Source organism: Capsicum annuum, chromosome 2 (assembly GCF_002878395.1).
Source record: "Capsicum annuum cultivar UCD-10X-F1 chromosome 2, UCD10Xv1.1, whole genome shotgun sequence".
Taxonomy (NCBI): Eukaryota; Viridiplantae; Streptophyta; class Magnoliopsida; order Solanales; family Solanaceae; genus Capsicum; species Capsicum annuum.
This window is the reverse complement of record NC_061112.1, coordinates 31,790,496-31,934,674: the sequence shown is the minus strand read 5'-3', so window position 1 is coordinate 31,934,674 and position 144,179 is coordinate 31,790,496. Positions and strand designations below refer to the sequence as shown.

The window sequence follows — 144,179 nt, the reverse complement described above, 5'->3', positions numbered from 1 at the left end:
AGTACACAATCAATATCACAACTCATCATAACTGTCCTCATCAAGACTATCATCATTGCAATCAACCTCCGGCCTTTCCAGGTATCAACACATCATCAATAGTGTCCTCCGGCCTTGACGGGTATCAACATATCATCAATATATCCTCCGGCCTTGTCGGGTATCAACATATCATCAATATATCCTCCGGCCCTGCCGGATATCAACAATCATCAATATATCCTCCAGCCTTGCCGGGTATCAACATATCATTAATATATCCTCTGGCTCTGTCAGGTATAATCATCATCACAACAGTATCCTCTGGCCTTGCCGGGTATAAATATCATCATAATAGTCATTAACAAATAATATACACTGAAATACTCATATACATAATCATATCACTAAAGAATATCTATCTATTCAATACTTCTAAACTACTCGTTATTAGTTAACCAACACTTATTATAATACAATCAATAGTTCACTAGTCACCATATAACCTCTAGTTATTAGCCTAAATATTATCCTTACTCACGGGATAGCAACTAACCACTATTTATTAAATATCTAACATCTAACATCTAGTCAAGGTTCATCACTAGACCAAAACCACCATTTATCTACCATTCATTATTATCAACTAATCATACTATATCCGTTAATCATAATAGTCAATAATTTACCATTTATTATCTAACCATTCTTTATTAACTAACATACTTTACTAACTAACAATTGTTTACCAACCAATCCTCGTTTATCAACTATTCAACATCATTATTAGCCACATATCAATCATCGATAGTTAGCATATCTCAACTAAGCAAGGTTCATTAACTGGTACATTAGGATTCTAGCCATCAAGTACTATAGCCACCTAAAGGACATCTAGCCATAACTTAGCTTAACCCTTAATTAGGAAGAATAGTCATAAGATTGTATTTCAACTAGAATCACATCAATTACCGATATAATAATCATGAATGTACCAAATCTATGCATACCATCACCAGTATTCAATCAGTGGAATAATAAGCATCATACCGCATCTTCCTCCATTCCATACCAGAAAGATGTGTATACAAACATATACATATTCATATTCATAAAATGTAATCATATCATTTATAATGACAAAAACTTCTCGAATATTCAATCAATGTCATAATGCGACCCTTGGCCCATTAATTTATCTAAAATAATCTCAACATCATAATCACGGCCTTAGGCCCATATTCATATTCAGAACTCATATCAATAATCATATTTATAAGCCATAGCCTATCTCTGCTCATCTCACATATAGAAGACATCTCACATATAGGAGGAATAATATCATTAAGTATGTTATCATCTCTAGGATATCTTATATCGATAGGTAATGAATCATTACTATGAGGAATATCACTTCTTTAGGCTAATTTATATATCCAAGAGGAACATTTTCTCTATAGGTCCAACAATCATGACTAAAGGAAATATCAATTCTATAGGCCAATCATCAAGTCTTAAGAGTAAATAGTATCTCTATAGTCCAATCATCAAGTCTAAGAAAAAATAGCATCTCTATAGGGCACATAACGTATTTAGAGGGAACATCATCTCTAAATGCCCAATATCACTTCCACAAGGAGTACCATAACCATAACTCAAAAGCCACAATTCGGGAACGTCAATACAAGTCACCAAGTTACAAAGTAACCTCATTCTAAGGTTTACTAGACTCATTTATGTCTAACATCCACAACTAATTCCACAAGACTTAACACAAGCTTAGTCCTATGTGGGCCAGACGATCCCATTTCTAATCCACAACTTCCATAATTAGGCACACTATGCCCCAAACTAGGCTAAGGTATCTAGTTCATCTTCTAGATGTCAAGTAAGCCATATTCGAGCCTAAGTTAGCAACTTTGACTAGAAATAAGGGAACTCAAGTCAACGCTGCCCAACTTACAAATTTAAGACTACTACACTAGCCCCAAAAGGCTAAATATACCAATCATGGTTCAATACTAGGGAGAAGTCAATAGTATTCTAAAAGTGATCTAAGTAATTCAAAATATGGGTCAAAACTCCCCATCTAATCACCAAACTTATATACATATATATATTTGATACTAAAATATTCTATTAAAAATCAATCTTAACATATAAATTCACACGCAATATATATCATACATCATCCATGAAGAAGAGTAGACATAATCCTTCCTCAAAGCCAAACTACAAATTCCCAAATCAAGCATCATACGCTCAATTTGCTTCAAAATCACTAAAGTCCCATCGCATTAACAGAACAATAATCTACTCATCAATACGAGTCTAACAATACCCATATTGCACTATTGTGCTTTAAGTCCAAATATAACACCCTAACTTAGGAAGGAGTCCCACATCGACAAAACACAGGAGGGATGCTGGGTATATAAGTGAGAAAGCCTTACTCCCTAGTGATGTGTTTTAAATACGTGCGGGCCTGGGCCCAGAGCAGACAATATCACTAGTGGGTTGGGATGTGACAGGGGTATCTCAGGCTTGTGTGGTTCAGGATGCCCATCGCGGTAAGGATCTCGGGTCGGGTCGTGACAGAATTGTAATGCCCCAATTTTTTGAATCGGAACACTACACAGTACTCATGACCTCAAAGGACCACAAGCTAACCCATGACTGATATCTGTACTTGTATCTACATAAAAAACTAAAAAAATATGGAAACATGAACTGTAAGGCCATAAGGTTCAATACTAATACATAAAATATGGTATAACAATACCAAAATAAATCTGAAATAATTATCTGACATACTATAGTCTAAAAGCCTCTAAAATGTCTGAATAAGGAGTTGATAGGATATGTCCCTAACTAACTCCAACTACTAAAATAAACTGAAAACTAAAACAGTAATGAAATCATCATATCCTCAAAAGATGAGGACTCACTTCTAACTCTGACTGCTGAGACTGAAATCTACTGTTGATACTCTGGAGCTTATTCTTCTAAACCTATGGTATAAGACACCATAGCATAAATGCAGCAGTACTTTGAATGTACTGGTATGCAAGTGAGGTAGGTTAAATGCATGGGGTTCATATGTATGAGCAATAATAACTAACTGACTAACATGAATGTAAGAATATATACATGGCTACGTAACTATAAATGAGACCATAATAGGACTAAATACTGAGTTTTGGCTACTGAGGTTACTAATAACATGGATTTACTGATATCTGAGTACGTGAATACTAGGATACCGAATAAGTAAGTATACTAATCCTGATATCTGAGTCACTGATAAGTGAGGAACTGATACTGTATTGCCAAATAATGAAGGACTGAAACTATATTACTGATACATGAATAATTATTTCCAATAGTTCAAATTATGAAGAACTGATTTGGTTGACTATCTGACAGTCCTGAAGTTGAAGACTGATTACATGAGTTCTGATAGCTGATATATTTGATAACATGAGTTCTGAGAACTAATATATCTGATAACATGAGTGACTATATCTGACAGTCCTAAATCTAATGGAACTAGCTGAGTTCCATACTGAATCTGAGTTGACTGTATCTGACAGTCCTAAAATCTAAAGAACTATCTGAGTTCTTTTAATGAGACTAAAACTGAGACTGTGGGAAGCAGTTATATAACCAACATACCCCATATAAGCTATTATAGTTGAGCTGGGGTCCAATCTCTGCCCTGACTGGAAAGGTATCAATACCACGCCACTGGTAAGGACAAGCTGTAAGTGACCCTTATCTGGCAGGTACTCAAAAATGAGAATGGTGGGAACCCTAAACTGACAGGTTAAGCCACCTCATTAACCTGAATCTGACAGGTTAAGATGTCTCAACCTATGCTGGCTACATAGTTCTGGAACACGAGGATGACTGCTAAGAATCACACCCTAAACTGGCAGGTGAGTTCCTATCCTTGGGTACACTCGGGGCTGAATCCTACTCCCATCTGAATAGACATTGAACATGACTTAACTGAACTGAAAAAGGACTTAGTTTACTGAATTTCGTTGACTAATAGAGTGCTATTAAATTTGTTAAAGAACTAAGTTTATGAGATTTCTGAGAGTACTGAATTACTGAGATTACTGAAGTTACTGAGTACTGAGTAGGACTGAGCTGATAAAGAATTTACATAAGTTTTCCTGAGTCATGAGACTGACTAAAGTCTACTGAACATGGCTAGACTGAGAGTATTGTAAAAACATGACATGGCTCTAGGCACACAATTATATTTTTCGAGTACAAGTACCGCCAGGACTCGATGGAAGGAAACTAACAACAAGACTTTCTTGAATACATGATCAATATCAACAATCCATAATATCATAACTTGGGGGATTTCATAGAGTACATGGTTATCATACATCTTGTACATAAGTAGGATTTGCAAGTAAGCATATCATAATCTCATAAGACTAGTTCATGAGCAGTCCAACAATATTTACTAGACAGATTACCAATATGGAAGTCATTGGAACATAGGGGCATATCATGAATCCTTCACTTAGTCACAATTTAGCTATATTGCATGATTTCTAGTTTCTTAGGCATTTTATCAAATACCTTACATGCACCATTTTGGGCATAGGTATAATCATCAATTCAACACTCTTAAACCACCAAATTTATAGATTTCAACTTATATGCTAACATGTCTTCATAAAATCACATAAAGATTTCAACTTGAGAATCATACAACAACAACCACATTGCTACAATTAACCCACAACAAAATATTCACAATACATGATTTAAAACTTGATTCTTGAACTCCATGGATGAAAGAAATCCATGGATGAACACTATACATGCCTTAGATGGAAGATTCTTGAAGATTAACGGTGGAACTTTCTTGAAATTGAATCCCCAATCAACTAGTTTTCTTGGAGCTTGAGATAAATCATGGAGTAATAAAACCCAAATCTTGAAGCTTGATCTTGAAAGAAATATAACTTTTTTTTTATTGTTCTTAGATTGAGAAACACAAATCTTGATGTTTTCTTGATGATTCTTGGGGAAATTCTTAGACTTGTTTCTTGATTTTTTTGACTAGGGTTCTTGTCCCTTTGAGAGAAAATAAGTTGTTCCTAAGTTTGAAGAACTTGAATATCTTAGTTTCTTGAAGAAGGGTTTGAATCTTGTTCTTGGGTTTTGATCTTGAAAGAAACCCTAATTTTGATGTTATGGATGAATGAGGAGTTATATGCTTTCATTTGAGGTCATTGGGTGTTAAATATGGTGGAAAAATACCAAAAAATCTTTTTAAAATGATATTTCAGTGTTGTTTCGAGCAAAACTAACGATCTAAGTGATGGACCATCACTCTGGTGACAAACCATCGCTCCAACCGTCATTTTTGGTCGAAAAAATGGCCTCCCTAGTTCAGTTGTGATGGGCAAAGTGACGGTCCATCGCTGACTTGACGGTTTGTCATTTTGCCCGTCGCTCCTGGACAGCCTGGGCTACTCTTAGTAAAACGGTCATAACTTTTTACTCCGATGCCGAATTTTGGTAAAATTGGTATCGTTGAAAATATAATTAAATAATCTATCTGTTGGTGGGTCATGATATCAAAAATTCTTTGTATAATGGGAAATATACTCATTTAAAGTTGACTATGGAAATGTCCTTGTCAAGAATTCAATCGGTAAGGGATGTTTTGATTCGTCTAATAGCTAGGACAAATTTAAGGCATTTGTATATGTCAAACTTGATCATAAAACTACCAAATCACTAAGATTTATTTATTATGAGCTTGACGCATGGTTCTACTATCGTTGGGATTCTCGGGGTATTACAATATCTCCCCCTTTAGAAATTCATCCTCGAATGAGACTGGGAGGGAAGAAAAGACAACTAACGTGAATACTGAGCATGATTAACTGAGACATAATTTTGTGATTGACATAACTGAACAGATGAATATAACATACTGAACATGCATATTTAACTCATGACTGATAAGTTGAATTTGTGCATATCTGATATATGGATAATTGATTCACGAATACATGACTGAACGTCCTAATGAACTGAATTTCTCAGAGTGAGAATGCATGTCTGATGCATAATTTCATGACTGAACTAATATATGTATGCATGAATGAATATGCAAGGGTACTTAGTACCAAGTTTTTTAATAAGGATCTGAGCATAAACTGAATACCTAGCTTGTAATGGTAATTTGAATAGGGAACTGAGTAAGTTCAAGAAAACCATTACGTAAGCTGAAAAGTACTGATGACCCCATGATTATGCTAGAAGTATGCATGAACGGGAATTTGAGAACATGATTGAGGCTGAAATATGATACATAAACTAAATTTCTATGAACTGAACTGAGTCTTGAATACATGGCGTACAACTGAGGTTGGAGCTTGAGGGTCAACTTATAAGTATCCCTACTCCAAACTAGATTCATTACGTGAGAAGAGAATGGGACACTTATGTTATGAAAGTTCGGGGAATCATAGCATATCTCCCCCTTGGGACACTAGGTCTGTCTAGGAAATACTGTCTTGGCTAAGCTACTGAGAGAAACTGAGGTGATGCACAAGGCACCTAGGAACTAAATCATGACTGATTATCTAAGATCTGAAACTTGAGGCCTGATACATGATCTAAGATGAAGCAACTAAACTTCGTGCACTACAACTGAGACAACTGAAAGATTTATGAGGCACTGAGCTGACTGCATGAATATACTAACTTATCTATTTAACTGAATAACTGATAGCTGAATACTGGACATGTGTGACTTGTCTATACTAGTCCGAATAAATAGACTAAGGCTATAAAATATTATGCATAGGGGGTAATGATTGACTGGATAACATGAGGTAACTGAGCATGAATGAGCAAAACTGTATCACCTCAAGAATACAAGGATAGGCGTATAACATGATTAGGAAACATCCTGTAGACTGAGGTACTAAAATACCACTGACTGAGTAATTGATAGCTGTAGCATGGGTCAAGCAAGTCTGGAACTGAATTGAGTTTCTGATCTGATTACTGAAATAAAGTTGGACTAATACTAGATTCTGATAACTAAATGTTGATAACTGAGGTTCAGGCTGATATTAAAATACTAAATTTTAAAACTTAACACTTATTACTGGGTTCTGAATACTGAACTTGTAACTAAGATGGCAACTGAGTTTTTCATAGTACACGATGGGGACTGACATAAGTCAAGGATCGGAATAAATATTCACACTCTGTACTTTCCCAGCTTCTAAATACGACCCCATGATAACTACTTACTTGCACACTAACATGACATTCAAGCCTATCCTCATAACTACACCCTCGTATGTAACAAGCATGTAAAAATCTTCTCTTAGTCATGAAACATATACTCTCTCCCATCTAAGCAATTGCTCCACACTATACTATTTACAAGGAGAGCTTACTAAAGAATTAAATCAGAAGGACCTCAAAAATAAATGGATACTGACTGAACTTGACACTTGAACTGAAACTTGAAAAATAGAATATCAATAACATGGATTTACCAAAAAGGTCTGAACTGACAATATACATAACGTAGTCTGAATTTATCTTATCTGTAGGGGCATAGCATGAGTTATGGAAACTGAATATATTGTAAGGCGTGACATGTGAACATGAGTCATGAACTACATGACCTGAGTCTGAAATTTCTAAATTTATGGGACATAATTCGTAACACTTAGGGAGCTGATACTTCTTATAATAGAAATTGGAATCCCATAGGATTCTATGGAAAGCGTGAGAATATAAGTTATGTTATTGGAACTGAGATATGAAGCATGTATAGGTATCAGGCTGACTGAAGTACAAAACCTTGAACTGAGATATATGTGAGTTAGGAATTGTCTTTCCTTACTATTTTTCTATACATACTGACACTACTACTGGAATCTGAGAGCCTGACTTGGTTACTTGATCTATTAGCTCCCCCTTAGCTTTAAGCCATCATCTTAAATCTGTGAGCACTTACTAAACTCTGAGTTGAACTGCAATCTTAATCACGTACTTACACTCTGTCAGACACATGCTTGCCTTAGTAAGCCCATTAGCTGCTTTTGTTACTTCATATACTACTAATATCACTTCCACACCTTCATACTTAATTCAAATCAATAAACTTAATTTTTAGTTTACACTGTTCAAGCCTACTAATTTTCTTTGGTACAACTATCCCCATGAATATATAATCTGATCAAACTTGATAATACTATCCCAACTCAACCACTATTAACTTCTGAGTTCATGCTTAAAAATTCTAGGTCTATGCTGTCAGAGAATTATGAGAAGAGATCTGAAGGAATATCTAAAATTGGGTTCGAGAATGAGTTCTCATGGTCATGAATGAAATTTGTACGACTTGGAACATAACGGGATTAATGGGGTATTTCTGAGTCTGTGGGCAATCCCATAACTGACTACAAGGACTATCTGAGAAAGCCCTATCTCTAGGACTTGAGCTTCAGTATTTCAGTTACCTTGAAAGTAAGGTGGAGTTAACATGCGTGAAGCATGATGAGAATATATATAAGTTTTCTTAGAAAAATTTTCCATAGCATGATCTTAGACATGAAAAAAGGGAAACTATTTCTAAAACATCTCATAGCCTCCTGCACATAAGTGTGGTACACAACACACAAATGTACAAGACTCTACTAGATGCGGCTTTTAAGACTTCCTAGGACACTGTTGAACCTTACGCTCTGATACCAAGTTTGTAACACCCTGATTTTCTAAACCGGAACACTACACGGTGCTCATGACCCCGAAGAACCACAAGTTAACCCATGACTGATATTTGTACCTGTATACTGCATAAAAGACTAAAAAAATATGGAAACATGAACTGAAAGGTCATAAGGTTCAATACTAATACATAACTAAAAATATGGTATAACAATACCAAAATTAATCTAAATAACTGTTTGGACATACTATAGTCTGAAAGCCTTTAAACTGTCTAAATAAGGAGTTGATGGGATATACCCCCAACTAACTCCAACTACTGAAATAAACTAAAAACTGAAATAGTAATGAAATTATCATGTCCTCAAAAGATGAGGACTTATTTCTAACTCTGACTGCTGAGACTAGAATCTACTGCTGATGCTCTAGAGCTCGTATTTCTAAATCGATGGTATAAGACACCATAGTGCGAATGTATCAGTACTTTGAATATACTGATATGCAAGTGAGGAAGGCTAAATGCATGGGGTTCATATATATGAACAATAATAACTGATTGACTAACATGAATATGAGAATACATAAATGGCTACGTAACTGTAACTGAGACCATGATAGGACTGAATGCTGCATTTTGGCTACTGAGGTTACTAACAAAATGGATTTACTGATATCTGAGTACGTGAATACTGGGATACTGAATAATTGAGTTTACAAATCCTGATAACTGAATCACAGATAAATGAGGAACTGATACTGTGTTGCTGAATACAGAAGGACTAAAACTATATTACTGATATATGAATAATTATTTTTGACAGTTCAGATTATGTCTGACTGTCCAGAAGCTAAACACTAATTACATTAGTTCTGATAGCTGATATATTTGATAACATGAATTCTGAGAGCTGATATATTTGATAACATGAGTGACTATATCTGACAGTCCTGAATCTAGAACTAGTTGAGTTCCATACTGAATCTGAGTTGACTGTATCTAACAGTCCTAAAATCTGAAGAACTATTTGAGTTTTTTTACTGAGACTGAGACTGTGAGAAGTAGTTATCTAACCGACATACCCCATATATACTATCATAGCTGAGCTGGGGACCAATCTTTGCCCAGAGTGGAAGGGTGTCAATACTGCGCCACTGGTAAGGACAAGCTGTGAGTGACCCTAATCTGATAGGTACTCAAAAATAAGAACGGTGGGAACCCTAAACTGACAGGTTAAGCCACCTCATAAACCCAAATCTGACAGGTTAAGATGTCTCAACCTATGCTGGCTATATAGTTTTGAAACACAAAGATGACTGCTAAGAATCACAACCTAAACTGGTAGGTGAGTTCCCATCCCTGGGTTCACTCGGTGCTGAATCCTACTCCCATCTGAATAGACATTGAACATGAATTAACTGAACTGAACATGGACTGAGTTTACTGAATTTTGTTGACTGGCGAAATACTGTTGAATCTGTTAACGGACTGCGTTATAAGATTTTTGAGAGTATTGAATTACTGAGATTACTGAAGTTACTGAATACTGAGTAGGACTGAGCTGATACTGAATTTACATGAGTTTTCCTGATTCATGAGACTAACTGAAATCTACTGAACCTGGATTGACTGAGAGTATCGTGAAAACATGACATAGCTCTAGGCACACAACTATATTTTTTGGGTATAAGTACCCCCAGGACTCGATGGAAGGAAACTAACAACACGACTTTCTTGAATACATGACCAACATCAACAATCCATAATATCATAACGTGGGGAATTTCATAGAGTACATAGTTATCATACATCTTGTACAAAAGTAGGATTTCCAAGTAAGCATAGCATAATCTCATAAGACTAGTTCATGAGCAGTCCAACAACATTTACAAGACAAAATTCCAACATGGAAGTCATTGCAACATAGGGGCATATCATGAATCCTTCACTTAGTCACAATTTAGCTATATTGCATGATTTCTAGTTTCTTAGGTATTTTATTAAATACCTTACATGCACCATTTTGGGCATAAGTATAATCATCAATTCAACACTCTTAAACCACCAAATTTATGGATTTTAACTTATATGCTAACACGTCCTCATAAAATTACATAAAGATTCCAACTTAGATATCATACAACAACAACCACATGGTTAATACTAACACACAACAAAATATTCACAATACATGATTTAAAACTTGATTCTTGAACTCTATGGATGAAAAAAATCCATGGATAAACACTATGCATTCCTTAGATAGAAGATTCTTGAAGATTAATAGTGGAACCTTCTTGAAATTGAATCCCCAATCATCTAGTTTTCTTGGAGCTTGAGATAAATCATGGAGTAATAAAACCCAAATCTTAAGCTTGATCTTGAAAGAAATATAACTTTTTTTATGTAGTTCTTGGATTGGAAAACACAAATCTTGATGTTTTATTGATGATTATTGAAGAAATTCTTAGACTTGTTTCTTGATTTTTTTGACTAGGGTTCTTGTCCCTTTGAGAGAAAATAAGTTGTTCCTCAGTTTGAAGAACTTGAATATCTTAGATTCTTGAAGAAGGGTTTGAATCTTGTTCTTGGGTTTGATCTTAAAAGAAATCCTAATTTTGATGTTATGGATGAATGAGGAGTTATGTGCTTTGATTTGAGATGATTGGGTGTTAAATAGGGTGGAAAAAAACCTAAAAATCTCTTTAAAACGACGTTTCAGTGCTATTTCTGGTAAAACTAACAGTCTGAGTGACGGATCGTCACTCTGGTGACTAACCGTCACTCCAACCATTATTTTTGGTTCAGAAATGGTCTCACTAGTTCAGTTGTTATGGACAAAGTGACGGTCTATCGCTAACTTGACGGTTCGCCATTTTGCCCGTCGCTCCTGGACAGCCTGGGCTGCTCTTAGTAAAACGGTCATAATTTTTTACTTCGATGTCGGATTTTGGTAAAATTAGTATCGTTGGAAAGATAATTAAATCATCTATCTGTTGATGGGTGTTGATCTCGAAAATTCTTTGTATAATGGGAAATATACTTATTTGAAGTTGACTATGAAAATGTCCTTCTCAAGAATTCAATCGGTAAAGGATGTTTTTATTTATCTAATAGCTAGGACATATTTAAGGCATTAGTATACATCAAATTTGATCATAAAACTACCAAATTACTAAGATTTATTTCTTATGATCTTGACATATGGTTCTGCTATAGGTTGGGATTCCCAGGGTATTACAATATCTCCCTCTTCAGAACATTCATCCTCGAATTAGACTGGAAGGGGAGAAAAGACAACTGACGTGAATACTGAGCATGATCAACTGAGACATGATTTTATGATTGACATGACTGAAGAGCTGAATAAAACATACTGAACATGCATATTTAATGCATGACGGATAAGCTGAATTTGTGCATATCTAATACATGAATAATTGACTCATGAATACATGACTGAACGTCCTAATGAACTGAATTTCTCGTAGTAAGAATGCATGTCTGATGCATAATTTCATGACTGAACTGATATATATATGTATGACTGAATATGCAAGGGTACTTAGTACCAAGTTTGTAATGGGGATTTGAGTATAATCTGAATACCTTACTTTTAATGGTAATTTGAATAGGGAACTGAGTAAGTTCAAGAAAACTATTACATAAGTTGAAAAGTACTGATGACCCCATGATTATGCTAGAAGTATGTATGAATGGGAATTTGAGAACATAACTGAGGCTGAAATATGATACATAAACTAAATTTCTATGAACTGAACTAAGTCTTGAATACATAACGTACAACTGAGGTTGGAGCTTGAGGGTCAACTTATGAGTATCCCTACTCCAAACTAGATTCATTACGTGAGAAGAGAATGGGACACTTATGTTATGAAAGTTTGGGGAATCATAGCATATCTCCCCCTTAGGACACTAGGTCTGTCTAGGAAATACTGTCTTGGCTGAGCTACTGAGAGAAACTGAGGTGATGCACAAGGCACCTAGGAACTAAATCATGACTGATTATCTAAGATCTAAAACTTGAGGCCTGATACATAATCTAAGATGAAGCAACTAAACTTCATGCACTACAACTGAGACTACTGAAAGATTTATGAGGTGCTGAGCTGACCCCGAAGGACGACAAGCTAACCTATGACTGATATCTGTACCTATATACTACATAAAAGACCTAAAAAGGGCAAAAACATAAACTGAAAGGCCATAAGGTTCAATACTAATACATAACTGAAAATATGGTATAACAATACCAAAACAAATCTGAAATAACTGTCTGGACATACTATAGTCTGAAAGTCTCTAAACTGTCTGAATAAGGAGTTGAAAGGATATGTCCCCAACTAACTCCAACTTCTAAAATAAACTAAAAATTAAATTAGTAATGAAATCATCATGTCCTCAAAAGATGAGGACTCACTTCTAACTCTGACTGCTGAGACTGGAATTTACTGCTGATGCTCTGGAGCTCGTGCTTCTAAACCTATAGTATAAGACACCATAGCGCGAATACGTTAGTACTTTGAATATATAGTATGCAAGTGAGGTAGGCTAAATACATGGGGTTCATATACATGAACAATAATAACTGACTGATTAACATAAACGTGAGAATACATACATGGCTACGTAACTATAACAAAGACCAAGATAGGACTGAATACTGAGTTTTGGCTACTTAGGTAACTAATAACATAGATTTACTGATATCTGAGTACGTGAATACTAGGATACTGAATAACTGAGTTCACAGATCCTGATATCTGAGTCACTGATAAGTGAGGAACTCATACTGTATTGCTGATTACTGAAGGACTGAAACTATATTACTAATACATAAATAATTATTTTTGACAGTTCGGATTATAAAGAACTGATATGGTTGACTGTGTCTGACAGTTCTGAAGCTGAAAACTGATTACATGAGTTTTGATAGTTAATATATTCGATAACATGAGTTCTGAGAACTGATATATCTGATAACATAAGAGACTGTATTTGACTGTCCTGAATCTGATGGAACTAGCTGAGTTCTGTACTAAATTTGAGTTGACTGTACCTGACAGTCCTGAAATCTGAAGAACTATCTGAGTCCTTTTACTGAGACTGAGACTGAAATTGAGACTGTAGGAAATAGTTATCTAACCGACATACCCCGTATATGCTATTATAGCTGAGCAGGGGTCCAATCTCTACCCTGACTGGAAAGGTGTCAATACCGTGCCACTGGTAAGAACAAGCTGTGAGTGAACCTTATCTGGCAGGTACTCAAAAATGAGAACGATGGGAACCCTAAACTGATAGGTTAAGCCACCTCATCAACCCTAATCTAACAGGTTAAGATGTCTCAACCTACGTTGGCTATGTAGTGCTGAAACACAAGGATGACTGCTAAGAATCACACCCTAAATTGGCAGGTGAGTTCCCATCCTTGGGTTAACCCGGTGCTGAATCCTACTCCCATCTGAATAGACATTGAACATGACTTAACTGAACTGAAAAAGGACTTAGTTTACTGAATTTCGTTGACTAATAGAAAGCTATTGAATTTGTTAACGGACTAAGTTTATGAGATTTCTGAGAGTACTGAATTACTGAGATTACTGAAGTTACTGAGTACTGAGTAGAACTAAGATGATACCAAATTTACATGAGTTTTCCTGAGTCATAAGACTGACTGAAGTCTACTAAACCTGTATTGACTGAGAGTATCGTGAAAACATAACATGGTTCTAGGCATACAGCTATATTTTTCGGGTACAAGTACCCCCAGGACTCGATAGAAGGAAACTAACAACATGACTTTCTTGAATATAAGACCAACATCAACAATCCATAATGTCATAACTTGGGGGATTTCATAAAGTACATGGTTATCATACATCTTGTACATAAGTAGGATTTCCAAGTAAGCATATCATAATCTCATAAGACTAGTTCATAAGCAGTCCAACAATATTTACAAGACACATTACCAACATGGAAGCCATTGGAACATAGGGTCATATCATGAATCCTTCACTTAGTCACAATTTAGCTATATTATATGATTTCTAGTTTCTTAGGCATTTTATCAAATACCTTACATGCACCATTTTGGGCATAGGTATAATCATCAATTCAACACTCTTAAACCACCAAATTTATGGATTTCAACTTTTATTCTAACATGTCCTCATAAAATTACATAAAGATTCCAACTTGGGAATCATACAACAACAACCACATGGTTACAATTAACCCACAACAAGATATTCATAATACATGATTTAAAACTTGATTCATGAGCTCCATGGATGAAAGAAATCTATGGATGAACACTATCCATACTTTATATGGAAGATTCTTAAAAATTAATGGTGAAACTTTCTTGAAATTGAATCCCTAATCAACTAGTTTTCTTGGAGCTTGAGATAAATCATGCAATAATAAAACCCAAATCTTGAAGCTTGATCTTGAAAGAAATATAACTTTTTTTAATTGTTCTTGGATTGGAAACACAAATCTTGATATTTTCTTGATGATTCTTAAAGAAATTCTTAGACTTGTTTCTTGATTTTTTGACTAGGGTTCTTGTCCTTTTGAGAGAAAATAAGTTGTTCCTGAGTTTGAAGAATATGAATATCTTAGATTCTTGAAGAAGGGTTTGAATATTTTTCTTGGGTTTTGATCTTCAAAGAAACCCTAATTTTGATGTTATGGATGAATGAGGAGTTATGTGCTTTGATTTGAGGTGTTTGGATGTTAAATAGGGTGGAATAACACCCAAAAATCTCTTTAAAATGATGTTTCAGCGCTGTTTCAGGCAAAACTGACGGTCTAAGTGACGGACCGTCACTCTGTAAACTAACCGTCACTCCAACTGTTATTTTTCGTCTAGAAAATAGCCTCACTAGTTAGTTGTGATGGCCAAAGTGATGGTCCATTGCTGATGTGACGGTCCGTCATTTTGCCCGTCGCTCCAGGACAGCTCGGGCAGCTCTCAGTAAAACGGTCATAACTTTTTAATTCGATACCAGATTTTGATAAAATTGGTATCGTTGGAAAGATAATTCAATCATATATCTATTGGTGGGTCATGAGCTTAAAAATTATTTATATAATGGGAAATATACTTATTTGAAGTTGACTATAGAAATGTCCTTCTCAAGAATTTAATCGGTAAGAGATGTTTTGATTTGTCTAATAGCTAGGACATATTTAAGGCATTAGTATACATCAAATTTGATCATAAAACTACCAAATCATTAAGATTTATTTCTTATGAGATTGACGCATGGTTCTACTATCGATTGGGATTCTCTAGGTATTACAATATCTCCTCTTTGAGAATATTCGTCCTCGAATGAGACTGGAAGGGGAGAAAAGATAATTGACATGAATACTGAGCATGATCAACTGAGATATGATTTTGTGATTGATATAACTAAAAATCTGAATATAACATACTGAACATGCATATTTAATGCATGATTGATAAGCTGAATTTATGCATATCTGATGCATAGATAATTGACTTATGAATACATGACTGAACGTCCTGATGAACTGAATTTCTCGCAGTGAGAATGCATGTTTGATGCATGATTTCATGACTGAACTGATATATGTATGCATGACTGAACATGAAAGGGTACTTAGTACCAAGTTTGTAATGGGGATCTGAGCATAAATTGAATACCTAGCTTGTAATGGTAATTTGAATAGGGAACTGAGTATCTTCAAGAAAACTATTACGTAAGCTGAAAAGTACTGATGACCTCACGATTATGCTAGAAGTATGCATGAACGAGAATTTGAGAACATGACTGAGGCTGAAACATGATGCATAAACTGAATTTCTATGAACTGAACTGAGTCTTGAATACATGGCGTACAACTGAGGTTGGAGCTTGAGGGTCAACTTATGAGTATCCCTACTCCAAACCGAATTCATTACGTGAGAAGAGAATGGGACGCTTATGTTATGAAAGTTGGGGGAATCATACATATCTCCCCCTTGGGACACTAGGTCCCTCTAGAAAATACTGTCTTGGCTGAGCTACTGAGGGAAACTGAGGTGATGCGTAAGGCACTTAGGAACTAAATTATGACTGATTATCTGATATCTGAAACTTGAGGCCTGATACATGATCTAAGATGAAGCAACTAAACTTCATGCACTGCAACTGAGACAACTGAAAGATTTATGAGGTGCTGAGCACAACTACATGAATATACTAACTTATCTATTTAACTAAATAACTAATAGCTGAATACTGGGCATGTGAGACTTTTCTGTACTTAGTCTAAATAACTGGGCTAAGGCTATAAAATATTATGCATAGGGGGTAATAATTGACTGAATAACATGAGGTAACTGAGCATGAATAAGCAAAATTGTATCACCTCAAGAATGCAAGGCTAGGCGTATAAAATGATTAGGAAATATCTTGTAGACTGAGGTTCTAAAATACTACTGACTGAGTAACTGATAGTTGTAGCATGGGTCAAGCAAGTTTGGAACTGAACTGAGTTTCTAATCTGACTACTGAACTGCAGTTGGCACTAAAACTAAAACTGTAACTGAGATTCTTACTGTAACTAAATGTTGGGTTCAGATAATGAAATATTAATAATTGAGGTTCAGGCTGATATTGAAATACTGAATTCTAGAACTAAACACTGATTATTGGGTACTGAATACTAAAATTGTAACTAAGATGGCAACTAAGTTTTTCATAGTATGCGATGGGGACTGATATAAGTCAAGGATGGAAATAAACATTCACACTCTGTACTTTCCCAACTTTTAAATATGACCTCATGATAACCACTTACTTACAGACTATCATGACATTCAAGACTATGCTTATAACTACACCCTCGAATATAACAAGTATGCAAAAATCTTCTCTTAGTCATGAAACATTTACTCTCTCCCATCTAAGCAATTGCTCCACACTACACTATTTACAAGGAGAGCTTACTGAAGGATTAAATCAGAAGGACCTGAAACATGAATGGATACTGACTAAACTTGACACTTAAAATGAAACTTGAGGAATAGAATATCAACAACATGGATTTACCAAAAAGGTCTGAACTATAAATATACATAATATAGTTTGAATTTATCTTATCAGTAGGGGCATAGCATGAGTCATGGAAACTGAATATACTGTAAGGCGTGACATGTATACATGAGTCATGATCTGCATGACCTATGTCTAAAATTTCTGAATTCGTGGGACATGATTCGTAACACTTAGGGAGCTAATACTCCTTATAAAAGAAATTAGAATCGCATAGGATTCAATGAAAAGCGTGCGAATATAAGTTGTGTTCATAGAACTGAGATGTAAAGCATGCATAGGTATCAGGCTGACTAAAGTACAAAACCTTGCACTGAGATATGTGTGATTCAGGAATTATCTTCCTTTACTATTTTTATATACATATTGGCACTACTACTGGAATCTGAGAGCCTGCCTTGGTTGCTTGATCTATTATCGCCCCCTTAGCTTTAAGCTATCATCTTAAATTTGTGAGCACTTACTAAACTCTGAACTGAACTACAATCTTAATCACGTACATACACTCTGTCAAACACATGTTTGCCTTACTAAGCCTATTAGCTGTTTCTGTTGCTTTATATATTATTAATATCACTTTCACACCTTCAGACTTAATTCAAATCAATAAACTTAAATTCTAGCTTACACTGTTCAAGCCTACTGATTTACTCTGGTACAACTATCCCCATGAATATATAATCTGATCAAATTGGATAATACTATCCCAACTCTACCACTATTACCTCCAGGGTTCATGCTTAAAAATTCTAGGTTTATGCTGTCATAGGATTCTGAGAAGAGATCTGATGGCATATCTAAAATTGGGTTTGTGAATGAGTTCTTATAGTCATGAATGAAATCTATACAACTTGGAACATAACGGGATTGATGGGGTATTTCTGAGTCTGTGGGCAATCCCATAACTGACTACAAGGACTATCTGAGAAAGCCCTATCTCTAGGACTTGAGCTTCACTATTTCTGTTACCTTGAAAGTAAGGTAAAGTTAACATACATGGAGCATGATGAGAATCTATATGAGTTTTCTTAGAAAACTTTTCTATAGCATGATCTGAGACATGAAAAAAGGAAAACTATTTCTAAAATATCCCATAGTCTCCTGCACATAAGTGTGGTGCACAACACACACATGTACAAGACTCTACTAGATGCGGCTTTTCAGACTTCCAAGGACACTGTTGAACCTTAGGCTCTGATACCAAGTTTGTAATGCCCTGATTTTCTGAACTGAAACACTACACGGTGGTCATGACCCCAAAGGATGGCAAGCTAACCCATGACTGATATTTGAACCTGTATACTGCATAAAAGACTAAAAAAATACAGAAACATGAATTGAAAGGTCATAAGGTTCAATACTAATACATAACTGAAAATATGGTATGACAATACCAAAACAAATTTAAAATAACTGTCTGGACATACTATAGTCTGAAAACCTCTAAACTGTCAGAAGAAAGAGTTGATGGGATACGTCCCCAACTAACTCTAACTTCTGAAATAAACTGAAAACTAAAATAATAATGAAATCATCATGTTCTCAAAAGATGAGGACTCACTTCTAACTCTGACTGCTGAAACTGAAATCTACTGCTAATGCTTTGGAGCTCGTGCTTCTAAACCTATGGTATAAGACACCATAGCGCGAATATATTAGTACTTTAAATGTACTGATATGCAAGTGAGGTAGGCTAAATGTATTGGGTTCATATGTATGAACAATAATAACTGATTGATTAACATGAACATGAGAATATATACATGGCTATGTAACTATAACTGAGACCATGATAGGACGGAATACTAAGTTTTGGCTACTGAGGTTCTAATATCATGGATTTACTGATATCTGAGTATGTGAATACTGGGATACTGAATAACTGTGTTTACTGATCCTGATATCTAAGTCACGGATAAATAAGGAAATGATACTTTATTGTTGAATATTGAAAGACTAAAACTGTATTACTATTACATGAATAATTATTTCTGATAGTTTGAATTATGAAGAACTGATTTGGTTGATTGTGTCTGACTGTCCTGAAGCTAAAGACTGATTACATGAGTTTTGATAGCAGATATATTTGATAACATGAGTTCTGAGGACTGATATATATGATAACATGAGTGACTATATCTGACAGTCCTGAATCTGATGGAACTAGCTGAGTTCCATACTGAATCTGAGTTGACTGTATTTGACAGTTCTGAAATCTAAAGAACTATCTGAGTTCTTTTACTTAGACTAAGACTGAAACTGAGACTGTACGAAATAGTTATCTAACTGACATACCCTATATATGCTATTATAGTTGAGTTGGGGTTCAATCTCTGCCTTGAATAGAAGGGTGTCAATACCGCTCCACTGGTAAAAACAAGCTGTGAGTGACCCTTATCTGGAAGGTACTCAAAAATGAGAACCGTGGGAACCCTAAACTAACAGGTTAAGCCACATCATCAACCTTAATCTGATAGGTTAAGATGTCTCAACCTACGCTGGCTACGTAGTTCTGAAACACAAGGATGACTGCTAAGAATCATACCTTAAACTGGCAGGTGAGTTCCCATTCTTGGGTTCACTCGGTGCTGAATCCTACTCCCATCTGAATACACATTGAACATGACTTAACTGAACTAAACATGGACTGAGTTTACTAAATTTCGTTGACTGATGAAATACTATTGAATCTGTTAACGGACTGAGTTCATGAGATTTTTGACAGTACTGAAAACTGGGTATTGAATATTGAAATTGTAACTAAGATGGCAACTGAGTTTTTCATAGTACGCGATGGGGACTGACATAAGTCAAGGATCGGAATAAACATTCACACTATGTACTTTCCCAGCTTCTAAATACGACCTCATTAAAACCACTTACTTGTACACTAACATGACATTCAAGCCTATCCTTATAACTACACCCTCGTATGTAACAAGCATGCAAAAATCTTCTTTTAGTCATGAAATATTTACTCTCTCCCATCTAAGCAATTGCTCCACACTACACTATTTACAAGGAGAGCTTACTGAAGAATTAAATCAGAAGGACCTGAAACATGAATGGATACTGACTGAACTTTACACTTGAACTGAAAATTAAGGAATAGAATATCAACAACATGATTTACCAAAAAGGTCTGAACTGAGAATATACATAACGTAGTCTGAATTTATCTTATCTGTAGGGGCATAACATGAGTCATGGAAACTGAACATACTGTAAGGCGTGACATGTGTACATGAGTTATGAGCTGCATGACTTAAGTCTGAAATTTTTGAATTTGTGGGATATGATTCGTAACACTTAGGGAGATGATACTCCTTATAATAAAAATTGGAATTACATAGGATTTTATGGAAAGCGTGCGAATATTAGCTGTGTTCATGGAACTGAGATATGAAACATGCATAGGTATCAGGCTGACTGAAGTACAAAACCTTGCACTGAGATATGTGTGATTTAGGAATTGTCTTACCTTACTATTTTTCTATACGTACTGGCACTACTACTGGAATCTGAGAGCCTAACTTGGTTGCTTGATCTATTATCTCTCCCTTAGCTTTAAGCCATCATCTTAAATCTGTGAGCACTTACTAAACTCTGAGCTGAACTGCAATCTTAATTACATACTTACACTCTATCAAACACGTGTTTGCCTTACTAAGCCAATTAGCTGCTTCTATTGCTTCATATACTACTAATATAACTTCCACACCTTCATACTTAATTCAAATCAATAAACTTAAATTCTAGCTTACACTGTTCAAGCCTACTAATTTACTCTGGTACAACTATCCCTATGAATACATAATCTGATCAAACTGGATAATACTATCCCAACTCTACCATTGTTAACTCCTGATTTTATGCTTAAAAATTCTAGGTCTATGATGTCATAGGATTCTAAGAAGAGATCTGATGACATATCTAAAATTGGGTTCGTGAACGAGTTTTCTTGGTCATGAATGAAATATGTATGACTTGTAACATAACGAGATTGATGGGGTGTTTCTAAGTCTGTAGGCAATCCCATAACTGATTGTAAGGACTATCTGAGAAAGCCCTATCTCTAGGACTTAAGCTTTACTGTTTTTGTTACCTTGAAAGTAAGGTGGAGTTAATATATGTGGAGCATAATGAGAATTTATATGAGTTTTCTTAGAAAACTTTTCTATAGCATAATCTGAGACATGAAAGAAGAGAAATTATTTCTAAAACATCTCAGTCTCCTGCACATAAGTGTGGAGCACAACACACGCATGTACAAGACTCTACTAGATATGGCTTTTCAGACTTCCTAGGACACTGTTGAACCTTAGGCTCTGAAACCAAGTTTATAACGCCCTGATTTTCTAAATCGAAACACTACACGGTGCTCATAACCCCGAAGGACTACAAGTTAACCCATGACTGACATATGTACTTATATACTGCATAAAAGACTAAAAAAATATGGAAACATGAACTGAAAGGCCATAAGGTTCAATACTAATTCATAATTGAAAATATGGTATAACAATACCAAAACAAATCTAAAATAAATGTCTGGACATACTATAGTCTGAAAGCCTCTAAACTGTCTGAATAAGGAGTTGATGGGACATGTCCCCAACTAACTCCAACTACTGTAATAAATTGAAAACTGAAACAGTAATGAAATCATCATGTCCTCAAAAGATGAGGACTCACTTCTAACTCTGACTGCTGAAACTGGAATCTACTGCCGAAGCTCTGGAGCTCGTGCTTCTAAACCTATGGTATAAGACACCATAGCGCGAATGCATCAGTTCTTTGAATGTACTGGTATGCAAGTAAGGTAGGCTAAATGCATGGGGTTCATATGCATGAACAATAATAATTGACTGACTAACATAAACGTGAGAATACATACATGGCTACTTAACTGTAACTGATACCATGATAGGACTGAATACTGAGTTCTGGCTACTAAGGTTACTAATAACATGGATTTACTGATATCTGAGTATGTGAATACTGAGATACTGAATAACTGAGTTTACTGATCCAGATATCTGAGTCACAGATAAGTGAAGAACTGATACTGTATTGCTGAATACAGAAGGACTAAAACTATATTATTGTTATATGAATAATTATTTCTAATAGTTCAGATTATGAAGAACTGATCTGGTTGACTGTGTCTAACTGTCCTGAAGCTGAAGACTGATTACATTAGTTCTGATAGTTGATATATTTGATAACATAAATTCTGAGAACTGGTATATCTGATAACATGAGTGACTATATCTGACAGTCCTAAATCTGATGGAACTAGCTGAGTTCCGTACTGAATTTGAGTTGACTATATCTGACAGTCCTGAAATCTGAAGAACTATCTGAGTTCTTTTACTGAGACTGAGACTGAAATTGAGACTCTGGGAAGTAGTTATCTAACCGACATACCCCACATATGCTATTATAGCTGAGCTGGGGTTCAATCTCTGCCCTAACTGGAAGGGTGTCAATACCGCACCACTAGTAAGGACAAGCTATGAGTGACCCTTATCTGGCAGGTACTCAAAAATAAGAATAGTGGGAACCCTAAACTGACAAGTTAAGCCACCTCATCAACCCTAATCTGACAGGTTAAGATTTCTCAACCTACGCTGGCTACGTAGTTCTGGAACACAAGGATGACTGCTAAGAATCACACCCTAAACTGGCAGGTGAGTTTTCATCCTAGGGTTCACTCGGTGGTGAATCCTACTCTCATCTGAATAGATATTATGCATGACTTAACTGAACTGAACATAGACTGAGTTTACTGAATTTATTGACTAGCGGAATACTGTTGAATCTGTTAACGGACTGAGTTTATGAGATTTCTAAGAGTACTGAATTACTGAGATTACTGAAGTTACTGAGTACTGAGTAGCACTGAGCTGATACTGAATTTACATGAGTTTCCCTGAGTCATGAGAATGACTGAAGTCTACTGAACATGGCTTGACTGAGAGTATCGTGAAAACATGACATGTCGCTAGGCACACAACTATATTTTTTGGGTACAAGTACACCCAGGACTCAACGGAAGGAAACTAACAACATGATTTTCTTGAATACATGACCAACATCAACAATCCATAATATCATAACTTGGGGGATTTCATAGAGTACATGGTTATCATACATATTGTACATAAGTAGGATTTGCAAGTAAGTATAGCATAATCTCATAAGACTAGTTCATGAGCAGTTCAACAACATTTCCAAGACATATTACCAACATTGAAGTCATTGGAACATAGGGGCATATCATGAATCCTTCACTTAGTCACAATTTAGCTATATTGCATGATTTCTAGTTTCTTAGGCATTTTATCAAATACCTTACATGCACCATTTTAAGCATAGGTATAATCATCAATTTAACACTCTTAAACCACCAAATTTATGGATTTTAACTTATATGCTAACATGTCCTCATAAAATAAAATAAAGATTCCAACTTGGGAATTATACAACAACAACCACATGGTTACAATTAACCCACAACAAAATATTCACAATACATGATTTAAAACTTGATTCTTGAGCTCCATGGATGAAAAAAATCCATGGATGAACACTATACCTTAGATGGAAGATTCTTGAAGATTAACGGTGGAACATTCTTGAAATTGAATCTCCAGTCAACTAAATGAGGTCACATAAGAAAAAGTGAACCCTGGATCAAGTAAACAATACACATCACAGGAGAATAGTTTCAACATATCAGTAACGACATCAAAGGATGCCTCAGAATCCTGACGAGAAGCAAGAGCATATAACCAATTTCGGACAGTGCCGGTACCAGAAGCAGAAATAGATATAGAAGCAGCACCCTTTGGTGCAGGAGCAGATGAAGAGCCAACAGGAACCTTGTTATCCCTAGAAGCCATTCCAGAACGACAGTCACACTACATATTACCAATCCAACCACAATAAAAATATTTGTTCTTTCATTCCTCACAGAACCCATGATGCGATCGCCCATAAAATATATATAGAAGGTGGGATGGAGTCGACTCAGCCCACTAGCTTGAGATTGGGCACCCTGTGCATGGAACCCACCATCATGTTGAGATTGATGATCACCTGATGGCTTTAGGTAAGCAACATAGCCATGGATAAAGAACCAGAACTTTTCCATTTTTTCTTTGTCCATTTACCACCATCTCGACCACTTTGCTCAGAAGGCCTATGTTTCTTCCCCTGCCTCTCACTAAACTCAGACTGCTTTCTCTTTTCTTTCTGCACCTGGTACATATACACAACCAATCTAGAGATGTCTATGTCCTTGATCAACAAGGCATCTTTTTCTCAAGGATTAACTCACGAGACAATCTCGAAGTGAACTTACGCATTCTAACCCTCATGCTACAGACCATCTCAGGAGCATACTTGGACAACTGATGAAATTTCAAGACATACTCCTTGACAGACATCCTACCTTGCCTTAGATTCACAAACTCTTCTATTTTTGCTTCCCTTAACTCCTGAGGAAAGAAGCGGTCCAGAAATGCACTAAAGAAATCCTCCCATAAGGCAGAACTAACATACTCTCCTCTCAACAATTCCCACTCTTGCTATCACTGGTAAGCCACATCTTTTAATTGATAGGCAGCAAAATCAACACCTTTAACCTCCAAAGCATGCATAACCCGGCAGATCTTCTCAATTTTATTAATGAAACCTCGAGGATCCTCCTCAACCTTTGTACCAATAAAGGTCGGAGGATTCAACCTCTTAAACTGGCCAACTTTTGTGGCCTCAAAAGATAAAGTAACAGGAATATCACGCTCAGACTGAGAAGCTAATAACTGAGTCAACAGGGTAATGGAGCGACTGAGTATGAGTATTACTCGTAGGAGTAGGACCAGTGGGGATAAGTGGAACCCCATGAAGACAGTCAGATACAGCGGCCCTTGACTGGGTTTAGACTCCAGAAGTTGGATGAGCTCCATACACATTTTCCTCAATTGGGACAGAAAAATTTGCACGAACATCAGATCTTCTTGGAGGCATGATTTGAAAGATGAGCAAACAGAAATCAGGAGAATCCAAGACCTTAGACTCTATAGCTCAAAATAAGACAAGAAGAAAGTGAAACATTCCTAAATGTCTTATAGCCTCTCTCTTATAAGTGTGGTGCGTTATACACCCATAAAAGAGACTCTTCTTGACACGGTTTGTGGACACCCAACTGACCATGAGCCTAGGCTCTGATACCAACTTGACATGACCCGAATCAGGGGCTTGTCGTAATGGGCATCCCAAGTCCAACAAGGATTGGAAATCGCCCCCAATACCCAACCCAACCAGTCAACAAACCACAAAATAATAACCAAATCCATAATCATTCCATAACATACCCAAGTGCATAGTTTGTCCATACAAAGCCTCTAAAATAAAATAAGAATATCCAGTCAGGACATGCCCCCGATCATAGCCAAAACCAATATCCAAGTCTAAACAAAATAAGACATAAGAAAACTCAAAGCAAGAAATAGAGCCTTCCGAAGCATAAAAACTCACCACTTTAAGTCAACACAAGCTGTCCCAGAATCCAAGTCATTGAACATGAGGTATGATAGTATGACTAACACCTGCATCGCGTGGGGATACAACATCGAAGACGGTTAGCAGTTGGAGTGCTAGCATGCAACTCAAGGATAAGGATAAAATAGTGGCAACAGTTTAAAACCAATCAACCAATGCAATACATACATATACATATATTCAATGCCAGGATAGAGAACAAGATTAACATAAACTTTCAAATCATTAACCTGGGCTTTGTAGCATAACCGTCATATATTAAGGCACTCACAGGCTATATGGACCCAGCTCTCTCCTAGCTGAAAGGGCCCCAGTGTATGTAGCTGTATGAACCAGAGAATATCCATAACCGTATATGCCTACATGGGGGACTCGAACCTCCCAACATAATCAAGGTGACTTACGTACCAATACATGTATTATAGGGGACTCGAACCTCCCATTCATATATTTATTTGGGGGACTCAAACCACCAGGTCACAAAGACACCCGTACCGGCTAGCGCAGTTTTTAGTGTTAGTCTTTCGAACTCTACTTTCATGACCCGGCTACACATCCCGCTTTTAAGCTTAATTTAAAACCATCATTTCACATACACAACCATTAAGCCAATTACTTACCAAGGCACTTCGTTGGTATCATCATACTAACACTACTTGCAAGCGTACCACATTCCATTACCATTATCAATCAATCATTCATTTGACTTTGGGACTCGAACCCATTGTCTAACAAAGACACTAATTTAATTCAAAGTTTAGGGACTCAAACCCATTGTCCAATAAAGATATAAATCACTTTAATATTTAGGGACTCAAACCCTTTTAGCCAATTAAATCACCAAGGTTACCATTTAAATCATTACATGGCCAACAAGGCCTTCACAAAACCATTTACCAACCATTCATATTCATTAAGCCAATGCTTTAGTTAAAAACACTATTTAACATGTGATTGGTTTATTTTCTTAGACATTTTTACAAACATGTTGAGGGCATACCATTATCAAGGAAAAAACCAAGGTAAAACCCATCAAGTTTAGGGCTAACTATGACCTAATTGTTAAACCACAATTACCAAGCACCCACATGTGCAAACCATCATAAAAAATATGTATAAACACAATTTAAACCAAGAGTAAAAAATAATCAATAATATGCAATAAGACCCTCAACATTGATTTTTAAAACCACTATTAATGAATCATAATCCATTTTCAAAACATATGATATTTGAGAACTATCAATGAAGGAAGAGTCATATGCCTCATTCACGAAGATTCACGGAACGAACTTGACTCTTAAGCCTCTAGATGAACACCTTGTAGAAACCCTAACCCAATCTTCAAGAGATTGTTTAGAGAGAATTTTAGGAGTGTTTTGATCTTTCAAGGTGTGTTATGAGAGGCTACAATGTGTTTTAAGACGTGGGTCTTAAGGGTTTTAGGGTGGAAAATGTCTAAAATGTCCTCAACTTAAAAGCTAAAAAAATATACGTAGGAGGGTACGACTCCCCCTAACTCGTACACTAATCATACGAGTGGTACACACCACTCGTACCCTAGATAGAATGTTGGACTCCAATTCTATCCTACATACAAGTTCATGGCCAACTAGTATTACCCTAGGCAGAATCATCTAAGTTAGACATAGGACTTCATACGGTTTGGCACTATACTTCTCGTACCCTAACATACGACAACTATGATGCCTTCTCGTACCTTGGACAGTAAACAACCAACACCACAATGAGTAACATACGACCAAGGACTTAAAACTGTATCCACTCCATACGAGTGGTATGGTGCAAGTTGTATGATTCACAAAAAGTTCAAAATCAAGGAATTTTCTAAGAATCAAAACTAGGGTGTTTCAGGTTGTATCTCGAGTCATCCTTCTTGTATTTAGTATTCTTTTACCTGTTTAGACTAGGTTCTGTGATACAAGCATAAAGAGCACAAAAGAGTACAAGGTATTGTGGAAGGTTCAAGCTTCAGATTTTGCAGGTGATTGAAGATCTTTTGGAGTCTTTTCAAAGCCTTGTCCAAGTGAAGAAATGAGTAGGGTCCTTATACTCAAAAGGTGCCTCTCACTAAGGGCATGATGGACCTTTTACACTCCAAAATAACACTATATAGGCGCCCTTTCCTATGCCCTCATTAAGGGCATTCTAGTCTTTTGTTATGTAATAGTATAAATAGACATTTTAGCCTTTATTCTCATTAGCTTTGATGAATATTGAAAGATTACTCTTTAGCGTGTAGTTCTTAGTCTTAGTTTAGTGTAGAATCTGAAATTAGGGTTAATGCTAAGTGATGGATTTCACTTGTGTTGACAAATTGGCAATAAAGGTGTAATTGAGGGAGTGTGAATTCCCTTTGGTTCATCTAAGAGTGAGGTTTGATCTTACATTGGTAATGTGTGTTTGAAGGTTTGATACACCTTCTGGTGCTATTCATTGGTGAAAGTAAGAGTCTCTCTATTATCTTTATTTTATGCATCTCTTCTTCATCTCTTTTCTTCTAAGTGTGTTATTTTTTCTTTTATGTGTTTGCTGATTTTGTTCTTTGGGTGTCCATTTTCGATTTTTAGCCTTCCTTTAGTGTATCATTCTGGGAAGTAGTTTATTAAATTTTGTAATGTATTTATTGTATCAAAGTTTTGCCTTAAATAAAAGGTTATTATTTATTAAAGCTTAAGATTTTGGAAATGTATACACTGGTCAAAGGTTGATGGTAAGGACTTTCATATCTAGGATAGAGTTGGGGGAGTCGCACACACGATTCTATAATTTGGACTATACAAGAATTTACACAATCATTAATCTAATAACTCAATATCAATAATATTTTATCATTCAATTTTATCAATTAAATCGGGTTTTGCACACTTATAGCCACAAATAACTTATAATACCAAATTAAATATTAAACTTAAATAATTCTTATTTGTTCAAAATTGATTCCATGCAGTTCACAAATCGCATAATATATTACTCCTTTCATTTTAGAACAAATGAATTATTGAGTATTTATTGATGTTTCAAAATAAGTAAATTATTAATTTTTTTTTTTCAAAATTATCTTTATAATTTGATAAGCAAAAAAGACTGCAACATTTTCTTTTTTGATAAAAGAAATCAAGGATAAAAATAAAAATTTATATTAAATTTATATTTTTAATATTTTTTTTAATTTACGTGTCAAAATTCAATAACTCATTTATTTCGAAACGAGCATGTATATTACAATGTCTCTTTATTCGTCTCAACATTTCTCCATCTTTAAGCCCCAAATTTGTGGTAGAAACCCTAGAAAAACTATGGGATTATGAGATTGGGGCGATTCAAAGTGCTCCCTCGTTATCGGTAGCTGCAACAATTTGAACTAGGAAGACAGAAAAGATACGTATGTGGGTGCATTGCCTCCTACTTATCTTGGGAGATGCATGAGTCATTTATAGTTACATATAATAAGTGATTGATTGATTGGAATAGGAATGGCTGATGTGCAAGAGAGGTGGTGTGTGGTGACAGGAGGAAGAGGCTTCGCTGCTCGGCATTTGGTGGAAATGCTGATTCGATACGAAATGTTTCATGTTCGTATTGCAGATTTAAGTCCATCCATTAAGCTCGATCCTGACGAGGAGGAAGGCACTGTTGGAAAAGCTTTGCGATCAGGCCGTGCTCATTATGTATCCATGGATCTTCTTCACAAGTCCCAAGTACTCAAAGGTCTTAATATTCTTATTCCTATTTTCTTATTTTAATAACCGTGATGTCCTGTCCAGCTTGTGTGAACCTCCACTAATTCCACGTGTACCTGACCACCAATGTTTGGATAGATAACAAGAAATGATCTACTCTACTCCCTCCGTCGTAATTTAGACGATGTACTTTGGCCGGTTACGGTGTTAAAAATATGTGAAGACTTTTGAAATTTGTTGTCTAAAATAAGTTATAGGTGTTTGTGTGGCTATGAATCATTTTCATTAAGGGAGAAATGACATTTTAAAGTTGAATTGTTGCTGAATATAAAAATGTATAAAGTGTGTCATATAAATTGGGGCAGAAGGAGTTGTATTTTTGACTCCGCTGAAATTTGAACCTAATATCTCATATTGATTACTAGATAACACCCTCGAGTGCGCCCGGTTTTATTTACTTAACTTGCTCCTGACTCTTTAAGTTGCTCCTGACAGCCAATAAAATACATTTTTGGCTTCTCCAAATGAGATTAATCACCTTCTCTGTCCTCTAACCCAAGACATTCGTGATATTTACAACCTCTAGTTCTAAATATTTCTATTTGTGTAAAAGATAAATTATGGAGTATTGGAATGAGATAAGACAAAATAGAGCAGAACACACATAGAGGATACATATGACCTACCCATTTAGTTTGGGATTGAAGTGTAGTAGTAGTTATTATTGCTGCTTTTGTTTTTCCTTAAAACATTCTTTAATTCATTAATTTGTGTTGTTTTCTAAGTTTATCCATTGTATACATTATAAGAGCTATAGACGTCAAAACTTTGCCAAAGCAGATCATAGTGTTAGCAGGTCTATCTGCTTCCAGTAATGCATGACATTGGTGTAAGAGAAGACTGAACCAGTTCTTCTGTTCATCACCTTTGTCTTTATCATAGAACACAAGCTTTTGTCCGTATTGATTATAAACTGATGTAAGTTAAGTTAGTGAGAAAACTATTCATTGTATGAACCTGAGAAAATGATCAGCTTATTTATTATCGACCGGCATTTGGTCCTGTTTTCAGCATTTTGGCTCGAAGAGTAAAAAATGTGGAACTTCCATATGTACATCAAATATCATCTATTCCTTCATTCCCATATCGATTCAATTAGAGTAATATATGCCTCTTAATGTTTCCCCTGTAAATTTAATTTAGTAGCTATATTAGCAACATATTTTTGATTTTTTGATGGGTAAAGTGTAATTTTATTTATAGAACCAGCATAAATGTTACGATACAATTGCTTGTTTGATGGGTAATGTGTAGCTTTTATTTATTGAACCAACATAAGTATCAGTTATACATTTGTAGATTCCATGAAGTGCTAACATATATCTTTTAAATGTCTATGCTTAGAAATACATTACAAATCTATTAGAGAGCCATTGAATTTGCTGATTTAAATAACTTGGTGTCTAGCTGAAAATTGAAAAATTTAGTTTATCATGGGTATAGTCGTATAGAAGTTTTGAAGGAGGTTGGCAGTGCTTCCAGTTATGGTTTCTGATCCTTATACACCTTTAAAGTTTAAATGACATTCCATGCACTTTTAACCATAGTATGAACGCAAAAATGTGAATTTCAACATTTGAGACTGTTACGAATAAAATTAACCTGGTATCAAGCATGTTGCCATATTATGACACAGATTGTCCAAGACCATCTTCTTTTGATTGAAATATTCAAATAGCCTTTGTGAAGTTATGTAGTGTCATAAATCTTCAATTGGTAACTTGCAGCATGTGAAGGAGCCGAGGTTGTCTTCCACATGGCTGCTCCAGATTCATCCATCAACAACCACCAGCTTCATCATTCCGTTAATGTTCTAGGTATTGTTCATAATTAGGGAAAGCTTTCATTGTCAGAAATTTGACTTGTTAGTGAATTTTCTTGTTTGGCTTCCTGTTTCCTGTATGAGAGTTTTACATACCTCTTTTCTGTTGATCAAATATAAAGGGACCAAGAACATCATTGATGCTTGTGTTGAGCTAAAAGTGAAGAGACTTATTTATACCAGCTCTCCCAGTGTGGTGTTTGATGGAGTTCATGGTATTATCAACGGGGATGAATCACTGCCATATCCTTCTAAGGTATAGACTTAGTTTCCTGTTTATTATGCAAATATATAAATCAGGTTTGTCTATAAACATACTTTGTCACTGATAATGTTTTCAGCATAATGATTCCTATTCTGCTACTAAAGCTGAAGGAGAGGCTCTAGTTATCAAGTCTAATGATACTAAAGGGCTCCTGACCTGCTGCATTAGACCTAGCAGTATTTTTGGCCCTGGCGACAGGTTGTTGGTTCCATCACTAGTTGCAGCTGCAAGGGCTGGAAAATCTAAGGTGATTATCTAGTTGGTCATATTTATTGTTCAGTCTCTTGATTAGAAAATGTGTCTTGAGGATTTTACTACTGGTTCACTATTGATTTTTTTTGTTTGTCCAAATTATTTGTAATAGTGAAAGGGTGATGGATTTTAAATGTCTTCTATTCTCTATCCACTATTTGAATGATTTTTGATGACTTGTTTGATTCTACAGTTCATTATTGGTGATGGCAACAACATGTATGATTTCACTTACGTAGAAAATGTCGCGCATGCTCATGTATGTGCCGAACGAGCTCTTGCATCAGGGGGTGCAGTTGCAGAAAAAGCGTCTGGCCAGGTAACATTTCTAATATTTTTGTTTTCTACTTTTTGTATAAGCAGCTGCTATGATCTCATGTTTTGCCTTATGCTTTTGATCTAATGTATCCTATGTTGCTCGGACTCTTCAAAAATGTTGATGCATGTCAGATCCTCCAAAACTGGTGCATTTTTGGAGGATCCAATATGAATGCTGCAACATTTTTGGAGTCCATAGCAATTGTGTTTTGACTTGTGAAGTTGTTGCCACCATATGGAAGTATCCAGGATCATGCGATGCAATAGAAATTCTTGGGTTGGCCAATAGAATAAAAAATGAAAATCTTTGAATTGCCATTGGAGTCCCTTTCTTTTTGTATCTTCGAATTGCCATTGAAGTCCCATTCATTTTTGTACTTGGCCTCATTTTGACATGTGATTAATGTCACAATAATATTAAGATGAATATTATGTCTTGCAGCAACGGAAGTTGAATTATCAATCTTTGGTTTTAATTGAAAAATCTCAGATCAAGGTTTAGCAAATGTTTATACTGCATCATACGACTCCATAGGTTTGTGAAGCTCATTATTTTCGTTTAGGTCCATTTGGCTTCTGGGTTCCTTTTTTCGCTTAATATATCATATTAATTGGTGTTTTCCATGAAGGACTAGATGCCCTAGGTCATTTAACTATTTAAGGGTCATTGACTATTGTGTGATAATATGTAAGTTTTACTTCTTTGGTAGGCAGAGGTTTCCTCATCATCTCACTTGTCTTAATATTGTTCTTTTCTTCTCTGACAATGCATTTAAAGAGTACAGACTTGACACATTGCTAGTTGTATGGAACTATTATAAAAGTTTATGTTGTAACACAGATTATACCGGTCGTTGTAGTTGAAAGCACTTATTCATCCATTATTATCTAGCTTACAGTTTCAGCAATCAAATAATAGACTTTTCTTGTAGTCATTTTCGTTAGCTGTTTAGGGAGCTTCCTTACTTGGTTTAAGTCATAATATTTGCCTTCTTCCTCCTCTTCTATACAATTATACAGTAACGATCAAATAAGAGCACCTTTGTCATCTTCCTTTTCTCTATCAAGTTTGGGAACTTCCACCCTAGTTAGTCATAATTTTCTTCACTCCCTTCCCTGTGTTATTATAGTTAACACCTCTATGTGAGGAAAGGGTATATATGAAAATGGTCATATTGGCCATGCAGACGTATGAGTAAACAATGACTTCTTATGTTATCAAATTTCCTCAGAGAGGAACATATTAGGATTTTTTTTGCTATATTTTCGATGTTAGCTCTCTTGAATAATAAAGCCTTGATAAAAAATGCTGTCGGCAGGCGTATTTTGTCACAAATATGGAGCCCATAAAGTTTTGGGAGTTTGTTGCACTTATTCTTGAAGGTCTTGGCTACGAAAGGTATTCTTATTTTATGGCTCTGGTTTTGTCAGAAAATTTTCCCTACACAATTCTTTGCCTATCTGTTTTCTCTGGATCCCTTTGTGGTCTTAATATGAAAAACACTCTAAAACTTGTTCTAGTATAATTCCTACTTTACAGATGTCTGGAGTTTTATCCTGTGTTGCGTGAGTCCTTCATTTGTCTTGACATACCTGTGTCTAAACTCTTAATGGGTCTGATAAGGGTGTGGGTACTTCGTATGATGTCTTCAAGATATACTGAAAATTAGCAAAATAAGTCGACATACCTGTATCAGATACTTCCACAACATACCAAATACTTACCTGTAAATGAGTCTGAGAAACATAGAGTTTACCTACTGTATACGTTTTGTGATTTGGAGATCAGTTTTACCAAAAACGTTCAAGTACATAAACAGTGGAGAAGGCATCCTGTCACGTAGAACCAGGGAGAACCAGGGAGAGACATATTCCTGAAAAGCTTTTAAGTTCTTGCTGTTTATGACGTGTAGCTCCCACGAAATCAAGTAATTACAGAAATCACTTGCTGGAGCATTTTGGGGCCTAATTTTGATTTTTACAACTTATAGAGCAGAGCCTCTATTTTTTTTTTTTGATAAAACAGAACCTCTATTATGCAAAAATTCTGTCTTACTGGGCTATAGTAGAGGGGTTCCACAAATTATGGTGGTATATTTAATTTCGATGATGACCACCAACTATGAGGCATCTTAATTCTCTACATCAGAAGCAAATAGAATGTCTGTCTTAATATATGGTTTGCTATGCTTGGTTTTACTGCTGACTAAAAAAAGTAGATACTAAAATTGTTAAATGGCCTACTTCCAAGTGATTCTTTTTTCTTCTTCCAGGTACTTTAGCTTGACAACGAATATAACCTGTATAATCTGATACATAAGCCAATTGAAAAAAATTTACCTGTGGAACACAATAAAAAAAGAAGACTATTTTATGTGAAAGGTCCAAGTCCTAAAACAGTAAAAAGCATGCGCAATGTTATTGCTTACGTCATTATCATAAAATATGCCTATTCCTAATTTTTCTTTGCATAAAAGTATTTACCAAGTTTAGATTAATCACAAAACATTCGAGAAAACAAAATCATCTTACTAATAGGATAGATACTTCGCAGAATGCTTTTTGGAGGGTAGACAGATTCTAGATGCAGCATATGGTGAAAAAAGAAGTGGTGAATTCAAGGAGAAAGCAAAGTCTGGCAGGTGTACTGTGCAAACTTGATCTTGAAAAAGGCTTATGATCACGTGAATTGGAACTTCTTAGCTTCCATTATGCTTCAAACAGCTTTGAGGAGAAGTGGAGGAAATAGATCTATTTTTGCATCTCTTTGGTGAGATTTTCTGTGGTGGTGAATGATTGCCTGTGCGGTTTATTTGGGAGTTCGCGGGGTCTGTGACAGGGGATCCTCTATCACTGATGCTGTTTATTCTAGTTATGGAAGCTTTAAGTAGGATGATGGATAGAGGTGTCTTGGGGGCCTCGATTCTGCGGTTGGAGGTGTAGGGACAATATCAGTGTCTCACTTATTGTTCGCAGATGATGCACTGTTTTTTAGTTGATGCAGTTGTGACTCGATTGGATTATTTTGGCCAAGTGGCCAAGTTCTCACTTGGTTTCAGGTGGTATTAGGCCTTAAAATTAATTAATTTAAATGTGAGATTATTCTATTGGGGAGGTGAATGATGTTGGAGGTGGCTCAATCAAGCGAAGGTCAGGGAGGACTTGGAATATGAAGTCTAAAGATCCAAAACAGTTGCCTTTTAATGAAGTGGCCCTGGAGGTTCTGTGAAGAAGAATCATCTCTCTGAAAAGGAAGTGTCTTCATAAGTTTGGTCAAAGCAATCCTTTGGTGCTCCAATGAGGTGAATTGTACCTATGGGATGGGTGTTAGGAGGGTAATCAGAACACTATGGCCAGAGCTGCAGGAGAACTCTAGAATTAGGGTGGTATAATGGCATCAAAACCAGGTAGGTTCTAGAAGGATTATTGGTTAGTGAGACAACATTACAGGATAGATTTCCTGACCTCATGATGTTGTCTAGTAATCCTGATGCAATTGTTTCTGAATGTTGGTTCAACAATGGCTGGACTAAGTGGCACTGTGTGATTTGACTCTAAAGGCCCATTTGGACATGCGATGTGGAATCATGATCTGAAATTATTATATGAAGAAGTTTTTTTAGACATGCAATTTAGATCTTTTAAGTTGTATTTTTTCTCATAAACATGAAAACCCCACAAGTTGTGAAAACTGTCAAGTTTTCCCCAATTCTTATATAATGTTATCAAATAAGCAAACCATAGTTCATAAATAGGATATCATAATATTGGCATTACGTTGATAAAACACATATCTCCATGTTCCTTTTATAAATAAATGTTTGTGATTACAAACTTTCAAGTACACATAATTCATAAATATCCACTAGTCAACAATAATAAGTAACTAGTTATCTTTAATATTATTCTTTCACATGGAACAGGCAATCTCTTCACGCCGAGAATAAGTGTTTGTTACCTGTAAAACTAACTCAGTGTAATTCCTAGCCAACTGAAGCTGTGTATGATGCCTATTGGCATTTGTAGATGCAATTGAATAATAAACATGATTTTATCTCGTGCAGTCATGAAAAGGAACTATGGCTTCTCTGTTATTTCTAAGCAATTTCTGTTTGCTTAACACTTTAGCAGATACCATTGGTGTTTCTGCTTTTCGTTTACCTCATTTCTTACAATGTATATTATCTTTATTTCTGACTGTTCATAGTATGCAGGCCAAGAATTAAAATTCCTGCTTCTGTTATGATGCCAATTGCACATTTGGTGGAGTTGGCTTATAAGCTGTTGGTGGCATATGGAATGAAGGTTCCACAGTTGACCCCGTCAAGAATCAGACTCCTATCTTGTAGCAGAACATTTAGTTGTTCGAAAGCAAATGATCGCCTTGGCTACACACCAATTGTCCTACTTCAGGTTCCCCTACTTTCCTTGACATTGCTCTATTGGATCTGGTAATCCTACATTTGAACCATAAGTGCAATGCTGTATCTGCCTCTCACTCTCTGAAGTGTTAACGTATTCTACTCATAATCTTCCGCATTGAATAGTCCTTATTAACTTCTTAATGGATGCTTTCATTTCATATGTGGTCAGTGTTTCCGGCCAAAACATATTCTTGGACTTTTGGTGCTCGGAGTTGAACTTTCTACAGATATTTATTGCTTCACAGATGCATCAGTCTGAACTTCGATTTATGAAAGGAATTATGGAATTAGATTATATTTATACCTGTATTTTAAGTGTAAGAATTTTGTTGTAGGCCCTCGTTGGATAACATTACTATAAATGATTGTTCATTTTGCCAGAGTTTCTCTGGCTTTTGTTCTCATTATGTAACCAGTGATGATGCAATTCTAATTCTTTAGGAGGGCCTAAGGAGGACTATTGAATCATATCCGCATTTGAGAACTGAACAGCGGCCAGAAAAGGAAGGCCCTTCTAAATCTTCTCTATTTCTCGGAAGTGGGAGAGGTATGCATTTGACCTCTTTCTCATAACTTGAGCCTCTTATCTCCCCCATCTGAAATTTTAAAGTTATTTTATTTGTCTGATAGTTTATTTTAATTCTATAGCATATGTATTGCATCTATCTATGGATCCCACTGGGGATACACTTTCTGAAATTTGTTACATAGTATTCTTCTTATAGAACATCTCATTCAGGTCAAGATATTATATGCGACTTGTCTGAGTAAATGCCCCAATTAAATTTGTCAGAGTAATTCTGTTGCCAGAGCAAGCACATAGCTTCGAAGTGGTCCCTTATTATACATCGTTATACAACAACAACAACAACAACAAACCCAGTGTATTCCCACAAAGTGGGATCTGGGGAGGGTAAAATGTACGCAGTCCATACGCCACCTCTGAAGAAGCAGAGAGGTTCTTTCCGAAAGACCCCCGGCTCAAGATAAAGAATAGAAAATAAGGTCGTAATGACACATAACAGAAATAAGAAATAAGGAATAAGAAATAGTGAAAATAGAAATCAGAGAAATATGAAATACGAGAAATAAGAGCAATACAAAATAAGAAAATAGGAAATAATAAGTAAGAAATAGGACATCCACCTAGAAGTAACATACACTCACAGACCCAAGACACCCATCTCACCCAAACTCTCCTGACTAGAGGCTCCTACCTATAGACACAATCCTAGGATTACTAACCCGGCTACACAAGAGCTCTCCTGCTACTACCTGCTAGGATTATACATCGTTATATGTCAAATAAAATTTATGAGTAGTAAAAGATTGTATATGCTTCTTGCCTTATTACATTATCACACTTAATTACCGTGTTTGAAGAATGAACTGAAAGACATCCAGAACCAGTAGTTGGTGCATGGTGAATAGAGAAATCTTTATATTATCCCATCTCTATGTTTTCCTTCTTGTAAAATGATTTTAAAAAGCTTTTTAGCTCTGATGCTGACCATAGCAGTGCAGACAATTTTGTAAAATTTTAAGTTGATGAAGTGGTTTTTCCTCCATGTTTCTGTGGTGAATGATAAGTTGGGAGTTGAATATGAATTAGTTATCAATCTGAAACTGAAGGATGCAATTGCTTGGTTTTCTGCAAGGGAAAGAACAAACTTTACTTGTGGGAAGTCTTACTGTGCAATCTCAAACTGTCTTTCCCCTTGTTTTGGCTCATTTTCCAATATTATCTGGGAGACATGAATCGATTCTTCACTTATTTATCTGTAACCGAGCACAATTTCAACATTTTGACACTCCTTAGTTATGCTGCATGTTTGTAGAAGGTTCTGTCTAATGTGATAAACTGTGAATGGACAAATACTTGTATTCTTTTCTTCTTTTTTCTTTTTTGAATCTGGTAACCCAGATACTTGTATTCTATTTAAGAGAAAAACGGAAGATTCTGACTCAAACCTGTGTGACTGTATTTTGCAGTTGCTGACACACTTCTTTGGAGGGATAAGAAGCAGACATTAACAGCAGCATTAGTTGTGGCTGCAATATATTTCAATTTCGTAGCTTCTGGTGTCACCATAGTGACTTCTATATCACTGAGTCTGTTGTTGGCATCAATTTTCTTGTTCATCCATGGGAGACTGCCTCAAAGAATGTAATCATCTGTACTTTCTCTCCGTCTGTCTGTTAATTGGTATCGTACTATTGTTAAAATTTGTTTCAGTTACTGCAGTAATTTTTTAGCATGATTAGTAGTTGCTTAGGTTTAGGATGAATCTTTTTTTTTTTTTTGGAATTTTTAGATTTTGTTTATTTTGTAAAGATATTTTATTTTTTTAATTTTTGTTGTGCATAATTTCTGCAGATTATGTTTTCAAGTTGGCTATTTTTAAGCCCTCAATGCTTAATAAAATTATTGATAGACATTTTTAATCGTTCTTCAACCATTTTTGCTGCACCGTCTTTTAAAAAATCAGTACTGCTATCACAGCCTCATTAGTCTTACAGTTCTGTGAGTTCATCTAAAGAACTACTTTTAGAAGAGCCACTTTTTAAACATCACAAGCAACAGTCTCTTTCACTAGTGAAAACAATCAACAATTTTTTGCAAACCCTACAATTGGCCAAATTAAAGCACTTTCAAAAGTGCTTTTAAACAATCCAAGGTTGTTGAGGGTTCTTTTTTACTTTCATTTTCTTTTTTTGTTTTTGCACAAATCCAAAAGAAAAGAAAAGAAAAGTAGAAAGAGCAACAACAACAACAAACCCAGTGTATTCCCACCTAGTGGGGTCTGGGGGGGTAAGATGTACGCAGTCCATACCTCTACCTCTGATGAAGTAGAAAGGCTGTTTCTGATAGACCCCCGGCTCAAGGCACGAGATACCACACAAACACATAGTAAAGCACAGAAGCAGCTTACATAACATAAATACGGCACCCATGAGTAATATAAAATAGAGGAAAGCAGAGGAAAGCACACAGATTCGTAGTAAAACATGGAACACGGAACACGGAATCATAGCAAGAATAAAACCCCCACCAAGTAATTTCCTACACTAGCGACCCAAACTGGCCCTAATCCTCTGCCGTAATTCGCGTCCTCCAGACCTTCCTATCTAGGGTCATGTCCTCGGTGAGCTGAGACTGTTCCTATCTAGAAAGAGCAATGTTAAGAAAATGTGCAGGCTCAAAGATGCTCAAGACAATCCTCAAGCACAAGCAGAATTTGAGGAGGATCGACTTTTTTTAAATTGCAGCAACTAAAGCAAAGTAGTGTTGAGATTCATTTGTTACTGCAATTTCTAGCATAAGTTGCTTAGGTTTAGAATGAATCTACTTTTGAATTTTAAATTTCTAGAAGATTTTGTGTACTTTATTGAGATATTTTAGTTTTCTTGTATTCTTGTTATGCATAATTTTTGCAAATTACGTTTTCAAGTTGGCTATTTAAAACCCTCTATGTTTAATTATTGAGACACTTTTAATACTTCTTCAAACCATTTTTGCTGCACCATCTCTTAAAAACCAACCACTATCATGGTACTAATGGAATTGCTGACTATCAGCTAAGACTGCAAGTTTGTGACAGATTCTTTGTACTTTTTCTTGGTAAACCCAACTTTTTTCCCTTTTCTTCCTGTCTGTACTCTTGACTAATGACAATTGTTACCTCGATGGCTTTTTCCTATAGCCACAATACTTTTGATAATTATACATTTTCTTAGTGCAGTTATTCATCATCTAGGAAGGGGAGGGGAGCCTTGAAGTAAATGGTAAAGTTGCTGCCATGTGACCAGGAGGTCACAGGTTCAAGCCTTGGAAACAGCCTCTGGCAGAAATGCAAGGTAAGGCTGCGTACAATACACTCTTGTGGTGGGACCCTTCCCCGGACCTTGTACGTAGCGGGAGATTTAGTGCACCGGGCTGCCCCCCTTTTTTTTAGTTGTTGATCATCTAGATCTTGATTTAGGAAAGTCCATCTGTTCAGTTGATTTCTAGCTGGCTTTTAGAAATTATTCGCATTATATTAATGGTCATTCTGATATATACATGTTGATAAAGGTGCAGTCTACTGCATATGTATTGTACGTGGAGTAGCCAGGGAACTGGCATTGAGTCAGTTTCAGAGAGTGACAATTAGTTCCTTTTGTTTTCCTGGTACAGAATGGGTTATAAAATTGACAAGGTCCCCAAATCATACTTCCATGTATCGGGAGAGACATCGCGCCAAGTTGCTCTGTCAGTGGCCTCAGGGTGGAACTTTGTAGTGAAGGGTTTAAAAAATCTTTGTAAAGGGGCTGATTGCATGTTCTTCCTTAAGGTAATTGCTCACACATGTTATCTATTTCTTTTTCTTTTTTTAATTAGCACCAATTCAGTGCTATATGGTAGCATTCTTGAAAAAGAAAGAAGTTAGTGCTATATTGGCTTTATACAAAGAGTTAAGACTTTTCGTGAGGACAGTAATACATCCTTGTGCCCCATTAACATCTTCCTATTTACACAAAAGCATGAAATGTATAGGCACTTCAGTCTGTTTCTCTTGAGTTATAAACTTCGATCAAAACAGTATTATTTAGTACCAAAAGTGATGCAATGTTTCACTCATATTTGGCTGCCTATAAATTGATTATGCAATCTTTGTTTTCTTTTTGATGAATATGAATATTATGCATTCTTTTTCTGGAAAAATACAACGAGAACAACATACCCAATCTAATCCCACAAGTGGGGTCTTAGAAGGGTAATGCATACGTAGAACTTACTACCTTGGGATGTAAAGAGGTTGTTTCCGACAAACCCTCGCTCAAAGCAAGACAATTGAAAGCAGTTAGGAAAAAGAAAAAATAGAAGTAAAAAGGCCATGGTAAATACTAAAGAAAGCATGACAAACATTCGAAAAGAAACATTAACTACAACAACAACAACAACAAACCCAGTGTATTCCCACAAAGTGGGGTCTGGGGAGGGTAAAATGTACGCAGTCCATATCACTACCCCCGAAGAAGTAGAGAGGCTGTTTCCGATAGACTTCGGCTCAAGATAAAGTATAGTAAACATAAAGTATAGTTAACAAGATCGTAATGAAATGTGAAGCAGGGTGGATGACATAACATAAGTAAGGAATAAGAAATAATAAAATAGGAATCAGAGCAATACGGTAATAAGAGAAATAAGCGCAATATAAAATAAGACATGCAATAGGACACCCACCTAGTAACATACACTCACAGATCAAAGAAACCCACCACACCTAAACACTCCTGACTAGAGGCTCCTACCTATGAACACAGTCCTAGGATTACTAGCCTGGCTATACAAGAGCTCTTCTAACTACCTTCTAACTACTTGCTACAACCCACGCACTCATCCTAGCCTTTTACCCTTATCCGCGACCTCCACACCTTCCTATCTAGGGTCATGTCCTCAGTAAGCTGAAGCTGCTCCATGTTATGTCTAATCACTTCCCTCCCGTATTTCTTCGGCCTACCTCTACTCCTCCTGAAGCCATTCAAGGTTAGCCTCTCACACCTACGAACTGGGGCATCCGTGCCCCTCCTCATCACATGCCCAAACCATCTCAGCCTTTCTTCCTGCATCTTGTCCTCTACTGAAGCTACTCCCACCTTCTCCCGGATAATCTCATTCAACGCAACATTCTCATTTCTGTCACCTTCACTTTTTGAATGTGGGAGTTTTTGACTGGCCAACACTCCGCTCCATATAACATGGCTGGACAGACTGCCACTCTGTAGAGTTTGCCTTTAAGCTTAAGGCGCACCCTCTTATCACACAATACTCCCAAGGCGAGTCTCCACTTCATCCAACCTGCTCCAATACGATTAGAGACATCCTCATCAATCTCGCCATTCCCCTGAATCATAGACCCAAGATACTTAAAAGTATCCCTGTTACAAACATCCTGGGAATCCAACCTCACCACCACATCATCCTCCTGCCTCAAGTCACTAAACTTGCATTCCATATACTCCGTCTTGGACCTACTCAACCTGAACCCCTTAGAATCAAGGGTTTGCCTCTAAATCTCCAATTTTTCATTCCCCCGGCGTCTCATCAATCAGCACTACAACATCCGCAAACAACATACACCAAGGTACCTCATCTTGAATACTCCGCATCAACACGTCCATCACCAACGCAAACAAGAATGGACTAAGCGTCGAACCTTGATATAATATTAACTACAACAAAAATATAATAATATTGAAGTACAAGAAACAGTAAATAATAACAAAAATTGGAGAACAATAAACTACAAAAGTAGTACTATGGCTACTAAGAAAGGATAAGCGAGACAACGCTCAACTACATATTAACCGTCTACCCTAATCCATTCCCTTCATAACCTTATATCTAAGGTCATGTCCTCGGTAAGCTGAGACTACGTCATGTCTTGTCTAATCACCTCTTCCCAATACTTCTTCCACCTACCTTTTCCTTTCCTGAAATCATTAATAGCCAACCTCTTACAACTCCACACTGCGGCATCCATGCATCTGCTCTTCACATGCCTGAACCATCTTAGCTCGCTTCCCGAATCTTGTCCAACACCGAGGCTAGTCCCACCTTGTCCCAGATATTTTCATATCTAATTCTTTTTTCTTTTATCAAGTCTTCATTTCTAGTTTATCTCTCCTAGTATGACCACACATCCATCTGACCATCCTTATTTCCGCAACTTTCATCTTCTGAACGTAAGTTTATTTGGAAAAATGGATAAAATTATATCCTATCAGTTTGTTCATTCTTCCCGCCCAATTCATGTGTCACATTTCTATTCTTTTGATCTCTAAAATGTTTGACACTTGTAATAATGTAATAGGATCTTTAGCTTTAACGTGTGTTTGGCATGGGGTTGTAAAATATTTTCCAATTTTTCCATGTTTGGTTGGTCAAAATGTTCTGGAAAACATTTTCCCTATTCCTAAAAATCAGGAAACTGACTTTCCTTGTTGGTGTTGGGAAAGCTAGTTTCATAAGTGACATTTCATGTTGATTCACTCCTCCCCACCCCTTCTGCCCTCCCTCATTGCCCCCACCTTGTCACCCACACCCACCTCTTCCCACATAGTATTTGCATAAGTTATATATAAATGTTTATAATACATTTTATGTACTTACCAAACACCGGAATAAATAAGAAAATCACTATCTTTAGGAAAATACTCTCCATGCCAAACACATCCTAAATGGTGCAAGTTCATTTAATACTACTAAATCAAACACTATATGATATTTTCTCCTCTGAAATAGCCATAAAAGGTTTTCTCAACCAAAAGATTTTCAGCTTCTCCCTTTGTCCCTAAGAAACCGTCTTATTTTTTTTTTATTCATTCAAGAATGCTGTCAGTTGAATAAAAAATCCGTCATCTCCACTTTTTACTACTTCATTCATGCTATAAGTATCAAAATTCATTTTGGATCCAGTTCTGTCCATCAAAATTTGGGTTAATAAATCAAAACCAACTATCAACGTTTACGGTTTAGCAAGTTCTTTCATTAAACTATGGGGTGTTTACATTCACCCCTGAACCACATTATTCTGATGCAAATTGTGGTGGGAGAGAATGGTACATAACCATTAAAACAGTTAATCGTTCAACTGTTTATAAGTACAGTTTAGTCACCTTACCTTTATAGCCTTAGTTGTCTTATTTACACATTAGACCCGACAATTGTAAGAGGGGTTCCTATCTAGTCCTTTTCTCTTTTCTGCAAATAGTATTGTACCTGCCTTATTTCTCAAGGGGAGCAGGGTGAGTCATCTAGGGTTTAGGGATACTATATATTGTAATGTTCTCAATTGTAGTTGCTTTTTATCTAGAAATACACTTTAGCCGTAATATAGGTAGTTTTAGCTTAGCTTGCTCTTCTTTATTTTTTGCAATTTGAGTCACTATTTCATCCATTCTGCATCATATTCCATATCTAGAAAAAAACCCTCTAGAGTGTATCTGAGCTTCTGCGAGAACATGCTCCAAATGTATTTAAAATGTGATGACACAAGCAATTCAGTACAGAAAATCAAATCGAATTGCATTAAACTTTTTTGTTTTGGAGTAGACAAATCTACATTGAAGATACTGAGTCAATTATAGATATCCTAGGATTCTGCTAAGTTCTTTTGATCAGTTGTTCTTCCTTACAATGGCAAAAAAGAAAAAGGCCATTAGAATCATCCTTTAACTCTTAATTTCACCTGCCATAAGATCAGCCAAAGAAATATAAGGTTGGGTAGGGGGATTTCATCATGGTTGTCTATTTGACGTCAGTTTCACCAAAGTTTTGTGTTGATAGAGATCGACAATGGGGTTGGCGGTTTCTTTTCTGATTTTGGGGGTAGTTTCTAGGTTTTGATTGAGTGAAAGTGTTGAGAAATTGAAGAACATATCTACTTTATTGTCCCAGGTTCTTTTAGGGGTCGTTGTGGGAATAAACTGGGTATGCATAGTAGTAGTAGTAGTTGGTTGGGAAACAAGTTATGCTGGGATTAATTATGCCATATTAGTTATACTGGTATTTGTTGTCATGGGATTAGTTATCTTGATATTATTTTTAGTGGTTGTTTGGTTTGTGGTACTAAAAATAATATGCATTGCATTTCTTCTAAGAATATATGTTTGTTTACAAAAATACCCTTCACACGTTTAAATATTTTAAAATAACTTTTACCTCACATAAATAAAACTTCACAGCTTCATTAAAATAATAATATATTTAAAATTTGAAACAAAACAAATATTGTAAACTCAAACAAAAATATGTCTTCAACACTATTTTTAAAAATTTGTATCAAAAATATATACGCTTATCATTTATTAAAAAAAATAACTGATTTTTGAAGTGGCTTATTCAAGCACATTTTTTTAAATCTTTAGGTATTGAAATGAAAAAAAATAATTTTATATGTTTTTAAACTCTTTTTTTTAAATTTGAATAATTAAATTAATATTAATAAATCTACAATAAACATTGTAACATAATGAATTGTTTTGAAAGGGTGAAAAATTAAATTTAAATTAAAAAAAAATTAAACTAACCTAACTTAATTCACATGCATGACCCCATTTCCTATTTTTTCTCCACATCCTCACCAATCACTCACCCACTAATTATTAGTTAATTGTGCTGTTACAACCATTCAAATAAATAATTTGTAAAGCGGCTCAACTTTCTCATTTTATGTCTTCAATTGAAAAAGAATTCCTATAGCCTTTACAATCAATTTCTACATTCACATATGAAGAGCTCCAAATTTCTTATTCTAGTATCATTAATTGAGCAACCTTGTGCCTACGAAGGAACTTACAATTCCAAGATATATGTGTGTGTGTGAAAAGTGATATTCAAATGGTTTGGAGGGTAATTTTGTCATTTTATGGCTTTATCCCAAGGTAAATTATGTTGGGATTATTTATACTACCCAAAGGGTGGGATAACTTATCCCGGTACTATTTGTTAGTCCCGGGATAACTTATCCTGAACTTGACAACCAAACAAGGCAACAAAATTTTTATCCCGGGATTATTATTTACCCGGGACTATTTGATTTAGTACCTTACACCAAACGACCCTTACTATATTAAAACTATAAGGGGAAAATGGAAAAAAAAAAGAAGTAAGAATGAAGGGATTGAGAATTTTTTGGTTAAGATGAAACTCAAATGTGAAGAATGTTGAAGAAGACTTAAAAAATGTGAGGAAGGGATGAAGAAATTTTCATTCAGATGAAACTCAAATGTGCAAACTCAATTGAGTTTGTTTGAAGAACAATGTTGAAAGATGAACAAGAATAGGAAATAAAAAAGTGAAAGAAAACTTAATAAGTAAAAAAAATAGGAAGGAAAATTTAATTTTTGGCTTAATTTGCTGTTAGAAAATTCATGCGGCGGTATTTTCATCTTCCACACCATGCTAAGGGGAACATAAATTCTCTGCCACTTGGCACTCTGTGGCTTTGTGTGTGGGATGGGGTGGTGGGGTGGTGGTGATGGTGTAAATATGACATAATGTAGTTCAAAGGTAATATAAACACCTCATGGTTTAAGTATGGACTTGCAAATCATTGATAAACCTTGTATAAAAATTGAGTTAACACTTTCTCTATACAGGGAATATCACTGTAGCCTCGTTAAAACTTTTTTTCCAGATATTGGACAAGACAACTGGAAGTAAGAAGAAAAGCATGATTAGAAATAAATGAGAACGGGAAAAAGATCTTAGTTTGGAATAACATTCACAGACAACGGAGTTTCAGTTTTCTATTGTTCAGCTCTATTGATACAAAACCTTTGCATAAGTAATTAGAGACTCAAAGTCCTAAGAATTAAAGGAAACAATTTCAAATGATCACAAACTTAAGCTCTTACATAACTCATGTACTTCCATGACAAGTACTACCTTTGTCCTATTTTATGTGAAGGTGTTTGACTGGACACGTAAGTTTTAAGAAAGAAAAAAGACTATTGAAACTTATAGTTTTAACAATGCCATGAGATTCCAGAGGCAATAAATTATGTCCTAGGAAGTTTAAAATTACACTTTTCTAAATATGGAAAATGGTCATTCTTTTTGGAACGTACTAAAAGGAAAGCGTGTCATATAAATTGTGATAAAGAGTGTTCTAAACATCAGTTTTATCAAAGGTTCGCTTGAAATGCTATTAAGCCCTGAAGTGAGCGTCAAAACGTATTGAGTGCTTCACTTTGCTTAATGTGTCGTCGTCAAGGTTCTAAGGCATATTTTTCCTTGCCAATGAGCTTCTATGACACTAAACAGTTATTTCACTTTATCATAATTTTGTTAAAAATTTCTTTGTCCTATATTTGTCGTTCATGCTTATAATTGTTAGTCTTGGACTTAACATATATATTTGTATTTTTTTCTCCCTTTGTGCCTTTCTTCATTAAAGGCCACACGCCACGCTTTATTTTCTCTTTCCACTTATAGCCCCAATGAAACTTGGTTGTCAAGGATAAGAGGGATGTAAATTTTAAAGAAAGCAAAAGAAAAGAGCAAGTTCTAAAAAATATTTGACTCTCAACTACAATCTATGCAAGATTATGGAACTTTGACATTCACAGAAAATGAAAAGGTAAAGATGTCACTAAGGCGCTACAAAAAGGAAATTGTGTGCTTGGGGAAGTAAGAAATCTGACAGTAATTGGTGAGAGAATTGTGGAGAGTAGATGAGTAGTTTGGTTTGATGCAGCATATGTGAGATGGGGGAGGAATCCTGTTAAGTTGTAAGAGAGTACTGTTCTCCGATGTATGAGTGATGTTTGGGTGTGTATATTCAGATAAGTAATGTTCTTTAGATTGATTGATGTGTTGCAGTAGGAAGAAATAGCTGCAATCCAGTTCCTTTTCGGGAGGGGGTTGTGTTTCTGTTCAATAGATGAGTTTCTTCTTCACATTGCATATTTAGGATAAGGGGAATCTTCTTTCTTTTTATTTTTTATTTGTTGGGGGTTGGGGTTTTCTTTTTTTTGGGGGGGGAGGGATCAGTTAGGTTTCTTTTTCCAAGGAACACAGATTTGTTATGTTTCCGGTTTGCTGTATTTTAGTTGGAACTTTCTTAATTCCCCTTGAGTGCCACGGCAATAATTTACATTTACCTATTTAGAACCCCAACTACGTGATAAGATATAGAATAAGAATTTTTTTGTTACACCTGAATATAAAAATCCTGATAACACGTTGGACACAAAAGGGATGTGATTTTCTAGGTCTCTTGCTTCTATATGCAACATGAGTAATTACATATACACTGTTCTGTTACTGGAACTTCCTCCATCTGTTAGTTTGTGAAATCTTTCATTTGGATGATGAAACAGGTGGCTCTCTCTCTATTGATTCTAAGTATCCTTGGAACCATTTCTCTACGGAGTTTATTTGTCATAGGTAAGTGGTCTCTCTTTACTCTCTCTATCCATATATGCTCCTACTGATTCTGAAATAGTACATTTATCCTCGAGAGTACATGGTAACAATTCATTTGCATCAAGAATTTGTTAAACTTTCTCCTAAATTATGCAAATAGCAGCTGCTATGCAAGTTCAATCTCATGTTTGGGTGCTCTGACCATCTTATGTCAAACTGCAGGAGTCCCAGGTGTCTTTACTTTGTTTTTCATATATGAGAAAAAAGAGGAAGAAATAGATCATCTACTTAATGAGATTGTCTCATTTATATGGAAATTGAAGTCTGATATTTCTGGGAAAATTTTCAGCTCTGCAAAAGTCCGATAATAGACAGAAATGACCTGATCGAGCTTCTTCCTCATGTTGAGAAGCTTAAGCAGGTTCTTGAAGTTCAACGACTTCAAGCTTTTCCGTACCTGTAACATATTCATGGTTGGGAACCTTGCCGATAGCCAGTTTTCTGTCTGATCTGATATCAGTCTGTCGTGTGTGAAGGCATTATCTTTTGTTTGCTCCTCATTTCTTTTCTCTTTCCCTCTTCTGTTAATATTGCTAGAGTATGTTTGGCTCTCACTGGTTTCGTTCTGGTACTATATCTGTTGGGTCTATCCTTGATTAGAGATTTATCTATGAAAAATATGAAGCGGAGTTCGAAGAAGGGAGGGAGGACCTTTTTTTTTTATCTTCAAAAACTGAATCGTGGCAGAGGTGGGGATAAAGACAAATTGTAGTATCTATTGTGATAATGTGTAATTTTGCTGCTCGTGAAGAATTGTTTTTGTGTGAGGGCAGCATTGCTCTAGTTTTGACTTCAAAGTTAAAAGAAAGCATCTTAAATGTTACTCTTATTCTTTCATTGCCTGCGCGTTAGTAGCATGCAGAGGTATCATATGTTACTGGTAGTCTCTCTCTCTCTCTCTATATGTGTGTTTAAAGGATGAGTTCGTAGATTAACTATCAAAACGTCGGACATTGTTACAGTAGTGATGGCATGTTAACAGATGATTGTTTAACTTGTCTAGTAAAAGTAGTTCCTCGTGTGTCTGCCTCTAGTGCGGCATGTACAAACACAAGAGGTAACAAAACAATAGTGCTTCCAAAAAGGTTGTTCTTCGTCCATTCCTTTGCTAGCGCATCGGCCATATTGTTTTGTTCCCTATATACGTGCACCGACATTGTTGCTCCCAACCCCAACATCAATGACATGTATTCACACAAAAGATTGCAATAGAGAGGATGGTTAGATATAAGCATGTCAATTATGGCTTTGCAGTCTATCGATTTGAAAGGGTTTAAACCCATGAGCTTTGGGTAGAAAGAGACCTCTTCATAGGGCTAGGATCTTGGCCATGAGGGGGTTGGTGTGAGGGGTGTGTTCCTGGCATCCTAGCTTGTAGCTGCCTAGATGATCTCTAAAGGCACTCTTTAGCCCCTTAAGGCTTGGTTTAGCATTAGCTGAACTGTCAATGTTAAGCTTGTAAGTTCCCCTTGGAGGGGGGGTTCCCATTAGACTTGGATTTGGATGGGGATTAAAAGGTCCAGGTTTGAAGTGTGATCTTTTACAAGGAGATGGTACTCCATGGCTAGTTGAACACTCCATCTTTGGGTTGAACAAGTTATTGTTCCTGGTAAGTTGAAGGTTCCAAAGGTAGCGAGGAATAAGTTCTTTCCAAGTAAGGATGTGATTGTAAGCTTTCTTTGAAGAGGCTCTTCAGTAATCCATCTAGTTGGTGCTATTTATGTTATTAAGGTCAATGCAACTGAGGGATAGGTTACAGAGGCTTAGGTTGTTTCAGAATTGGGTGGTAGTGGGGAAATGGAAGATGTGGGATATGTTTTCCTGGGCAACACCGCAGAAACAACAGGTGTCCTGAATGTTCAAGCTAATATTGTGAAGGTAGTTATTGGTGGGAAGTTTTCCATGGTAAATAAGCCAAAGAAAGGTTTTTACTTATTTGGGATAGTCAGCTGGCCAGATATGGCCGAAGTTAGGATTTGGACTACCATTGTCCAGATTGTGCTCTGGTCTGAGGCAGTCATAAGCACTGCTTGTAGTAAAGAGGCCATTGCTAGTGAGGGTCCAGATGTGATGTCTTCTTTTGTGCTATTGAGAGTTCGAGGGTAATTATGAAGAATATAGATCACATTGTAGGATAGTTTAAAGGAGATCTTGGAAGGTCCCAAGTGCATTGGTGTAGATTTCCTTGGTGGTAAGAGGTTTCTTATCTCTATTATAGGGACCCTGAATGATATTCCTCAAGGCTCCTAGATGGGGATCCAGTTATCAGCAAAAATTTCACTGTCACCTTTTTGAACATTCGAAGCCCAGCCAGAGTAGCAGCAATCTTCCTAACCATTTTTTTATCTTCTTTTAGGTTCTGGATATAATACTTTTACCTCCCTTATTTTTGGGGTTCTTTGTGGTATTTATTGAGTAGGATTTGGGCTCAAAGATTGTTGGGGTTCTTCAAAATCCTCCAGGCAAGGCTGATGTGGAGGGCTCTATTCTTTAGCTCAGTCTTATGTAAGCCAAGACCTCTCTGAGCTCTCTTGTTGGTAATGGTATCCCAGTTAAGGAGGTGGTTCTTTTTTCTTAGCAGCTTTCCACCATATGAAGTCCTTTTGAATTTTATTAATGCTATCAATGATCCTAGTAGGGAGCTTGATAAACTACATAATGTGCTAAGGATACTGCCCAAGGTGGCTTTAGTCAGGACAGTCCTGCCAGCCATATGAAATACTTGGTTTTCGAGCCTGTTAGCCTATTTTGCATTTTATCTAGGATGAATTGAAAATCACTATTGATAGGTTTCTTGTTGAAGTCGAGGTACCCCAAGTATTTGCCAAAATTAGGGATGGCTTTTATATTTAGGAGTGAAGAGCAATAAGAAAAAGTATCAGTGGAGCAATTCTTGGAGAAAATGACTTGATTTGGAGTGGTTGATTTTCTGGCCAGATTAGTGGCAAAAAGAGGGAAGGATGTTAGTGATGGAGAGGTAGTTTTCCTGATTGGCCTTGGAGAAAAGGGCGAGGTAATCAACAAAGAACAAGTGAGGAATTTTTGAGCCACCAGTTGTGATACTGATGGGGGCTAGAGCCTTGGAGTTGACAGCTCTGTCAATGCTTCTAGAGAGTCTTTCCACCATGCAGAGGATGAAGAGGTAAGGGGACATGGGGTCCCCTTGCCTAATGCCTCTGGTAGGTTAAAAGAGGAGAGTTTTCTTTCTATTCATAAGGATGAAGATTGTGCTAGTGGAGACAGGCCATGATAAGTTGGGTCAGCTCGGGTGGAAAATTGAAATAGATTAAGGTACTCCTAATGAAAGACCACTCTAGTTTATTAAAGGCTTTTCTAGATCAATCTTGAGGATCATGTAAGGGTTCTTGCCTTTCATTTCCTGAATTGAGAGATGTATTCTTGGACAATAATAGCATGGTCATTGGCACTTTTAGTGGTAAGGAAGCTTGCTTGACTAGGTCCAATGATATTGGGCAAAAGGGCTTGATTTTGTTCACTACAATTTTAGTGATCAGCTTGTAGTTAGAATTACAAAGGTTAATAGGTTTGAAGTTTTTCATAGAGGTGGCATTGTCACAAGGTAGGGGAGGGTTGTATTGGTTTCAGAGGGCATGGTGACATTGGTGAAAACCTCTTTACAAAATTCCTCAGTTTTGGGCTCTACCAGATTCTAGTATTTTTGGTAGAACATAGGATGTAATTCACCAGGGCTAGGAACTTTGAAGGGCTTGAAGGATTTAACGGCAATTTGGATCTTAATGTCTCTGAGGGGCCTATCTAATTTGGTCATGTGGCTAATTAGTTGGAGTGGAGTGCCACTGCTGGGTTCATGACTTCTTAAGAAAGAGAGGGAGTGGTCAGCACTGTAGAGCTCAGTGAAGAATTGGAGGATGCGCTTGGTGATTTCCTCTTCATAGTGGAGATTATTGCCAGCCTCATCCACTATGGAGCTAATTTTATTTCTTGTCCTTCTAGTGAGAGTAGAGGCATGGAAAAAGGAGGTGTTGGCATCTCTACCAGAAAGCCAGTTAATTTTGGGTTTAATTTTCCAAAATCTTCCTCATTTTGCAGAAGACCCTTATATTCACACAGAAGGTCATTTTTAAGCTTTTGGAGAAAGTGACTATGATGGTAGTAGTAAGATTTTTGAATGTCATCCAGCCTTGGAAGGATTTTATTCATTCTTTAGAAAATGTTAGCCAAACACATTGGCATTCCAGAAAATAGCCTCTTTCTGGAAAGTGCTGATGGCTTGGGTGAGGCTATTGGGAGGGGTGAAGTATTTATGGATTAGGTCCTTAAAGAAGGGGTGACTATACTACAAGGGTTCTAACCTAAAAGGTTTGTTATTGGGGAGGGCTCCTGATTGGAGAGGGAGAGGAGGAGGGGACAATGTAGATGTGTTATTGTTGACTCCGGATATCGTTTTATCCAAGAGTCTTTGGCTACACACCTATCAAGTATCAAGTCTTTTCAAGATTAGGCATTATCTATTATGATGCCTTTTATTGCTTCAAGTGTATTTACAGCCCTTAAAGCCTAAATTTATCATGCTATAATTATTGAGACATTGTCTAAAGTCATGCATTCTTTCTTTTAGAGGAGGGGCTATTCCCCCCAAGCTTCTCACTAGTATTTAGCACTTCGTTGAAGTCTCTGCTAATTAGCCAGTCCTCTTTGTTGGATTGAGCTAATTGACAGAGTTTATCCCAAAGGGTAAGTCTAGTGTTGAGCTCAGGGCTAGCATAAAGAGTAGAAAAAACCCAAGGTTTAGAGTTGGGGATTACCTTAACCATAACATGGATGCCCTGGTTGGTGATGGATATGCTGTCCAACTTGAGAGCATCCTCCTTCTACATAACAACTATACGACCCTTCTGGCCTGAAGCACTAGGTTGAACTTATGCATCGAACTTGAGGGTTTCAGAGAGCATTGTGCTCCGCCATCTTGGTTTCCAAAAGCACAAGCATTGTAGACCTATGGTTTTTCACCATAGCCTCACATTGCCTACAGAAGCTTGCACTATTGGCTTCCCTCATGTTCCAGATGATGAGTTTCATCAAGTCCAAATCTTGAGGTGGTTATGTTAGCGGACTCTTTCCCTTTCCCTCCTGGGTGTCTGTACTTGTCCTTTGTATAGGATTACTGTAGCTGTGGGGGGGACATTGTCGCCTTTGTTCCTCAGGATCAGAGAGTAGATCTTCATTTCTCTTGGACAGTGAGCTATAGTAACTGTACTGAAGTGCCCGCTGAACTCTTTGAGAATGGGCTTTTATAGAAGAAAGTGATTATGCTTGGTCTCCAAAGGCTTCCAAGATTTGCTCGATTTCTTGGTTGTTCTCTTTTAGAGCCTCTAGCACTAAGTGTGTACTTTGGTGTTCTCCATTTGGAACTAAGGGCCATGGGACACAGTTCAGGGTTTGGGAGCTGGGTAGGTAGGTGGTAGTGGGATAGATGAGTAAGCTGCTGAAGGTGTGTTCCATGAGGGAGTTGAGCTCCCCCGTGTTTATTATATTTAGCATTCAAATCCAGTTCATCAAAATTCAAGATCAAGACCACAAGATTCAAGAACAAGCCCAAAAACCCTTAAATTCAAGTACAAGTCAAGATCAAATCCATCAAATTCACAAATAAAGTTCAAATTCAAGATCAAGCTCGAAGCCTTTGAATTTATATTTGAAAAAGCGAATTAGAGAATTCATAGAGATTGTAACACTCACATATTGAAATCAATAAAACGATTGTTACAATATTTTTTTTGTCCCGATTATTTATTTTCTTGATCTCAAAATTTTACTGTGTAACAAATTTTGGCACGCTCAGTGGGATGATCTCTACCTCTTATCTCAACTTTTTCCAACTTTGAAGATTAAAAACATCAAAATAACTTCCAAGAAGGTCAATGCTCAATCAACTGCTTCCAAGGTTGTTACTTTCGAAAGCTTTGGAAATGTCACAAGGAGCAAGGCCAATATGCTAGGATAACAAACACATCTAGTGTCTTCCGCGACAACTCCAGTTTTTGGATCTTAAACCCCAAAAGGAGTGAGGTCTCATACAAGTGGTTCAGAGAAATGAAGCAATGTGGGGGAATCACTTAAGAAGACTCTAGCTCTATTCGAGCATTCTGGTTCCAAATACTCTGGCATAAAGAACGATGGCCGTTCAACTAACACATCATCTCCACTTACACCGCATAAACTGAGTACTTCAAAGTGATCATGCAAGCAATGGTGACTAATGCCTCATCTGTGGAGGAGCAGCTTGCAAACCTGAGGAAGGCAATTGAAGGTCTTACTAAGTATGTGCAAAATCAAGACGCTCGAATTGATAAGTTGGCGGATAGGATGAATGACTTAATAGACGAAGAGTCTAGCCATGCGCCTGGGAAAGCTTTAGAAGTTTACGAGATAGAATATCCTAGAAACAAATGCCACTTATGAGGAAATAATCCTGGTTGATTAGTTGAAAGAGTTCATTGAAGGGACCCTCAAAGATAAGTGTGATGTTGTCACTAAGTCTTCCTTGATATATGCGAAAACCTACACTGCAAGAATTGATAACCTCAAAATGCCTTCCGGCTATCAACCCCCCTAATTTTAATAATTTAAGGGAAAAGAGAATCCAAAGCAACATGTCACACACTTTGTTGAGACATGTCATAATATTGGAACTTACGATGACTATCTTGTCAAACAATTTGTTCGTTCCCTAAAGAGAAATACCTTTGATTGGTATACGGACCTTGAGCCTAACTTCATCAGTAGTTGGGAGAAATTAGAACATGAGTTCCTAAATTACTTTTATAACATAAGGCATATAGTGAGCATGGTAGAGCTCACAAATACTCGACAAAGAAAGGACGAGCCAGTTATTGACTTCATCAATCGATGGAGAAATGTGAGTCTAAACTGTAAAGACAGGCTCAACAAAACTTCTGCAATAGAGATGTGCATTAAAGGAATGCACTGGGAGCTTCTCTATATCTTGCAAGGCATTAAGTCAAAATCCTTTAAAGAGAGTTATTCGTGCTTATGACATGGAGTTGAGCATATCATTTGCTGGAAAGGGAATAAGGCCTATCCATGACCCTCGAAGGGGAAAAGATAAGTAGGAACCCAAAAGATGGTGCAATTCTGTCCCTAAAAGTGACAATAAGGAATCCATGAATGTTGACGTGTCTCCTGTGAAGGTCACCACGAAGGTGAAAAAGAAACAAAGCGTGAAGATGACTTTTCGAGCACGTAAAAATCAGAAGTTAACTTTAAAGGAGCTGCAAGAAAAGGAATACATTTTCCTTGATTTCGATGTTGCTGAGATTTTCAATTAAGTTCTTGAGCATAGGCTCATTGAACTTTCAGAGATAAAACGCCCCGATGAAGTTGGAATAACCAGTGAACCAAATTATTGCAAGTATCATAGGCTTGTTGGTCACTCTCTGAAAAAATATTGTCTTCAAGGACAAAGTCATGCAATTGGAAAATGAGAAGAAGATCTTCTTGGATGATGAGATGGCCAGTTCTCATAAAATCTCTATCACTTTTGGCTCGCTCGATCCTGTGCAAACATGTGTCGAAGAGCATAATAAGGAACTATTAGAGCATGATAGATCTTCAGTTGATGAAAGTGATGATGAAGGTTGGACTTTGGTAACTAGGCACATACGCAAGAAGATCAGTCTATGAAAGAAGTCGTTCGAGCAGCCAACTAGAGGGAGAATGGTGAATTAACCAAGGAAATAGAGGCTGGTTAATACAAGTACGACCACAAAGATGGGCGCATGTGAAAGTATAATGACCCTGAGGCTTGGAGTGTGCGAGTGAAGGACTTAAAACACACCAAACCGATCCTAATATCACACTTGGATTGTAACGAGGATCCTTGGAACACAACAAGGCAGCCCCTAAATACATTTGAAGGGCACCTAGCTCCTAAAGGGCATTTTAGACATTTTGTATTTTATTTGTAACCTAGTATAAATAGAACATTGTAGGGCTTTTAGACGTAGATTATTCATGATGTTGTAAGTCTTGAAATACAAAGAAACACAAGTCGTCTCCCTTTGGAGGCACAAAATCGAAACTAGGCATAGAGAGTGTGGATTCACTCTTATTGATCTCATGGCTTGGAAACGTGATGCTTGGGAGGCAGATTTCGACCTTGTGTCTTCGTAAGAGATATGTGAACGTTTTACTGTTAAGGGTCCAAGAGCGGAATATTCTCTTGGGTTCTTAAGATTATACCTTCATTAAATTTATCTAACTATCCTTTTGTCTTGTTGTAATTGTGTAGTTTGTGTTCTTGTTAATGCAAACCGTAACTTCTTGTTAATGTTCATCATCTTCTTCATCTTGTAGTTCTTAAGCTAGTTTGTTGTTCGCTGCCAAATAAGGTGTTAAACACCTTGTATCCTTGTCTTGTATTGTTGAATCCGAGTGTGGTCACTAAATAGGTCCACAGATTCTTCAAACTAGTGGACTGTTTTGGTGTTTGTTTCGTGTTTCCATTGTTTTCTCGTATCATTTGGTATCAAAGCATGGCTTGATCTTGTTCAAACAAGATCAATCTTGGGCTTGTTAGTTGAAAAATAAAAAAAATTGATGAAAAACTAAAAAATAAAAAAGAAGCAAATCTGTCCGTGTTGTGTTCTTAGCCAAAATGGTGTTATTGTTGTGTCTTGATCGAGATTTTTACTTGTTTTGTTGTTTCTAGTGTTAGTTTTCTTCATCTCTAACACTCTTGAGTCTAAATCTAAATTTGAGCTTGAAATGTTGGTGTTGTTGTTGTGAACATAAGACTTGGCCGAATTGTTGTTGAAACATTATTGTGGTGGACTGTTTTGGCCTTGTGGTCTTCATCTTGTTGTTGTTCTAAGCTTGGCCACGTGATATTATTGTTCATTGGTGGCCTAACTACCATTTTGTTGAAGTTGTAGTTGTCTTGGCCAAGTGTTGAAGATATTGTATTGTGAAAATTGGAAGTTGTATTGTGAAAATTGTTGGTGTTCTTGGAGATTGTTGTTGGTTGTTCTTGAAGTTCTTCACAACCTTCGTAGCTTGTTAAAATAAAGTGAACTTTAGATCTATAAAGGTGAAAGGAAAATTGTGAAGCTTTGTTAGTCTTGAAAGACTTACCATCGCTCATCAACTAGTCAATCATGTCTCAACCACTTTCAACACTTTTCCATGATTTAAGGACTTATGTTTTAAGGAGAAGTATAAGAAAAAGTTGAAAGTCTTGAAAAGACTTATTTTCCCTCCTAAAATAAAATTCCACCAATCCAAATTAATTATTGACCAAGACTTGAAATCGGACAACAAAAAATTGTTAGAAACCACAACTAATTACGTGCTGCTGCATCATCATTGTTACTGTCCACGCAACAATTTTGGCTTAAATTTTGATTTCTTAGTTTTATTTTGTTGTCTCTTAGTTTCGTTTAATTGATCCTAGTACTAATTAACAAGCTAGTAAACTTCTACTAGGTTGTCACTTAGTTCTTGAATCCGTTGTTCGTGTCTACGTTTCTTTTGTACTTTTCTCTTTTGTGAATTCGTTGTATCTTGTTGGTTCAAGTCCTTAATCAAATTTTTTATGCGTCAACTCAAACGAAAATCTATTTCGGACCAAGGTGGACTCCTCCCTCAATTACTCACGAAGTACAAGTCGGCTTTTAACACTTGTGAAGCCAAGTGTGAGGTAAAATCGAGAGTGATAGTGGTGAGGCTTTTTGAACTAACTAGTTTGTTTTCTTTCGTTTGTTGTGTCTTTTCTTTAGGTACCAAGACTGCTAATAATCTCGATGCCACATTTGATCGCATCAGCGACAATTTTGTGGACATGAAATGGCATGTTGAAAGGCTACACCAATTGGCATCCACACTTAAACCAACAAATCCAAAACCTAAGGTCCAAACATCTCGCGATAAGAGCTTCCCGAAGGAAGTTGCTTCCCAAGCTTGTGAAGGACTTTCACACTGAGGTAAAGACGAACATACTCATGAATGTGAAGGTAAAATAGCTAACTCCTACACTTTGGTGCATGTGAATGATGATCGTGTGGCTAATAAGCCGTTGAGTGTAAGTAGTAGCTTACCTACATATGAGTATATCGATTCCTTGTAGGGGTGTGCATCGGTTGGTTCGGTTCGATTTTACATGTTGTTGGTTCGGTTTATCGATTTTCGATTTTTAAATATGTAAAACCAATAACCAACCAATAAGATATTTTCTTATCGGTTTTGGTTTATCGGTTTTTGGTCCTTAACGGTTTGGTTTTCGGTTTAACCAATAAGAAAATGCTTATAAAATAGAAATAGTAACAACTAAAATAAAAAATAAAATCTTAATTACCCCAAAACCTATGCAATGCATTTTAGTTTACAAGAATCTTCAAACTTGAAATGAATGTTAGTTAGGAAACAAATTGAATCTTAATTGTTGGAAGCTATAAATGCTTCAACCTTTTTATTACGATAATAGCCGAACTTTATTTTGTGCCTTTATTGCCCTGAATAGGTTAATACTTTGTGAATCACTGAATTATGAATTAGTAGTGCATATAATCTATATACATCTCTCTCTCTCTCTCTCATCGGTTGGTTCGGTTTTACATGTTATTGGTTCGGTTTATCGGTTTTTGGTTTTTAAATATGTAAAACCAATAACCAACCAATAAGATATTTTCTTATCAATTTCGGTTTATCGATTTTTGGTCCTTAACGGTTTGATTTTCGGTTTAACCAATAAGAAAATACTTATAAAATAAAAATAGTAACAACTAAAATAGAAAAATAAAATCTTAATTACCCCTAAAACCTACGCAATACATTTTAGTTTACAAGAATCTTCAAACTTGAATTGAATGTTTGTTAGGAAAAAAATTAAATCTTAATTGTTGGAAGCTATAAATGCTTCAACCTTTTTATTACGATAATAGCCGAACTTTATATTGTGCCTTTGTTGTCCTGAATAGGTTAATACTTTGTGAATCATTGAATTATGAATTAGTAGTGCATATAATCTATATACATACATCTCTCTCTTTCTCTCTCTCTCTCTCTCTATATATATATATATAGAGAGAGGGAAATTTAAATATATAACATAAATAAGGATAAAATAATAACTTAGTGTATCCTTATTGGGTTATTGGTTTAACCGATAACCCAATAAGCTAAAATTGATACCGAAATATTTACCCAATAATTTTTTTTTATAAAACCCATAAAAAATCGTTAACCCGATAACCCAATACCAATAACCCAACAACACTTTTATCGGTTTGGTTTATCGATCGGTTTGGTTTTTGCACAGCCTTAATTCTTTGCCACTTATGAATAATGTACATGTTGTGCGAGAGGATACACTAGTTGATCCTATAGATAGCAGAATCGACTGTTCTAATAAGATCGATTTGTGTTTATCTAGTGTTAAAGCTATTGTGTTGAATGAAAGTACACCATCGTGTGAAAATTGCGTTGGCCAACTTGTGTGTAAAACTTGCCCACCACTTGAGGATATGTGTTGTGTGATTAATTAATCTCAAGTGAGTGAAGAATTTGAAAATGTTGGTCAACAAAATGGGAGTGAAACCGAGAGCTATTCTTGGGATAGTCTTGTACTTGAAATCTCTTTGAAACTTGATATTGATCTCTTAGAGGTTGAAGAATGTGTTTTTTCCGAATCTGCCCGTGAAATAGATCATGCTCTATTTAGGTATAATGTCTTGTTTGAAGATGATAGAAACACTCCTAATAGACCTAGTGGTGAAAATAATGGTATAGCTTGTCTTGGAAGCTATAGCCTATATGTTAACCCACTATGGTGTGACCACATTCCTCCTAAAGATGGAAATCTCTTCTTGAAATATGAGAGTACTCTTACAGGTAAGCAATGTGAGGTCTTGGAAACTACTTCTTCTTTTGCTTTGTATGGCTTTTCCGAGAACATCATAGTAGAAGTAGAATTGAGTTCCACCTTTCTGTACTCTCTCTTTACTTGTGATGATATATATGCCAATATAGAGGGTAAGCCGTGTGGTTGTGGTAAAGACTACGGGAAATGGGTGTATTGTCTAGACCCGTGTCTATGACCACTCTTCCCATTTGATCCCGGTGCCCTCAGGGTGGGGATGAGTTACTTTCGGCTTAGGTGTATCCTTTCTAGATTTTCTTCATAACCAAGTCCTTGGTGCGGTTGTCAATGGTTTCCTAATGTGTAACTTCAAGGACTCTTGGTTGTATGTCAAGTATGAACTGCCTTGGCATGTTTAGACTTGTTGTTGGCCGAGACTTGAACTCAAAGGGTCCTCAGTTTCTTTTTTTTGGTGTGGCCTATTTTTTTTTTGGCTTGTTTTGATACATTTGGTATCCCTTATTTTTGATACATCCTCATTTTTTTTTTGGTGTGGACTGATTTGAGTGCATACCATTATTGTTTATTTTTGCTAATCCTAACCCTCATGCCATGAGGAAGTGTGCTTGTTTGTCTCTCTTTGATTTTACAAGGCATGGATTCGAGGTCGAATTCTTTTTGAGGAGGGGAGGATGATACAAGTATGACCAGAAAGATGGATGCATGTGAGAGTGTAATGAACCCGAGACTTGGAGTGTATGAGGGAAGGACTTAAAACACACCAAATCGACTCTAATCTCACACTTGGAGTGTAATGAGGAGCCTTGGAACACAACAAGGCAACCCTTAAATACACTTGAAGGGCACCTAGCTCTTAAAAGGCATTCTGGTCATTTTGTATTTTATTTGTAACCTAGTATAAATAGAACATTGTAGGACTTTTAGACTTAGATTATTCATGATGTTGTAAGTCTTGAAACACAAAGAAACACAAGTTCTCTCCCTTTGGAGGCACAAAATCGAAACTAGGCATAGAGTGTGGATTCACTCTTGTTGATCTCATGGCTTGAAAACGTGATGCTTGGGAGATGGATTCCGACCTTGTCTTCGTAAGAGATAGGTGAATGTTGTGTGTAGTGTTAAGGGTCCAAGAGTGGAATATGCTCTTGGATTCTTAAGATTATACCTTCATTAAGTCTATCTAACTATCCCTTTATCTTGTTGTAATTGTGTAGTTTATGTTCTTGTTAGTGTAAATCGTGGCTTGTTGTTAATGTTCATCGTGTTCTTCATCTTGTAGTTATTAAGCGAGTTTTTCGTTCGCTGCTAAATAAGGTGTTAAACACCTCGTATCCTTGTTACTCTTGTTATTCTTGTCTTGTATTGTTGAATCCGAGTGTGGTCATCAAATAGGTCTACGGGTTCTTTAAACTAGTGGACTGTTTTGGTGTTCGTTTCGTGTTTCCATTGTTTTCTCATATCACTGGTTGAGCTTCCAAAGAATACGAGGGTAATAAAGCTTCACCAATAAAAGCCACGACGCCCAGTGACTTTGGAAGAATTCTTACCAAGTTGGTTTCGTGTAAAATTGCTCAAGTCAACCTTGAGGCATCTTGTTTTAATACTGCCAAAGAGGGGGAAAAGGGTAAAAATCTACCTAAGAAAATTCCTTCATCTTCTAAAAATCTTGCTGAAACTCTTGGCCAAGAGGCACATGTATGTGATACAAAAATCACATTTACAAAAAACGATCTTCTGCTTGGTGAAACCCTACATAATCGTCCTTTGTACATGGTAGGTCAAGTTCTAGGGAAAAAGATAAATAGAATACTAATAGATAAGGGATTCGGAGTCAACATCGTATCTATTCATACAATGAAGGAACTTGGCATCGCTACTGACGAACTTTTCAAAAGCCATTTGATAATTCAAGGCTTCAACCAAGGGGGTTAGAGGGCCATGTGATCTGTCAAATTAGGGATTCATATGGATGATTTTCGATCAAATGAGTTGATGCATGTAATCGATGTCAATACTTAATACAAGATATTGCTTGGTAGGCCTTGGGTACACAAGCACAAAATTATCTCGTCCTCTTATTGTCTATGTTTGAAGTACCTCTAAGGCGGAGTGGAAAGAAAGATAGTTGTCGATGATAAGCCATTCATTGAAGTTGAGGCACACTTTGCCGATGCAAAATTCTACTTGAAGAATTATGTTGTGGATGAGAAAAGGGTTGATGATGTCACCAAGACCAAGTGTGATGATATTATAGCTAAGAGGGTCGCGGTGATCGTCAAAAAAGTCGCCACCAAGAAACGTCTCTCTACTTCAAATAAAGAAAGCATCACATGTTTGAAAAAAAGGCAAATCCTATTCTCTGCTACGTACCAAAGGTAAAGAAAGTAAAAAAATCATTAATTCGATGTGCAAGATAATGTGCTAGAAGGGATAACTCTACCTATCAAACAGATTGATGCAATAAATTCATCCTCAAGGATACTGGAAGAATTTATGGCTCAAAATCCGCCACAAAAGATAACACTTCCTACGAAGCATACAAAAGAAGGCTTCGACCTAAATGCATATAATTTATTTATGAAGGTTGGATATAATCCTAATTAGCCATCAAGGTTGGGAAAACTTTTGTTGGAAGGTACAACTAAGCAGAAATGTGAAGGCCTAGGGTACACGCAACCACCTCTAATTCATATCTCCATAAGAAGTGCTGTTAGTGACTACATCACTGTAGAAGAGGAGTCTACTGCATCCAATAAAAGGCATTCTGCTTTTGATCGATTGGGAAAACCAACTACAAGAACTTCTATTTTTTAGAGGTGGGGTCCACTAAATACCAAGAAAAGTAGCAAGCGTCGTAGAAATTGTCTAAACACAGCAAGACACTCTTCACCTACGATCCAGAAAGATTTCCAAAGTTTGATTCCTTCTAGAATGAGGCGACATATGGAATTGGTGGTTTCATGTGAGGAGGTGTTAAAAGCAAAGTCAAATACTGTGATTTATACCAAGAAACATGAGGAAGATGAAGAAAGTGTTGGCTTCTCATATCATGTTGCAACCCAGAATGAGAATGATGTCTCATCTCAAATGAAGGTTGATGAAGAGCTAGAAGATAACTTTCTGGTGTTACCACATATCCATCAACGATATGATTCTCAAAAGGAGGAAGATGCTGGAGATGCTCCGTCGCAACTCGAAGAAGGAGTGAACGCCACACTAGATCCCTTGAAGGAAGTTAATCTTAGAATTGATGAAGACCTAAGACCAACTTTCCTAAGTGCATTTCTAGAAATAGAGAAGGAAATTGCTTATATGGACATACTCAAAGAATATATTGATGTCTTCGTTTGGAATTATAAGGAAATGCCTGGCTTCGATACAAAGGTAGCAGTTCATTAGTTGGCGGTCAAGAACGGGGCTCGTCCTATTAAGCAAGACCAAAGGCGCTTTAGGCCAGAGTTGATTCCATTAATTAAAAATGATTTTAATAAACTTATTGAAGCTGGCTTTGTTCGTGAAGTCAAAAACCCCATGTGGATTTCAAGTATTGTTCCAGTACGAAAGAAGAATGACTAAATTCAAGTTTGTATCGACTTTTGGAATCGCAACAATGCATGCCCTAAGGATGATTTTCCAATCCCCATACCAGAATTGATGATTTATGCCACTACTAGTTGAGGCAATGTCCTTCATGGATGATTTATCCGGCTACAACCAAATTCGTATGGCGCCAAAGAATGAAGAGCTCACTGGATTTTGTATGTTTAAAGGTATTTATTGCTACAAGGTGATACCTTTTGGTTTGAAGAACACTGGTGCCACTTATCAAAGCGCTATGCAAAACATCTTTGATGGCCTACTCTATAAAAATATTGAATTCTATGTGGATTACCTAGTTGTGAAGTCAAGAAAGAGAGACGACTACTTAAAAGACCTAAGAATGGTATTCGAGTTGTTTCAAAGATATCAACTTAGGATGAATCCGTTGAAATATGCCTTTGGAGTTATTTCTGGAAAACTTCTTGGCTTCATTGTACGAAGAATTGAAATTGATTAGGCCAGGGTCGATGTGATTTTGAAAATGCCCAAGCCTTGAAACATTCATGAGTTAAAAAGTCTTCAAGGAAGGCTAGATTATTTAAGGAGGTTCATCTCAAACTTGGCCAGGAAATGTCAACATTTAGCTGTCTCATGAAGAAGGATGCTCTTTTTGAATGGGACCAAACTTGTAGTAAGGCCTTTGAGAGTATCAAATCATTGATGATGAAGCCTCTAGTTCTTGAGGCACCTATACCTAGAAAACCGTTGATACTCTACATCGTATCACAAGAAAGGTCAGTTGGTGCACTACTGGCATAAGAAAATAGCGAAGACAAAGAAAACTCTCTTTACTATCTGAGCGGCATGATGACACCAAATGAGCTGAATTATTCTCTACTTAAAAATTTGTGTTTGGTGTTGACCTTCTCAATCCAAAAGATGAAACACTACTTTCAACCTCATATTGTCCCTCTTATGTCTAGGGCAAATCCCATCAATTTTGTAATGTTGAAACTAGTCCTTAGTGACCGACTTGCAAGATGGTACCTTGAATTTCAATAGTTCGAGATTGTGTTCATTTTTCAAAAGGCTGTAAAGGGACATGAATTGTCAAACTTCTTTATAGACCACTCGATACCTGATGATTGGGAACTAACTAATGAACTTCCTAATGAAGATGCAATGGTTGTTAAAGCCAGAACCCCATGGAAGATGTACTTTGATGGTGCCATACATCGAGGTGGAGTTGGTGTTGGTGTGGCATTTGTCACTCTACAAGGATAGGTCATCCCATACTCTTTTACCTTGATAAATCGTTGCTCTAATAATGTTGTTGAATATCAAGTGCTAATACTAGGACTTGAGATGGCTGTCCACATGAAACAACTACAATTACAAGTCTTTGGTGACTCCTGATTGGTGATCAAGTAGCATTTTGAAAGTTGTAAAGTCAGAAAGCCGGTGCTATAACCAAATCATAATTATGCATAGAAGTTGATGGGATGGCTTGGAAAAGTAACCCTTCAGCATGTGCCTAGAAAAGAAAGTAGGCAAGTTGATGCCCTAGCTGCATTAGCATCAAACCTAACTCTTCCAGATCAGACACGAGTTACTATCCAACAAGAATGAGTAATACCACCACCAAATGATGATGAAGATGTAGAAAATAAGGTTGAGCACCTCGTCGCTGTGTCTGAAGCCATGAAGAAAGATTGGCGACAACCAGCCATTGACTACTTGTGTTATGGCATACTTCCAGAAGATCCAATAAGAAGGACTGTCATCCGTCGTCGTGCGCCTCTCTTCCTTTACTACAAAGACACGCTATACAGAAGATTATTTGAGAGAGTACTCTTATGATGTTTGGGAGAGAAAGAAGCAGTTCAAGCTTTGCAAGAAGTGCACTCGGGAGTTTGTGGATCTCATTAGTCTTGACCAAAGCTTTATTTTCACATTAAAAAAATGAGGTATTATTGGCCAACGATGGTGAAAGATTTCTTGGACTATGCTAGAAGATGCAAAGCTTGCCAACTCCATGCGAATTTCATACATCAATATCTTGAACTATTACACCCAACTATAGCATCTTGGACATTCAATGCTTGGGGATTGGATATTGGTAGATCACTATCGAAATCTTTTGGTGGACACTTCTATATCTTGGCCGCGACAAATTACTTCTCAAAATGGGTCGAAGATGTTGCTCTCAAGGAAGTATAGAAAGAAAATGCTCCAAGAGAATATCATCTACCGCTTCGGAGTTCCTCAATACATAATAACCGATAATGGCAAACCAGTTGATAACAAGTTGATGAACAGGGTTGTTATCTCTTTGGTTTCAAGCAGTGTAAGTCTTCTATGTACAATGTTGCCACCAATGGCCTAGCTGAAACATTCAATAAGACTTTATGCAATCTATTGAAGAAAGTAGTCTCCAAGTCTAAACGATATTGGAATGAGCGAATGAAAGAAGCTTTATAGGCATATAGGACAACTTATCGCACACCGACATAAACAACTCCACACACACTTGCTTTTGTAGTTGAAGCAGTCCTTCCACTTGAGCATCAAATACCTTCTTTAAGACTGGTTATTCAAGAAGGGCTCACTAACGAAGAGAATGCTAAGTTGCATCTTGCAGAGTTAGAAGCTCTTGATGAGAAGAGGATGGAATCTCAACAAAATCTTGAATGTTATCAAGTCTGTCTATCTCGTTCTTTCAACAAAAGAGTTTGGTTGAGGTGCTTCCAAGTTGGAGATCAAGTCCATGCAGTAAGAAGACCTATTATTACTTTTCTTAAGTCTGGGGGCAAATTCATCCAAAAGTGAGATGGACCATATATCGTACAAGAAGTATACAAAAATGGTGCTTACAAGCTTCTTGTTGTAGATGGTGCGGAAACTGGTCCTATCAATGCCAAGTTCTTGAAGAAGTATTATCTTTTAACAAAGATGACACTCCTTAAGGCACGGGTATAAACTGTATGTTCACTCCTGGCCGCAAGAGTATAAAATGCTTACTGTTCAAAACAAGAAGCCTGCTAGATTGAAAACCTCGAAAGAGGTGGCCTAGGAAAACGTTAGGATGCAAAAAAACACTCATCCAGAACTACGTTGTGACTTGATCCTCTTTTGCTGAGGTACATAGGCACTTGAAATTTCATTCAGCTACATGAGTGTCAAAAAATACATCTTCCTGCTTGTCTGCCATATGAAAGTGAAATTTCATTCTGAGTTCAGCTACATGAGTTTCAAAAAATACATCTTCCTGCTTGTCTGCCATATGAAAGTTAACTTTGCAAATCTTTCATTTAAATTTTGTACTTACGCCAAATATTAGTGGATCAATAGGGGCAAACTTCAATGGAATATGAGTTTTGTTCACATAAGTTGAAGTCTTCAAATTCATTAAGTTTCATGTTGAAACTTTTAAATTCACCATATTGAAGCCTATACGTTCACGGGTTTATCCTTAAACGGATTCAAAATTTCCATGCCTTAAGGTAGACAAGACTTGTCCCTTTACACCTTAAGCTGATCCCTTGACGGATTTTTCCTTAAAAGAATCTCAAAATTTTAATGTCTTAAGGTGGACAAGATTTGTCCCTTCGCATCTTAAGCTGCTGTCTTATAGGTTTATTCTTAAAAGGATCTCAAAGATTTCATGCCTTAAGGTGGACAAGATTTGTCTCTTTGCACCTTAGCTGGACTCCCATGGGTTTATCCTTAAAAGGATCTTGAAATTTCCATGCCTTAGTGTGGAAAAGATTTGTCCCTTTGCACCTTAAGTTGGTCTCTTCATGGATTTATCCCTAAGAGGATCTCGAAACTTCTATGAACTAAGGTGGACAAGATTTTTCCCTTTGCACCTTTAGCCGAAATTTTGATGGATTTATTATATAAAATAGCTAAACTTTTCAGGTCTCAAGGCGATGGGGGCAAAGTTAAACTCCTGCACCTTACGTTGACCATTGAAAAAGGACCATACTTGAAGTTGAACTTGTTAGGTCTCAAGGTAAAGAAAGCGAATAAACTCTCGCACCTTAAGTTGACCATTGAAAATAGACCATAATTGAAGCCGAACTTGTTAGGTCTCAAGGTGACGGGGGCGAAGTTAAACTCTCGCACCTTAAGCTGGCCATTGAAAAGGGATCATATTTGAAGCTGAACTTGTTAGGTCTCAAGGTGACAGAGGTGAAGTTAAACTCTCGCACCTTAAGTTGACCATTGAAAAAGGATCATACTTGAAGCTGAACTTGTCCGGTCTCAAGGTGACGGAGGTGAAGTTAAATTCTCGCACCTTAAGCTGACCTTTGAAAAACGACCATACTTGAAGTAGAATTTGTCAGGTCTTAAGGAAACGGAGGCGAAGTTAAACTCTCACACCTTAAGATAACTATTTAAAAGAGACCGTACTTGAACCTGAACTTGTCAAGTCTCAAAATGATGTATGCAAAGTTAAACTCTAGCACCTTAAACTAACCATTGAAAAGGGCCCATACTTAAAAGAAGACCACTGCATAAGTGCATTGGTAAAAAAGCCCATACTTAAAGAAAGCCATTGCATAAGTGTATTGGTGAAAAGGTCCATACTAAAGAAGACCATTGCATAAGATCATCAATGAAAGAGACCATACTTAAAGAAGACCATTGCGTAAGTGCATCGGTGAAAGAGCCTATACTTAACCATTGCATAAGTGCATCGATGAAAGGGCCTATACTTAAAGAAGATCATTGCAAAAGTATATCAGTGAAAATTCACATACTTAAAGATGACCATTGCATAAGTGCATCGGTGAAAGGGAGCAAACTTGAAGAAAAGTCACCGATCTTGAATTCAAATTGGTCGATCTTAAGGTGTACAAAGGAGAAGTTAACCTCTACCAAATTTAGTCAATTGTTGCACATTGTTATCTGCTTCGATTCTACAAGACGAAAAAGGGACAACACAGAGAAAACACAAGCAGGAGAGAGATTGGTACCTGGCAAGACGTTTCAAAATTGAAAATCATGTATCACCAACTTGGATTGAGATAAAATATTATGGTGAGAATGAAACCCTTAGAACTTTATTTGCAACAATCAAAATATCCTTTGATGATGACATATCTGCATCAAGATATAAATTATTTGGTGAGACAACGCAAATCTAAAATTATCTGCTGGACAGAATTCAGGATCAACTTAAAAAAATGACTAGAATAATTTTGAAGATCATAAATTCTAAATCTTGGATATGTTTTATATATATGTTTCTGGTATCTACAAAATCATTTGGATCATGATTTCGATATTCTCATATTGAGATATAAATTTTCTGATGTCACCGCGCAAATCTGAAATTGCTGGTGCATCAAAATCCATTGCTGATTGTGAGATAATACCTGAAAATATATCGAAGGTATTAAATTATGAATTTCGGATATGTTATAGATCGTTGTGTCTAGTTTTACAAGAATGAAGCGGCTTATTATTTCGTCCTTCCTACTTCAAGATATGCAGGTTTTGGCAAAGATGCGCGCGCAGATCTGAAATTTTTAGCATGAGATAATTATCAAGAATTATATTTGAAGGATTTTAAATCTGAATTTTGGATATATTATAGATCTCAAAGTCTAGTTTCTGAAATATCAAATGGTTCATGATTTTGATATTTCTACAATGAGATATGAATTTTCTATCACTAACATGCTGGCCTGAAAAAAGATGACAGAAATAAAAGAAAAGTAGAAGGAAATGAAATTAGCTCAACATTATTCATGGCTTGAAAACCCCAAAATTGATATTAAAAAAGTAGGGAACCTACATCATTTTAAGAGTTGTAGGGTAGTTGTTTCCTTCTCCAATATAAATTCAAATTGAAAGAGTTTTTATCTCCAATATAAATTCAAATTGGAGGTTGTTTCTTTCTTCAATATAATTTCAAATTGAAGGTTGTTTCATTCTCCAATATAAATTCAAATTGTGTTGGAACCCTTGGGGGTTGCACCACATAATGAGGGACCAGGTCCCTCAAAGTCAATCACACGCAATAGAATAGTAAAGTAACTGTAAGGTGCTGGAAAATGCAAGAAAGTAAAAATATAGGATCTTTACATGGAAATCTAGGAAGGGAAAAACCACGGTTTTCCCCCACAAGCACCTTAAGAAATCCATTATAATCAACCTCCTGATTACAGTCTAGATTTTATTCTAACTCTAGGCTCCTTTTGCTAGTAGCAACTCTACTATCAACTCATCTTGGTAACTCTACCAAAGACTCTCTCTATTGATTAACTCTAATAAGTCACAAGCTTAGGCAACTCTACCTAAGCACCTCTCTCAATAAATGAAAAACTCTACTCTTATAGCAGGAGTACTTCAGTTACAAATCAATACTCACTCAAGAACAACTTTAATTTAAGCTTTCATAAATAGCTAAGAACTTGAGCATTGTTGGAACTGGGTTTTTTGTTGCCTCTTTTCAGTCTTTTCAATTGTAAAAGATGATTTGATTATGAGGCATCTCTTTTCTTTTATAGCTGAGTGATGATTAGGATTGAAAGATCATTGGACCAACTATCCTAATAAGTACAAAATAGTACCTATAAGTTTGTTACACAAGAGGATAAAATTGTGCAGAAAATGTGTGCCAGCTGTACTGTATCTTGCATATCAAGGTAATGCGTGCCAGCTGTACTGTATCTTGCATATCAAGGTACCTTGTCCCTTGCAGGTAGATGCTCATCATTAAAACTAGATATAGGAATTTTATCCCCTTTTTATGATGAAAAATCAACCATAAAGCTTTGAGCATCAGTGCATATTCATCATATTTAATTAGTGTGATTACCACTTGAAGATGAATGTTCCCCCTATCATCATGCTTCCTCTATCAGGCAACATAGGGACCTGGTCCTTTGTTGACATTTGGAGCAAAAACTTGAGCACATTTGCTCCCCCCTGCCATTATGCACCATAATTTATCATTTGTATACTTCCCTCTGTCACCATGCCACACATGACCACACACTTTCTTATTTCATCTATTCAGCAAATCAATTACTTCACCTAGTACCTGGTCCCTACTACATGAACTAAATATTCCCCTTTTTGGCATCACTGAAAAGTGAGTATTGTAAACCAAGAGTAATAGTAAGCATAAGTTAGTTAACTCATGGCCACCGGGGCAACACTACCATGAGGAACACTTTTAGGGCAAAAATAGATAAAGAGCATAAAAGCAAGAACCCATTCATGTTAAACAGATCATGTATCATTTTAGTGCAAGAAGTACATTTCAAGTTCCATAGAAAAAGCCATAGAAATTAGAGAAAAAGGTGGAGGATTTTTAGAAATAAGGTCATCTTAGGATAGTGTAGCAATTCAAGCTCAGAAGCCTCATTGGTTAGAATTGTATCCTTCACATTGAGTTCATCATTTTCTCGCTCACTGGTTCTGTATTTTTTAATTTTACACTAACACTCACCAAACTTTTGTATTTTCTAACTTTTGCCTTTTTTTTTCTTTTACAACCCCTACTAGGTCATTATCAGATATTTTTTTTAGGACTAGGTCCCTCAGAAATCTGGTGCCTTTTAATAGGGTTTTCAGAATTCACTTAGGAGGCTTTTGTTTTCAGGCAGTTATTATGTTTCAAGGACTATCAAAACTTTCTTTTACACTGTCAAAAGGATAAAGTATTTTCAGAGATAAAACTTCATTGGAAGGGTAAGTAAAGAAAGGATTTGTCTTTGGATAATTAGGATAATTGGTTTGGGTAGGGTCTATTGAGTAACTCCAAAGATGAATTTGATTTCAATTTTTCCTAGGATAGGGTGTCTAGTATGGAGATAGAGAGTGTGATCTTTTTCAATAGAACAAAAAGAAAAATATGCATATTCGTGATACTAACCTGAGAGATGGGACCAGGTGCCTCTCTTTGTTTGAGTAATTTCTCAAATTTGTGCATACTTCATCTGTTTTCTTCAAAAATTGTTCCCATGGATGTATATATGCAAAGATATGATACTGAGTTAGACTAACCAGTACATAATGCTAACCAGTACATACTTTACCAAGGATACCTGTCTCCTAATCATAGCCAATTTTGTGGAGAACTACTGATTCACATGGTAGGTTAGGTTATTTTGATCAGGCCTAACTTTAGCCTGTTCTTCTTAAGTTGTTCCTTGTGAAGTACCTTAGTAAAAACATTTGCTATCTGATCCTCAGTCTTGCAGAACTTCAGGCAGGTTGACCATTTCTCAACATTGTCTCTTAGGAAGTGATAAGTCACATCAATGTGCTTGGTCACTCTTGTGCTGCACTGGATTATTGGCCATATTTAGTGCACTTGTGTTTTCATATATTAGTGGTATGGTGTCTGAGAAAATACCAAAATCTTTTAATTGTTGCTTGATCCATAGAAGTTGTGCACAATAAGAAGCAGCAATAATATATTCAGCCTCAGCAGTAGATAGAGCAACTGAGTTTTGCTTCTTAGATCCCCAGAAGAATAAGGATGAGCCAAGAAAATGTGCCATTACTAAAGCACTTTTTCTATCTACCAAATATCCTGCATAGTCAGCATCAACATAGCCTACCAAGTCAAAACTGTCTCCTGATGGATAGTATAGGACCAGGTCCCTTATCTCCTTGAGATACCTAAGAATTCTTTTTCAGCTTTCAGGTGGGATTTCTTTAGGCATGCTTGAAATTTAGCACACATTCCTACACTAAAAACAATGTTAGGCCTACTTGCAGATAGATATATCAAGGATCCAATAATCTCTCTCTACATTGTCTCATTCACTGAAGGAACTAACTCATTATTGTCCATTTTTTAGCGGGTTCTAATTGGGGTATCAATTGGATTGGAATCTCCCATGTTATACTTTTTCAGTAGCTTCTTGATGTACTTCTCCTGATAAATCATTGTCCCTTGAGAAGTTTGCTTAATCTGTAGACCTAGAAAAAAGTTCAATTTACCCATCATACTCTATTTCAAATTCATTTTCCATCAGTTTAGAAAATTCTTCACATAGGGATTTAGAAGTAGCTCCAAAGATTATCTCATCAATATATATCTGAACAATGAATAGACTGCTACATCTGGTCTTTAAGAATAGAGTGTTATCTATTTTCCCTCCTTTGAAGCTATTTTCATGAGAAACTTTGAGAGTCTCTCATACCAGGACCTTAGTGCTTGCTTCAAACCATAAAGAGCTTTGTCCAATTTAACTACATGATGAGGAAAATCTGCATCTTCAAAACCTGGTGGTTGTTTGACAGATACTTCTTTCAAGTTTCCATTCAGGAAGGCACTCTTTAAATCCATTTGAAGTAGTTTGAATACCATGTATGTAGCAAATGCAATAAGTATTTTGATTGCCTCTATTCTTGCTACAGGGTCAAAGGTCTCATCATAGTCAATCCCTTCTTCTTAGTTATAGCCTTGAACAACCAGTCTTGCCTTGTTTCTGTTGATAGTTTCATTTTCATCTTGCTTATTCCTATATACCTATTTGGTCCCAATAATTGTTCTATCAACAATCCTAGGTACCAAATTCCAAACTTTGGTTTTTTCAAATTGATGAAGCTCTTCTTCCATTGCATTAATCCAATCAGCATCTTTCAGGGCCTTCTTTACATTCTTGGGCTCAATTTGGGATAAAAAGTCTGAAAATGCCATAGCATTCCTGGCTTGAGCTCTTGTTTGAACTCCAGTTTCCAGGGATGTGGTCAGGTTATCAAGGGGAAGAGAGGATTTGTGCCTCCAATTTTGCCTTTTGAGATTGATACTACTGGGACCTGGTCCTTGTGAATTCTAACTGGTTTCCTCTTGTTGTTCTTTTAGTGGAGATGGAAATTGTGGCTGAGATCCTAGATCATCATTGCTGTCATCACTCTCATCTGCATCATTAACCCCTTGATGATCATCTTCCGTAATAACATCTATTTGAATAGGAATGAGTTCTTCATTTTCTGAACTTTCACCATCTCCAGTGTTCATTTGACTTCTTGACTCATTAAAGATCACATGAATACTTTCTTCAACACACAGAGTCCTTTTATTGAACACTCTGTAAGCCTTTCTAGTTGAGGAGTAGCCTACAAACACAACTTCATCACTCTTGGAATCATATTTTCCCAATTCTCTGTTCCCATTATTTAGTATAAAACATTTGTATCCAAAAGGTCTGAAGTAGTCTATCCTAGGCTTCCTATTGAATACCAACCCATATGGAGTTTTATTTAGAAGTAATCTAATCAAACAACTATTAGTCACATAACAAGCAATATTCACTTCTTCAGCCTAGAAACTGTTTGGAAGACCACTATCAATTAGCATAGTCCTAGCAATCTCTATGAGAGTTTTGTTTTTACTTTCAACAACTCTATTTTTTGTGGAATTTTGGGAGAAGAAAAGTTGTAACTTATTCTATGCCGAGCACAAAAGTCATCAACTTGAGAATTCTCAAATTCAGTCCCATGATCAGACCTAAATTAAGTAATTTTGCAATTTAGACTCACTTGGATTTTCTTGGCAAAAGCCACAAGAACCCTATATGTTTAATCTTTGGTTCTTATAAACATTGTCCAGGTGAACCTGGAATAGTCATACACAATGACCAGCATGTATTTCTTCTCTTCTATACTTTGGACTTTGATAGGTCCGCATAAATCCATGTGTAGTATTTTAAGAGGTTTGGAAGTACTTACTTGTTCTTCAATTTGAAGGAGGATCTGGTCTGTTTAACTTTAACACAAGTATCACATAGGTTGTTGTCTGAAAATTTCAGCTTTGGCAGGCCACGGACCAGGTCCCTTGAAATCAACCTGTTTAACAAGAAGGAACTCACATGCCCTAATCTTCTGTGCCACAAATTAGCATCTTCACCTTGTGCACTTAAACAAGTTAATTCGCCATCAGCCACAGACTCCAAATCAGCTAAATACATGTTCTTGATCCTTTTGGCTTTGAGAATAGTCTTTCCAGATTTCATGCTTGGTACAGTGCATTCATCAGATGAGAATTTTACCTTATTTCCTTTGTCACAGATTTGAGATACACTAAGAAGACTGTACTTTAGCCCACTCACATAATACACATCTTCTATTACATGATGAGGTGATTTCCCAATCTTTCCAATACCTTGGATGTAACCTTTTTTGACATTTCCAAAAGACATACCTCCCCCTTGAAGTGCCTTAAGAAAGAGAAAACAATCAACCCTTCCAGTCATGTGTCTAGAACAACTACTATCCATAAGCCAGTTTTGGTTGTCATCTCCCCTTTCTACCATATTTTCTTCTCTATCTACAATAGTGGCTATCAGAGAGCTACAGGATCCTGAGATTATTTTCTTCTCACCATGTTTCAACACGAAACCATCTCCATCCTCCTTGTCTTTCTCAGATTTATTTGAGAAGTCTTCCTATGCAGCCAACACCTTCTTTATTATACAGCTAGCTGCATCTTTTATTTTTGATTTTTCATGATTTTGATAATTTTTTTTGCTAAGCTAACCACCCTTTTTTTATATCTCTAACAATCCTCATTGCCAGAAGTGCAACATCAGTGTTTTCTTTTCTTGGGCCAGACTCTAAAGCCTTCAAGGATAGGAGTCTCTCCCTTCTTGCTTCTTTTCTTTCCACCTCTAGTTCAGTTATAGTAGCCATGATGATAAGAACACTCTAGGTATGAACCTTTTAGAGTGAACTTGCTCTAATACCAATTGTTGGAACCCTTGGGGCTGCACCACACAGTGAGGGAACAAGTCTCTCAAAGTCAATCACAGGCAATAGAACAGTAAAACAACTATAAGGTGCTGGAAAAACAAAGGCAGTGCAGGAAAGTAAAAACACACGATTTTTACGTGGAAACCCAGAAAGGTAAAAACCATGGTTTGCCCTCACGAACACCTCAAGAAATCCACTATAATCAACCTTCTAATTACAGTCTAGATTTCAGCCTAACTCTAGGCTCCTTTCGCTAGTAGCAACTCTACTACCAACACATCTTGGTAACTCTACCAAGGACTCTCTCTACTGATTAACTCTAATCAGTCACAAGCTTAGGCAACTCTACCTAAGCACCTATATCAATAAACAAAAACACTACTCTAATAATATGAGTAATTTAGTTACAAAGCAGTTCTAACTTAAGAATATTTTCAATTTAAGCTCTCATAAATAGCTAAGAACTCGAGCATTATTGGAACTGGGGTTTTTGCTGCCTTTCTTCACTCTTTTCAATTGCAAAAAAACATTTGATGAAGAGGCATTTCTTTTCTTTTATAGCTGAGTGATGATAAGTGCTGAAAGATCATTGGACCAACTGTCCTAATCAGTACAAAATAGCACCTGTAAGTTTGTTACACAAGAGGATAAAACTGTGTAGACAACGCATGCCAGCTATACTGTATCTTGCACATCCTGGGACCTAGTCCCTTGCAGTTAGCTACTCATCATAAAAAAAATACATATAGCAAATTGAAAGAGTTTTCATCTCCACTATCAATTCAAATTGGAGGTTGTTTCCTTTTTCAATATAAATTTAAATTGAAGGTTGTTTCCATCTCCAATATAAATTTAAATTGGAAGGGTTTTATTCCTGATTAAGGCGGTGAAAAGTGTTTCAAAATCTATTTGGAATTGGACAAAGTTAAGATATCTTAGAAGTGGACATCATTAAGAAATTCATTATTGGAGTTAGATATCATGTCTCACCAATGGATCTTACGTGTAGAAATTCATGAAATAAATTGAGACTAAAAAAAAGAAAATTTTTGAGAGGCAATATAAATATGCAAATTGCATGGTTCAACTTCAAATTTTCTCAACTTATGAAATGGGGTGTTCATATGTATGAAAATCTTTGAAGCATGAAGGAAGCATATTTAAATAATCATACTTTAAGTCTAGTCTCTAAAGTATACACTCGTCCAACCTTAAAGTAGGAGGTATTTTATGGGCAACAAAATTTTATAAATTAAAATCCATACAATATTCAAATTATAGTAAATTTAAAATATATTTATCTCAAATAAATATTGTATATTGCAGATCAGTATAATTGATTTAGTTATTTAAGTCCAAACATGTATGAATTTAAGGAAGGTTCAATTTTTATTGGACTAGCCCATTGATTTGGGCTACAAATGATGAGCCCACTTTGTAAAGCCTAAGGTATTGTCATATTATAGAGTCCAAATAAGTGTCACGTATTGAACGATGTGGCATGGCAAATCAAGTGAAGGAGCCAATAGGACTATGCCACTTGTCAAAATGATGCAGCAGGCCTAATGAAATCAAAAGTCCGTAAAAGGCGTTATGTCACTTGAATCTGATTGGTCAAAAGAAGTTCATATTCACCATGACTCTTTACTTTCTACAATGATAAATAGAGGTCTCATAACTCAGAAAAAGGACCAGAAAATCTAACAAGAAGTAGGAGAAAGCTCATGGATCAAACGCCACAATTTCTCTACAAGCTCAAGCATTCAAATTCAGTTCATCAAGATTCTAGATCAAGACCACAAGATTCAAGAACAAGCCCCAAGGCCCTTGAATTCAAGTACAAGTCAAGATCAAATCCATCAAATTCACAAATCAAGTTCAAATTTAGGATCAAGCTCGAATACCTTGAATTTATATTTTAAAAGGCAAATCAGAGGATTCATAGAGATTGTAACACTCACATATTGATATCAATAAAACTATTGTTGCAATATTTTTCTTGTCCCAATTATTTATTTTCTCGATCTCAAAATTTTATAGTCCAATAGTAAGTTTGGACTCAATTTGATTATACATCTCTATAAATTATTCTTTAATTTTATATTAGTTAGTATTGGATACCGAGTTGTATATTCATTTGCTTCATCTAATTTGTTGGAAGGTCACATAATTTTATTTTTTAGACATGGATACATGCAAGTTGTAAAAGTCATAATTATTCTCTCCTTGTGGTTTTATGAAATTGACACGACTAAATATATAGTTTCAAAATGTCAAATTTTCTGACTTAGTTATTGTAATTGTGTTGCATGACTATTTTTTTTTATATTATTTTTTGAAATTTAACAAAATTTTAATTTAGCATTATTAAAATGCTAATTAGAATCAATATGCTTATTTAGCTACTCTATTTGAAAGAAGCATTATGTTTCTTACCCGATTTAATTTGTGATTTATTTTTTCTGTTGTTGCTACTAATTTTTAAATAATCAAAGATCCAATTATAATTTGGTCTATTTTGACATTGGTTGAGGGTAATACATAGGTTTGAACTCCGGTTCACTATGATAATAAGACAGTGGGTTCAAGTTCCTACGAAATATGGCCGATACTGTTTCATATGGGTAAGACGTTGAGTTCAAGTCCCATCATGATATATTGATGATTAAGGCAAAATAATATGTTTTTGAGAAAAAGTAATGAAACCAATCACATTATTGATTTGATCCATTCCTTGATGTGAATGTGGTAGTTATGCATATAAGTCTGAAAGATGACAAAAATTAATTATGGTTATATAAATGATAAGACTGAAAGATGGCAAAAATTTATGGTTGTATAAATAAATGTGGGTGTTGCACATGACAAAGTAATAGTCATCATTGTGGTAATTATAAAAGAAAGAACATGATGAGTTCTTAAAATGGTATTCCACAAGTGAAGGCAATTCTTTGCCATCAATTTGGTATAAAAGGTCAATGTGCATGCGGTTATCGTGTAACCTTATTTGACAAATGTTATAAATCCTCCATAAAAAGAATATAATATGGTTGTACATTTAATCTTTCAAAATGATGTTGAGGTATATATCATATCAATATGATAAATGTTAAGACATTAAACACATACAATATATTAGTCCATTTCTTGAAGAGAATGTGACTTGTGATAAACATTGTCGATGCTCGACTATTCATGAAAGTGAATGTGTCAAGATGTGATGAAATTCATGGAAAAAAATGTTCTTATATATGGTTGGATAAACACCAAAACTCACCTCTACTGGAGGTTTTGAGAGAAATAAAGAATATTTTAATTTGGTATAAAAAGGTCATGATGATATAGTATATTTTATCATGATCTACCAAAGAATAAAATCAAGAAGTGATTCTTGCCTACAAAAGTTTTGACCATGATCAAAATGAATATTATGGTGTGATCGAATGGATTTGTCATTGATTGCGTAAATATGATACGCATCAAAAAGGGCTTTGCCAAATGTTATAAAAATAAATTATTAAAGGCAAAAGTAAAGCAAGAAAGAGGTTTTGCATAAAATGATTTTGACTATAATGACAATAATTTTCTCTTTGATAGGAGATGACCACCATACAAATGATGTTTTGAAATATGAGGTAGTACACAAGTATTTGATAGCCTTAAAAAGCTAATGTGTTAATACTCGGAGGAATAAAATTATTTAGGTCATTGAAATTGTAGTAAATCTCCAAAAGAAATTTTTTAAGTTTCAAGGAAATTGAATAAAAATATTATTATATTAAGACTATAAATTATGAAAAGATTTTATATTATGGAAAAGGCTACCCGTTTTCCTCCTGTTTATTAATACAAATATATGAGCATGGTGATGGAATCACAAGCTGTAGTAAACTAAAAGCTTACAGAAAATATAAGTGGCATGATCGGTTGATCATCCCAATTCAAATGTGATGCATAAATAATTGAGAATTAAGGGGTTTTACATTGAAGAAATAAAATATTCTTCAAGAATTCTCTTATGTTGCTTGTTCTCACGATAAAATATTATACCAATTAAGGTTGTAATTGTATCTCTTAAATTTTTGAAACATACATCAAGGTGAATATGGGCCCGTTCACCTATCGTGTTACCGTTTACTATGAAATGAGATGCATCTATGGTTGGTCACATGCGCTGCTATCAACTTGCAATTTGATTTTTGCAACGTTGTTTGCTCAAATTATTAAATTTAGAGCATGGTTACAAACTATAGAAATTAATAATGCTGATTGGTTTAGCAGAAAATTGTGTGCCTCTAATTATAGCTGAATCATTGGTTATGAGAATACATCTCCCTCAAAATAAATTTAGAATAAGATGAGTTTATTTAAATATAAAAATATTTGTATGCATCAATCTAACAAAGCTCTCCTATATTGTTGGTTCAGGATCAGGAACCAATTAAATCCATCTAAAAATTTAAATGTGCAATATCAATGATGCACAAAGATGGATCCCCAAATAAGGTTGGGGTGAATGTTAGATTTCTTAACATTATGGGGAGATATGATTATAGCTGAAATGTATGGAATGAATTCTTTAGATCCTCATAAAAAAATAGTAAACTTGAAGTTCAATTGATAATTCATGATTTGCAAAATATTGAAAGTTCAGTGCCAGACTGATCTTATGTTATAATTCAATTGTAAATGTTCAATGAAAAGTCCTTGAAGAGTAGAGTCAATGGTACGCCTGAAACGGGATAGACCAATTAGTTTTAAATACAAAAATCTTTAAAGAAAGAGAGGAGAAAATGATCAAGATGGTTTTGATAATGAGGCAAGTTCTTTAAAAGAGGATCATGACATAACACTTTATAAAACCTTGTCAAAGATTTAGGTACCTGAAAATGATGAAATAAAGAATCTCGATAAGTTATGTCTTATTGAAACCGATATCAAATAACCGTCGACGATATCTTTGATATAATGTAGCGTTCACCATTATAAATGGTAATGAGGATTTTGAATTTAAATCTGTCAAATAGTATGGATAGATAAAATACGCAATTCAAGTATATTATGTTTCACTTGAAAAGTGATATTTTGGAATTAGTCCATAGACTAAGACATAATATCAGTGGGATACAAATTGGTAATTATGTGAGAAGTAAAATCGTAAGATATAAAATACGACTTGTGCCTAGAGGCATAAAGGTTATTCGCATAGTCCTGACATTATTGTTTGGAGATGTGTTCTCCTATGATGGATGCAATAAAGTTTTTTTAAATCGGATAATATATGAAAATCTTGATGCGTATAACGAATGATTGTCGTGTCTAGCTAGATGCTAATGTTATAGGAAAATTCTTAAAGGATTTAAAAGACATTCAATCCATTGAATATTCCAATAATTGCAAAATCACTTATCATAAAAAAATATCAATTTTGATCTCATAAAATGGTTAGAAAACACCTTGTATTAGTGTAACTGGTGCACTTTTATATCTTGCTATTCTATACATGAGAATACTTTTTATTAATGTGTAGAAAGACATAATTTCACTTTTATATGAATGTGAGTGAAATCAAAGACTATTGATATGAATTTATTATTTCTAACAAATATTGTCAAAAGATTGTTGGTTATGCAAATTCAGGAAGAATATTTTGATCTATGGTCAATTTTAAACGAAAGAGTCCACAACTAATTGGTTGTTGCTACGAACAAGTTCAATGTGCAAATGGCTTGCGACGATGAGGTTACAAATAAAGTGATTGTCAAGAATTTATTTGGGTGAGTTTAAAGGCTTAGCATACCCAAGAAATAAGAAATCAACATATCAGGATGATTTCAAGAAGGAAACATCTTCATGAATGTGTTTTAATTACAAAGGCACAATGAATATCAATATTTGAAAGCTGACATATAAGATTGGAAGCGTCGTCTTTGAGATGTTTGCATCAAGGGAAGTTTACGCACTGAAGTATTTTTTTTTTTGGTTTAGATTTTGTCCAAATAGTTTTTCCTGGCAAAGTTTTTAATGAAGCAACAAAGAAATGTAGATTATAAGATATGTGTACTCTTTTTCCTTTACAAGAGAGTTTTTTCCACAAGAGAGTTTTTTCTAGTAAGATTTTAACGAGGCACATCATTTATAGACATCAATGGGGGAGTGTTATAAAATAATAACTTATGGTCGATGTCCATAACTCTTAGGAATTAAGCTACTCCCACTCATCTTCTCCATGATGTGTAGTTAATCTCACACCATTATGGGTGTAACTCTCTTACCCTTTAACCCACCCGCCCCGACCCCCCCCCCCCCCCCCATAATGTTCTTGTTTAATGTCACATTTATGACACCTTTTGCATGCCTCTATCTGATACTATAAATAAAGGCATAATGGTTCATATTGTATGCACTTAGAGAATTAAAAGAGTTGAAATACTTGTACATTTGATATTTGGAAGAATGAAAAGCTCCCATCTCTTGTCTTCTTTCCATATTTTTTGTCTACTTTACTGTCCATATCATTTATCTTTTTGCTTAGTTTAAAACAATTTTATCTTTAGTTTCTTCTTTTTCTTTCTAACCATACCTCTGTTTATTTATTTTCATAATTTTTTCTGCATGTATTAGCAGCGGTTTCTGGTAAACGTTCAAATAGTGAAAGTTATTAATTAGTAAAGATATCAATGTCTTTCTATCTTTTTGGTCATTTGTAGTTACTCTTGACTCCTCAAGTGTTGCATATTTATAACTCCGCTTACTATTTTCATTAAGAAATTTGAGATTTTAACTTTACATTTTGAAATTGAAAATCGTAAAATTTTCAAATCTATCGATCAATTAATCGAAATATATGCAGTTTTATTATTTTGGTTATAGAGTTATTTTCTCCTCCTCTCATTTTTATAATTTTTTATTTCTATATATTGATATCAATTTGTCAAGTATATGTGCTGTATTTGTTTAGTTTTAGTACATTTTTTTCAATTCTTTCTTCATCATTTACACCCCCAGTTGTTGGTAATGACAGGTGGTATCAATACGATTATTAGAATTTGATAACTTCTTCTTAGTATATAAGATTATACATGCATGTTTGAAAATGAGTAACTAGGTTCATGATATTGGATATTTAATGAATATGAAGTTGGTATTCTTTTTTTTGGATGACCAAACGTAGTACCTCTTTTCCTCTTCAATAAGTAAAACTACAATCGATTATACCTTGTATTTTCGTAATTGTTTTGCTCTTCGTTGCAGCTCCTTATACCACCAATCACTTTTAAATCATCAAAAAAAAAAAAAAAAGAATGAACCATGCGAAAAAGGGACAACGACATATTGGTAATTCAAAAGGCAAATACTTGTTTTGTGTGTTTTCTTTATAAATTAGAGGTTAAAAGGTAATTCAACGACATTTTCTACTTTTGCAGCATTGCATTGATGTATTTGGTTGTTGTTGACACCCAATTTTGACCTTTCGATGCTCCTTTTGGGCTGCTGTTTTTATCAAAATTTACTAATTTTAAATACTAATATTTTAACGCATTATTTTGGCATCAAATAAAGTTTTGACGTATCACATTCACAATTCGAAATTATACAATTCATTTTACTATTTTTACATATAAATTATTAATTTAAATCTAACATTTCATGTAAGTTGTAAATATTTATTAAATTAGTCACACCCGAAATCTACAATTATTATTATTATTATTATTATTATTATTATTATTATTATTATTATTATTATTATTATTATTATTATTGCTACTACTCCTATTATTATTAATCATTATTATTTTTAAAATAACAACTTACTTTATTCAATTTTTTATTTCTATATGATTAATTTTTAGCCATTGTTATTTCTAATTGATGAAAATTTTAACCAAAATTGACATCAATTTGGATCTTAAATTAAACTTACCTATATTAACTTAATTCAATTCAGCCGTTGATCAAAGTTGATCTAAGGCTGAGATCAATCCAACCATTTCTTTTCTTTTTAACAACAATCCCAAACCCTAGTCCCCCATTTCCCATATACCAGCCGCACCCTTTCTCTCTCTTCTCTTTTCTTTCTCTCTCTAAAAAACCCATCTCCAAATCCATGTCGCCGTCGTGCTCCATCAACGAAACTCATCGTTGCCCATCGCCGGGATCACTCATTTTCTTTTTCATCCCAAGATACGACTATCAGCAAAAGTCGCCGCTCTAACCGGCATGCCTGCTAGTAGTCGTCGCCATCCTCCACTAGTGAAATCCACCACTGCTCATTGTCGAGATCTCTTATTCTCTTCTCCATCCCAAGATACGGCCAGCAGTAAAAGTGACATAACCTAAACCGGTGCCTTGTCGTAATGAGCATCTCAAGTCCAACCAGGATCGGGGACCACCCCCGGATGAATTTCGAACATATAACAAGATAAAATTTACTACAATTTCATACTCTGGGATAGGTCCATGACCGTGAACAACCCATGAAAGTCCAACCAACCAATATTCGACCAATAACCAAAACCAAACCAAAACAATAACCAAGTATGAGTCCATAACATAATAGGATGGAACAATCATAAATACAGTCAAACAATATCAACCTCAATACCAATGCCAATACTAAGGCTGATAACAATACCGCCACCGCTCATACCAACTCATAGTAGTTCCAACATCCGGTTGGGACATGCCCCCAACCATAGCCAAAATCAATGTCCAGGAAATAACCAAAGTATGTAATGACATCCATGATATGAAATGGAGCTTGCTGGAGTATGGAAGCTCACAACTTCAATCCAACAACTGATCTCGAATTTGATTACTAAGCATGAGGAGTAGAATGACTGGTTACTGCATTGCGTGGGGATACAATTGTCCGAAGATAGGTTAGCGGGTGAACGCTAGCATGCACTTAGGATAAGGACAAAATAAGTCCAACTTTAAAAACCAAGTAAACCAACCATATGCATTCACAACTATACATACATATATATACCCATGCTGGGAAAGGGAACCAGGTTTAGTATGTATTTAAAACCATTAACCTGGGTATGTGTAGCTTAACCATCCTAGAAACCCCCACGGCTATATGGGTCTAGTGTAACCCCCTGAACAGGACCAATGCGTATAGTCTCATGAACCGGAGATACCATAGGAGTAGGAGATTCCCAAGTACTCTTCGCTCTCCTTGATACATATATACAAGTAAACTTAGGGGATTCCCGTGTACCCCGTAAGTATCATATATGGTTGCCATGACCAATCCTCATGTCGGCAAACATGAGTTTCCAGTGTCCGTCTATTGGACTCACACCTTCAAGGTTAGGTATCACACCCCACCATTATTTCCCAATTAAAATCATTACCATGCAACCAAACCACCATTCCATCTATTATTAACCAAGTCTATAAGTAGTGGTATCTTTATACCGACTATATCTTACAAGTAATGTCATTAGCTGTCCTTTTTAAGAAGAATGAATTCTCATGTACCCATAGATTACATTATTAAGTTGACTGGGGAATACCATGTCCCCTTTAAGTGATCATTATTATGTTTGCTTGGGGGATTCTCTTGTACCGCACAAGGATTTCAATTAGACCAACCATAACCACCAAGACCTTACTATTTAATCATTCCAAACCATTTATACCATTTAAGGTTCCATGACCAAGTTATTCCATGCAATAGTTTCATTAAAAGTCCAACAATGTAGTAAAAGCATTCGCATAGGCATTTTATCAGACACATTGGAGGCATAGTGTTTCCAAAACCAAAACCAAGTACCCTTTTAACCATTCCCATGCAACAAAATGTCCAAACTATCATTAAAACATGCAAATCCATAATTAAAACATGGGAAAAACATAACCAAGTATTTATAACCCAAACCCCCAACATATATTTGAAAACCCAAAATCATACAATAATTATGCCTTGAAAATAATTCATAAAACATGTCTTTAGTTGGAACTAACAATAAGGGAGGAGTAATATGCCTTAGATTGAGAAGAAGACGAGAATAAATCACCCTTATGAGCCTCAATTGACCACCTTGAAGGAAACCCTAGCTTTTGCTTAACCCAAAAGCCTTGAGCGAATTTGAGAGATTTGAGAGTTTTTGATTGATTACAAATAGGTTAATGATGTCCCAAGAAGGTATTTCAAGTCATGGGGTCTCAAGGAGTTATAAGAGGTGTTTTAAGTCATGGGGTCCCAAGGAGTTATAAGGGGAAATGTCCAGAATACCCCCAAATTAAACCGTATTAATTTCCCGCAGGAAGGTACGACTCCACCATACTACTCGTACCCTATCATACGAGTAGTAGCCACCACTCATACCCTAGGCATACCTTGGACCCCAACACTGTCCAACATACGACCACCAAGAACCGATCATACCAAATCATATGACACGTACCCTTAACCCATACCTTAGGAAGAATCCAGAGGGGTTGAAACTGTCCAACATACGAGTTGGATTATATGATCGTACCCTATCTCATAACTCATGGTGAGCCACTCGTAATCATATCCAAGTTAAGTTACTAAGTTTTTTATTAAGTAAAGAAAAATCCAAACAAACGACTCATCACCTACCATACGACGGTACCCACCTAAGTCATACCCATTCCAGGAGCTCAACCATCCAACACCACCAAACACTGGACAACATACGATTGGGTCACCTGACTCATACCCATTTATACGAATAGTACCCCCTAGTCATATGATGTCCATGAGCCAAAAATTGAGAAATTTTTCTAAGGGTCAAATCCCAGGGCGTTTCAGTAAAACACCTTAGTTTCTGGACCTTTACAAATTTCCTTGATTTCTTGTTTATAGGCAAAATATGACTTTGGGGAATGAGTTGTACAATTATGTATGGGTGGTATGGTTCATTCGTATGCTGACCAGTGTTGGTTGGTGGGATGAATGTAGTTATTGAAATGTGTATGATTTAAGTTGTACGAGTCGTATAGTTGGGTACGGGTTGTTTGGTTACTTCACCTAACCTTAGACTTGGTAACTTAAGTTGGATCTGAGTACAAGTGGCTCACCTGGCTCACCATGGGACGTAAGCCAGGGTATGATTGATGCACAAGACTCGTATGGTGGTCAGTGTTCAAACCTCTTAGATTCTATTCTGCTAGGGGTACGGTTTATGGGTACTAGTAGTACACTTGAATATGACTTGGGTTTAGGTGTGTTGTACCTTGTACAACGTTGGCTCCAATTGGGAAAGCCTGGGGTACAAGAGGTGTGTATGACTTGTAATGGTCAGTCGTACCCTATGATGGGAATTTAATACAGTTTAAGTGAGGGCAATTTAGACATTTCCCCACTTATCCTAATAAGGTCCTAGGATTTATATTGCACTTGGAAGGTTATTTTCCCTATTATTCTATTCTTAAACACTTGAAAAACACTATTAAATCCTCTCTAAAGTTCCCGGGCAAAGAAAGCTAAGGTTTCATCTTAGAGAGTAAATTGGGGCTTGTCTTGGTGATTTCTCTCCATCATCATCTTGGTTTAAGGGATGTTCTCTTCCCTTATTGTTAGTTCCAACTAAAGACTTGATTTTTATACAATGTTTTCATGATTTGAATGCTTTATGATTTTGGGTTTTCAAATATGATTTGGGGGTTTTGGTTATGAATGCTTGGTTATGGTTTTCCCATATTTTTTAATTATACTTTTATATGCATTAATGATGGTTTTGGATAATTGGTTACACGGGAATGGTTCTTTGATAATGGACTTTGGTTTAGGAAATACTATGTCTCCAAAGTGTTTGATAAAATGCCTATAACAATGCTTTCACTATAATATTGGGGTTTTAATGGCACTTATGCATGATTTAAACCTGGTAATAGAACCCTAAATGATATGAATGGTTTAAATGGTTTTGAATGAATTAAAAAGGCCTTGGTGGACATGGTTTTGGTTTAATTGGAAATCATGTGGGGTATATGGGAATACCCTAAGGATTGGCTAAGAACAATACTTGCAAGTTATATTGCAAGTTATAGTCGGTATGACGATATCACTACTAATAGCCTTGGTTAACAATAATGGAATAGTGGTTTGGTTGGAAAATAATTTTAATTGGTTTTAAAGGAGGGGAGGGTGTAGTAAAGCTGTGGAAGGTAGAGGTCCCGAGGAGAATTGAAACTGGAAACTCATATTTGCTGATGTTAGGTTTGGTCCTAGTGACTGTATGCATGATGTCACACTTTATATTTTGGGGGATGTACTAGTCATCCCAGTTTTTCTTCCTTGGTCGTGCGGCTTCATGCACTTGTGCCCTTTTAGCAGGGGGAGCTAAACCCATATAGTCCATGTGTGGTTTAGGATGGTAGAGCCATACAACCCAGGTAAAGGTATTAATGGCATTCTAATCCCGATTCCCTTTCTTGGCATGGTTGTATATATATGTATGGTTGTGTGCATATGGATGGTTTTTACTTGGTTTTATAAATGGCATTATTTTATCTTTATCCTGAGTTCATGTTAGTATTCACCCGCTAATCCGTATTTGGGCGCTGTATCCCCATGCGATGCAAGAACTGACTATTTTACTCCTCCTGCTTAGCATTCAGATATTTGGGGATAGCTGTTGGATTGAAGTGGTGATATTTTGTCTTTTCGAAAGGCTCCATTTTATGGATGTTATTTCATACTTTTACTTATTTATGGATATTGATTTTGCCTATGGTTGGGGGCATGTCCCAATCGGATTTTGGTATTCTTTTGGTTAGAGGCTTTGTGGTACTGCTATGGGTTGGTATGGGCGGCATCGGTATGGGTGTCGGCCTTAATATTGGCATTAGTATTGGGCCTGACATCATTGAACATAATTTCTTACTATTCCATCATATTTCATTTTGGGATTAATCATATTATGTTTTGGAACTTATTTGGTTATGGCTGGATCTATGGTTTGTTTTGGCTTGGTATGGTTGTACGGTTGGTAGGGAACGGTCGAACTCGGTTGGGTCTGTCTCGATAATAGACCTATCCCAGAGTTTGTAATTGGGATAGTTACACTATCTTGTTATATGTTTGAAATTCAGCCAACTTAGGGCAGGCGGCTAAAGGTTGGGTTGGGTAACGGGGGTGGTCTCTGATCCCAGTCGGACTTGGGATGCCCATTACGATAAGGCCCCAGGTTGGATCGTGTCATTCAGTCTCCCCCACTAGGATCATTCATCCCCGAATGAAGGACAATGTAGTACAAGGATGAATTACACCCCAACATATACCATTCCAACCTTTAACTAAGTTAGAAAACAAAGATGAAAGGAAATCAACCTTCTTTTAACCAAGTTAGAAAACAAAGATGTGATCAAGAACACATACCTTCCGTACGATTATCCAAAGCAGAAAACAAATATGGATACTTGGACTTCATGTCCTCTTTTGTTTCCCAAGTAGCTTGTTCTACCTTATGGTTTTGGCATAGAACCTTAATAGAAGATACATCCTTGGTCTGCAACTAACGAACTTGATGATCCAAGATCTTAATAAGGATCTCTTCATAAGATAGAAAATCCGAAATACCCAATCCTTTCAAAGGAACAACCGATGAAGGATCACCTATAATTCCAGATGAATCGAGCTCAAACTAAAAGGCAACTCCAATTCGTATGCAACATTACCAACCCTTTTTATAACCATATAAGGACCAACATACTAGGGACTGAGCTTCTCCTTCTTCCCAAACTGCATTACTCCCTTCATGGTAGACACCTTTAGGAGCACCCTATCCCCAACCTCTAACTCCAAGTCCCTATGCCTTAATTTGCATATGACTTTTGGCGACTTTGGGTAGCCTTAAGTTTATCCCAAATCACCTTCACTTTCTCCATAGCCTAATAAACCAGATCTAGGCCAAACATATTTGCTTCACCAAGCTTGAACCACCCAATAGGAGATCTACACCTCCACCATTCAAGTTGCCAAAAGAAGTCATCGCAATGTTAGAATGATAGCTATTGTTGTAAGCAAAATCTACAAGAGGTAGATGCTCAACCCAATTACCACCATAATCAATCACACATGTACAAAGCATATCTTTCAATGTCTGAATAGTCATTTTTGCTTGCCTATCCATCTGCGGCTGAAAAGCAGTACTCAGACTAACCTTAGTACCCAACTCCTTCTGAAATGACCGCTAAAAGTGAGATGAAAACTGTGTACCACGATTAGAGATAATCTAAATGGGTACCCCATGCAGCTTCACAATCTCATGAAGATACAACCTCACATAATCCTCACCAAAAAGTTAGTCCTCACTGGCAAGAAGTGAGATGACTTTGGCATCCTATCTACGATGACCCAAACCAAATAAAATTGGTCTGAGACTAAGGAAGACTGGTAACGAAATCCATGTTGATCACTTCCCATTTCTATTCTGTAAATTTAATTTCTCGATACAAGACTTCAGGTCTCATGTGCTCAACTTTCACTCGTTGACACACCAAACATTTGGCCACAAAATCATCCACATTCTTCTTCATACTATTCCACCAGTATATCTCCTTGAGATCATGATACATTTTTGTCAAACCAAAATGTACAACATAGCGTGATTCATGTGCCTTAGCCAATACCCTTTCTCGCAAACCATCAATGTCAGGAACAAATAACCTACCATCACCACTGGTCACAAATACCATTACCTTTTTCCTACTTACATCACCCTTGATTTTCACCAAGACAGGATCTAGAATTTGCCTTTCCTTTATCTCTGCACCAATAGATGATCAAACCACTTCCTGTACCAACACACCATCATTCTCAGAGTCCAAAAGGCGAACTCAAAGATTAGCCAAGAGGTGAATATCCTTCACTAACTCCCACTTCTCCTTTTCTACAGGAGCTAAACTCCCTATGGACAACCTGCTAAGAGCATCAACAACAACATTAGCCTTACCTGGATGTAGTGAAGACTCATGTCATAGCTCTTGAGAAGGTCAATCCATCTCCTCAGCCTAAGGTTAAGCTCCTCTTGAGTGAACATATGTTGTAGAATCTTATGATCTGAGAAGATGTCCATATTCACTCCATACAAATAGTGCCGCCAAATTTTCAAACCAAACTCCATCGCTAAAAGCTCTAAATTATGAGTAGGATAGTTTCTCTCCTGCACCTTCAACTGCCTAGAGGCATAGGCAATCACCTTACCACAGAATGCAACCAAGTCTCACCCGAGAAGCATCACAATAAACCACAAACCCTTCATTTCCTTTAGGCAAAGTCAAAACCAGAGCTGAAGTTAGCTTATCCTTCAGCTCTTCGAAACTACCCTCAGAAGCATCCGATCACGAGAACTTTACCTTCTTCTGAGTTAACTTAATCAATGGAGAAGCTATCATTGAAAAACTCTCCACAAACCTCCTACAGTACCCGACCAAACGCAAGAAGCTCTGAATGTCGATTGTAGTCGAGGGCCTAGGCCACTTCTTAACCACCGCCACCTTTTGTGGATCCACCATGATCCCCTCACTATAAATAATGTGACCCATAAAAGTGATAACGTTCAACCAGAATTCACACTTTGAGAATTTGTCATACAACTATTGCTCTTACAAGGTATGCAAACCACACGAAGGTGATTGACATGATCTACCTCACTCTTAGAGTACACCAGAATATTATCAGTGAACACAATGACAAAAAGATCCAGAAATTAATGGAAGACCCTGTTCATTAAATCCATGAATGTCATCGGGGCATTGATCAAACCAAATGACATAACCAAGAAATCAAAGTTCCCATAAAGGGTACGGAATGTCATCTTAGGTATATCAACCTCCCTAATCTTAAGCTGATGATACCCAGACTGAAGATCTATCTTTGAGAAGAATTTGACACCTTGCAACTAATCAAACAAGTCATCTATCCTTGGAAGAGGATACTTGTTCTTAATCGTCACCTTATTCAACTGCCTATAGTCAATTCACATCCTAAGGGAACCATTCTTCTTACACATGAATAATACCATTGCACCCCACGGGGATATACTAGGACGGATGAAACCCTTATAAAAAAGATCCTTATGTTGCTCCCTAAGGAGGAATAGATATTGGATGAATGTCTGGAACCAAATCAATCCCAAACTCAATCTTCCTATCCGGAGGAACACCAAAAAGATCATCCAAAAAAACCTCAGGAAACTTATTCACCACCAAAACCGAATGCAAAGAAAGACCTTTTTGAGTTAGAGTCCTTTAAATTAGACCAAATAATAGAGACGCCCTTTAAAGATTAACCTCCTACCTCTAAGATATGATATAAAATTCCCCTTAGGAGCTAGGGAACCACCCTCCCATTTAATAATTGGTTCACCCGAGAACTTAAAGACAACTTTATGGGTCTAACAATCTAAGGATGTGTAGAATGAGTGTAACCATTCCATCCCCAAAATGAAATCAAAATCCACTATATCTAATTCGAACAAATCCACCAAAGTCTCCTTACTACCAATAGATACCACACAACCCTTATAGACTCTTTTAGCAACTGCAGAGTCACTTACTGAGGTGGAAACAGAAAAAGGATCCTTAATAACCTTGGGGTCCAAATCAAATATACAACCATAAATAAGGTCACATAAAAAAGAGTAGACCCCAGATTAAGTAAACAATACATGTCACGAGAAAAGAGTTGTAACATACCAATCACGACATCAGGTGATACCTCAGACTCCTGTCAGATGGCAAGAGAATATAACCTATTTTGGCCTGTGCCGGTACCAGAAGTAGAAACAGATGTAGAATCAGCACCCTTTGGTGTGGGAGCAGATGAAGAGGCATTCAGAGCCTTATTCGCTCTCGAAGCAACCTTACCAACTGAATAGTTTCTAAAAATATAGCATGGCTGACCATATTTGAATCACATGCCCCCCCATCATAAAACCCCAATGTAACCGACCACTGAACCTTCAAGGAGGACACAATGAAGCCAATTATGTCCTACTAGCCTAAGATTGAGCACCTTATGCCCTGAAGTTATCACCATCCTGCTGACACCTATCACCCGACTACTTTGGTTAAGGAGCACTAGCTGTAGAGAAAGAACCAAAACTCCCCCACATTTTCTTTGCCACTTACCACCATCCCAACTACCTTGTTGTTGACTATCCTGCTCAGTGAATCTATACTTCTTACCTTGCCTTTCCCCCACCTCAGCCTGATTTCTCTTTTTCTCCTCCACCTGTTGTATATGAACCACCAATCTAGCGATATCTATGTCCTTGATCAGCAATGCAGTCTTGGTTTCAATGATCAAATCCCAAGACAGTCCTGAAGCAAACTTTCTCATCCTAGCCATCATATCAAACACTAATTTTGGAGCATACCTAGACGGCTGGTGAAATTTCAAGGCATACTCCTTGACTGGTATCTTTTCCTATTTCAGATTAATAAATTTGTCTGCTTTTGCTTACCTTAACTCCTGAGGAAAGAAGTGGTCCAAAAATTCACTTGAGAAAATCTCCCATAATAACGACTTCTCAATATCACCCCTCTATTCTGATCACATTCTATACTATTGGTATGCGACATCCTTGAACTGATAATCTGTAAACTCCACCCCTTCTATATCTGTGGCATTCATAATCTGAATATCTTTTTCATCTCATCTAGAAAACCCTGAGGATCCTCCCCCACCTTAACACCAGTAAAGGTTGGAGGACTCAACTTTATGAACTGGCCAACCCTTGTGGCCTCAGAAGATGGAATAATAGATGCACCACGCTCAGCCTGAGAAGCCACCAACATTGCAATAGTATGAATCAATTGAAGAAACTCAACATCTGTCATATTAACCTAAGGAGGACTAGAAAGAATCGATGGAACTCCAGAGATATCAGGGACTAGTCCCCTAGATTGAGTATGGATTCTCTGAGTAGAGCGTGTCCCATAAACATTATCCCTAATTAGGATAGAGGAGTTTCTGGGCATATAAGATCATCGAGGCATGATCTAAAAGGTGAAAAAAAGGAATTAGAGAAGATTCCAGGACTTAGACTCCCAGATTGAAATTAGATCACAAAGAAAGAGAAACAGTTTCTAAATGTCATGTAGCCTCTCTCTTATGAGTGTGGTGCACTATTATAATGCTCCGAAAAATGGGTCTCGAAGCATCACACGGTCCTTGAGGCTACGAGTTGCCCCAAGCTAACCCTTTGAGCCATTTTTATTTAGTTCAACACAAATCAATAGAGTTTCCATAAATAACCCTCAAATATCAACAGAGTAATCATCATCCAAGAATAAAAGAATTTCAGAAAGATAAAATAATACGACTTATTAGTCCACTCCCAACATCTATACTAGTCTGACAAGCCTCTAAGAAAATCAATAAAACCAGCGAGCCATTAAGACATGCCCCAACTGACTCATACTCAGTTATCAAGTGTAAACAATCTCGTGAAACCAACATCAGACATCACGTCCTCAAAACACGAGGACTCACCACAATAGAGGATGTAGAACAGCGTGCCTGAAGAATCACTGTCGAACCTGGAACTGAGCACCTGAACCTACATTCTGAGAAAATGCAGCCCACATCCGAAGATGTGGGTCAGTACCATGGAAATGAATCGAGTATATGAGGGTGTATGCAGTTGTATAAACATCATCATCATAAATATTTATAAGAAATATGTAGGATGTATGAAAGCCTCACATAGCCCAAAGAAAATCATCATAATCATGAGAGGATGAAATAAGTACAATAACACATGTGAGTCATCATATAATTTGTCAATCACTTTTAGTTCATCAAGAATATCAATTCTCATAATGTAAATATCATTTAAATCTTTCGAAAGAATAACTTTCATAATTCTACTTTCAAATCACTTCACCATTCACCATAGACACAAGGAAAAACACACACACTGGGAGATCCTATAACTGACATAAACCATGTGAGCTACATGGAGTCCAACGTACAACCCACGTTGGGGAGAGCCATCCTATCCTTTCCATCAAAGTTAGACTATTAATATCAAATCCACACAAACTAGTGATCACTATATAAATCAGCCTCAGGCTCACTCCTACGGGGGAACGTAGTTCTAGGGAAGTAAGGTCGCTTTATACCTCCTACTCAGTGCTAAAGATTTTTCCCGGACTTAGCTCAGATTATTTCAAAGACAATCCACAACAAAATAATTTTAGTAATATATAAATATAAATCGGGAGCCATCATGCTTCCCATCTATCGCAATTAACCACGTTGTGATTTTCTTTCACACTTGAGTTCAAAACAACTCCATTAAGACCAAAAGGTCAAATCATTCAAAATATCTCAAATATTCAACATCAACGTACTTATAACACACACTTTCTCAAAAAAATACAATTTCTAATGGGGATTCACGACCTAAATATCAAAATCATGATAAATATCGTTAAAGATTCATGCTTTATATCTCCACACATGTAAATTTATCTTTCAAAATCATACACATCAAGATTTCATAATAATTATCATAAGACATGGGTTAATGCTTCAAATTCGTAAAAATCAAATAAAAATCATGCATTTGTAAAGAAAATTACTTTTGGGCACAAGAACGAAAGAGAGTTCTTATTGAAAAACCCCACATACCTTGAATGATGAACTTTAGATCGATACTTGTTTTTGAGATGTTAATCGGTCCTTTGAATGATGGTTCTTGGAGTTTTTGAACTAGGAACTTGGAATCTTGAATAAATTTGCAGAATTAATGGTGAACTTTTGAGGTTCTTGAAGTTGGATGTAGGAGCTTAGGGTTTTGTTTTTGAGGGAATTTGATGAAATATAACATATAATGCTTCTAATAGGCTTTAATATAGGGTTTGGATGGATTTTGGGTGAGAGGAAATGACCAAAACGCCCCTAAAAATCAAATAATTCTCGAATCTGTCCTTTGGTGGACTGTTTTGATAGTCTGAAGTTGATCAACCATAACATTTTACTCAGATATCCAAATTGAATGAAACCAATTTCATTAGAAAGAGGACTCTCATATGTTTCCGTTGATATATAGTATCTTACCCAGATCATTGTGTATGAGGAGTTATGATTGTTTGAAGTTGACCCAAAAATTCGCTTTTGATAGGCTGAAGTAGATCGACCAAAACTTTTTGCTCCGATAGACAAATTGGATGAAACCAATTTCATTGGAAAGAGGACTCGCAGAGCTTTCCATTGATATGTACTATATCATCCATATCATTATGTTCAAGGAGTTATGATCGTTTAAAGTTGGAGCAAAAATACCCCAGGCCTCAGTACTTTTTCCTGCACGTTTTACTGTTCACTACTATTCATGGTTCGATCGGAATGTTCATAACTCGTCGCTTGGGTGTCCGTTTTGGATGATCCACATATCGTTGAAAATCTTATTCGATACTCTACGCAATGGATGGTCATATCTAAGACATTCAACACGAAAAATTTATAATTCATTCTAGAAAATAGAACCCAACACATTTACGCATAAAATTTCAATGAAAAATTTTCTAGGGTATTACATCATCTCCCCCTTGGAAACATTCATCCTCGAATGACGCTAGACATTCCAAGATGATATAAGGGATAGAGCATACAGCTAAAACCATTTGTTAGTGTAACGCCCCAAAAAATGGGTCCCGGAGCGTCACAGGGTGCTTAAGGCTACGAGTAGGCCCAAGCTAACCCTTTGTGCCATTTTCATTCAGTTCAACACAAATCAATGGGGTTTCCATAAATAACCCTCAAATATCAACAGAGTAATTATCATCCAAGAATAAAACAATTTCAGAAAGATAACAAAATACGACTTATTAGTCAACTCCCAACATCTATACTAGTCTGACAAGCCTCTAAGAAAATTAATAAAACCAGCGAGCCATTGTGACATGCCTCAACTGACTCATACTCAGTTATCAAATGTAATAAATTCCGTGAAACCAACATCAGACATCACGTCCTCAGAACATGAGGACTCACCACAACAGAGGATGTAGTATAACGTGCCCAAAGAATCACTGTTGAATTAGAACTGAGCACCTGAACCTACATTCTGAGAAAATGCAGCCCACATCCGAAGATGTGGGTCAGTACCATGGAAAGGAACTGAGTATATGGGGGTGTATGCAGTTGTATAAACATCATCATCATAAATATTTATAAGAAATATGCAGGATGTATGAAAGACTCACATAACCCGAAGAAAATCATCATAATCATGAGAGGATGAAATAAGTACAATAACACATGTGAGTCACCATATAATTTATCAATCACTTTCAGTTCATCAATAATATCAATTCTCATAATGTAAATATCATTTAAATCTTTCGAAAGAATAACTTTCACAATTCCACTTTCAAATCACTTCACCATTCACCATAGACACAAGGAAACACATACACACTAGGAGATCCTATAACTGACATAAACCATGTGAGCTACATGGAGTCCAACGTACAACCCACGTTAGGGAGAGCCGTCCTATCCTTACCATCGGAGTAGGACTATCAATATCAAATCCACACAAACTAGTGATCACTATATAAATTAGCCTCAGGATCACTCCTACGGGGGCACGTAGTTCTAGGGAAGTAAGGTCACTTTATACCTCCCACTCGGTGCTAAAGATTTTTCCCGAACTTAGTTCAGATCATTTCAAAGACAATCCACAACAAAACAATTTCAGTAATATATAAATATACATCGGGAGCCATCATGCTTCCCATCTATCAAAATTAATCACGTTGTGATTTTTTTTAACACTCGAGTTCAAAACAACTCCATTAATACCAAAAGGTCAAATCATTTAAAATATCTCAAATATTCAACATCAACGTGCTTATAACACACACTTTCTAAAAAAAATGCAATTTCCAATGGGAATTCACAACCTAAATATCAAAATCATGATAAATATCGTTAAAGATTCATGCTTTATATCTCCACACATGTAAATTTATATTTCAAAATCATAAACATCAAGATTTCATAATAATCATCATAAGATATGGGTTCATGCTTCAAATTTGTAAAAAATCAAATAAAAATCATGCCTTTGTAAAGAAAATTACTTTTGGGCACAAGAACGAAAGAGAGTTCTTGTTGAAAAACCTCACATACGTTGAATGATGAACTTTAGATTGATACTCATTTTTGAGATGTTAATCGTGCCTTTGAATGATGGTTCTTGAAGTTTTTGAACTAGGAACTTGGAATCTTGAATAAATTTGCAGAATTAATGGTGAACTTTGGAGGTTCTTGAAGTTGGATGTAGGAGCTTAGAGTTTTCTAATAGGCTTTAATATAGGGTTTGGACAGATTTTGGGTGAGGAGGAATGACCAAAATGCCCCTAAAAATAAAAAAAAATCTCGAATCTGCCCTTTGGTAGACTGTTTTGATAGTCTGAAGTTGATCAACCATAACGTTTTACTTCGATATCCAAATTGGATGAAACCAATTTCATTAGAAAGAGGACTCTCATATATTTCTGTTGATATATAGTATCTCACCCAGATCATTATGTACGAGGAGTTATGATCATTTGAAGTTAACCAAAAAATTCACTTTTGGTAGGCTGAAGTAGATCGACCATAACCTTTTGCTCCGATAGAAAAATTGGATGAAACCAATTTCATTGGAAAGAGGACTCGCAGAGCTTTCCGTTGATATATATTAGATCACCCAGATCATTATGTACAAGGAGTTATGATCATTTAAAGTTGGAGCAAAAATACGCCAGGCCTCAGTACTTTTTCCTGCACATTTTACTGTTCACTACTATTCACAGTTCGATCGGAATGTTCATAACTCGTCGCTCGGGTGTCCGTTTTGGATGATCCACATATCGTTAAAAAGCTTATTTGATACTCTACGCAATGTTGGGTCATAATCTAAGACATTCCACACAAAAAATTTATAATTTATTCTAGAATATACAACCCAACATATTTACGCATAAAATTTCAACGAAAAATTTCCCAGGGTATTACAGTTAGACTCATCACCACATCGTTGATCACTCCGAATGCAATATAGAATGCATAAATTCAAGAAACTACAGCTGAACACATAATAAATGACAGTTGAACTGCTGCAACTTTTATCAAAAGTGTATGATTTAGGAAAGAACGGTACCTTCAGCTTGATTGGAGTTCGTGAAAAATAGGTGCGGGTACTTGGATCGCATATCCGCCTCAGCTTCCTAAGTTTCACCCTCAATAGATTAGTTTCGCCACAATACCTTGACTAAGGGAACTTCTTTGTTCCTTAGTCTTCGGACACTAAAATCAAGAATCTCAACAGGAATCTCATCAAAAGAAAGATTTTCTTGAATGTCAGCACTCACAGAGGAATCCACTACCACAGCATCGCTAATATGCTTTCTAAGCATGGAGACATGGAATATTGGATGAACAGAGGACAACTCAGAAGGAAAATTGACCTCATAAGCTACCTTACCAACACATGCTATGAATTTTGTAAGGACCAACACAATGGGGACTAAGCTTCACCTTCTTTCCGAATCTCTTCACCCCCCTCATGGGTGAAATTTTTAGATACACTAGGTCACCAACTTCAAACTCAAGGTGTCTCCTTCTAACATCCGCATATGACTTCTGACGACTCTGCGCAATTTTCAACCTTTCTCTAATCAACTTAACTTTTTCCATAGCCTCAAATACCGAATCAGGACCACTCACAGCCACTTCACCCACCTCGAACCAACCTATGGGTGATCTACACTTCCTCCCATATAAGGCATCAAATAGAGCCATGCCAATACTAGAGTGGAAACTATTATTATAAGCAAACTCTATCAACGGTAAGTGATCATCCCAACTTCCCTTAAAGTCAAGTGCATAAGCTCTCAACATATCCTCTAAGGTCTGGATGGTCCGCTCAGCCTGACCATCGGCCTGCGGATGAAAAGTAGAACTCAAAAGCACTTGGGTACCAAGACCCTTCCGAAAAGCTTTCCAAAATTAAGAAGTGAACTGAGTACCCCTATCCAAAATAATAGACAAGGGAACTCCATGAAGTCTGACTAGATCTCGAATATAAAATCTAGCGTAATCCTCAGCAGTATATGAAGTATGAATAGGCAAGAAATGAGCAGACTTAGTCAACCTATCAACCATAACCCAAATGAAATATGATGGCATCAGGAAGGAGGTAAACCAATTACGAAGTCCATATTTATCTCTTCCCACTTCCAGGTGGGAATACTAAACTCTTACATCATACCACCAGGTCTTTGGTGTTCAACCTTAACCTGTTGGCATGTTGGAAAATTAGCTACAAATGCTGCTATATCTTTCTTCATGCCCTGCACCAATAGATTTCCCAAAAGTCTCGGTACATCTTGGTGGCACCAGGATGAATAGAATATCGCACCCCGTGCTCTTCAGCAATAATCCTCTATCTCAGATCATTAACATTCAGGACACACAATCTACCCTGCAATCTCAACATACTATCTCCCTCTTGGGAGAAAACCTCTACTTTTTGGTCCTTGACTGACTCCTTCAGTCTGACCAAACTAGTATCTAAGTATTGATTTTCCTTCACTTTCGAAACCAAGGAGGATTCAGAACTACTCTGAACCCCTATACTAGCTTCAGCAGAGTCAAACAACCTAACCCTCAATCTAGCCAAAAGATGTACATCACGAGCCAACTCTTTCTTACCTTCTACCACATGCGAAACACTACCCATGGACACTCTACTTAGGGCATCCGCCACAACATATGCCTTGCCCGGATGGTACAACAAACTCATATCATAGTCCTTTAACAATTCTAACCATCATATCTGCCTAAGATTCAATTCTCTCTGGGTAAACACATACTGCAGACTCTTATGATCAGTGAAAACATCAACATGGACACCATACAAATAGTGTCTCCAGATTTTCAAAGCAAACACAACAGCAACCAACTCAAGGTCATGGGTGGGGTAATTTTTCTAATGGGGTTTCAACTGTCTAGAAGCATAAGCTATCACCTTACCCTTCTGCATCAATACGTAACCCAACCCAACTCTCAAAGCATCATAGTACACCACAAAACCATTAACACCATCAGGTAAAGTCAAAACAGGGGCTGAAGTGAGTCGAGTCTTTAACTACTGAAAACTCTTGTCACTAGATTTGAACCACAAGAACTTCACTTTCTTTTAGGTCAATCGAGTCATAGGAGACGCTATAGAGGAGAAACCCTCAACAAAACGGCGGTAATAGCCAGCTAAACCCAAGAAACTTTGGATATCAGTCGGAGAAATAGGTCTAGGCCAGTTTCTAACATCTTTGGTCTTTTGGGGATCAACTCTAATACCCTCAAAAGAAATGATATGACCCAAAAAAGCAACTGACCTTAGCCAAAACTCACACTTACTAAACTTGGTAAACAACTTGTGATCTCTAAGGGTTTGTAAGACAATTCAGAGATGATCAGAATGTTCATCCTCACTACGGGAGTACACCAGTATATCATCGATGAACACTATGACAAACATATCCAGATATGGTCTGAACACTCAATTCATGAGGTCCATGAAAGCTGTTGGGACATTAATTAACCCAAAAGACATAACAAGAAACTAAAAATGGCCATAACGAGTTTGGAAAGCAGTTTTCAGGATGTCACACTCCCTAACTTTGTGTTGATGATAGCCGGAACGAAGGTCTATCTTTGAGAAATAACTTGCACCTTGCAATTGGTCAGACAAATCATCTATTCTCGGAAGGAGGTACTTATTTTTGATGGTGACTTTATTCAGTTGGCGGTAATCAATACACATACGCAAAGAGCCATCTTGCTTTCTCACAAAAAACACAGGAGCACCCCAAGGTGAAATACTGGGCCTTATGAAACTCTTATCTAGTAAGGAGGAATAGAAATGGGCTGAGTATCAAGAAAAAGATCAATCTCAAACTCTATCTCTCTATCAGGAGGTATCCATGGGAGATCATCTGGAAAGACATCAGAAAACTCATTGACGACGTTAACAGACTGGAGAGTTGGAGTCTCAGACTTAGTGTCTTTGACTCTAACCAAATGGTAAATACACCCCTTGGAAATAAGCTTTCTATCTTTGAGGTAAGAGAGAAAATGACTCTTGGGTGACACAGAATTCCCAGACCACTCAAACACGGATGCACCCAGAAACTGAAACTTAACCACTCGGGTTTGACAATCAATAGAGGTATAAGAAGAATACAGCCAGTCCATACCGAGAATCACATCAAAATCTACCATGTCTAACTCAATCAGATCAGCCAACAAGACTCTATGAAGAACGGTAACAGGACACTTTTTATACACTTTCTGGGCAACAATCAAATCACCCACTGGGGTAGAAACTAGGATAGGCTCAGGAATAATCTCAGGACTCATTTCAAAATTCACAGCAATCAAAGGTGTAACATATGAGAAACTGGATCTAGGATCCAACAAAGCATACACATCAAACTGAAATATACGAAGCATTCCAGTAACAATATCGGGAGAGTCCTCCTATTCCTGGTAGGATGGTAAAGCATAGAATCTATTCTGGTGCTGCCCACCAGCATTGCTAGAAGAGGCGCCTTAAGCTGGGGCTGGGCGAGTCGCTGGAACTGGAGCACTAATAGTCTGAGTCTGGGTCTGAGGGCGATAGTCACGACGCCCTTGTCCATTCTGTGGACAATCTCTAACTCTGTGACCCATGTCACTACATTGGAAACAACCCCTCTTCTCACCCCAACACTCACCTGAATGAGCCCTACCACACTTAGGACACAGGGGACGATTTGGCTTACTGCCAGCACTGTACTGGGACCTGGATACATATGACCTGCTACATTGCTTCTGCTTATCTCTAGGCACGGGAGCACTAGCAGATGATGGTGCTGGCATAAACAAATGATCCTGATACTGAGGGCGACTCCCTTCCTGCGATCTAGTCAGACCTTGTCCGTGTTGCTCAGACCTAGCTCTTTTATTCCCTCTCATTCTATCTCTCTCCTTAATCTTGTCTACCTCAATCTGTTGGGCATGAGTCATTAGCTTAGAAAGATTCATCTCACTATTCAGCATAGCAGATCTACACTCCTTAACCACATAACTAGACACTCCAGTCACAAACTTACTCATACTAGCCCGATTATCAGCCACTAAGTCAGGAGCATACTTGGCCAACTGATTGAACTTTAGACAGTACTCCCTAACAGTTATAGAGCCTTATCGCAGGTTCATAAACTCTTCCACCTTCGCCTCCCTCATCCCTAAAGGGAAAAACTTATCCAGGAATGTATCTTAGAACTCTTGCTAAGTTGTAGGGACAGCTCCCTCACCTCTACCTCTTCTCCAAGCAACAACCTAATCATAAGAAAGGTTTCTCAATCTATATGCAGCCAACTCCACACTATGTTCCTCAGATACATGCATCACCTGAGTAGTCTTCCACACATCTTCTAAAAATAACCATGGATCCTCATCAGACTTTGACCCATAGAGTTTCGGTGGATTCATCCGCATAAAGTCATGGATCCTGGAAGAAGCTAAATCACCTCCCTGCTACTGTGGAGTAGGGCTAGGTTGGCCTGAACATTTGCAGTAATAGCTTGGGCCGGCGCCTGAAATTCAGCATGATACACATTTTCATTCAATGGGTCGTGGGTTGAGGTTGTTGATCATTAATATTTCTTCTCGCTCGACGTGGAGGCATATTTCTAAAAGAGAAGAGCACAAATCAATAGCAGAGAGAGACACTTTATGCACGATAGACTTCTGAAAGAAAGAATCACACTTTTTCCTAAAACGTCTTGTAACCTCTTGCTCATAGATATGGTGCGCAACACACCGATGATTAAGACTCTACTTAACGTGGCTTGTCAGACTCCCTAGGATACCTTAAAACCTTAGGATCTGATACCAAGTTTGTAACGCCCTGAAAAATGGGTCCCGGAGCGTCACACGGTGTTTGAGGCTATGAGTAGCCCCAAGCTAACCCTTTGAACCATTTTCATTCAGTTCAACACAAATCAACGGGGTTTCCATAAATAACTCTCAAATATTAATAGAGTAATCATCATCCAAGAATAAAAGAATTTCAGAAAGATAACAAAATACGACTTATTAGTCTACTCCTAACATCTATACTAGTATGATAATCCTCTAAGAAAATCAATAAAACCAGTGAGCCATTGAGACATGCCCCAACTGACTCATACTTAGTTATCAAATGTAAACAATCCTGTGAAACCAACATCAGACATCACATCCTCGAAACATGAGGACTCATCACAACAGAGGATGTAGAACAACATGCCAAAAGAATCACTGTCGAACCTGGAACTGAGAACCTGAACCTACATTCAGAGAAAATACAGCCCACATTTGAAGATGTGGGTCAGTACCATGGAAAGGAACTGAGTATATGGGGGTGTATATAGTTGTATAAACATCATCATCATAAATATTTATAAGAAATATACAGGATGTATGAAAGAATCACATAGCCCAAAGAAAATCGTCATAATCATGAGAGGATAAAATAAGTACAACAACACATGTGAGTCATCATATAATTTGTCAATCACTTTCAGTTCATCAATAATATCAATTCTCATAATGTAAATATCATTTAAATCTTTCGAAAGAATAACTTTCACAATTCCACTTTCAAATCACTTCACCATTCACCATAGACACAAGGAAACACGCACACACTAGGAGATCCTATAACCGACACAAACTATGTGAGCAACATGGAGTCCAACGTACAACCCACATTGGGAAGATTCATCCTATCCTTGCTATCGGAGTAGGACTATCGATATCAAATCCACACAAACTAGTAATCACTATATAAATCAGCCTTAGGCTCACTCCTACGGGGGCACGAGTTCTAGGGAAGTAAGGTCACTTTATACCTCCCACTCGGTGCTAAAGATTTCTCCTGGACTTAGCTCAGATTATTTCAAAGACAATCCAAAATAAAACAATTTCAGTAATATATAAATATACATTGGGAGCCATCATGCTTCCCATCTATCAAAATCAACCACGTTGTAGATTTCCTTCACACTCGAGTTCAAAATAACTCCATTAATACCAAAAGGTCAAATCATTCAAAATATCTCAAATATTCAACATCAACGTGCTTATAACACACACTTTCTCAAAAGAAACACAATTTCCAATGGAGATTTACGACCCAAATATCAAAATCATGATAAATATCATTCAAGATTCATGCTTTATATCTCCACACATGTAAATTCATCTTTCAAAATCATAAACATCAAGATTTCACAATAATCATCATAAGATATGGGTTCATGCTTCAAATTCATAAAAATCAAATAAAAATCAAGCCTTTGTAAAGAAAATTACTTTTGGGCACATGAACGAAAGAGAGTTCTTGTTGAAAAACCTCACATACCTTGAATGATGAACTTTAGATCGATACTCATTTTTGAGATGTTAATCGTGCCTTTGAATGATGGTTCTTGGAGTTCTTGAACTAGGAATTTGGAAACTTGAATAAATTTGCAGAATTAATAGTGAACTTTGGAGGTTCTTGAAGTTAGATGTAGGAGCTTAGGGTTTTATTTTTGAGGGAATTTGATGAAATATAACATATAATGCTTCTAATAGGCTTTAATATAGGGTTGGGATGGATTTTGGGTGAGGGGAAATAACCAAAACGCCCTTAAAAATCAAATAATTCTCGAATCTGTCCTTTGGTGGACTGTTTTGATAGTCTGAAGTAGATCAACCATAACGTTTTACTCCGATATCCAAATTGGTTGAAACCAATTTCATTAGAAAGAGGACTCTCATATATTTCCTTTGATATATAGTACCTCACCTAGATCATTGTGTATGAGGAGTTATGATTGTTTGAAGTTGACCCAAAAATTCACTTTTGATAGGCTGAAGTAGATCGATCATAACTTTTTGCTCCGCTAGACAAATTGGATGAAACCAATTTCATTGGAAAGAGGACTCGCAGATCTTTCTGTTTATATATAATAAATCACCCAGATCATTATGTTCAAGGAGTTATGATCGTTTAAAGTTGGAGCAAAAATACACCAGGCCTCAGTACTTTTTCCTGCACGTTTTGCTGTTACTACTATTCATGGTTCGATCGGAATGTTCATAACTCGTCGCTCAGGTGTCCGTTTTGGATGATCCATATATTGTTGGAAAGATTATTCGATACTCTACGCAATGGTGGGTCATAATCTAAGACATTCGATACGAAAAATATATAATTCATTCTAGAAGATAGAACCCAACACGTTCACGCACAAAATTTTAACAAAAAATTTCCCAGGGTATTACAACTATACACCCTTCAAAGAGACTCTACTCGACACAGCTTTGTGGACTCCCAATTGACCATGAATCTAAAGCTCTAATAGAAACTTGACATTTCTCAAATCAGGGCCTTAGCGTAACAGGCATCCCAAGTCAAACTATGATCGGGGAACACCCCCATTACCCAACCCAACCTTCAAACACGTACCCTGTGTCGGATAAATTTAAACAATATAGAAATATACTATTTATTACAATTGTAAACTCTGGGATAGGTCCATGATCGTGACCAACCAAAGCAAGTCCAACCAACCAATATTCGACCAATAACCAAAACCAAACTAAAATAATAACCAAGTATGAGTCCATAACATAATAAAACGGAACAATCATAAATATTGTCAAACGATATCAGCCTCAATACCAATGCCAATACTAAGGCTGTCACCAATACCAACACCACCCATACCAACCCATAGTTGTTCCACAAAGCCTCTAACCGAAAGTAAAATATTATTCGGTTGGGACATGCCCCCAACCATAGCTAAAACCAATGTCTAGGAAATAACCAAAGTATGTAAAGTTATCCATGATATGAAATGGATCCTTTCGGAGTATGGAAGATCACCACTTCAATCCAACAGTTGATCCTGAATTCAATCACTAAGCAGTAGGGGTAGAACAATCGATTTTAGCATTGCATGGGGATACAGTCATCTGAAGATAGGTTAGCGGGTGAACACCAGCATGCACTCAAGATAAGAATAAAATAATGCTAACTTTTAAAACCAAGTAAATCAACCACATTCATTCACAACCATATATATAAATATATAACCATGCTGGGAATGGGAACCGGGTTTAGCATGCCTTTAAAACAATTAACCTGGGTATGTATAGCTTAACTATCCTAGAACTACCCACGGGATATATAGGTCTAGTGTAACCCTCTTAACGGGCCAGATGCGTGTAACCACACGAATCAGAGATACCATAGGAGTAAGGGGTTCCTGAGTACCCTTCGCTCTCCATGATACATACGTACAAGTGAACTTAGGGGATTCTCATGTACCCCATAAGTATCGTATATGGTTTCCATAACCAATCCTCATATCGGCAAACATCATTTTCCAGTATCCATCTGTTGGACCTACACATTCAAGGTAAGCTATTACACCCCGCCATAATTACCCAATTAAAACCATTACTATGAAACCAAACCACCATTCTATTTATTATTAACCAAGGCTATAAGTAATGGTATCTTCATACCGACTATATCTTGTAAGAAATGTCCTTAGCCATCCTTTTTAAGAAGAATGGACTCCCATGTACCCACAGATTAAATTATTAAGTTGACTGGGGTATCCCATGTACCCCATAAGTGATCATTATTATATTTGCTTGGGGGATTCCGTTGTACCCCATAAGGCTTTTAATTAGACTAACCATAACCACCAAGACCTTACCATTTAACTATTCCAAACCATTTAAACCATTAATACCATTTAGGGTTCCATTACCAAGTTATACCATGCAATAGTTCCATTAAAAGTCCAACAATGTAGTTAAAGCATACTCATAGGCATTTTATCAAGCACATTGGGGGCATAGTATTTCCAAAACGAAAACCAAGTACTCTTTTAACTATTCCTATGCAACCAAATGTCCAAACCATTGTTAAACATGCAAATCCATAATTAAAAAATGAGAAAACGATAACCAAGCATTTATAAACGAAACCCCCAACATATATTTGAAAACTCAAAACCATACAATAATTATGCCATAAAAATAATTCATAAAACATGCCTTTAGTTGGAACTAACAATGTGGGAGGAGTAAATGCCTTATATTGAGAAGAAGATGAGAATAAATCACCCCTATGAGCCTCAATTAACCACCTTGAAGGAAACCCAAGTTTTTGCTTAACCTAAGAGCCTTGAGAGAATTTGAGAGAGTATAGAGTGTTTGATTGATTGAAAATAGGTTAATGAAGCCCCAAAAAGGTGTTTTAAGTCGTGGGATCCCAAGGAGTTATAAGGAGAAATGTCCAAAATACCCTCAACTTAAACTGTATTAATTTTCCACAGGAAAGTGTGACTCCACCATTCCTCCCATACCCTATCATACGAGTGGTTCCCACTACTCGTACCCTAGGCATCCCTTAGACCCCCAATACTGTCCAATATATAATCACCAAGATCCAATCATAACCAAGCACATGACATGTACCTTTAAACCGTACCTTAGGAAGAATCCAGAGGGTTGACACTGTCCAACATACAAGTTGGACTATATGATTCGTATCCTATCTCATGACTTATGGTGAGCCACTCGTAATCAGATCCCAGTTAAGTTATTAAATTTCATATTAAGTGAAGGAAGACCTAAACCACTGACCTGTCACCCACTATATGACTCATACCCACCTAAGTTGTACCCATTCCAGAAACTCAACCATCCAACACCACCCAACACTGGAAAATAAACAATCGGGTTACCTGATGGTACCCCCTAGTCATATGATGTCCAAAAGCTAAAAATTGAGAAATTTTTATAAGAGTCAAATCCCAGGGTCTTTCACAAAGCCGCCACTCCAACCGGCATGCCTCCAAGTTGTCTCCGCCTCCTTCCACCAGCGCAAAAGCTAACCACACTGTCCCTCTATCCCTTCTTCTCTTCTCTGTTCCCAAACAATAGTAAAGGTGAACTAATCACCTTCCACCTGCACAACAACCAACACTGGCGAGCCACACCAACCAACCACCGCTAAATTTTAAAATTTCAATGAAATATGGCAAAAATAATATGATTCATTTTCGGTTTGATTCTTCTTATGGTTTGAATTTCATTGTTTAATTTTTTTTTGTGTGATTTTCCCGATTTTAGATTTGAATTCATGAAACATGACTATGAATTTTGACATAATTCTTTAATTTCATGTTTTTCTATACCTTCTAATTAACATATGTGAAAATGCTCAAATTTTATGATCCTTCGTTTAACCCTAATTTTTTGAGTGAGTATTAATTTTTCCTTGTCAAATTATATGATAAGCTTACTGCTGAAACACTGTTGAAATGAATGTCGGAGGCTTTATTTTGATATGTTTGAATATGAACTTGTGTCTATGATATACTGATTTTTATATTATGCCATTTTGATGATCAATTTTTTAGACAGATTTCATTGCAAATTGTGGCGTATTAGTTGATAGTGATTTTTTCTAATATTATGATTTGGGTTGATATTGATTTTACTCATCTAATTATGGTATATTTTGATTTTACATGTTACTTATTTATGAAAAAGAAAGATCTTATTCTTAATATTAAGAAAGATATTTTTGATTGATTTTTTTGAATGTTTGTTTTCTCTTTTATTTTATTTGACTAATTTTTACTTAATTTACTCACTTAATTGATTCAACCTTTTAAGGAAAAAATTTTCTTAATTGATTGGTAAAAATATTCTTTTGATTGGTAAAAATATTCTTCTTTCTTTATTTTCCTTACCCTTTTACTATATAAATAGCTCCCCCTTTTTTTGTCAATGAACACCTCTTTTCGGCTATTACTTTCTCAATAAAAAATAAAAAAGTCTACTAGCTATTTTATAATACAAAGAGTAAAAATATTTATCAAGTTCTTTGGTGTTTCAGATTTTAAAGAAGCATCGGTTTATCTCATTATTGCAAGTGTTTTGCTTAACGTCTTCTTTATTACCTCTTTGTCGCTCACTGGTGAGTTTTCAATCGATGCAAATTTTCATTCTCTATGTGCTGACTGTATTGTGTCAGAAAGAAGGCATATAGAAGCTAATTCAAAATAATTATTCAATGCTTGCTTGCTATGCCCTTATTTCGTTGTTTTCCGTTTGAGATCATGTGTTGGTATTCGTTTTTTCTTTTATGCGTGATTTGGTATTTTGATTGCATTTAGCAGGCATTGTGGAAGTAGTGTTTTGAAATTCGGAAGAGTCTTTAGAGAAATTTTTTTTCGGGGGGGGGGGGGGGAACTTATTTCATTCTTAGTTTAGTCCTTTTTTTTTAATCATTATTCATTGGTTTGTAATTTATTATACAAACATTATTTAATATAATAAGAAATTATGGGGCTACATGGGGGCGGGGTTTGTTTGATTATGTGATTTATTTGTACCACTTAGGAAAAGCACAATTTAATATCCATTAATTAATTGGTTGGTCACCTAGAGAGCATGCCTTAGGATCAACAATTAACTTTTTATAAATTAAAATCAACTTTGAATATGTCTAATGCATCTAATTCACCTTTCAACATCTAGTCTTGATTATCAGAATGTTTAAATAACATTTTCAACAATTAAACTTTACTTCCTAGCCTTAAAATATTTTTCAGTGAAATAAACATTGTTTTTCAGTCTTTTAAAAAATTTTCAGCAACTAACTTTATGATTTTAGCCCTCCTAAACAATTCCCAGCAATTAAACTTTATTTTTCCAGCTTTTTTTTTAAACAAGCTGCAACAACATAAAAATTATTTTAGCAATTAAATTTTGATTTTCAGCACTGTTTTGTCAGTTTTCAGCAAAGTTAAAATGGCATTTTTTAATTCTAGAAGTTTTAACTTTCAGCTTCTAAATAATATTTTCAGCAACTAATATGCTCATCAATTTTTTTGCACATTAGAATCAATTAGTGTCATGTCCATCTAATCTCCTCACATATTTATTTGTCCTCGACTTATTTAGGTAATTTTGTGATAATTAATGAATTTACCACACTTAAATAATTAATTCTCACTTAAATACTATGCCTATCGGTTTAATTACATTATAAATGAATAATTGTTTATCTTGGCATGCTAATCACCTTAACCGACTTCTAATTAAGCAAGGGGCTTAATTGAGACTCTTATGTGGTACATGTTTGTCCAATTTGTTTGTCACGCTTTGAGTCTAATTAGACATTCAAAGTTTCTTTGTCTAGACCCCAAATTCCAAGTAGAAAAGTCCAACGCCTCTTGGATGATAAGTTGGGATAGGTAGGCATTTTAGGAAATACTAGTTTTATCCTTTCTTTTAGAGAACCTTTAAGCTTAAAAACCAGCTTAGGTGGGGTAGGTAGACACTCGAAAATGATGGTAACCCAACATATTTTTATAATGCGACATATGATACTGTAACTCATAAATAACCCGGCTACTGGCTAATGGGTTGGGTTGAAACATCCTGGGTTTTGAACTTTAGAAAATATCCTAGAAATTCATTCTCTCGACCCAATATAACTCATGGGTACGAGTGGTATTGTCCTGTCGTATGCTGACCAGTGTTAGTTGGTGGGATGGTTTTGGTCACTAGAATGGGAACGACTTAAGGGTATGAGTCATAGGTCGGGGTATGAGTCACAGGTCTTGGTACGAGTCATATTAAGGACTCATATGATGGGCAATATTTGATCCTCCTGGTATTTCATTCTGCAAGGGATATGGGTCATGGGTACGGATCGTATGCTATGGTTACGACTTGGTTGGATAAGTCATATACTGGACAATATTTTATCCAAGGTTGAGGCTTATATACGAGTGGTGGATACCGATCATATAGGAGGGTACAACTCGTATAGGTCAGTCATATCCCTGTGATGGGTTTGTAAGGGATTTAAGTAAGGGTGTTCTGGATATTTCTCTACTAACCCTAACTAGGACCCACAACTTCTAATAAACTTAGAAAGTTATTTACCCTATTATTCTATTCATTAACACTTACAAACTATTCCAAAATATCTCATAATTCTCTCAAGAGCTTTTGGGAAAAGAAGGCTAGGGTTTCATCTTACAGATTGCTTTGGGGTTGCTTTGGTGATTTCTTTTGGTCAATTCTTTGGTATATGGCATGATTCTCTTCCTTCATTGTAATGTCAACTAAATGCATGGTTTATATGTGATTAATTTCATAATCTTACTATTTCATGATTATGGTTTTCAACTATTATTTGGGGGATTGATATTAAATGCTTGGTTATGGTTTTCTATGGTTTTAATTATGCTTTTTATATGCATTAATAGTGATTTTGGACAATTGGATTGCATGGTAATGGTCTAATGGTCGTTGGAATTGATTTTGGTTATATTATGCCCCCAAGGTGTTTGATAAAATGCTTATAAAGATATGTTCATTGCATTAACTCCTTTTTAATGGATCTCTTGTATGTTTTAAACTGGATAAAGGATTTATGCATAGTTTAAATGGATTGAAAAGGATAAAGGCTAAATGGTTGAGCTTGTGGATAACATGGAAGTCTTCTAAATAGATTTAATATGAAAATTAGAAGGGCACTTAAGGTCCCTTTAACCTAAATTGTTTGGCTATGGATATTACTTGCAAGTAATGGGGTGGTATGACGATACCACTAATACTGGCCTTGGTTAATAAATGGTAAATAAAATGTTTGGACATGGTTTTAATTTGGTATTAATGGCATAGTGTGTAGCTAAGTTGTGGAAGGTGACGGTCTCGGGGGGACCAAAAAGCAAAAACTCATTATTGCGGATATAAGGGGTCTGGATGACTATATTGTGTGTCACATTTTATATTTGGGCATATACTAGTCAACCCATGGGATATTCCCTGGTCGTATGGCTCTACGCACTGGGGCCCTTTCAGCAGAGAGATGAACCCATATGGTCTGTGGGTGGTTAGAAAGGCAAAGCTACACAACCTAGGTAAAGATTTTAAATGCATACGAAACCCGATTCTCTTTCCCGGTATTTAATATGTATAGTTGTATGCATTATGCATGGTTTCACTTGGTTTTACGACTGACATTATTTTATCCTTATCCTGAGATTCATCTTAGCAGTCCTTTGCTAACCCCATATATTGGCGACTGTATACCTACGCTATGCAGGATCAACCACTTTGCACCTCCTGTTTAGCACGGAGATTCAGTATCAACATTTGAACTGAAGTGATGAGCTTCCATACTTTTGAAAGACATTATTTCATATTATGGATTTATTTAGACACTTATCTTTTATTTCGGATATTAGTTTTGGCTATGGTTGGGGGTATGTCCCAATCAGATTTATTTATTCTCTCGAATAGAGGTTTTGTGGTACTTCTGGGGGTTGGTATAAGTGGGATTGATACTGGTGTCGGCCTTGGCATTGTTATAGGCTGGTGTACTGACATCATTGGACGATATTATTGGTTGTTACATCCTACTATATTTTGGGATTGATTTTCATAATATGTTTTGGTATTCTCTTTTGGTTTAGGTTTATGGTTTGGTTTGATATAGTTGGGCGGTTGTTGTGGTACGGTTGGATTCGGTTGGGTTGGTCATGGTTGCGACCCTATCCTAGAGTCTTAATGGGAACAATAACACTATCTTGTCATACATTCAAAAGTTAGCTCATTTAAGGATGAATATAGATGGGTTGGGTTGGGCAATAGGGGATGGTCCTCGATCCTGGTTGGACTTGGGATGCCCATTACGACAAGGCCCAAAATAGGGTTATATCAAGTTGGTATCAGATCCTAGATTCATGGTTAACTGGAAAGTCCACCAAGTTGTGTTGAGTAGAGTCTCTTTTAGGGGTGTGAAGTGTGCCACACTCATAAGAGAGAGGCTGCAAGACATTTAGGAATATTTCACCTTCTTGGTATTCTATCTTCAAGATTGAGTTCTCAATCCTGGAATCTCCTCTAATCCTTATTTATTCATCTTTTAGATCATGTTTCCTAGATCTGGAACACAAGGAAATTCTTTTGTCCCATCAGGGGATAATACTGAAGGGGTACGTCCTATGTCTGGAGTACATCTTTGATCTCATGGTCCTATTCCTGATAGTTCTGGAGTTCCTTCTATTCCAATGAGTTCTCCTCAAGTCCGTCAGGGAAACATGATGAACAAAAAATTTCGTTAGTCTATTCATGTCATTAGCTAATTGGTTACTACTCAGGTTGAGCGGGGTGCGGATGATGCTTTGTCTGCTGAGGCTACAAGGGTTGGTCAATTTATGAAAATGGGTCCTCCAACTTTTACTAGGGTAAAGGTGGAGGAGAATCCACAGGGCTTCTTGGATGAGATAGAAAAGATCTTTCGAGTGATGCAGGCTACTAATATAGAGTGGTTTAACTTTGGAGCTTATCAGCTTAAGGATGTTGTTTATCAGTGGAATGAGGAGTTGGATAGGGATAGAGGTAATATGGAATAGGATGGATTATGGTAAGCCTTTTCTAATGCCTTCATGGATTGATTTTTTCCTCAAAAGTTGAGGGAATAAAAGATGGAGGATTTTATAAACCTCAGGCAGAGGAGGATATCAGTAAGGAATATATTGTGAAGTTCCAACACCTATCAAGGTTATGCTCCTAACTTGGTGGCTGATATAAGGTTGAGAATGAGGAAGTTCGCTTATGGTTTGAATAAATATTTGTTTCTAGAGAGCAAGACTGCCTTGTTGATTATAAATATGGACATCTTAAGGTTGATTATTAATATGCAGCAAGTTGAGGATGAAAAGAGAAAGCAGGTAAAGTTTGGAGATAGGCAGCAGGTAAAGTTTGGAGATAGGCAGGGAAAGAGAAGTAGGTTTTCTGATCCAGGAGGTGTTTAGTCTTAGGGTAGTACGGATGGTGGCAAGTGGCAGAAAAAGAAATGAGGGAGTTTGAGCTCTTTTTCTGCTAGTGCTCCTTATCAGTCGAAAGATAGGCATCATCAAGGTGGTGACAATTCTCGAGCACAAGTTTCCCAATATCAGGCGATCGAAGATTAGTTAGTTTCTTCGTATCCTCCTTGTTGATTCTGCGGTCATCATAATCGGGGTTATTGTAAGGAAGGAAGGGACAAGTAATTCAAGTTTTTCCAGGTAGGCCATCGACTCAGGGATTGTCCGATCAATAAGGTTGCTATGGGGGCTAATAAGATTCTTGTGGCTTCATCTTCTGCTCCTACACCTGGTGAGGTAGAATCTGCTTCTGTTACTACTTCTAGTTCAAGTGTTGGTCAAAATGGGTTGTATGCTTTGGCGTCCCAACAGGAATTTGAGGCATCACCTGATGTTATTACTGGTACATTAAAGTTTTTCTCTCGTAACGTATATTGATTGATTGATCCAGGGTTTACTCTTTCTTATGTGACTCCATATGTGGCTGTGTCTTTTAATTTTACTATGGAAGTTATCTCGGATCCTTTTTTTGTTTCTACTCCAGTAGGTGACTCGATTATTACTAAGAGTCTATAGGGGGTGTGTCGTATCTATTGGTAGCAAGCAGACCTTGGAGGATCTGTTCGAGTTGGATATGGTAGATTTTGATATAATTCTAGGTATGGATTAGTTGCATTCTTGTTATGCATCTATGGATTGTTGGACCCATAGTGTTATCTTTAAGTTCCCCAGTGAACCAATTATAGAATAGAAAGGTGGTTCCTTAGCTCCTTGGGGGAGGTTTATTTCTTATCTTAGAGCTTGGAGGTTAATCTCTAAGGGTTGTTTTTATCACTTGGTCCAGGTTAAAGATTCTAACTCGAAAGGTCCCTCTTATCTTCGGTCCCTGTGGTTAATGAGTTTCCAGAGGTCTTTCTGGATCATCTTCCTGGTATTTCTTCTGATTGGGAAATAGAATTTGGTATTAATATTCTTCCGTACCCTCGTCCAATTTCTATTCCTCCGTATAGAATGGATGTGGCGGAGTTGAGGGAACTCAAGGAGCAACTTAAGTATCCTCTGGATAAAGGGTTTATTCATCCTAGTATTTCTCCATGGGGCGCATCGATATTGTTTGTGCGCAAAAAGGATGGTTTCCTTCGGATGTGCATTGACTATAGGAAGTTAAACAAGGTGACAGTCAAGAACAAATGGCCTCTTCCTTGGATAGATGATTTGTTTGACCAGTTACAGGGTGCCAAGTTCTTCTCTAAGATAGATCTTCGGTCTGGGTACCATCAGCTTAAGATTAGGGAGGTGGATATCACTAAGACGGCTTTTTGTACTTGAGATGGGCATTTTAAGTTCTTGGTGATGTCATTTGGATTGACCAATGCTCCGACAGCATTTATGGACTTGATGAATAAAGTGTTCAGATAGTATTTGGATCTCTTAATCATTGTATTTATTGATGACATTCTGGTTTATTCAGAGAGTGAGGTGGATCATGCTAATCACCTTCGTGTGGTGTTGCAGACCTTAAAGGAACAACAATTGTATGCCAAGTTCTCTAAGTGTGAGTTCTAGTTGAACGATGTGACCTTCTTGGGCCATATTATTTCTAGTAAAGGGATCATGGTGGATCCACAGAAAGTTGGTGTGTTGAAGAGGTGGCCTATGCCCACGACTCCATCCGATATTCAGAGCTTCTTGGGTTTAGCCGGGTAGTATAGGCGGTTTGTGGAAAGCTTTTCTTCGATAGTTGCTTCTTTGACTAGGTTGACTTAGAAGAAGGTTAACTTCTGTTGGTCAGATGCTCGTGACGGGAGTTTGGAGAAGTTGAAGGATAAGTTGACTTCGTGTCACGACTTGAACCAGGGCCTAGATGTAATGGGCATCCCAAGTCCAACTAGGGCCAGGGACGGCCCCTCTACCCAACCCAACCACCTTGCACAACCTTAGATGAGCTGAATTTCGAGCATATAACAAGATTGCGTAAATGCTCTCATGAAGACTCTGGGATAGGGTCATAACAGTGACCGACCCAACTGAGTCTACCTGCACCAAACCAACCATCCATACCATACCAAACCAAAGAGAATATCAAAACATAATATGAAAATCAAACCCAAAATATAATAAGATAGAACAACCAACAATATCATCTAATGATGTCAGCCCAAACACCAATACTAATGCTAAGGCCGACACCAATACCGGCCCCGCCCATACCAACCCCAGAAATACCACAAAGCCTCTATCCAAAAGAGTACAAATATCCGGTTGGGAAATGCCCCCAACCATCGCCAAAGCTAATATCCAAAATAAAAGAAAAATGTTTAAGAATGTCCATATCATGAAATGGATCCTTGCAGAAAGATGGAAGCTAACCACTTCAATCCAAATGATGTACTCGATTCAATCACTATTTAGGAGGAGTCTAACGGCCAATTCCTGCATAATGTAGTTATACAGCCTCCAGTAGATGGGTTAGCGAGTTATCGCTAGCATGTATCTCAAGATAAAATGTCATTTAAAAAACCAAGTAAAACCATCCATGATGCGTACAACCATACATATATACAAGTGCCGGGAAAGGGAATCCATGTTTAGCATGCATTTAAAACATTTAACTTGGGCTGTGTAACCTTGTCGTTTAACTATACTCATGGGCCGTATGGGTTCAGCTCCCCCTACTAAAAGAGTCCTAGTGCATGTAGCTGTACGACCAAGAAATATCCCATGGGATAACTAGTACATCCCTCCAATATAAAATGTGACACTCGCACGTGGTCATCAAAGACCCCTCATATCGGCAAATATGAGTTTCCAGTTTTGGCCCCCCGAAACCTCTGCCTTCCATGGCTTAGTTACACATCCCGCCATTAATGCCCAAATTAAAACCATGTCCAAACAATCCAATTACCATTTATTACCAAGGCTAATTATTAGTGGTATCGTCATACCAACCATACTTGTAAGATTTATCCATAGCCAAACCATTTAGGTTAAGGGGACTCTCAAGTGTCCTTTCCTTTACCATATTAGCCTTTTGGGAGACTACAATGTTCTCCACAAGAATAACCAATTATAATTTAAACTTTGTAATCCATTTAAACCATTTATAGTTTCATATATAAGCTGAAAACAAGCAAGAGCTCCATTTAAAGAAGTCAATGCAATGAACATATCTTTATAAGCATTTTATCAAATACCTTGGGGGCATAATCTAACCAAAACCAATTCCAAAGACTATTAAACCATTACCATGCAGTCCAATTGTCCAAAACAATCATTGATGCATATAAAAGCATAATTAGACCATAGGAACCCATAACCAAGCCATTATAAGCAAAACCTCCAATTAATAGTTGAAAACCATAACCCATGCAACATTGAATCCATGAAAACATCCATAAAATTCATGCATTTTTAGAAATAAAATGTAGGAAAGAGACACATGCCTTAAACCGAGAAAGATGATGGAAGAAAATCATCAAAGCAAGCCCCAAAGCAAGCCCTAAGTTGAAACCCTAGCTCTTTTGCCCCAAATAGTTTTGAAAGAATTATGATGTGTTTTGAAATAGTTCTCTAAGTATTAAAGAATATGATACTAAGTATTAAAGAATATGATAATAGGGTAAAAAACCTCCTAAGTATATTATAAGTCGTGAGTCATAATTAGGGTAAGTAGGAAAATGTCCAGAATAACCCCACTTAAGTTCCTTAAAAACCCATCACAGGGATCGACTAACCCTCTTACGAGTCGTACCCTTCCTTACGATTAGTTTCCACCAGTCGTACCCAGGTCTTAACCTTTGGATCAAACACTGTCTAGTATACATCTCATCCAACTAAGTCTTAACCTCAACATATGAACCGTACCCATGATCCGTATCCCTGACAGAATGAATTACCAGGAGGATCAAACACTGCCCACTATACGAGTCACTGATACGACTCGTATCAATCCTTACAACTCGCACCCCTAAGTCGGGACCATTCCAGTAATCAAAACCATCCAAAAACTAACACTGGTCATCTTACAATAGGACCATACTGCTCGTACCCCAACATATGGCTCGTACCCTAAAGTCATATTGAGTCTGAAGAATGGATTTCGAGGAAAATAAAGATGTGTTCAAGAACACATACCTTCCGCACGAATACTAGGACCAAAAAACAAGAATGGATATGTGGACTTCATGTCCTCTTCCACTTTCCTCATAACTTTTTCCACCTTATGGTTCCACCACAAAACCTTAACCAAAGCCACATCCTTTGTCCGCAAATGACGAACTTTCCTATCCATTATCTCAACAGGGACCTCTTCATAAGACAACCAATAAAGGATTACCAATACACTTTCTCAACATGGAGACATAAATGACTAGATGAAGCAAACCCAAACAAGATGGCAAGTCCAACTCCGAAGAAACATTACCAACTCTATGCAAAATAACATAAGGACCATTAAATCGAGGACTAAGTTTCCCTTCTTGCCTAACCTCACTACTCCCTTTATTAGAGACACCTTTAGGAACACCCTGTCCCCAACCTCAAATACTATCTCTACGCCTAACATCCGCATAAGACTTTAGGAGACTCTGAGCAGCTTTAAGCCTATCCTAAATCACCTTCACCTTCTCCATAGCTTGATAGACCAAATCAAAACTAAACATATCCGTCTCACCAAGCTCAACCATCCAATAGAAGATCTACACCTTCTACATGCAACGCTTCAAAAGGAGCCATACCAATACTAGAATGATAGCTATTGTTGTAAGCAAACTCTACCCAAGGTAGATCCTCAACCCAACTGCCACCATAATAAATCACGCATGCTCGAAGCATATTCTCCAATATCTGAATCGTTCTCTCTGCTTGTCCATCTAATTGCGGATGGAAAGTCGTACTCAGACTAACCTTAGTCCCAAATCCTTTCTAGAAAGACTGCCAAAATGAGATTTAAACCTTGTACCATGATAAAAAATAATCAAAATAGGAACCCCATCCAGCTTCACAATCTCTTAAAGATACAACTTCATATAATCTTTCACCGAAAAGGTAGTCCTCACTGGTAAAAAGTAAGCAGACTTAGTCATCCTACCACGTGACCTAAATTGAATCATAATAATTTCAAGACCGAGTAAGAACGGTAACAAAATCCATATTGATCATCTCCCACTTCTATTCAGGCAACTCTATTTCTTGATGAAACCCACCAGGCCTCATGTGCTCAACCTTAACCTGTTAACACACCATGCATTTGGCCACAAAATCAACCACCTTTCTCTTCATACCATTCCACCAATAGATCTCCTTAATACATGATACATCTTTGTTGAACCGGGATGGAAGATATAGCGCGTCTCATACGCCTCATCCAAAACCCTTTGTCGTAACCCATTGACATTATGAACACACAGCCTCCCTTGATACTGCAAGGTATCATCACCACTAATCTCAAATATTACAACTTTTTACCCACAAACATCACTCTTGAATTTCATCAAGACCGGATCCAACACTTATTTCTCCTTAATCTTTGTACCAAGAGACGATCGTACCACTTCTTGCACCATCACACCACCATCTTTAGAATACAAGAAACGAACTCCAAGATTGGCTAAGTGGTGAATATCATTCATCAATTCCCGCTTTCCTTTCTCCACATGAGCCAAACTGCCCGTAGATGACTTGCTAAGAGCATCAGTAACCACGTTACCCTTACCCGGGTGATAGTGAAGACTCATATCATAATCCTTGAGAAGCTCAAGCCATATCCTTTGCCTGAGATTAAGCTCTTTCTATGTGAACATGTACTGAAGACTCTTATCATCCGAAAATATATCTACGTGAACACCATACAAATAATGCTGCCATATTTTCAAAGCAAACACAAGTGCTAATAGATCCAAATCATTAACTCCTCTCATGTACCTTCAACTTCCTGGAAGCATAGGTAATTACCTTCCCATTCTACATCAAAACACAGCCAAGCTCTACCCGAGATGCATCACAATAAACACAAACCCATCATTACCTTTCGACAAAATCAAAATCAGAGCTAAAGTCAACCTATCCTTCAACTTCTCAAAATTCCCCTCACAAGCATCTAGTTAGGAAAAGTTAACCTTTTTCTGAGTTAACTTAGTCAAAGGAGCAGCTATCGACGAGAATCTTTCCACAAACTGCCTATAATACTCGGGTAAACCCAAGAAGCTCTGAACATCAAATGAAGTCATGGGCCTAGGCCACCCCTTCACCATAATATTCTTTTGAGGATCAAACATTATTTCCTCACTAGAAATAATATGTCCCAAGGAAGTCACGACATTCAACTAAAACTCATACTTGGAGAACTTGGCAAACAACTGTTGTTCCTTTATGGTCTGCAACACCACACATAGGTAGCTAGCATGATCTACCTCACTCCTTGAATACACTAGAATGTCATCAATAAACACAATGACACAGATATCCAAACACTACCAGAACGCCCTATTCATCAAATCCATAAATATTTTTAGAGCATTAGTCAACCTAAATGACATCACAAAGAACTTAAAATGCCTATAAGAAGTATGAAAAGTTGTCTTAGGGATATCCACCTCCCTAATCTTAAGCTGGTGGTACCCATACCAAAGATCTATCTTGGAAAAGAACTTGGCACCCTGTAATTGATCAAACAGATCGTCTATCCTTGGGAGAGGATACTTGTTCTTGACTGTTACCTTATTCAAATATCTGTAGTCAATGCACCTCTGAAGGGAACTATCCTTCTTGCGTACAAATAACTACTGGTGCACCCTACGGAGAAACACTAGGATGAATAAACCCTTTATCCAGAAGATCCTTAATTTGCTCCTTGAGTTCCCTCAACTCAGTCGTACCCATTCTATATAGAGAAATAGATATTGGACAAGTGTTCAAAATAAAATCAATACCAAACTCTATTTCCCTATTCGGAGGAACTCCAGGAAGATCATTGAAAAAGATAAACTCATTAACTATTGGAACTGACTGCGAAGAAGAACCTTTCTAGTTAGAATCTTTAACACGAACCAAGTAATAAAGACACCCTTTAGAGATTAACCTTCGAGCTCTAAGATAAGAAATAAATCTCCCCGTAGGACTTAAAGAACAACCCTCCCATTCTATTTTTGGCTCACTAAGGAGCCTAAAATGCGTAACAAGAATGCTACTAGTCCATGCCCAAAATCACATCAAAATCCACCATTCCCAACTCAAATAGATCTACCAAGCTTATCCTATCACCAACAAATACCATACACCCCTTATAGACCCATTCAGTAATAAACGAGTCTCTTATTGGGGTAGAAACAGAAAAAAATCTAAAATAATTTCCAAATCAAAATCAAAAGACCACTATATAAGGATTCATACAAGAACGAGTGGATCCCAGATCAAGAAAATAATATACGTTATGGGAAAAGAGCTATAACGTACCATTAACAACATTAAGTGATGCCTCAGAATCCTATCGGGATGTCAATGCATACAACCTATTCTGACTAACACTAGATCAGGAGCAATAATAGAAGAAGATATCACACCACCAGGAGTAGGGGCAGAAGATGAAACCACCAAAATCTTATTCGCCCCCATAGCAATCTTGTTGACCGTATAATTTTTGAGCTGATGGCTTACCTGACCACACTTATAGCACTTATTTATACCTTTCTTAAAGAATCCCTAATGAGGACGGCCATAGAACCAATAAAGATGACATGAAGAAACAGACTAACCTCCACTCACTTGAGATTGGACAACCTGAGCCCAAGAATTGTCACAACCTTGGTGATGCATATTGCTCGACTACAGTGGGTAAGGAACACTGGCAGCAGAGAAGGAACCAGAACTTCCCCACTTCTTTTTTTTACCACTTGCCACCATCTCTACCACCTTGAGACTGCATCCCTCCCTGATTAGAAAATTTGCCATACTTTCCTTGTCTATCCTCAAATTCTGCCTGCTTTCTCTTCTCATCCTTAACTTGCTACAGATGAACTGTCAACCTAGAGATGTCTATATCGCTAATGAATAAAGCAGTCTTGCTATCCAAAATGAAATCTCCATTCACCCTAGAAGAGAATTCCTTATTCTCGACCTCATATCAGCCATCAAATCAAGAGCATACCTTGACAACTAATGAAATTCCAAGGCATATTCCCTTACAGATATCTTTCCTTGCCTGAGGTTCAGAAACTCCTCCATCTTAGCTTCCCTCAACTCCTAAGGAAAGAAATAATACAAGAAGGCATTAGAAAAGGCCTCCCATAGCCCTTTATCTTCTATATCACCTTTATCTCTGTCACACTTCTCATATCATTACTAAGCAACATCTATGAGATGATAAGCCGCAAAGGTAACTCCCTCCACATCAGAAGCCTGTATGACCCAAAATATCTTCTTCAACTAATCCAAGAAGCCCTGTGGGTCTTTCTCCACCTTTACTCTTGTAAAAGTAGAAGGACCTAACTTTATAAATTGACCAACCCTTGTAGCCTTAGCAGATAAAGCACTAGTCGCACCTCCCTCATCCTGAACAATAACCATCTGACAAATAACATAAATATACTAATAAAACTTCATGTTCATCACATTACCCTGAAGGACCTGAGGTGTAGTAGGAGGAATAGGAGGAACTTCAGCACAATTGAGAATAGGACCGTAAGATCAAAGATGTACTCTAGATGTAAGAGACTCTTCAGTATTATCCCCAAATAGGATGGAAGAATTTTTTTGTGTTCCAGATCTAGGAGGAATAATCTGAAATTCAAACAAAAAAGGATTAGAGAAGATTCCAGGGCTGAGAATTTCAAGAAAGAAAAACATTCCAAAATGTCTCGCAGCCTCTCTATTATGAGTGTGGCGCGTTTTACACCCCTAAAAGAGACTCTACTCGACATAAAATTATGGACTCCCAGTTAATAATGAACCTAAAGCTCTGATACCAACTTGTCATGAACCAAACCAAGGCCTAGAAATAATGGGCATCCCAAGTCCAACCAGGATCGAGGACTGCCCCTTTAACCCAACTCAACTACCTTGCACAGCCTTAGATGAGTTGAATTTTGAAAATATAATAAGATTGTGTAAATTCTCTTATGAAGACTCTAGGATACGGTCATAAAAGTGACTAACCCAACCGAGTCTACTCACACCAAACCAGCCATATGTACCATAACAAACCAAAGAGAATATCAAAACATAATATGGCAATCAAACCCAAAATATAATAAGATGGAACGATAAATAATATCATCCAATGATGTCAACCCTAATACCAATGCCAATGGTAAAACTAATAGGAATACCGATCCCACCCATACCAACCCCAAGAAGTACCACAAAGCCTCTATCCAAAAGAGTACAAATATTTGGTTGGGATATGCCCCAAACCATGGCCAAAACTAATATCCAAAATAAAAGCAAAATGTTTAAGAAGGTCCATATCATGAAATAGAGCCTTCTAGAAAGATGTATTATAACCACTTCAATAAAAATACTATCCCCAGTAAATCGCTATGTAGGAGAAGTCGAGCGGCCAAGTCCTGTATAACGTGGGTATAAAATCACCAGTAGACGGGGATCACTAAAATGTATCTCCAAGGCTAATTGGTTATGCTTGTAGAGAATATGATAGTCTCCTAAGAGGTTAAGATGTTAAATGAAAAGGTCACTTGAGAGTCCCCTTAACCTAAATAGTTTGGCTATGGATAAATCTTGCAAGTATGGTTGGTATGACGATACCACTAATAATTGACCTTGGTAATAAATGGTAACGATACTCGCTAACTTGTATACTGGCAATTGTATACCCACACTATGCAGGAACCAGTCGTTCGACTCCTCCTATATAGTGATTGACTCCGGGATAGAATTTGGATTAAAGTGGTGAGCTTCCATCTTTTTGGAAGTCTTCATTTCATGATATGGGCATTCTTAGACATTTTGCTTTATTTTGGATATTAGTTTTGGCCATGGTTCGGGGCATGTCCCAATCGGATATTTATACTCTTTTGGATTGAGGCTTTGTAGTACTTCTGGGGGTTGGTATGAGAGGGATCAGTATTGGTGTCGACCTTAGCAATGGCATTGGTATTCGACGATATTGTTAGTTGTTCCATCCTATGATATTTTGGGATTGATATTCATATTATGTTTTGGTATTTCCTTTTGGTTTATAGTCTATGGTTTGGTTTGAGATGGTTGGGTGGTTGTTAAAGTACGATTGGACTCGGTTGGGTCGGTCACGGTTGTGACCCTATCCCAGAGTCTTAATGAGAACAATAAAGCTATCTTGTTATATGTTCAAAATTCAACTCATCTAAGGCTGGATATAGGTGGTTGGGTTAGATAATAGGGGGTAGTCCCCGGTCCTGGTTGGACTTAGAATGCCCATTATGACAAGGCCTGGGGTCGGGTTGGCTCACGAGTAATGATAAATAATCTAGGTGTTGATCCGAATAAAACAAAATAAACTCTTTGTCCAATCTCATGAATTTGTTTTCTCTTTTCTTTGCTCTATATGTTTATTTGCTTAGGGTAGTTTAGGTTCTCTAATTTAATATAAATATTTTGTTGTATAATCAATGTTCCTTCTATCTTTTCACTTATCTACTTTACATTATTTCTTGTCTTATTTTTATCATCACTTAGAAATAATTATAAATAATTAAATAACATGTCTTGTTTCTTTATCACTTAGTCTATATTAAGTTTATAAAATAGGTGACCATTGTTTATTACATTGAATTCCCACGTAAAATATGAATTCGACCGGGAACCACATTTGTCGACCTTAAAAGGTGCCTAACACCTTCCTTTCGAGGTAACTTGAACCCTTATCCAAATTTCTGGTGAGCTAGACTAAAAATAGATTTTTAATTAGCCTAGAATGGTTCCCTAACACACCTTAATTCATTAGTTGGTGAATCTTCACTCTTTAATAATCCCCAAAAAAGGTTACTTCGAATCTTCCTTTTCGCGAGAAAAATAGGGTGCGAAAGAATGGCGACGCTGCGGGGGATACTTAGATTCTAACCATTATGAGTTTGTGTTTTATGTATGACTCTATTAATTTCTTTTTTTTTCATAATCACCTTGTCCCTTTCTCATTTTTTTTTGTTTATTTTAATATCATGATTTATTTTTTACATGGTAATCCCTTTTCATTCCTCTTTTATATGTTTTTCATATTTTGCCATGCCTATCCCCTCCCCTCTTCTCCCTTTTGTTGGCAATGTATTTTAATATATGTTTACCTTTATATTCTAAGCATGTTATTATTTTTTCTATGTGTTATGTGTTATCTCCTTCCATAAACTGTCATTCCGCTCATATTTTTCTCCACTTAAAACCTCCTTTATTCTTTTTATGAACGGTTGCATGGATACACGAGCGTTCTTTCCTAAAATAACCTTTGGTAAATTCCTTGTGGATCGATCGATCAATGGTACATCGACAGTCACAAGCTTTTCCACTCTCAAGTTGTCCACTTGAGGGGATCGTGTCATGCAACCACTCTTATTCCTAAAGTCTAACCGTTTATCCCTTTACTAAGGAATAAATATCCCAAAATCCTAGGATGTTACTTTAGAAAGCCTTGCCCTAAGTTATAAGGGGTTTCATAATCTCGAAAAAGAACGCCTCATTACTTATGTGTATTTTGAGAGAAAAATATGCCTAAATGTTGTCATTTTCTCTAGGGATGGGGTAGGCCAACACTTAGTTTTTTAGAAGTCTACAAGAAAGAGAATCAAAAGAAGATGTTTTTAGCATTTAGCTTAATTCTCTTTATGATTTTCTTGTATTTTTTATACGATTTCACTTCAATAAATTTTAATATTTTGGGATTTATTTATGAGCAAATGATATTATTTTATGGAATAACTATCTTTCGAACAATGCTAGGCCTACCTCTGGATCAAAATAGATTCCCAAAATAGAAAATGTCAAATAATGTGCTTATTGTGTGCTATTTGATTACTTCTTTATGTCACTAACATATTCATTTTTTTTTATATTTGTTGTTTTTTTCTATTTTTTATTGTTGTTGTTGTTGTTTTCCCTCTCCCAAAAGGTTGATTTGTGCACCCTGGCCTACCACTCCCGATCAAAAGGGGCTCCTCCTTCTCCTTCTCCTTTGCATGCAAATCTCAAGGGAAAAAAAGTAATGGGAGATCACCACAATGTTGTGGACAAAGACGGCACTAGCTCCGAGGGAGAGAGTATTGTGGGAAGAATGAGATGATGTTAAAAATGGAAAAAAAAATTTTAGAGCTACAAGGAGAATTGGCACAAGTGTGCAACTTAGCCAAAATTTTCCTTAATCTGAATACTCTCAAGCTGCAAGCCAACAATTATGCCATACTGAAATCTCAAACTCCTCTTAATCATCTAATGCCTCCCTATCAACCTCAAATCTCGTCAAACATCCCAAACCTTTCAAATTCCATCCAAAATAATCAAAACATCCCAACTCCTACATATGTGCCTACCCAACATACCCAAGATCCCAAACACACCATTTATCCATCTCCAAACCGAAACGTGTACCACCATCATGCATCCGGTAGACATAATCTAAACCCTTTATACATTGAAACCCTTTCACCTACCTATCCTTAACTCACAGTCGAGCCTCCAAAAAATTACTATATAATGTAATCCATGTTCAAAAGGCTAAGGTAGTTAGAATAAAGTAAGGGATTGAGGGGGCTTAGTTATGAAGACTTGTGTGTTCACCCGGATATGGAACTGTCTGGGGGGTACAAACCTCCTAAGTTTGAGTTGTATAATAGGACTGGAGGTCCTAAGGCACACTTGTGTATGTACTATGATAAATTAGCCGGAGTTGGGAAGAATAAAAAGATAAGAATGAAGATGTTCATGAGAAGTCTCACTAGGAAGCTCTCACGTGGTACATGGAACAAGACGTGAAGAAATGGGTTGGCTGGTTTTATATGCAGATATTAAAAAAACAACTGAGTTATTTCGAGACTACGCTATGAGATAGAGGACTGAGACTGAAAAAGATCAACACCCAATTGAGGAGTCTCAAATGAAGAAATACTTTGTTTGAACACAAGAGCAATAATACCTTGATAAGCTGCTAACAATCATGGATAGAAGTTTCCTTGAGATCATCAAGATAGGAGAAATATTTGAAGAATGTCTCAAAAATGGTAGTATCCTCAATTTGGAGTCTTTACAAATTACTACCCAATCTGGAGGAACCATGGAAAATAAGAAGAAGAAAGAGGCAAGTACAACGATGGCAGCCCAGCGTTCAGAGAGTGTTCTGAGCTATCAAACCCTTGCTCCACCCTCTTTACCCTAAACTTAAACTCCAACACCGTACTCGATATATCCATACCCAATACAAACCCTAATGACATATTTGACCCCACTATATCAAATGCACCCACAATTCTCAAGCCCTTCTTATCCTGTATACCATGCACAAGCAACTTATGTCCAAACACCCTAACCCGCTCATATTCTAGCTTCTAAGCCTGCTGCCAAACCTAAAGCCAAATTTGAAAAGAAATGGTACACACCTTTGGCCAAACCCATAGGCCAATTGTATACATGACTCATAAAAGCAGGCTATATCATACCCATTCTTGTTGTACAAGTTGATACTAAGCTAGCACGATATAAACATGATCAGACTTGTACCTACCATTCTGGTATAAGAGGGCATCCTATTAGAGGCATGTTTTGCTCTAAAAAGGTAAGATTCAATAGTTGATCAACACCAAAGCTATCCAGTTGAAGGATCCAGCACCGCATGTCACCAACAATCCTCTTCCAGACCATCAGGTGAATATGCTCGATATTGATGAACATATGGACTTCGAACATTCTATATGGTTCCTTGAAGGTGAAAATGGTACTCCCATCAATGTATAACGATAGGTCTGACCTAGATTGTTATGTCATCGGCCATAAGAAGAAAGGAGCCCCTAGTCAAAGCAACAGACAAAAGACTATACTAACAGTTGGATCTCGCTGGGCGCTTGGGTAGACTTGAAAAGTTTTTATGTTTTCAAGATTTTTAAAATAAATAAACTCGATGTTCGATCTACCTTGCAATTTCAATTTTCTTTTGACACTATTCTTTGAGACATTTTAGCATCATTAATAAAAGTTTTTTTTTGAATTATTGATATTCCCTATTTTCTTTTTACAATAAAAATTACTTTTAAAATATGTTGAATTTGAGTCTGTGACACATAACGAGACCATACGACAATTAAAAGAAGTGGAGGAAGATGAAATCTCTGAGGAATTTGTTATATAAGCCAAGATACTTCACGCCTAGACAATTGATTTTGGGCCGGGTTTTTCCACATCAAGATAAGGCGATGGGAAAATTCTTGCCAAATTGGCAAGGCCCTTACATGGTTCATCGAGTCTTGACAGAAGGAACACTCATACTTGCATAAATGGATGGCATAGTCTGGTCCAAGCCCATAAATTTAAATGCTATTAAGAGATATTATGTTTAATTTTCATTTCATGCCCTACTACATTGTAATTTGTTACTACGATTGACCTAATTCCGTTTAAGAGGGATACACAGGCGCTCATATGGAATTCGGTCCCATCTTAGTAAAATTATTTTTTCCTCTCTATGAGCATTATAACTGGGGAAGAATTTTTGGGAGGACCTCAAAAATTCTATATGGACATGACATTGGCAACTGGGGTAGAATTTTTGAGACGGCCTCAAAAATTCTCATAAGCAATCTTTTGTGATCTTTGCAACAAGATAACTCTATACAGAGGCAGAAATTTTGAGTTGTCCTCAAAAATTTTTGGACATGAGAACAAAGTCTAATAAAATATTATATTATCTCAAAACATGTCACAGTCAATGATTCAACAGCATTTCATATTTTTTACAACAAACTTTATTTATCACTTTGAAAAGATGACTATTTGCAAACATGACTTTTTTTTAAAATCACTTATTTTCTTTCTACCAGAGTAAAGACCCGGACGAGGCTTATCATCGTACGGGAAACATCGAGAAGAAGACACTCCAGGTGAGGTAGAAGCATAAATCAACCTCTCCCTTTTACAAACTCACAATTTTTATTTGAGTGTGGGATTAATAGGTACAAATGACAGGAATCACTCCACAACAACTCAATTTTTACCATCACGAGAGGCCCAACAGCTGATTCAACATTGCATCGAGAAGCCTAACAACTGATCCAAACTTGAATCGATAAGCCAAACAGACAATCCAATATTACATCGAGAGGCCCAACAGCTAATCTAACACTGCATCGAGAAGCCCAACGCTGCATCGATAAGCCCAACGCTGCATCGATAAGCCAAATAGCTGATTTAACACAACATTGAGAAGACAAACAGATGATCCAACATTACATTGAGAAGCCCAACAGCTGATCCAATACTGTATTGAGAAGCCCAACAGCTGATCCAACATCGCATGGAGAGGCCAACATCCGATCTAATATTTTATCGAGAAGGTCAACAGCTGATCCAACATTTCATTGAGAAGCCTAATAGTTGATCTAACATTGCATCAAGAAGCCTAACATTGATCCAACATTTCGTCAAGAAGCCCAATAGTTGATCCAACACTGCATTGAGAGATCTAACAACCAATCCAACAATACAACAGATATGCTTTCTTTATTCTCATATTTACTTTTTGTTTATCAATTGCTTATTATTTATATGCTCTAAACCTTGTTATATAGTATACTGAAAAGGTACGCATGTAACGAAGGAAGGAAGGACAAATTTGCTCATGCTTCTGAAACCTCATCATGTTTATCTATTCATCATATAAACTCAACTCAAAACTCACCTACTTTTTGTTTCATCCCTCTCCTTAAGTCATTATTTCAAAGTCTAGTCATTCCTATCTCACGACCGACAATATCATTGTTGATGCTCGTCCTTTATCATTAACATTCTTTAGGAATATTATTCATTCCTAAATCTAAAACTGCACACAGCCTGATTCTTGTAAAACCAGAGATAAGTAGGCGACTTAAAATCAAAGTCTCAACCACAGTATTTTTAAAACCACCTCCTATTACTCCCATCTCAAAAAATTCCCTTTTCGATCGGACAAAATTGGCTACTACGTTAACTTTTATTGCTCAACAATTCCTTTATCATTCTCAAACAACGAAGGGGCAGCTGTTGACACCCAATTTTGACCTTCTGATGCTCCTATTGGGCTGCTATTTTTATCAAAATCTACTACTTTGAAATACTAATATTTTTACGCATTATTATAGTATCAAATAAAGTTTTGATGTGTCACATTCACAATTCGAAAATATAAAATTCATTTTACTACGTTTCCATATAAATTATTAATTTGAATCTAACATTTCATGTAAGTTGTTAATATTTATCAAATTATTCACGCCCGTAATTTACAATTATTATTATTATTATTATTATTGCTACTATTCCTATTATTATTATTATTATTAATAATAATAATAATAATAATCATTATTATTTTTAAAATATCAGCCTACTTTATTCAATTTCATATTTCTATATGTTTAACTTTTAGCCATTGTTATTTTTAATTGATGAAAATTTTAGCCAAAATTGAAATCAATTTTGATCCCAAATTTAAACCCAAGTCTTAACTATTTTTAAATTAATTCAGTCTCACCCATTGATCAAAGTTGATCCAACGAACTGAGATCAATTCAGTCATTTCTTTCCTTTTTAAAGAACAATCTCTAACCCTAGTCCCCCATTTTCCACATACCAACCACATATTTTCTCTCCCTTCTCTCTTTTTTCTCTCTCTAAAAAGGCATCATTAAATCCATGTCATCATCGTCGTGCACAGCCAAAACACATCGCTGCCTATTGCCGGGATCCCACCTTCTCTTTTCCATCCCAAGCTATGACCAACAGCTAAAGCCGTCGCTCCAATCAGTACACCTCCAAGTTGTCGCCGCCGCCCCCCACCGGTGAAACCCACTGCTGCTTATCACTGGTATCCCTCCTTCTTTTCTCCATCCCAAGCTACAACCAGCATCCAAAACCGCTACTCTAACCAGCATACCTCCAAGCTGCCACCGTCTCCTTCGACCAGTGCAATAGCCAACCACGATACCCTTTCATCTCTCCTTTTCTTCTTTGTTCCCAAACAACAACAAAGGCAAACCAGCCGCCTTCCACCCGCACAACAATCAACACTGGCGAGCGGCCCAACCAACCACCGCTAAACTTTAAAATTTAAAAAAATATGGCAAAATAATATGAGTATTTTCGAGTTTGATATTTCTTATGGTTTGAATTTTTTTTTTTTTTTATCTTTTTTTTTCTTTGTGTGCTTTACCTGATTTTAGATTTGGCATTCATGAAAAATGACTATGAATTTTGATATAATTCTTTTAATTTCATGTTTTTCCATGCCTTCTAATTAACATATGCAAAAACGTCCAAACTTTACAACCCTTCATTTAACCCTAATTTTTTGAGTGAGTATTAATTTTTTCATTGTCGAATTACATGATATATTGCTGAAATGTTTTTGAAATGGATGTCGAAGGCTTTATTTTGATACGTTTGAATATGAACTTATGTCTGTGATACACTGATATTTATATCTTATTATTTTGGTAATCAATTGTTCGGACAAATTTCTTTGCAAATTGCAGTGTATTAGTGTCACGACCCAACTTCTCAGGTCATGATGGCGCCTACCATAATCCACCAGTAGTCAAGCCAACCCGTAGTCCGAAATGACTAGTAACAGACTACTCAATAACATAAGTAAAAAATGCAAAACATATGAAATAAAGATCAATATGTATAAGAATCCCAAAACCTGGAGGTATTAGTACAAGAGCTTCTAATATAAAAAGAGTACAAAAGTGAAATATCAAGAGAAATACAATGATACAACTTATCTTTGAAGAGAGAGATTAGTAATGCTCCGAATGTCAGGATCTCACTCTAAGTCTCTAAACCAGGGCTGCTCCATACAATGCACACATCAACGGCGATAACCTGTACTATGATTTGCAGGCTGCAGAAGTGTAGTATGAGTACCAAATGAATGGTACTGAGTAGGCTCCTGCTAACTGGGCTCCAAAGATAAAGTAGATATATACAACATATAAAAAAAATGGAAACTACAGCCAAGAGTCCAGAAATCATAAGACAAGTCAATGAGATAATAAGGAACAACTATCTTGTTCATGTCCAAGATTCTAACATAATAAAACTAAGGAAGTATCAGGGTGAACTGCCCTATTCTAGCTACATTCAATATACGTCAATTCTATACCGTATATGCCAGGCCAATATATGAATAATGAGCAAAAGAAAAATATATATAGTAATATACAAGGCGAAGAAATGACTATACAATATTAACAACGAAAGAAGGGATATATGGTAATATCTTAGCTTCATATAGCTAGATATACATATAGGTATATATACATAGAAAAACGAGGTCATCTCAAAGCTTAACCTATATCATCGTATTCTTATTTTGATATCTCATTATAAGAATCGGGATTTAAATATTATCATGCTCGGGGTTTCTAATCCACATGGCTATACATGAAATAATCTGGCATAATAATGCAATCATAAGATAAGAGAGGCCGAAGGCATACCTTAAATCCCCATATCGAGTCAAAGACCAAACTTTCATAAGGTATCCATAATAATAATCATAACAATGATAACAATAATATCAATAATAGCATGAATAACCAGCTACTCCAGACAACCAAATACTTAGCCAAGCCTATGCGTACCACTACCTCCCCAGGCTCGGAAGGTTCAATCAACATACTACAACACAAGGCGTATTTTTCATCCATATATATATGCAACCGTCCCATACCGGCTGATAGACATTAATGCATACTGGTGATAGGCGTTGCACATGCAGAAATGAATACAAAGTATATAATCAATATCACAACTCATCATAATTGTCCTCGTCAGGACTATCATCATCGTAGTCAACCTCTGGCCTTGCCGAATCTCACCATATCATCAATATATCCTTCGGCCTTGCCGGGTATCAACATCATCACAATAGTATCCTCCGGCCTTGCCAGGTATCAACATCATCATAATAGTATCCTCGATCTTGTTGGGTATCAATATCACCACCATAATATCCTCCAGCCTTGCCGGGTATCAATATCATCACAATAATATCCTTCGGCCTTGTCGAGTATCAATATCATCATAATAGTATCCTCCGGCCTTGACGAGTATCAATATCCTCACAATAATATCCTCTAGCCTTGTCGAGTATCAATATCATCACAATAGTATCCTTCAGCCTCGCCGAGTATCAATAACATCACAATAGTATCCTTCAGCTTCGCCGAGTATCAATAACATCACAATAGTATCCTCCAGCCTTGTCGGGTATCAATAACATCATAATAACATCCTCCAGACTTGCCAGGTATCAATAGCATCATAATAGTATCCTCCAGCCTTATCGGGTATCAATATCATCACAATACCATAACCGAATAAGATATACTAAAATACTCACAGATATAGAAATATCACCATAGAATATCTATCTAGTCAATACTTCCCAACTACTTATTAATAGTTAACCAACACTTATTATAATAGAATCACTAGTTCACTAGCCATCACATAACCTCTACTTACTAGCCTAAACATTATCCTTACTCACGGGATAGCAACTAACCACTATTTATTAAATAGCCAACATCTAACATTTAGTCATGGTTCATCACTAGACCAAAACTGCTATTTATCCACCATTCATTATTATCAACTAATTATACTATATATGTTAATCATTAATAGTCAACAATTTACCATTTATCATCTAACCATTCTTTATTAACTAACATCCTTCATTAACTAACCATCGTTTACCAACTAATCCTCGTTTTTCAACAATTCAACATCATTATAAGCCACATATCAATCATCTCTAGTTACCATATCTCAACTAAGCACGGTTGATTAACTAGTACATTAAATTTCTAGCCATTTAGTACTATAGCCACCTAAAAGAATCTAGCTACCACTTAGCTTAAGCCTTAATTAGGAAGAACATTCATAAGATTGTATTTCAACTAGAATAATATCAATTACCGATATAATAATCATGAATGTACCAAATCTATGCATGCTATCACCAGTATTCAATCAGTGGAATAGTAAGCATCATACTACATCTTACTCTGTCCCTTACCGGAGAGATGTATGTACAAACTTATTCATATTCATGAACTATAATTAGATAATTTATAATGGTAAAATCTTCTTGGCTATTGAATCAATATCATAACATGACCCTTGGCACATTAATTTATATGAAATAATCACAACATCATAATTACGACCTTAGGCCCATACACATATCCAGGACTCATATCAATAATCATAATTATAAACAGTAGCAAACCTCTAAGCATCTCATATATAGGAGGTATAATATCAATAAGAATGTAATCATCTCTCACACAAGAGGCATCTCACATCTAGAAGGCATAATATGGATAGACATGTAATCATCTCTCACACAAGAGGCATCTCACATCTAGGAGGCATAATATATATAGACAAGTAATCATCTATAGGATATCATATATCAATAGGTCATACATCAATACAATCTGTGAACATCAATACAAGTTACAAAGTTATGAAGTAACCTTATTCAAAGGTTTACTAGCCTTGTCTATGTCTAACATCTACACTAAGTCCACAAGACTTAACATAAACTTAGGCCTAAGTGGGCCGAACGATCCCATTTCTAATCAATAATTTCCATAATTAGGCATACTATGCCCCAAACTAGGATAAGGTATCTAGTTCATATTCTAGATGTCAAATAAGCCATATTCAATACTAAGATAGAAACTTTGACTATAAATAAGGGCACTCAAGTCAACTCTACCCAACTTACGGTTTCAAGACTACCACACTAGCCCAATAAGGCTAAATATACAAATCATGCTTCAAATGCTAAAACCATATTCCAAACATAACATTATATCATATCCATGCTATAACTAATCTAAACAAAAGAGGAAAGGCAATAGGATTCAAAAGGGTTATAAATATGCCATCTTATGGGTCCAAAACCCTCATCTATTCCCCAAAACATCAGCAATCAAGGCCAAGTTAACCTACTCAAAATCAAGCCTAACATCCATATTCACATGAAAAATATATCACACATCATCTATGAAGAAAAGTAGATAAAAGTCTACCTTAATCCCAAACTGCAAAACCTCACTTTATGCACCACATGCTCGTCTTCACTTTACAATCCTCAAAATTCCATCACACTACCAAAACCATAATCTACTCATCAATACGAGTCTAATGATACCCGTATTGCACTATTGCGCTTTGGTTCCAAAACTAACACCAAAACCCCAAATGGGTCCCACATACGAAAAACAAGTTTCCAAGGCCAACCCAATGTTCACACATGAATAAGGAATCATAACCCTCAAAGAATGGGTGAAAACTAAGCATACTTTGGGCTAAAACCAAGCCCTAAGCTAAATTAGGGTTTTGGGCCCAAACTAAGAAATTCAAGCATGAATTCAAGAAATTCTTACCTTAATCTTGAAGATAATCACAATACAAAATGATAATTAAGCTCCCAAGACACCCCCATAACCAATTTTAAGTTATTACACTCATTTTGGGGTTTCTAGATCTAAATGGTGAAGGAAAAGTGCCCTAAATGTGTCTTGGGGCCTTTATATTGCCCCTACAGGTACTCAATGTCACAATCACGGTCCTACATGCTGCGATCGCACACTCTTGGCCACGATCGCAATTACACCAGATGACAGCAAACTCAAAAATAAGTTTTTGACCCTTGAAACTCATCCAAAATCCAAAGAACATGATCCAATAGTGAATTTTGGGTGTAAACCACATTTCAAATCTATTGGAATCTTCAAAACTTTCATCAGAGATCATTTAGTCAAAAAGTAGGGCCCACACTTATAGTTTCATCACTTTTCATAAATCCACTCAATAGCCCAAAATAAGTTTGGGATCCTTGGGACCTGAACCAAGGGTCTCCCTAGCCTAAAATCAATTTTTGAAAGCGATGGCAAACTCGGATTTTTAATATTAGGTTGTTTTGACCAAATGTGGGTCCCACACCCATTCTTTTCAACTTTCCAACTAATTGGTCGAAATAAGCTCGGGTGCATTGGGACTCAAACCAAAGGTCTACCCAGACTAAAATCGATATTTAGAATCTGATGGCACAGTCGGAATTTGCATCTGAGTTTATTTCACTGAAGTTTTTGGCCTAGTGGCCATTTGGAATCAGGGAAGACTTCAAAACAGGGAATTGGCTCTAAAAAACAAATGAACTTCCTAGTAACCAAACCGTCGGTCCCAATAAGTCATAAATGACTTGGGGCAGCTATGGAGAATCTCAAATGATGAAGATAAGCATAAATATGGAAAATGACCTGAAGGGTCATAAAAATATCCACTACTAAAAGAACTTTCGTCCCTGAAAGTCAATGAACCAAAAAAGTTTCAAAAGCTCGAAAGGATGAGGTATTGGGCCCACATGCTCTAAGCATGAATTCCCAGATAACCTCGGAGAGATAACACTTGCAAGGGATTTTTCCATAGGAATCCTTTTTTCAACCAGTACTCTCATTCTACTTCTAAAATAGCTAAGTCAACTTAACTGTTAACTGGTCTCTAACTGAACTGAAAAGGCTTATGACCTTACATCTGAATCACATTACGCTGATACCATCTCTTTATCCACATAAATTAACAAAGGCTCATCCAAGCCAAAAACAAACCAAGACATGAGTCATAAATCCGACTCTAAATCCCAAAAATAACCTTTCTTTACCTTTTTGCACATGCTATTTTCTCCAAGCCAGGAGGAAATCACTTGATTCTCGTCCATACAGTCTCATCATAGTGAACTCAGAACTAAAGTTGATCCGTTGAAAGTCCACGAGGTAAACATGAGAATAAGCTCATAAGGCATTATCTAGGCATACAAATGGAGATAAACGCGAAATACAATCTATGCCAATGTTGTAATCAATCTGGATTAAAATTAAACTGAAATCTTAAAATCCAAGGTATAACTACTCATCACTGAATATTCCAGTCTAGTATGTCTTATCCAACAAAAATAAAGACATACTGAATCCAACTCGAGAATATTATTCTCGCTAGGTAAATTATCCAAAATTCCTAAAAAAAGCTAAAACTCGAGGTCAAAACTGAAATAACCAATACGAGGCCCATAGGCTATCATCTGAACACTAATCAACAATAATCTAGCCAAATTCTAGAATACCAAATAGGCAACCATGGAGTAGGCTCAACCAGCTTATAAATGAAATCCGGATTGAAATAAGTCCAAAACAAAGGTTGCACGACAGCTCTACAACACTAAACTGAAATATCAATTCCAAAGCTGAACCGCTCAATCTCAAATATCTAAATCAAAACTAAGAATAGGTAGGAATTAATGCTCTAAATCTATCATACTTCCAAATCGCCAATCCAAGGAGTCAAAATCCAAAACGGGGCCAATAAGGCTATATCAATGTCAACTATCTCAAATCGACTTTATTATCCAGATCTGACATATCCGAGATAAATCATACCAAGCCACAGTCGAGACATATCTAGAGATAAAAATCACCACAGGATAACCACTGACTGATAACACAAGAAACCAACTCTATATCAGCGGAGTGAACGAAACATCACCACAAAATAAGAGTCGTGCCAAAGGAAAAATCAGTGGCTGAAAATATATAAAACCCACTCCATATCCACTAGAGAGCATGAACTATCCAAACATACTTAAAACTTCTCAAGGCTCAAAACCACACTAGTGAAGGAAAAAACTTTAGCAACTCGGAGAATGCAACTTAAGCTGGGAACTAACCAATACAATACTCCATCTAGGCAAAGAAATATCCACAGGCTCATATCATCGAGGAGAATCACTCCACCAAGCCTCACTAGGTTGAACAAATGCTGAAATTGGGATTTCCTGATCTACCCAAGAACAACATCATCGAAGAAGAATACCAATCTTAAAACCAAGGTCAAAGTCGAGACCACTGCCAGAGTACCAACAACTTGAGATAAAGAGTTTATAATTTGCCAACTTAAGAAGCGATCACAGAAAATGCCACCTGCCTTTAACTCTCTAAAACCACTTAAGGCAAAACCATATCACAACAACAAATGAGTATCTAATGTCTGCACTAACAACAAGGCAAACTATCCCAAGGGTACGGACCCAACATACCTATGAGATAAATTCACACATCTCAACATCAATATCAAAATTGCTATCGGATAATGAAATAGCCACAAACAAAGAATAAACCTTAAACTGGTCTATCTCACAAATGGATTATACCGGAAGCAATAGCCAAAACAAAATCCTTCATCCCCGAAATCAATCTAATAAACTAACTAAGAAGGAACACTGTCAACCTCACCGCGCTAGGGGAATGAAATCATTAAATTGGGCTATATCTACTCAAGCCCTAGAAGTCTAACTAGATAACACTAGTCTATACAACTACCCGGCGAGAATTAAATTAATTATGTAACAACATCTAGTAATAACATCAAGTAATATCAATAACCTCTCACAATGGTAGCAATAACAATAATAATATCAATATCAACATACTGAACAAGCGAAACCAAAATGAATATCAATATCATATACCACTCAATGGCCACAATAGGGCTAATGTGCCAAGATAAATAGGACTCAAACGCAAAACTGCACCCATAAGGAAAAAACATCAATATACTCCATCCACTACTAAAATAAATAAACCATAGAGTAGTAACATAATCATGAATTTAATAATAAGGCACATAATGACCGATACAAATTCATCAAGGCATATAATCATCAATGGGTATGAAAACCCCAATACACAAAATAAAAGATAAATGTGAGAAATAAAACCACACCAATTTTTAGTAACATCCACAGTCACATGCCTGACGGGCATAGGGAAAATAAATCTGAATGGGTCTAAATCAGATCGACCAACCGAATAATTAACTGAGGCGCCAAGCACGCCATATCTAACTGAAGATGTCAAAACATCACAATCTTATCTAACTAAGCTAAAAGACTAGAATCCCATGTCAGGGACACACCCTAGACTAGTAGTTGATATCTCTGCAACCGTAGTAATTCTTGAAGCATCAATATGGAGAGAGCACAAACTGAGCCCAAATGGTTGGCCAAATGACGTTGAGAGAAATTCGCAAAATTATGTCCAAACTTCCAAAAGCAGAGCCTATATTAGGAACTCTAGGATGGTGGGGAATACATGCTAACTCTAACTAATCACCTATGTCATACCAGGGATATTCTTCGAGCCAGTGACTTATCAAAACATAACCAAACCAAGATCCTAGAATACTTTGAGATACTATCACTCATAATATTGAATGGTTGCCATGGCTTGAATAACCATACTACACTCTGTCAGTCTGATGGGGACTCTTCCTAAATCCTTTTTGGTTGCCACTGAGAATCTTTGATATCCATCTCTAACCCTCTAGTCCGATGTTATGTTGAAATTCTAGAAATGTGTATTGGAGTCTTGTTTGCATCTATTGATAATATTACATCATCTTTCGGGGATAGAATAAAGTCAAAGAATGTCTTCAAGATTCATAGAAATGCAGAGACATGATAAGGAGTCATGAAGTGAATTTCCTAAAATGTCAATGTTGCCTCCCGAAGATAGGTTTTAGGGGTCTTCATACCGATTCACAGGACTCTCTAACACTTAGCTCTTGTACTAATACACCAATGAAACCTAGGCTCTGATACCAATTTTTCACGACCCAACTTTTCATGTCATGATGGCGCCTACCATAACCCACTAGTAGGCAAGCCAACTCGTAGTTTAGAACGGCTAGTAACGGACTACTCAATAATATAAGGAAAAAAATGCAGAATATATAAAATAAATATCAATATATAGAAGAATCACAAAACCTAGTAGTATCAATACAAGAGCTTCTAATATAAAAAAGTACAAAAGTGAAATATCAAAAGAAATACAATGATACAACTTATCTTCGAATATAACTTAGAGACTAGTCTAATACATTAGAGAGAGGGATAAGTAATGCTCCAAACATCAGGAGCTCACTCCAAGTATCTCAACCAGGGATGCTCTGTATGATGCACACATCAATGACGATAACCTGTACTATAATCTGTAGGCTGCAGAAGTATAGTATGAAAACCTAATGAATGGTACTCAATAGGCTACTGCCAAATAAGATCCAAAGATAAAGCATCATATACAACATATAAACAAAATGGAAACTATACCTAAGAGTCCAGAAATCATAGGATAAGTCATAGAGATAATAAGGAACAACTATCTTATTCATGTCCAAGAGTCTAACATAATAAAACTAAGGAAGTATCAGGGTGAACTATCCTATTCTACTATATTCAATATACGTTAATGCTATACCATATATCCCAGGTCCATATATGAATAAAGAGAAAAATAAAAATATATATGGTAATATACAAGGCGAAGAAATAACTATACAATATGAACAACGAAAGAAGGGATATACGGTAATATCATAGCTTAATATACCTAGATATATATAGGTATATATACATATAAACATGAGATCATGTCAAAGCATAACCTATATCATGATATTCTTATTTTGATACCTCATTATAATAGAATCGGGATTTAAATACAATCATACTCGGGGTTTCTAATCCACATGGCTTGATGTAAAATAATCATGCATAATAATGCAAACATAAGATAGGAGAGACCGAAGACAAACCTTAAATCCCAATACCGAATCAAAGACCAATCTTTCATAAGCTAGCCATAATAATGATCATAACAATGATAACAACAATATCAATAATAGCGTGAATAACCAGCTACTTCGGACAACAAAATACCTAGTCGAGCCTATGTGTATCCCCACCGCCCCAAGCTCAGAAGGTTTAATCAATATACAACAACACAGGGTATATTCTTCACCCATATCTATGCAACCATCTTATACCGGTTGATAGATATAGGTCCATATTGGTGATAGGCATTACGCATGCAGGAATGAATTCAAAGTATACAATCAATATCATCACTCATAATAATTATCCTCATCAAGACCATCATTATCATTGTCAACCTTCGGCCTTTCCAAATCTCAAAATATCATCAATATATCCTCCGACCTTGTCGGATATCAACATCATCACAACAGTATCCTTTGATCTTGCCGGGTATTAATATCATCGCCATAGTATCTTCTGGCCTTACCGGGTATCAATATCATCACAATAATATCCTTCGGCCTTGTCGAGTATCAATATCATCATAATAGTATCCTCCAGCCTTGACGAGTATCAATATCCTCACAATAATATCCTCTGGCCTTATCGGGTTTCAATATCATCACAAGAGTATCCTTCAGCCTCGCCGAGTATCAATAACATCATAATAGTATCCTTCAGCCTCGCCGAATATCAATAACATCACAATAGTATCCTTCGGCCTTGTCGGGTATCAATAACATCATAATAACATCCTCCAGACTTGCCCGGTATCAATAGCATCATAATAGTATCCTCCAGCCTTATCGGGTATCAATATCATCACAATACCATAACCGAATAAGATATACTAAAATACTCATAGATATAGAAATATCACCATAGAATATCTATCTAGTCAATACTTCCCAACTACTCATTAATAGTTAACCAACACTTATTATAATAGAATCACTAGTTCACTATCCATCACATAACCTCTAGTTACTAGCCTAAACATTATCCTTACTCACGGGATAGCAACTAACCACTATTTATTAAATAGCCAACATCTAACATCTAGTCATGGTTCATCACTAGACCAAAACTGCTATTTATCCACCATTCATTATTATCAACTAATTATACTATATATGTTAATCATTAATAGTCAACAATTTTCCATTTATCATCTAACCATTCTTTATTAACTAACATCCTTCATTAACTAACCATTATTTACCAACTAATCCTCGTTTATCAACTATTCAACATCATTATTATCCATGTATCAATCATCGCTAGTTACCATATCTCAACTAAGCAAGGTTCATTAACAAGTACATAGATTTCTAGCCATCAAGTACTATAGCCACCTAAAAGATATCTAGCTACCACTTAGCTTAGCCCTTAATTAGGAAGAATAGTCATAAGATCATATTTCACCTAGAATCACATTAATTACTGAAATAATAATCATGAATATACCAAATCTATGCATGCCATCACGAGTATTCAATTAGTGGAATAGAAAGCATAATGTTGCATCTTTCTCTGTTCTATACCGAAGAGATATGTATACAAACATATGTATATTCATATTCGTATACTGTAATCACATCATTTATAACGATAAACACTTCTCAGCTATTGAATCAATATCATAACACGACTCTTAGCCCATTAATTTATCCAAAATAATAACAAATCATAATCATGGTCTTAGGCCCATACACATATCTGGGACTCATATCAATAATCATATTTATAAGTCATAGCATACCTATAGTCATCTCACATATAGAAGGCATCTCACATATAGGAGGCATAATATCAATAAGTATATAATCATCTCTCACACAAGAGGCATATCACATCTAGGAGGAATAATATAGATAGACATGTAATCATCTCTCACACAAGAGGCATCTCATGTCTAGGAGTCATAATATATAATGACATGTAATCATCTATAGGATATCATA

The 144,179-nt window shown here is 36.5% G+C and overlaps 1 protein-coding gene across 3 annotated transcripts; it reads left to right on the top strand.

The window, feature by feature from the left end:
- The first annotated feature begins 29,567 nt into the window (after window positions 1-29,567).
- LOC107857986 (3beta-hydroxysteroid-dehydrogenase/decarboxylase) lies at window positions 29,568-78,215 on the top strand. Of its 3 annotated transcripts, none has more exons than XM_047405604.1 (12): window positions 29,568-30,108; window positions 31,868-31,957; window positions 32,085-32,218; window positions 32,304-32,474; window positions 32,673-32,798; window positions 34,117-34,196; window positions 37,012-37,210; window positions 37,663-37,768; window positions 39,214-39,388; window positions 41,399-41,555; window positions 49,093-49,159; window positions 49,361-50,035. In XM_047405604.1, exons 1-12 carry the CDS (start codon window positions 29,874-29,876, stop codon window positions 49,504-49,506), a joined length of 1,686 nt encoding a protein of 561 aa, XP_047261560.1. In that variant the 5' UTR covers window positions 29,568-29,873; the 3' UTR covers window positions 49,507-50,035. The 3 variants fall into 3 exon arrangements, with proteins under 3 accessions (XP_047261560.1, XP_047261556.1, XP_047261564.1); XM_047405600.1 differs by lacking the exon at window positions 49,361-50,035 and adding an exon at window positions 58,978-78,215 and having other exon boundaries at window positions 29,629-30,108; XM_047405608.1 differs by lacking the exons at window positions 41,399-41,555; window positions 49,093-49,159; window positions 49,361-50,035 and adding an exon at window positions 40,965-41,117 and having other exon boundaries at window positions 29,644-30,108.
- Window positions 78,216-144,179: the final 65,964 nt, after the last annotated feature.

Excerpts from the sequence above, each read along its gene's own strand:
- LOC107857986 (XM_047405600.1), top strand. The coding sequence starts at position 29,874 with ATGGCTGATGTGCAAGAGAGGTGGTGTGTGGTGACAGGAGGAAGAGGC. Across the intron at positions 32,475-32,672 it reads CAAGGGCTGGAAAATCTAAG|TTCATTATTGGTGATGGCAA; the intron begins GTGATTATCTAG and ends TTGATTCTACAG. Across the intron at positions 37,769-39,213 it reads ATTTCTCGGAAGTGGGAGAG|TTGCTGACACACTTCTTTGG; the intron begins GTATGCATTTGA and ends TGTATTTTGCAG.